Below are 136,350 nucleotides of genomic sequence, written 5' to 3' on the forward strand. Positions count from 1 at the left end.
TTTATAATAATATTAATAATATTAATAATAGTAAATTTAATATTATTTCAATTTAAGATTTAAGGTTACTTTACCTTAAACTTACTTTTACTTATAATTAGAGCATTAACTATAGTATAGTTTTATAGTTTTATAGTTTTTATAGTTTCAAATATAAAAAATTATATTAAATCTAATAAAATACTTATAGAATTGGTGTTATAAAAAGTGGGTCCTTATATAGTATTATAAGCTTAAAACTTAAAAAACTACATTTTATAGTTTTTATAGTATAGTATAGTGTAGTGTATTTTTAGAAAATTACATAATCTATTCTTTAAGCTTATAATAAGCTAGAAGGACCCACTTTTTTATGTGAGCTGATTAGTTATAATATTAGTTAATTTATGTATTTATTATTATAATTCAAGTATTTTATTAGATTTATTATTAATTATTTAAGCTTTTTTAAAAATTGAAAATGTAGTTTTCTTATTAATACTCTGCTTATAATAAATAATAATAAATTTAATAAAGTAATATTTACTATATGATAAATATATTTAATATAAAAGAAAGAGAATTATATTTAAAGAAAAAGGTTTAGTCTTTAAAATACCTATTAAAAGAGCTTTTTATAGACTTAAAAGAAGTTTAAAGTAATAATAAAAGCTTTAAAGTTATTAAGCTTATAACCTATTATAATTATATATATTATTTTATTATATAAGATATAAAGTATAAGTTATACTAGTATATATTATAGGCGGTACGAGCTCTAATATACACCCCACCTACTAATCCAGCCGAAGTGACTGTAATTGGTTGTGGAAATCGAACACCTTTTACACCCTAGTGTACACAGAACTGGCGGGTAAATTGCTGACTAAGATTTGCGCCGGAGGACGGCGACTCGCGCTATGGACTCATCACTGCCAACGACGGTCACGCTTCCTCATCATGGTCAATGCGTGTCAGTGTCCGACCAGCAACCAAAAACTACCTTTTAAAGAATCCAAATATTCACTGCCAGGAAGACATACTCGTTGTCTGATGAATTTATTCAAGTATTGTAAAAAACGGTCGCTTGCGGCCTTAACACATTCACCATGGCCTCCGTCAGGTGCGGTTGCACCGCGACTTGATTCTTCTTCGCCCATCGAAGAGGAGAAGACTCCATACTATGACGCCAGTCGGTTCTATCCTATTCACCTTGGCCAGGTGCTCAGCGGGCGATATCAAATTGCAACTAAACTTGGCTATGGATCAAGCTCAACAGTATGGCTAGCCAGAGATCTGCACAGGTGTTTCTTCCTCTTCACAACGTTTGATGCTTCAGTTTTAACCAAATCGCTTGGCCCTAGCTGGCGCTGGTCCCGAGAACGATACGTTGCACTTAAAATAAATAGCGTCAACCATCGCCGTCCTCAGCAAACTTCCGAAAATGAACTTGCAATTCTTCAACACATTTCCGACGCAAATCAGAGACATGAGGGTTGGAACTTTGTTAGAAGATTGTTGGGTTCATTCACTATCGATGATCGCTCTGGGGCCCACCTGTGCCTTGTTCTCGAACCATTACGAGAACCATTATGGTTGTATTGTCGGAGGTTTGTCGGGGGGGTTATCCCGCCGAGCGTTCTCAAAATCATTTTGCAAATGATTTTACAAGGGCTCGATTATATTCGGAATGCGAGGTCATTCACACGGGTTTGTCACAAGATCCAAACACTATACATGGTATTGGTATTGACTCACTCTTAGATTTGAAGCCGCATAATATTATGGTAAAGATTGAGAACCCTGCAATCTTGGACAGAGATGCTCGTGATGAATACTTTAATTTGTTGCCGCAAAAAGTTACAAATAAAGGCACTATTTATCTTTCGCGAAATAACTACGGGCAGTTCTCCAAACCTACTGGGATAGTGCAGATCACCGACTTCGGATTATCAGTGTCAGGCAAGATACCGCATTCCGGCTGTATCCAGGCAGAAGCCTACCGCGCCCCAGAGGTGATTCTTGATGCTGGTTACTCTTATAGTGCCGACATATGGAGTCTCGGGGTCATGGTAAGACTCCCGCTATCAATAGTCGAGGAAGTAGGTACCCCATTAATACGATAGCATTCTAGATATGGGATCTTCTCGAGGGGAGACGGTTATTTGATCCGATTGATAAGCGAACTAACGATGGATATGACGAAAGTATGCACATTGCCCAGCTCACTGGATTGCTAGGTTCACCACCTTTTGAAATGCTTTCTTCCGGTCAGAGGACATCAATGTTTTACAAGCCCGATGGTAAGTTTACAGCCATATTGGGAACATGTAGCCAGCTCACTGAAACGCGAGTGAAGGTAGTTTAAGACACCCCGAGCTAGTTCCTCAGGACATGAAATTGGAGAACGCCGTGACCAGAATTAGTGGCCGGGAGAAGGCCAAATTCCTGGAATTCGCGAAGAAAATGATCAAGTGGAATCCTACGGAACGGAGCACGGCTAAAGACTTGCTCAAGGACCCTTGGCTCTACGAAGACTATCCGTCGGAGATGTAACATGAGGCATGTCAATGTCGCGAAGTTATGCTTCGCTCTTTTGCTAGCCAGTCCTGATGGGAGCCTGGTTTGCGATTGCAGTCACCTGCGTCTTCGTCGTTATCGGCAGAGGAGGATATAAGCAGATTCAGAGGCGAAGGCCGCCTGCTCTTTATAAACGTGGAAGCCTAGCCTCCACAACCAATCTATCCCCTCAGTGGACTCTAATCGTGGAATTCAACAAAGTCTTTGGCCGGATTTAGACTTTGACTCATTACCTGTTGGCTGGATAAATCGGCCAGGCGGGCACCTCATGAAACTCAACAGCACAGGGCTTCGCCTGTGCGGACCAGCGCCAGATAATGAGAGCACAGATTCTATGCCCACAGTCAATTCTCTTAATTATTCGGACATTGGGGTCGCCGCGGCGACATGTGACAATATCAATTTCCCCCGTGGACTGCGATGTCAACTCCTCCGACATGGGACAACCTCGTGTTCGCCATCTTGGCGCCTGTTCTGCCAAATATTAGGTAACTTATTTTTCTACAGAAGGTAGTTGATGAGATTTCTTACCCGCCCGTCAACGTGTTTGCTGCAGCCTTCTGCCCCCTCATGATATCTGCCTCGGACTGGATCCAGCCCGTAGGGACCGATTGAGGACGCGCCGATCAAATTGAGAATTGCGCTTCACCCATGCGCAGTACTGCTGCCATTGTATCTGATGGTAGTGCTGAAATGGTTCTTGAAATAGTTTAGTGGCAAGTGAAGCCGTCAAGTGTCGGCGGTAATACTAGCTGTCACACTTTAGAGGGTACCAATTATAACGATAATGTATATATACAAGTTTATGTTTAGCTATAAAAGAGAGAATTATATACGCTCTTTTTATAAGTACGCTTATTATTAGGGTTATTTACTTATAATTAAGGGTTTACTCTTATTTAATTATACGTATATAATTAATACTTATAATAAGTAACTTATTTTAATATACCCTTTAATTAAGTCTATTATTAAGGCTATTATAAGCTCTTTTTTTCTCTTTTAAATACTTAATTAAGTATTAAGGCTATAATTATAAGCTTAATTACATATGCCTTATCTTTTCTTAGTATTTTAATTAACGTAACCTTTTTTTAATTAAGAGTTAGCTTATTAATCTTTTATTTATTAAGGTAAGTTAAATATAAGTTATACGTTCTTATTAGCTATACTAATTTTACTTTTATACGTGTAACTTATTAGTATTATTAGCTTCTTTTTTCTTTATTATATATTACTTCTTTAATTATAACTATATTTTAACTAATATTATATTAGTTTAAAGACGCGTATTACCTTAAGGTTATTAGAGTATATAAAACGTGTTAAATACCCCCTAGTAATAATTATTAGGCTCTTATTACTTACTTTTAAAGGCTTTTAGTATAAAGCCTTCTTCTCTTAATAAAATAATTAAAGTTACTCTTAAATTACTTAATTACTTTAATAATTAATAGTAAAAGATTAATAAAGCTTAGTATATTAAACGTTAATTAATTACTAAAAAAGCTAAGAAATTACTAGTATTATATTTTATAAGCTATTAATATATTAATTAAATTTATTAACGCGCTTTTAAGCTATTACCCTTAAGCTTAATATACTTTATAATATCCCTTATAAGGGTTATATTTAAGTAGTTATTACTAATAAAGAGAAAGATTAATACTATAAGATAATTAAAGGCTAGTTAAAGCGCTATTATTTATATAAGGCTAGTAATTACACTTATATACCTTAATAAGCTTATTTTCCGTTATCTTCTTTATCTCTTATACTTAATACACCTTAAATAAACGCTAACCTTATATTAATAATCTCGTTTTAATCCCTATAATTAAGCGAATATTATTAGCGTTAAACGTTAATAAAAAGGTTAGTTTTTCTTACTTTAATATTATAATTTAAACGCTTATTTAAGTATATAAATATATAACTAGTATTATAAGGTACTATAATTATAACTTAATCTCTTAGTAGAGCTAGACTCTATTTATAGAGACGCTAAGTCTTATAATATTAAAGCTAACGTTACTATTAGGGGCTTTTTAATAGCGTTAAATTATAAAAAGGCTTATATAAAAGCTGTAATTAATACTATAATAAATAAGTTCTTTTCTTAATTAAGTATTATTATAATATAAGTTATACTTACTTTTACGTAATATTAAAGCCTTAAAAAATCATGTTTACCTTCTATTATATCTTACCTTAAAAGGGGAGAGTAATCTTATATTTATAAGGCAAATATATCTTATGCCCTTCTTTAATAGTTCTCTTACGCGTATAACTTATAAATATTAGGTTATATTCGTAAATTTATTAAATTTAATAGGCTTTTAAAGTATTTAAATCGCTGCTTATTAAGTGCTTTTATAAAACTATTTACTAGTATATTTATTATAAAAAGATATAATACTTTAAAGCTTCTCTTCTTATATTTTTACTTTAATTATATTAAATAAATATTTATATAGTATAAGCGAGTATTAATTTATTCGCTTATATTAAGTATTAAGCGTATAATCTATTAATTATTATAGTAAATATTATAGTCTTATTATAGGTTAAATTTAATATTACGAAAAAGGCGCTTTAAAGCTATTATTTCCTTTATTATTTATTATAAAGTAAGTAGCTTTACTTTAATTATAAATGTAATTACTATTTATTAACGCGTTATCTTTTATATAATAGGTTCTTTAAATAATATTATAAGATAGCCTTATAATAATTTACAAGTAATTAAATCATTTACGTAAAAAGTATTACTCGGAATTTTTAATACCTTAATATCCCTAATTTTACTATAATAAAGAGTAACTTTACTTATAATAGCTAAATATTAAATAGCTTAATTTATAGCCTTTTAATACTTAAAGCTTAGGTTTATAAGAAATTGAAAGAGCTTTAATATAATAAACGTTATATTTAATCTTATTATAATCGCTATATATAGTATTAATTTAACCTTTTTTTAATACCCTTTAATCTTCTACTTAATTACCTTTTTAACGCGTGTAGTTAGCTTTATAGCTAGAATTAATATAGCTAAAAACGTGCCTTTTTATACTTAGCTAAATTTTTCGCTAATCTTATTAATATAAGCCTTATAACTTAGGTAGATTTTCTTATTTTTATCGTCTTTAATAATTTATATTTTAAGGAAAAAGCGCGCTTTACTTTTATTCTTTAAATTATATACTTCTTTTAAGCTATTAATTACGTGATTATTACTTTCTCGTTATTCTTATAATAAGTAAAAATAATATTATTTATAAAGAAAATTAAGAATACGTTTTAAGCTTTTAAGTAAAAGATATAAGACTCTTTTATATTAAAAGTAAGCTTATACTTCTTTAATATTATACTTAATCCTTTAAAATAAAGGCTTAATAAGTTATATAATTTATATAAAGCTTATAGTAATTCTACGTAAAATCCCTCTTTTTTAAATTCTAAGAGAAGCTTATAGGTTACTAGTATTACGTGCTTATTATATTTTACGTAAAAAAAGGCGTTCTTTATATTAAATTACCTTAACTTTAAGTTAAATCTAACTATTAGTATAATTATAATATAAAAGGCGTGTATTATAAGCGTTATTATATAGGTTTATTTAATAGTAATACGCTTTTATATATCTTCTTATATAATTATATAAGCTTTATATTTAATAAGGTAACCTTTCTTATTAAATTTATAGAAGTATACTTACTTTAAAGGTAATAGCTTAAATCTTACTTTTAAACGCTTAATTTCCCTTTAAGTATCTCTTTTTCTTAATACTTTAATCTTTACTCTTATAGCTTTAAATTATTATTCTCTTAAAGGGTAATTTAATATTTCTTTTCACGTTATTAATACCTTTAATAAGTCTAATATATAAATTTCCTTTATTTTAAGTTATTTATTAATTTAAGCTTTATTTCTCTTATTATAATTCGCGTTAATTACTATAAATACTATAATAAAGCTCTTTATAGTTTAGTCTCTTATTATTTAATAATTAGGTAAATATATTTAAGTAAAGGCTTTTTATATTACTTTAATTAAAAGAGTATTAGATTTTCTCTTTTTACTTAATCTCTTTAATATATATTAATTTAATTTTCTCTTTTATAAAATATTTTAATTTACGCGTTTATTACCCTTAAAATATACGCTTTTACGTGGTAAAAATAACCTTTTTTTACTTTTTAATTCTTTATTAATTATTAATATTAATTTAGCTTTTAATTATATTAATTAAAGTATAATTTCCTTTAATATTAAGGCTTAACCCTTTATAAGTAAGTAATTAATTAAGCTATTATTTACTTAAAGAGCTTACTTAATTAAAGCTCTTTACTTATTTAATTCTAGCTATTATTTATTCTTAAAATAAATCATTTTTATTATTTAAGAAGATTATATACTTTAAAGCGCTAATAATATTATATTATTAAGCTTAATAATATCTAATAATTTATTACTTATAAGCTTCTTTAAAGTTAACTATAACGTGTAAAAGCTTAAATTTAATTATAGCTTTAGCTTCTTATTTTAAGTGCTAGGTTAAGCTTTTACCCTTAAGCTTATAAGTATATTAAAGCTTATCTTAATAGGTTCTTTATTAAAAGTTAATATTAAGTTAACCTTTTTATTTAACTTATTATTAATTTAAATAAACTTAACTTAAGTAATTAGCTCTTTTATTAAAAGCTCTTTTAAGCTTTTAACGCGTAAATTATAGAATATAAACTTATTAAACGTAATATTTTAAGTTATTATTACTTAATTAAATTAAGGTACTTAAATTTAATAGATATTAATAGTAAAGTAATTAATAAGATAATTAATATATCTCTTAAAACTTATTTTATATATACGCTTATTTTAATTAGCTTTATAATCTCTTTAAAGCGAATATATATAATAGCTATAAGTATATATTATACTTTAATTAGGCCTTAAATTAATTATATACTCTCTTATAAGTAAGTAAGTGTTAGTTTTAAACTATAATTTAAGGTATTTAAAAGGGCTTTTTTAATTATAAGCTTAATTTAAGCTTATATTATATAAAAAGGTAATAGCTTAAACGCTTTTTAGTTATAAGTTTATAGGGAGCTTTATACTATTAAGTATTAAATTTAAGCTAATTGTAATTTATTAGCTAGCTCTTTTAACGCTTTTATTTAACTTATAGGTATACGGTAATAAGTACTTAAGTTTAATACCTTACGTTTTCGCCTAGTATTTAAAGATTAAATTACCTATTATTATAATTATAAATCTCTTATTATTCTATATAAATTTACATATTAATAGCTTAAATTACCTTATAACTTATCTCTTAAAATATATAATAGTATTAAATATAATAAGTTATTTCTTATTTAATAGTAAAAGATATTATATTATCTTAAAATATTTGTCCTTAAATACTAAAAGCTATTTTATACTATTATAACTTAACTTATAGTTTTAAAGGTTCTAATATACTTATTAAAATAATTTTAGTAACTTATACTCTTTAAGTTACCTTAATATAACTTAATATACGTAAACTTACATATATATCTTATAGTTAATACGCTTAATTTCTTTAATACGCACGTTTTTAATATATATTAATAGCTTAAATAAAGCTATTAATTTTAAATAGCTTAAATAAAGGTATTATAACTCTTTAAAGTCTTCTCTTAACCTTAAAGGGTTATAACTTAACCTTTAATACCTTAAGTTTTATATTCTTATTTTATTTACTTTAATAATTATAAATATATTAAGAGAAAAGCTTATTATTATAATAAATACTTTAGGTTTAAAAGAGTAATTAAAAAGTAGCTTATATTTAAGAAATATTAAGTTATACTTTTAAATTAATAATACTAGAATTATACTTTATTTTATAGGTTTAAAGCGTAATATATTATTAAAACTATATACTTAAGTACTCTTTTTTTATAAGTAACTAATTAAAATAATATTAACGTAAAAGTTTTTAATTACGCTAATATCTTTAAGTATTAGGTCTTTAATTTAAGGTTTATTTATATTATTTAAAAGCTTTTTAAGTATATAAGTTCTCTTTTCTTAAATTAGAAAGGTATTTACACTTATCTCTATAAATTCGCTCTTAGTTTTCTTATATAAGCTAAGCTTAAAAAGGTTAATATTATTAATAAGATATATAATATTATAATTATTAAGGAGTATACTTAAAGAGAGTAAGTACTTACCTATACTTATAATATTATAAATTTTAACGTGTTATTTATATACTTAAAGAGTAAAGAGATTAATAATAATAGCGTTAATACTTTCTCTTATTAGGTATTTTATCCCTTTAATAGTTAAGCTTTTACCTTATTCTTTCTTTATTATTTAAGCGTATAGCTTATTTTATTACTTACTCTTATAATATTCTTTTATCTTTTTATAGTTCTTTTTCTTTAATAATTAATTAAGCTTTAAATTTTTATATTTAATAATTATATATTATAAGATTTTATAATTCTTTACTTATTATTTATATCTTCTTAATTAATTATCTATTAAGTAAAGGTATTTTAGCTTTAATTAGCCTTTATTATTATTTTTATTATTCTTTATTTACTCTTTAATTTCTTATTCTTACACTTATTAAAGCTATTTCTTTTAATTTAAGCGTTTCTTAAGTATTATATATATATCTCTAGTATTATTATACTTATACTTATACGTAATAATAAGTACGTAAAATATTAATTTAAAATTATAAAGAGTATACTTATTCTTAATTTCTTAAGCTTTATTAATAATAATTATATTAAGTATAACTTTAACTTATTTAAGCTTAAAGTAAGCTTTAATTATACTAAGAAAATTACAAATAGTATTAATTTCTTTAATCTTATTAATTCTATTATTTTAAGCGCGTATATAAATCTTATTTTATTTTATATATTATTAATCTTATTTAATATTTATATAATAAGCTTTATTAAGGTATATTACGTATAACTTATAAGTCTTCTCTTATATACTAGAGTTACGTAAAGTAAGTTAACTTTTAATCTCTTTAATTACCTTAAAGTATAACCTTTTAAATATTAATTAATAAGATAAAGTATAATAGATTTATAAATACTTAGTTTAATAGTATACGTAATTTACTTATAAATATTATATACTTTAATCTTTTTACTCACGTAAGCTTTAAGCTTATTATTATATTATAATTATATAACTTAAAGAGTATATAATATAATAAAGTTATTCTTTATCTTAAGTAAAAGTTATTAATTTAATAATAAACTTATATAAGCCTTTATTAAAGTAAGTTAAAGGGAAGTAAAAAACGTATTAATTAAGTAATTTAATTAATTAAAGTTTATAATATTTTAAAGCTTATTAACTTAAGCTTAACCCTTTAATACTTTATATTAATTATACTATTAACTTAAAAGCTTTAACTTAAGCTTAATAAATAATTAAGTATTTATAAGAGTAATATTAATATTTATTAAATATATAAATATAATAAAATAAGTATTAAAATAATACCTTAAATACTTAATTTTTTTAAGTAAAAGTTATAAGAGATTTAAAGTTCTTTTAAGCTTATAATTATTATACTTTAAAGAGTATTAATTATAATAATAATATATATATATAAGTTTATATTTAATTATAAAAGAGAGAATTATATACGCTTTTTTTATAAGTACGCTTATTATTAGAGTTATTTACTCGTGGTTAAGGGTTTACCCTTATTTAATTATGCGTACGTAATTAGTACCCGTAACAAGTGACCCATTTTGACACTGGCAGATGCTACGGGGCGTTTACACTCTGAGCGGTTTAATGTCTGGCTGGGAATTAATGGGTCTGGTGGGAGTTCCAAGGTGCTCGGGCGTCCAAATACACCCCAGCCAGTGCCACATTGACATCTGGCGGTTCCTGGTCTGGTGCCTGAGCCCATGTGCCTGAAGCGGCACCTGGGTCAACTGGCTGGGTCAATTGAACGGCCGTCCGTCTGGTGCCCGGGCCAATCACATTCATCCCCTGTCACGCGCGCCCAACACCGCAATGGCCGGCGACTTCATCGCGGGTCCTTCTATCCCCAGCCTCATTCCCATCCCATTCCCATTCTCATCCTTGCCCGTGCGAGAGCACATGTCGCTCATTTACTCATTCAGTCATTGACCTATTCATCCACCCCTCTTCCACTGGGCAGCGCCAGCCGCGCAGGCTCTCTGCCAAAGCACCCTCTCTCGTTTCCGCTTGGCCTCGTATCCTCACCGCATGTCGTTCGCCGCGCGCCAGTCCCCGACCCCCAGATTGATCGCATGCGCATTCCTTTCCTAGCTGCGACGGGCTTGTCGCTGTCGCTGCCTCGCCTTGGCGCCCCCTCCATCTCCGATTCCGACTGCGACTCCGCCTGCGTCACCCCGAAACGAGAAGACATTTCCACCATCTGGGCCACGCCTCACGATAGCTACTCGTCGTCAATTGGCGTGCCCGGTTGCAAGATCAACACAAATCGCGTGGCATACTGGCCGCAGTCAGTCGACTGCGACAATATATGTGTCTCGCTCGAGTACGAGGATCGTCAAGTCTACCTCCTCCGAATCGACCAATCCACCGGCGCCCACGATGTCAGCTACGATGCGTGGAATTACCTCTACACGGGCAAGTCTGCCACGGAGAAGCCAACCTCGGGCGGCCCCGTTGCCATGCAGTACCGTAATGTCGATGCGTCAAAGTGCAAATCCCTCATTCACACAAAGGACAACAAATTGCCCCTGAGCGCAGCCAACAGCATGAACTTTCTCGCGGGCTGTCTGGCGCAATCCGACAGCTGGGTAGCAAACAACTACATGGCACTCAACATTGTTGACTCTATATGTACTCTTGGCGTGGACGAGCTGTGCAAATTAAACTGGCCAGATGCCAATCAGCCGTCTTGTCCACATGTCTTGGGTGGACAGGTTTCCCTCAAAGACGCCCCCGTTTATAATATTCAATACCCATCGGGCAAGAAGGTTCTGGCTTCATCCGGACTCCCCAGCGCTGGCGGCGGTGGAGGTAGCAGCAGCGATGAGGATAATGCTGCTGGACGTTCCCGACGCTCTTGGGCCTTGCTCGTCTGGTGCTTCGTCTTTTTTTTTTCTTTTTCTTCTTCACATTTTTGACGCCATGACCTTTGCTTGAACCTTGTCTTGTATACCCGATTCACTGTATGTCTACTTACAGTTGACGCCGCGCGATGCCACGCTGATTATACATACACCCATTTATTTTTAGTTGCGGAATTGAGGCTACTTTCACAGTTTATTGACCGTGTGACTTTGGGTGGATGGCCAGCTTTCTAGGTTACCACCGAGCTTAGATTGAAGCTTAAAAGCTTGTAACATGACCCAAGCCACGCCTTGTTTGCGGGACTGGACAATGTGCGGCCAGAATGGCTTCGGCCGGCGGCTGTAGTTCCCAATGCAAGTCGAAACTACGGGCAGTGCCGTCGAGACGGCGGCCGCGGTCTCCCAGCCGCGGCCACATCCGAATTCGATTACGTACCCGAATCATGACTATTAAAGGACTGGGCGTCCCGGAGTGTGCATCTTTTCCCGCAGAGTCTCCGCGCCCAAGCGTGTTGCCAGGGGCTGCATCAGTCTCGTCATCTGACCAACTCCCCAAGCCGTCGTATTGCCAGTGGTTATATTCAACTCAACAGCTTGGCATTATAACCTGCCCCGTAGTTACCGAGTCTTGAGCCCTTGCGGCCCTCTGCCAGACCAATCCCGCACTTTTCGGCTCTTGGCCGCAGTCGAGGGATCCCCGTCTTGTCAATCTCCCGAACCCAGCCGGCGGGGCCCCGGAGCACTCACCTGAACAAAATAACCGCAGATTTATGCACCTTGCTCGGCAAACCTTCTCCAGGGAGAAATCGTGGGCAAGGCCATCGTGCTAATACGGAGTCATGCTTAGAACTATTGCGAATCGGTGGATCACAAACGGCCTGCAGCCCGTAAATGGGACAAGCTTGCGAGCCCGAGCCTTTCCAACGAAATCGACACATATATTTCCATTCAATTCCCCTGGATGAGGCTATTATAAGCTCATCAGTCAATCAATACCTTTTGGATATTGTTGTGTACACTCATACTGCTTCACATCAGCCATGATGCAAGGCGTCTTCACAGTCTTGACTGCTATTGCAGCAACGATAGCAGCAAGTCCCATCTCCCACTCCAACACAACCAGCAGATCCGTCACAACAATGACGGACAAAATCATGTTCGAAATTCCACTACCCGAATTCACTATCCGTCGAGACAATGAGCTACCCAACAAACTGGACTGGACCAGTGACGGATGCACCAGTTCGCCGAATAATCCATTCAACTTCCCCTTCTTACCCGCCTGTCATCGACATGACTTTGGGTATGCCAACTTCAGGCTGCAAAAGAGGTTCACAAGGACCAACAAGCTAAAAATAGACATGCAATTTCGCACAGAGTGAGTGCCGTGCTCCGCTGAACCGTGTCAAGACAGAATTCACTTGCTAATGCCCTTTTTTTTCGGTACAATAGTCTCTATTATCAGTGCCAACAGTCTGCCGCAGAAGGGGTTTGCCGATCCCTAGCAAATGTTTATTACGCTGCGGTTCGGGTATTTGGTGGCCGTGATCAGACACCAGGGAAGCGGATGAACAATGCGTTGCTCTGGGAATACGACGCGTTGGTTGCGATTTACGAGGAGGAGGTCCGGAAAGCCCAAGCGTCGGGAGACCTTCCGTTGCTACAGTAGGTGAGTTGGTCTTGGATATGTCTACAAGACCTGGCTCGTTGGCATAGCAGCTATTCGCACGAAATGGAATTCTAGATTCCCTCTTGGACGGGGCCTGCTTGGTGTGCCGGTGCAATTTCATCCATTTGATACTCATGAGCTGCCTCTGAAAACACTCCCAGTAGGTCAATTTCATACAATCTATGCTCCCAACCTGACTTTTCCGATACCCTTCGCCGTCAATCTCCTAAACGCTCTCATCATACTCGTACTTCAGGCGGAACTCAGCAGGTCCGTACTTGTCCAGCCTCCTTCCCAGCGGCGTCATGTCCAACAGCTGCAGTGTCGGCATGATTTTGTCACCGCCCCTCTCCCAAGTAGAATATGTGTGGAAAATCTCACCGTCCCGCTTGTAAAAGACACTAAAGCCAGGCACATCACCGGTCCACCAACGCTTTCCCTTGGCCTCCATCTCCTCCTTGGTCCGGAAGTTCATTTCCACCGGGCAGACGGATTCGTCAATAGTCGCGTGGAAGTCGTAGTTGAAGTCGGTGCCCTGGCTCGAGTACCACGGCCACGTCCAGCCATTCGCCTTTTTGAAAGCTTGTAGCTTTTCGGCAGGTGCGCGTGAAACGCAGACCAGGTTCGTGTCTTTGAAGCGCAGGTGTCGCACGTCGGGGAGTGCGTCGCCTATGTGAGAGCATCCATGGCAGCCAATCTCTTCCTCGGGGCCAAACATGAAGTGGTAGACGATGAGCTGAGGCTTGCCCTGGAAGAGATCGCTGAGAGTGACTTGCTCCCCATTTGCGTCGTGAAAAATGTACTGCTTGTCCACCCTGACCATGGGGAGAGCGCGGCGTTGTTCCGTCAGCTTGTCGTTGGCCCGTGTGAGTTCCTTTTCCTTTTCAAGGAGATCTTTGCGGGCGGCGAGCCATTCGTCGCGACTCACGATCTGTTCTTTGTTAGGTGGTTCTCATTAATCTCGGTGAGCATCTTGACCTTGTTATTTACTGGCTCAGCTGTAGTAGACATTGTGAATGGTTTGGTTGAATGTATCGTTGACGTTTGCCACTGATGCTTGCGTAGCTTGCTTCGTGAATGTTGTGTGAGTAAATGTGGGACTAGACGTTGACTTTTTATACCCAATCTAGTCTGCTGTACTCCGTTTACTGTACAGAATAATGCAGAGGTAGAAAAAACAACTTGTGCCGTGAAATCGAAGCCACTTGTCTCGTTTGCAGGTGCCGTGGCGACGTGAATGGCGCTTGGGACGTGAGCGTACCGTGTGAATATTTCTGCCGCGGGGTAGTCAGAATGTTAACGGCTTGGAGGACCTTGTGTGAAGGTGGCTAATGCCAAACTTGATTTAGCACGTTGCACGCGAAGCAGTCGTTCTCACGGGGAGCGTTTGAAGCTGATGATTTGCTTACTTGCGCCACATTGACTACTAGCTTCGCATTCGGACAAGGCAGACGCCAGACTCAACCGATGAGGCCAATTCGTTCAATAATAGCATGAATTGCCAGTGCCTTACTTCTTTCTTATCGACCAGACTAGTCGGACCGCAACGGGCAAATGGACCTTTCTCCTTAAGTTGTTACTCCTAGATGTCCAGTTCTACAGATCAGTCAGCACGACATCCAAGAAACCTTCAAGTCTGCCTCATTCGCCGCTATAATACCAGCGTACATCTCCGGGCGTCGCGCCTTGCGATACCTAAACCCACCTGCCAATTGCAACTTGTCCCTCGTACATACTGCAATGGCCATGTCACCACGAGCATCCTGCACTCTTCCATGACTTGACGTCGCCAAACGGGTCCAATATCATGGAGCAGCCGTTCTTGAGCTGGTCGTCATCCATTCCAATCGGATTACTGAATACCACATACATGGCGTTGTCGTAGGCCCTCGAGGGCAGCCACTTCATGAGCCACGAGCGACCCTTGGGCCCGTTGAACTCTGCTCTTGTCGACGTAGGATCAATGTCCCGGTTGACCCATAAAGAAGGGTCTGCAAAACCAGCGCCGGGTCGCGTCGATGGAGTGCACATGGTAACATGTGGTGCGAATAAAATCTCGGCGCTTATTAACGCTGTTCCGCTAACGTTTTCTACCACGACGTTATCGCAATAGATGAGGATACCGGCCTTCCAGCCCATCAAGTCGAATACAAACAATTCATTCCCTGGAGACAGATATTTGCTTATGAATGGGTGAATCTTGAGAAACTTGGCCAGCATGCCATCTCCAGTGACGCAGACGTATGTAGTGTATAATTTGTCTTGCTCTTTGTCGTACTCAAACAAGCATACCCAAACAAGCCAGCAAAAACGACGAGTGCATTCTCTCTTGCAATATCAATGAGTTCCGTATACTTGGGCCGGATGCTACTGGCTCTGCCACAGCTACGAGTTCATCTGGGTTAGTTTTGACGCAAATGTATATCCTGTGATGGAACGCTCATGGAACGCGACGACATTGCATCCTTTTGAAGCCGCTTGTGCAGACAATTGCGAATAATCACTGAATTCGCAGTTTTGCTGCCGGATTCGTTTTGGAATTGAACCGCTGCGATTGGGAGAGCAGACATCGTGTAGGGAATGTATGCTGGTGTTTCCGAGCTAAGTGATGTTGAGGTTCCCTATAAATTTGGCGTAAGTTTTGCTCGGTTTCGGAATAGCATATTTATATCTGTATTTCAAGCAAGAATGGCGCTCATTTGGAAGGGTTATGCCCGGCTGCAACGTTGCAGGTCAAAGTCACCGACTCGGGATGCATATCAATTAAACGCACCATTTAGTGGCGAGCCGTGGAAATTTCCATGAATGATGACCTATCAAAAAACCGAGACTTGAGGATAACTGATTTAGGCAGATAAAACTTCTCAGTTGTCGCAAGCCGTTGAGATTCCTGTGCGGAGATTCCTAATGCGAATACGACGCCCTTGCTCAGCTTCGTCCTTGGTCGTCACACGTAACAGAGCGTAAAAGTCTCAATAAAGCCTCCTTTGCCTGGAGCGTATCTGTAAGTCTAGATATTGTTAGTACCGCTTGGTAAGATTTTACTATTTAAGTAATCAACTGGAAAATAGCTTCAAGTATAATTATATATGAATTTTTATAAACCTAATATTAGTGCCTAGCACGGAAGAGAGCTATGGGAAAGACAGCAGACTGATGGAGTCATTCTGGCCAGCTTGTTTCATGGGGAGAGCGTACCCAGTGCCTATAGCTTTGGGAACTGGGCCCAGGTAGTGCAAGCGTCGAAGGATAGATTAGAAGCTTCAGTGTCGTATTGCCTAAAGTATAATGAATTCGTTATCGTTGGATTGGTATTTGTATTGTAAAGGAATATTGTGCAACTGCCGGTTTGGGAACGAGCGTATCCGTGGATGAAGGACCAGAGGTTTTCGAAGTTGCGTTAGCCGCAGGCTGGAGAAAATGCCACGGCTTAGTCGATCAAGTTCCAACGTATTAATATAGGGGACACAGTTCCCGGATTATGCAAGGGTCAAGTCTTTCAACACGTGTACTCTAGGCAGCAGCACTTTGATAGGCAAAATGCCCCTTACTGGAATTGTGAAGTACTCATCGTTAACACGAAAACAAAACATTTGCAGTGATTGGTTGTCACCTTTGATATGCGTGTCATCTTTCACGGCATTTGATCTTCATCTTCGACGTGTGGAGCCTCGTATACAGTCCCCCTCTCTTCTCGGACAACATTTTCGACGGGGAGCTCGCCGCTTCCTAGCGTAGAGCTGTCGATTAAGGAGTTTTCATCATCTCCACTATATCCCCAGGACAGGGGGCTCCGAGAGACAACGTCCGTAGTAGCGCTGGGTGTGCCAGGCAAGTCGTCTCTATGGTGGTGCTCACAAGACCCAACGCCACTACAAGCAAGACGCAAGTCTTCGTCGCTACTATCCAATGAATCAACGTGGTCCGACGCCATTCCTCTCCCGCCCTGACCGAAAGTCGCGTCAGAATGGCCGTGGAAGTCACTCCTCGCCGCTTCGTCGACACTTTCTCGCTGTGCTGCGCGTTCGTTGTCCTCGTCTGTCCGAGGCTGCTTTATATCGCCGCTCGGCTTGGGCTCCTTCTTCTCCCGTCTGTACAGTTCCACTTCCAGGACCCGTGTGCCTACAGGTACCTTGGTAATGAGCCCGTCGTCATCGCGGTCGAAATATAAAGCCCAGATCCCCGGGGACTCCTCCACGGCAGCGAAGCCCTCCCATCCCTCTAGTGTCAGTCGCCGGTCTTGACGAGTGCAGTCGAAGGGACCTGTGATGTGTCCTTGCGCCGCAGATCGCTCGCCGTATTTAACTTCGTGTGTATTCTTGTCCACGTATATCCAATTGAGCATCGGTGGATCGTTGCTAATAGTACTGACTAGCCCTTCGTATGCCGAGTCTGGGTATGGCAAGTAGTAGCCCGCGAACAAATGTCCCACTGCGTTATTACTGGAGGGATTATGTGTGGCAAGATAGAGCTGACCAACAAGAAGCTTAGCTACATCGAACGTTTGAGATGGGGAAGATGAGTCGATCATTACCTTGGCGTCTTTAAGCACGATCAATGTGCCATCTATTTCACGCTTTCGAACTGATGGTTTGATACAGGACACCATCAGATTACAGCGACGCGACCGATGCTCCTCACGCCTATTCTGGGACTGGCTCTGCCGTATCCCTTCTTGGGCTCCGAGCATCGCCGGACAGATAGACAGCGCCAACAGCAGCGGGATTGCCATGGCGATGTCTTGGCTGTCTTTGAACTCAATTGTTATCTTGCCCATGGCAAATATATTCAAGGCTTGCTCAACACGATTTGGGTGCCATATAGCCTGATCGATGGGCGCTTGTTCGTACAACACGAGAAACAGCGACTAGTGTATTCATCAATGGCGAAAAGAACGTTGAGCGTGGCGTCGCCGAGTGACGGTTCCCGTGAACAGGACGGTCGACGGCACTGTTTCATGAGTGTAGCCACATCGAACCACAGTGGAACTAGTGACGGTATAACATTGACATTCTGAGACCACTTTCGACAAGATAGCTATGCACGACCGTTGCGGCGGTGACAGAAAATTGCAGATCTTTGCGAAAATCAAGGCCTTTTTATGTTGCATGTCTCCTTGTTTGGTTGCGGTAAAACTGGTCGGGTTTGAAGGCATGTCGCGATTAGGTTTGATTTGCGATACAATTATGCGTCTCGGACGGTTCTGGAACCCAATACCGCCCACGGCTTATCTGACTCGGAGAGTATATAGAGTCCCTCCAGAATACGCAAATATAGTAAATCCATAGAGTTAAACACCATCCGATATACATCGACTGTCTGCTACACTTTAAAGAATCTCATATAAAATGTCCTCCTCATCCTCTGTAAGGTATGGCACCCTCTATCCTCCCCGCACCTTCCCTTGCTGTGAAGCAACATGCGAAAGTGGTTACCAATCTTCATAGTGCAACAAAGTTGCCAAAGGCCGATGGAACCATTGGACCTTTTGGTGGCGAGTCCGAAGTGGACGGTCAAGCTCAGGGCGGTCGTAGGAGACAGAGCCAGATTAGCCAGGCTGTACCTACCTTGACTGGGCTATCCAAGCCAGCTGGTCAGTTCCGACGTTCCACATCCTGCAGTTCAAGTAATGTTAATAATGATCCCAGGCCAACTACTGCGAGGAGCAACGGATGACAAGGGAGAACAGAAGGCCGCGGCGCTGCTCGTTGGCATTAAACTTGACCTAGAAGCCGAAGTTCATTTAACTGCCAGGGTCAAGGGTGATATTTGCGTGGGGTTATATTAAGCCTGTCATCATTGCCAAACGACCCAAGTAGCACCTAAACAGTCGCATCGGTTGCTTTTTCTTATTCTAGTAGCTCTCGGGGTGCAGGCGTCTGGAAATGAGGCACCAACGAGAAGGGGATTGACTTCCTTGGCTTTGTATAGGGCTATTACTTCGTACTGATAAAATAATAGCCTTAATTGTCCTTGAGGCACCAACCGTTTTCCATTTCAATAGATACCTTTTAATGAATAATGAATAGAAACGAGACCTAACCTGCCGAGCGCCTCAAAGCCAAAATACCAGGAAAGTTTGCGGCCCGCAAGCGCACCTGGTCGTCCACGGAGACATCGTAAGCCTTTTGTTCCGCCGCAGTCAGATCTTCTTCCAATCAGAACACGCCGTAGAAACAAATTGGGATGCCATATATGCGAAGCACCGTATGGTCCTCAATCCTGAAAATGCCCTTTTTACCCCATTAGCTGCCCCAAGAGTTGAGAAATGTGAGAGACTGAGGATCACATCCAGTCAGCACAACAGCGTGCCCTCCATTTGACTCTTCCAAACGATACACCAACATATCATTATCCTTCAAAATAGGTCCAGCCGTCTCATCTAGCTCAATCCGTTGTCCAAAATCTTCTCAACCTAGCTTGGACGGGGCGAAAGTGGCCAAAACGGGTCTTCGATGGAGAACCGCTTGTCGAGCTCCGTTCTCATCTACTTTACGGTATTTTCGGATTGGAGGATACTAGTTTTCGCTTGTCAACTTGTTTAAAACCTCTTCGGCAGAATATATTCGAATGTTGCCTCGGACCAACACCCCGCATTGAATCGCGGTTTCCATTCCTCTTCACTTTATTGACGGCTGATTGGGTCTCTGAATCAAAGCAAGTGGCCCGCCGTGGACCTTTGTCTATGGAATCCCAACTATCTATGCAATTACAGGGATAACAGAGTCCTAAATTGCGCTATTAGCTCTAGCGGTCCACAGTTTCACGATCAGAACACTGCATCCGCTTAAAAGGTCAACCCAGCGATTTAGTACGGGTCAACCCGATATAAATTATGACCAGTTCGCCATTTAGTCCCAGGTACTACATAAAATTCTAGCATATGTTTGAAAAGTAAAGAACCCAACGGGGATCAAACTTATCGTCAAGGCATGGCTGTTAACACAAGGTAGATGTTGAACAGGGTTGGTTATTATGCGATGTATTATTTCATCTTTCCATTATAGGGCAGTTGCTTCATCATCTCACGATTCTTTTGTCTGGTGGCTCTTTGTTTTCGAAGGCGCCATTGGCAGCTTTGGCCAAAGCCAAAGTAAACGACTGTAAACTGCTTGCTTGCTTGCTGTGCTGATGTGATGCGACAAGGACTCAATGAGGGCTTGGAGTCAATAGCGCAATTCATTTGATAATAGTCTGTGGTTTTAAAGGTCCTCAGTTTTCTCAAGGCTTCAAGGGACTAAAGAGCTCTATAAATACAAGAAGTCGGCGAGGGCCTTCTGCGCTAGGTGCCGTGATCGTAGCCCTCGTGTAGCCGTGTGACGCTATATACAAAATTTGTTGTAACTTGTCCCTGGCAATAGGCCCCTAGTGGTATGCAGGCATTTTATACAATTTCTGACGTAGAAAAATTGTAAAACTAGGGATTTCTCTGGCAAGTGATCCTCAGTACGAGCTTATTTTGCACAAGACAACACTCCTTAAAACCGAGTTGTTGCAGTTGACAGCTTGACAGTTTTGAATACTAACAAAGAGTTTAACGACAAGCGAGCCCGTGCGACAATTCTAACAATAGCCAAGACGGTATTTTTCATCACTGCATATCTAATAAAGAACTGAAATCGATACTCTTTGACACGAGTAAGCTGCCACAGTGCACTCCGACGGAAGGCCAAGAGAAGTCCGCCGGAACTGCCCGCCACATGATCCACCAACCGTACCAAACTCCGTCAAAATATCCTGACAACTTGCTGGGACTGTGCTCCGGCGGAGGAGGACCTGTGTGGCGGTAAGCATAATTTATGACATAACTCGACCAATCAAAAATAACCCTTGGGATGACATCGATGAAACCTTATTGTGTTAACCTAGCCACTCGCAGCATCATCGGAGACTTCAAGATCTACATTTGGCTTGGCAATCTTGCCAATGGGTAGCTTTTTTCAGCCCTCTATGGAGAGCTAGGGAATAACTACCACACCCAAGTTCTAGCCTGTCATCGATACGTATAAATAGGTCAACGGCCCACAGCCCCCAAGAGCTAACATTAATGTTACTTCCCCTCACCAGTAACTACTATTACAGCTGCAGCAGAGCAGTGCCTCGATATCATCATGTCAAACACATCCGACCGTGCCCCTGTGGCTGATCAGGCCGAGCTCAATGCCTGGTTCCCGTCCAAGTACTCTCTCACACAGTACACTTCCCCCAAAACCGACTTCGACGGCGCCGACTATCCTAATGCCTACACTGGTGGGAAATGGAAGGTTCTCCTCATTGCCACCCAGGAGCGCTACCTCAGGATGGCTGGCGGCGAGTCCTTCTCCACCGGCAATCATCCGGTAGAAACGCTGCTGCCAATGGTCCATCTTGATGCCGCCGGCTTCGACATTGACATTGCTACCCTATCCGGCGACCCCGTCAAATTTGAAGTATGGGCGTTCCCCAAGGAAGACGAAGCAGTAAAGAAAATCTACGCCAAGTACGAGGACAAGCTCCGTAGCCCGCTCAATCTACAGGACATTTGGGGCAAGGACGGTTTCACCAGCGAGACGCCGTACCTGGGCATCTTCATCCCGGGCGGCCACGGCGCACTCAATGATGTACCCTTTTCCAAACTCGTCGGAGACATCATCCGCTGGGCACACGATAACCAGAGGTACTATCTTACCTTGTGCCACGGTCCCGCGAGCATGCTGGCCGCCAACGTGGGCAAACCCGAAGGAAGCAAATACATATACGACGGGTACGAGATTGTGGTGTTCCCGGACTCGCTGGACACTGGCGCGAACATTGACATGGGTTATATTCCCGGCAAGATGCCGTGGCTTATGGGCGAAGAACTAAAGAAACTTGGTGTCAAGCCACTCAACGAGGACATGACTGGGCAAGTTCACCGGGACAGGTTTCTTCTTACGGGTGATTCGCCCCTGGCCTCAAATGCATTGGGCAAGCTTGCTGCCACTACACTGCTTGAGGATGTGGCCAAACGTGGTTGAAGTTTCGACATGGGAAAGTGGTCTACCCTCGGTTATGAGGGCCAAAAGTAAATCAAGTTTTTTAGTATTTTCTAAAAGATATTTGTAATGCCTGCATATTGGGAAGGTACAAATAAATGAAGTACTGGCTATTTATCCTGGTTTCGCAAACATGATCCAGTAACTTCTCCAGTAAATTGGCAAACATGAAATTTGTTACGTGTAGAAAAGTGAACTGTAAAATGCTGATATTATATAAACGTTTTTCATGTCGTCGTGTTTGAATTGAGCTTGAGGTTGAACTAGGCCAACTATAAAGCAGGGATGGACAAACTCCGAGTCCGTTGAACGAGGTGACTTCTACGCGTGCAGTTAGAAGAAAGTGCACTTTGACTATAATATTTTACAGATAAATCTCGAGTCGAAATTTCTCAATAAGTGGCCTTTCGTACGAAACTAGCATTGTTGATTGTGGAGCGTAAATAGGGCTTTTGGTTCGTTTTTCGGCGATAAGAATTCCTCCATTCCCACCGTTCTTCCTGAAGACGCATTGTTGCCGCTTTTTTTTCCAATGTGAAGTCGCATCCCTTTGGCATTTTTGCTGTTCCTTGAAGACTTTTGAGCGTCCAGTTTCCTCAGTTTGGAGCTAGAAAGATATCTCATACAATCAATCCGCCGTAACAAAATATCAAGTCCATCAATAGCTACTCGTTTCATGGGGCTTGGGGGCATACATAGCAATAAAGAATTTCAAGCCAAAAATACTCTGTCAAAGTAACCAAAACAGGCCGGCCACGTGGGAAAACTTTGACAGTAAACCCCAAGTTCTAGATTCCGAGATATTGACGACTCGTTTCGCGCCCTAGTTCTGTCGACAACACATGGTCGCATTTCTTGCATTGATACCCCGGTGAAATGGGAAAGCGTTTGCAAATACCTGTTATTATCTCAATTATTACGTACGTTTCCTTTGGGGCTGTTAAGTACATGACTCGGGTGATTCGGTTTATGGGCTTCTATGCCAGATACTGCTTGGTATTGTTTAGACCAGCTTGTGGCATTTTGAATAATGCCTCCGTTTTGTGCTAGAATTCGGGCGGCGATTGAAATGGTAGGAGGGCTGCTTCTCCGTGTGTTCTGGACTCCCTTTCTTTGAATGCAAGCTCAAGCTCTCATGTCTAACAGATAGAGCGCCTGGCAAACTTTCAGCACCACAACCCCAATGCCATAGTATTGCTTCTCGACCTGTTGCTCACGCAAGCGCTGGCATAGTTCAAGTTTTTATTACGATATCAGAATCTTCTAGTGCATTTTGGCGGCCCTATTATTTACACGTCCCTCCGCCGTTTTGCGGGTTTCTTTTCTCTCCCGATCCCCTGTCCACAATGACGGCCGGTCGCACGGGTTTCGAGATCTTTGCTCACATGCGATAATAAGGCTACTGAAGCCGGTAGCGGAAGGCATTACAGAGAGCGCGGGCGAGGCAAGCAAGTCTTAGGCTGTCTCGCAAGCATATCGTAAGTACACCGCAGTACGTGAAGCAAATTTTTTCAGCTTTACCAAGATATCGCACCTGCTACAACGTCGATAAGCTGGACATAAATAGCCAAGCTATGAGAGGAGTCACTACGGTCGGGTAGACTGGATCGTGGATGTAACGTGGACCTTACGTGATGCTACAGTCGCCGTCACAGGGCCGAGTTGCATCATGCTGGGCTGTATCGGTTTTGGATCCCACAATACTGTTATTGAGCACAAGGACTATAGTAAACGCACAATGCAGCTCTGACGGTTCACCGCAAAAAGATTTGATTCAGTCCCTGCTCAGCGAGTGATTCTACTGGCCCGGATTTGGCGAAGACATGCGGCGATGTATGCGGGACTCCGATGTATACAGACGGAGGAATATCTAAATGGAGAAGTATTGAGGGCTTTTGAAGCCGCCACTAGTACCCGAACACACATGGCCAGAAATACCTAGGTATCCAACGACTTTATTGCATGTGACGGAGAGAACCGGCAGCGCCGGGTCCACAACGGAACGATAGTACTCCATATAAAAAATAGCAAGACGTCCTATTGAGGCAATATATGGGCATTAATTGAGATTTATATTGATGCTAATGCATCATTGTCCCATTGAGGCCCCAATATTGCATCCTTCCACAAACCAAGAGGCAGTTTTTGCTAATAGAGGTGTTTATTACCGTTGAAAACTCTCTCGGAAAGAAGCGCTTGAGTATTAAGAATTCGATTACAGGGATGTGCCAGGGTGCTTACAGGGTCTGGTAAAGAGGGAGATATCGATAGACCCTTGCCTGCTTCAAGAGGGCATAGTGACTTAAGAGGAGGTATCACAGGCCACGTCCGGTCTCTCAAGAGCTCTGTCATTAGCTTGTCTCGACCTCAGTACGATTCTACGCTCTTGATCTTTGATTTCTACTTAGTGTCAGATAGGCAATATAGAGTTAGCCATTTGGTAAATATACTCGAGCTGAACTGGAAAGAGCTAATAAAACAACGCGTGACAAGAGGAGCTGAGATCCGGGGGCAGAGCCCACATCTCGGAGTAATCCGAAACACTAACCGGACCTCAGAATCATTATGCAGATACGGATATGGTGGCAATTTTATTGCGTAGTGGTAATCTCGTTGCTTTTGCGCTACGCGGCAAATTCTCTATCAGATTACATGTGACAAGGGCTCGGTTACGAGGGCTTGGAGCAAAAGGGCTCAATTTAGAGATAATCTGGTATAGTATTAAAGGTCCTTAGTTTTAAGAGGAAAAGAAAGAGCGCGGTAACTTTTATATATACATAAAAGGAATAGAGATACTATAGGCGGTAAGTGCGCCGTGTATTCAGTTTAGGTAAGCCTGCAAGTCCTACATCGGCGTTGGGCTTTGTTGAGTCCCAACCGTGTAACATTGCAGTCTAGCCCTGTTGTGGTTGGGGCACTAGCAAGGAAGCGGGAAAACCGACCAGAGTGTACAGGTTTATTGGCTACATCCAGTCGCCTTAATCCCGTGTCGAACTTGAAAATGGAGCAATTAAAATCCAGTGATAATACATAATACTTTATATATAGTGATATTGTAGTCCTCGATCCGACTACCTAGCACTACTTTCTTTCCATTACACATTACAGTAGAATCCTTCCTATACACCCAGAAAGGTCGCTGTCTGATCAGAAATATGATAATACCTTCACTTTTACGGACCGCTTGTGCCATTCTCGGCCTTCATTGCCGATTACTGGGCGATAAGGGGGGCTCGGGTATCACAAATGATGCCACTGGCGTAATGCTTAAGCTGAAGGTCGAATACGTGCAGACTGTTTTGTCAGGTCTGCGTAGAACCGGCTGCACAAGCAAAAACATTGCAGTTCGACACGAATGGTGTGCAAACTGCGTCACCACACCTGCAAGTCAACTTTGCTAATCCGTTCCAGGGACTCGCTGTCAGAACCCCAACGCCTGGATTACATACGAGCAGTGCGATGTCTGCAGTCAAAGGAACCGAGGCAGCCTGGTGGCCTAGCGCGCAATAGACTGGAAGAGTTTATTATACCGCATGTCAACCAAACTCTGGAGATTCATGCTTCTGTAAGTGTATGCTAAGGAATCCAGGAACTCGCTTCCCAAGCTTACAAAATCAGGGTCTGCTCCTTCCGTGGCACCGTTACTACCTTTGGCTTTACGAGAAAGCTCTACGAGAAGAATGTGGTTACGAAGGCTACCAGCCCTATTGGGACTGGTCCAAGTACGTTGAGAATCCGCAAAAATCGACTATATTTGATGGGTCAAGCGCCTCACTTTCGGGAAATGGCGAGCACATTCCCCATGAAGAGTACCGCATGCCTGTTCCTGGTGGACCGCCCCCCGTGCAATTTTTCACGCGACCTGCAGGCGAAGGCGGTGGTTGCGTTTCGGGGCCATTCGAGAACCTCACACTGCACCTTGACGCCGGCAATGAGGGCGCAACGACGCCTACCAAGCTTAGAGAGAATCCGCGTTGCCTAAAACGCGACTTCTATATGCCTATACTCGCCCAGCAGAACTCGTACCAGAATGTCACCAATCTCATCCTGAACAGTCCCGACATGGAGACTTTTAACCATGTTGTTGAGAATGATGACGGAGTACATGTCGGAGGCCATTTCTACTATGGCGGAGAGCAGCTCAACCTTTTTACATCGCCGGGCGATCCCGCCTTTTTCCTTCACCATGCCATGTTAGATCGGGTCTGGGCCATCTGGCAGAGCAGAGATCTTGCAAAGCGGCGAGATGCACTAAGTGGAACTGTTACCTTTGAGAACTGTATGTTTGGATTCCTAGCTACTCCCTCCGTTGGCTAATCCCTGCATAGATCCGCCTAGTGAGAATGTTACCCTCGATCACACCCTGCATATAGACGTCTCGGGCGACTTTGTAAAAATTAAGCAGATAATGTCCACCACTGAGGATATTTTGTGCTACATTTACGGCTGAAAATGGGCAAAATGGCATTTCGACTATGGGGACAGCATGTCTGGGTATTATTCCACGAACAGGACACAAGGAGCCGATCATCACTTGGCACATTAATACGCTCCACAAGCATCTCAACAACCAAGACCTGGAAATGTATGTTCGTTGCAAGGAACGTTAGTATAATGTAGGCTTTTCTCTAGAATGGTAGATTATAGGGTATACGCGGTAGAATAGTGCCAACCCTGTGCCTAAAAAAGCGTCCATTTTTACTTGGACCTATAAAATGAATGCCTGTATTAACACATCAGATGGCCTAAACATGTCCTGGCCCCTAGTTACTAGTATGAAGAGAGGCATCGTTTGGATCTGAATGGCCTTGCGAGGCGCCAATGGCGGCATTTAGTACTGCCTCGCAGTTATTTGCAGTCCAGGCCTTGTCAAACAAGACCTTTGCCTCCTTGCAAGCCGGCGACTCGTTTTCTGGAGCCACACCATTACTCTCGCTAGCATCATCTGTCCCACCGCCTTCATTTTTCACCCAGGCGGCTTCAAATTCGGCACTGGTCGTTTCGCATGCAGCCTCAGCTTCTTCGCAGCCACTAGGGGCTGCTTGCTCGTTGGCGGTGTCGTCATCTGTGGCTGGCGCGGATATCACCTTGTCCAAAATGCAGTCTGTAAAAGCCTATTCGTCCTCGCTAAAGTCGGCAAGGCACTGCATAACAGCCCTTGTGCAAGGTGACGATTCATCCTGAATACACGCATCATTGTATCACTATGTTTTACGCTCTTTTCGGGGTTGCGGGGTAAATCGTGTCCAAAAAAAAAGTCGCTGGGGTCCAAAAATATCGATCCCGCCAGGACTCGAACCTGGAACCTCGGCCACCGGAAAGCCGCGATCTAAGCCATTGATCTACGAGACCACCTTATGATGTGTCATGGTCTAATTATTACCTATATTTACTACAGGGTCCTCTTGACTGCGGTAATAGGAGTCCCAATGAATCCCAAGACCAACAAATTACCACTAAAAAATCGATCGACCTTACCATAATTGCAGAGGTATGCAGGTATAGAAGATGGCTCGAATGACATATTTAAAGATGGAGGAAGACGCTGCCCATGAGAAGGGGGCTAAAGGGTGAGTGGCCATGTTAGTGCGACCATGTCAGGGATGGCGATTGAAGCTATGGAATTCGGTGTCTTGGTTTGACGCAACACGGCATTAAATATTCAATTAGTAACATTTGAAGATTCACCGCGGCGTGATGCGGCGCGTATTTCAACGTCATCTGGATGGAACGATGCGTATACACGACCGGCTGCCAACTCTGCAAAACGTCACACCTCTTACATGCCGCCACCAAACAAGACGTCACGGCGAACATGGCACAAGGAGCAGCTTCTGCGATGTATCCCATTTCCTATCCTACACTCTAATAACTTCAAAAGCCCACAAGGTCCCTTCATCCGTCTCTCTAATATCCCCGTACTGATCCCGACGCGCGTAGTCGAGATTTACAAAAGTCCGGGAAGAAGAGCGCCACCCAAGATACCACCAGGTTTGGGTGGATTGGTAGGAGTAGCACTGGGGTCTGCGGTCCCGGTTGGAGTCGCTCCCTCGGCGTCGCTGCCGGAGTCCTTGCCGGAGTCCTTGCCGGAGTCCTTGCCGCCGCCCACCAATCCGCCCAACGCGCCGAGTTGGGGACTTCGCTTGCGCATGCTAGTCATGAACTTGTTAAACTTCTCTGTCTCCTCCTTGGTGAGGCCAAGGGCCCCCTTGTTGTTGTGAAGAATATGGACGGCCTTCATTTGGCGGTCGTCGAGCATGGCCGCCGAGGCATCAGCGGGAACCGCAAGGGCAGCGCCGGCGAAGAGGGCGAGAGCAATGGCAACGAGGCTTGACTTCATTTTGGCCACTTTGTATTTTGTTCTTAGAATTGATAAAATATGTCTTTGTGCGTAGAATGGTGCAATGAATGTGTGTTGTATGTTCTTGGGTATGAAACGTTGTTGGGGGTTGGTGATGCAGTTTTCCAATGCCAAGATGCAGGTGCCAAGGCTGCCTTTTTATATTTGCTGCGTGTTTGAGACGGCTCTTCGCGTCCCCTACTTTGACCCTTTAGTCTCATTACCAAGTAAAATGGAATGCAGTACACGCCCAGCCCGAGTTCACGGTGACGCAGCGGTTTCACCAGGGCCGTAGAACGGGATGAACTGGAAAGGGGCCATGGCCCAAAGACAAAGCCGAATCTTGTGCTTGGTGTAGATACTGGCATTTCGAGTTCGCGGCCAAAACGTGACAGGAATGCAAAGGGACTACGTGATGCTCGTAGTTCGTGAATGCATTGTACGCTGCATGGTGGTCCGTCTCGTGGGGTGGGAAGATCATCCGAGTCATTTCTAAAGTCGGTTGCCCGATCGGCAATTTGCCAATTGATCCGCGTGCCGTGTTCCCGTGGCCCCTTTACGCGACATGGTTCTGTTGATCAATCAATGAAAGGGGTTGTGCAAGGCCTGAGTTTTGGGCACATGTGAATAGTAGAACGTGGCAATCCATTCCTGAAAGGCAACTCAGGGAGCATATGGAGTCGGTGCTATTTCTTGTAGTGAACGACTAGTTTTGCTAGTTTATGGGGCGGTTTCCCAGTTGCACCATTATGCCCCTTGGTTGATTACGTGGTTACAATGCACCATATTATTCAACTAGTTCATTTATGCCTGGTGTATTCCAAGGGAGGACTAAGCCGCCACTATCGTGGGGAAGGGATCTTGAACGAAAAGCTGCTCCATTATCTAAACTAGCTGTGTACCTCTTTATCCCTTACTGCTTTATATTTGCCAGTGTAGCTGCGTACGTGCGGCATAACTCGTTTTAGACGGCCATTTGCTAGCACTTGGCTGCTCCCGCTTGGGATCTGGCATTTTGAATCGGTTATTGTGACGTGCTGCTTGTTGCCAAAATAGGAATGTTCATATGTTAGCTCTGTCGCGTAGCATCACAACAACTTCGGTGCGTTTGTTCACTTTTGCAATGCACTGAAAATATCTCGCGTCCACGGCAGTCATGCTGTAGCGAGCCGTGGGAATCTCGTTCTAGCCTATGGAATACAAGCAATTAGGCAACACTCCCAATTTACAGAGTAACCATCCACTCAACTGCGTGATGCCGTTATTCACGAATGATTTATAGCTGGCGATATGTTGCAATTTGTGGTCTAGTCCAACTCGGCCACATACCCTTACTGGCAACCGCGATCGCCTCCTGGCGGCCCTAGCCCAACTGGCTACCGGGGTCCTATATGACCTGGTTATATTTCTTAGTTAAATGATACCTAAAATGGCTGGAATAACTATGTCATATTAACCAATCGTTTCAAGATCCGTCTCTATGCCGCTCGTCAACGTGAAACTGGGCTTCCAAGCAGGCGGCAGACCCTCCGTGCATTCGCCTAACCGAGTGCGGGTTATGACTTTGACCAGCAAACTGTACATCATAGACAAAACTCTTCATGGGGCTCGTAATAGGCCGTAACTATAGGCTCCCTCGGTCAGGAGGTAGGGAATACTGATGCGGCGACTCTACGGTATTAAACCGCGTTGCTGACCTCTCTGGTAAGGTCAAGGCATAACAAAGACAAAGCGGAGCACTTACAACCTGGATATTGTGAACATTCGGCCGTGAGCCGCTCATGCTGCATCTTGTTGCTCTATGACTTACCGCTCAAACTCAATGAGAGCCGTGGTAAATAGCCAGTTTCAATATAAAGAAATTTTTTGTTTTTTTCTCTTCCTTTTTCTTTCTTTCTTTTGTTTTGGTCCCTTGAGTGACTCGGCCTTAAGCCTGGGACAGTCTGTATAGCTTTTTTGAGGCTCTTTCCAAAACCAAGTATATTAAATAATCTACGAAATATTAGTTCCACTCTTCCATCTTCTCGGGATTTTTCTCCATCATAGGCTTCAACTTGACATGAATCATCGTAATGGCCGTGTTTGTATTCTGATGTATCAGCTCCACTAATGCCTCGATGGAAATCTGACAGTGTGCGCTGCACAGGGCGAAGAATCGATAACGACATGTAACTTATCAGCGTAGGTTATTTTTCCAGTAGCCCTTTTGGTTTTATAATCGATTCATCTTTTCATTTTGTAAATAACCATGCCTTGGTAGGCCCGTTTCCCCCATTTTGCTCGATGTGGCGGAAATGCCGCTGTCACTAATGTCCAAGACTATGCTGGCTTAAAGCCTCGAACAAAAAAAGTTTCTTGGTTGTTTAAATTCTATTCAGCTTCAATTACACTTCTAATAAAGTTAAGGGTAAGTGGTTATCTGCGATCAACTTGATAGGTTTTCCAGCGAAATTTTGGTCGCGAAATCAAAGAATTACTTTAGGGTAAGTAGGAGTGGCATTTGACAAAATTATTTCTCTGCAGTATCTAAATCTGTAGCCTGCTGTATTTCGAAACGGTAGGTTCCATCAAGTTTTATCTCAGTTTGCTACGGTGGTGCACATGAACTTGGTAAACGTCTGGTGGAATAGACACCTGGGGCACGCACCAACCATGTGACCAAATATCCTCAGGAGGAGCAAGCGACCTTCGAATTTCTGGTGACGATAATTCATTGACGAGTCAAGTGTTGGTCAAGCCTGCTGGCGCCTGCGTTGGTCTGACATGCACACTGCTATAATGGAACAGGGAGTGAAGAATATCGGCCCATCAAGGGAGATCTATGCGAAAGGAGAATTCTCGAGTGTCATCTGAAGAATGAATGGCTTATCCCTTCTAGAGCCGGCTCATGGACAGCCTAATCATGTTTGGTCTCCCGGCGGCGAACAGTCGGCGCAACCACAGCTCAAGGAGTGCCCTTGATCATCCCCGTGATCGACGCCGGGGACTGTACTCGACATTGACAAGCTAGACAATGGCCCAGGAATGGTTCAAATGTGGGGGAAATGAGCGCAAGGTTGGCGCGTCCGCCCAACGCTCTACATGCACTAGCAATACTGCTACAGGGCGAATAGGATGTTGGTGAACAACCATCTGTAAAGTCGTGGCCTTGTACTGGATGTCGTGAAAGGGAGAAATATGTCTCCAATTTCGTGCCACGATGAGTGTCGGTATTACAAACGTGCATGCAATTTGTATCGCGCTATGGCTTGCTAATAAATACGCCTCAACTTTTGGACGAATTTGAATTCCGCGACATCACCTTGACGGACGCATTCTATATTTCTGTGCCATTGATCGACTAGGCGCACCAACACAAATAATACCATTGGCCGTTTTTATCATCCGGAGACTGCGCTGCTCATCCCGTGATACACCGTGTTGACAACGTGTCATTCAATCCGTGGACGGTCGCACCCGCCCTCCTATGTGTCGTGTTATGTGAGTTTTAAATAGCTTGATACTGAGTGTCAAGCTGAAATACCCACTGGTGTGCGGCTTAATGCATTGTCTAACAACCCAGTCACGGGTACGTGTCTGGAGCATGAGAACTTGGAGTACGTTTTCTCTTTCTTGTTGCTAGTAGAGCTCTCTCAACAACCAACACTCAAACGCCTAAGCCCCTCCTTGTTATGAACGCTTACTAACCTGCTCATCTTCAAAGCAATCTGCATTCTGCGGTAGGCAGCGTATTATCAGATAAACAACCGGCTGCTTGACGACTTTCCTAATTGTATCGTGATCAATCCGCAGGGTTCACCCTTGATGGCAATGCTGGCTTGGATCGTACGTAATGCATGAAGGTGCAGGGGGTATCTTTCTTACAAAAGTCACAGCGCCACATGGAATGGACCATTTGTAATAACTGGACATTGCTTTTGGCAGTTGATAGCTCGTCGAAAACAGCTTGAGCTGGTCACTTGCAGTCAAGAGTGTCCGGACAGACAGGCCCTGCCATATTGTAAGAGGAAAATATAATGGCATATTAAGTAATAGCATTGCCAAGTTACTCTTGTTAGATTGACTGTACTTGAAAGAGGGGGTGCGGGGTCTTTCGGTATAGATTAGCAAGCCGACAGACGCAAAGCCGGATGGACAATAAGACAATGCCACGAGCAATGGTAGCAATGGGGTTACAGGTCACGTAACATTTACGGCACGGACCGTCTCGCGGACCTGACGATAGTACGCAAAGGGCTCGAGACCTAGCTGAGGCTTCAAGCTCCCCGGGTTGTAGGCTCCCCGCTGCTTTGTATAAATAAAGGTCATCAATTTCAAGGGCCTTGAGGAAAACCAAGGACCTTTTGATAACAAAGCAAGTTATTCGTTCCAAGCTATCACAACAAGCCCTTGTCACATCTAGAGATCCCATTTGTTAAGTCATGGAAAAACAACACTTGAAATCTCAAATTGCGGCATTACGCGTGCCGACTTTCAATATTGCTTGGCCTGAACGGCGCTCGCCTAAAGCGGACGTCGTTGAAGAGAGGATGATGAAGTGGGCTGACCACCATAAGCTGCTGGTGAATGGCGAATATCGCGATCGTGTGATACGCACCCGTTACGGCTTGCTTGCGGCGCGATGCTACCCAAACGCTGGAGAAGAATTACTCCAAGCAATTGCGGACTACTTTGTCTGGTTCTTTCTCGCCGACGACTTGTTTGTTGATCGTGTTGAGGTAGTTACGGACGAAACTATACGTAATTTGACGGCCATGATCGATGTTCTTGATCGCAACGTTGCTAGAGAAGAACCGGTATTTGGTGAACTTGCGTGGCTCGACGTTTGTCAGAGGCTGCGAGATCTACTGCAACCCGAAGCCTTCCAGCGCTTCGCCCAAGGAATGCGGCTATGGGCAACGACTGCTGCCCTCCAGATCCTCAACCATCAGCGACCCAAGTCTGTCGGCATACGCGAGTACGAAGCCATCCGTCGTCATACAAGTGGACTGAACCCCTGTACTTCTCTAGCAGATGCCGCCAACAAGGGCTCGGTTCAAGCTCACGAGTTCTATCAGCCAGATGTGCAGAAACTTGTGCTTCAAACCAACAACATTGTCTGCTGGGCCAATGACATTCAAAGCCTAGGTATGGAATTTCAGCAGCCGGGTCAATTTAGAAATATGGTCACAATCTACATTCAGCAGGGTCAATCTTTATCGGAGGCTGTGTCGACTACAACTGCTCGCGTGAACAACGAGCTTTCTGACTTTTGCAAGTTGGCGGATATTGTTACAGCTCCGTCTATAAGTGATGAACTACGAGGTTATGTTGACGGACTTAAGTACTGGATACGGGGCTACATGGATTGGGTCGTGCACGATACGGAGCGATATGCGGACAAATTTATCGCGAGCGACGCTGATGATCGCTGCGTTTTAACATTAAACCCCTCGCTACTGAACAAAAGTTCCTCGTCCGCGACTGAGTGAACAAGAAGCTTGGTCCAGGTTGAAAATAATACTGGGACAGTCTCACTCGGACCCTTGTATTTATGTCTACGGCATATAAGGGGTTATAATTGCTATTCGATCAGAGCGCGTTCTTTTTCGCGATTATTTAGGATGGATCGTTTTGAACACGGCAACCATGTTTGGGAAAATTGGTTGATGTTCCATGAAAAATAAGGCAGTTCAAAGGGAAGCCTTACTATATACGCACAGTTAGTAAAATCGAAGTGCGAAAAAAGACATACCAGACCCTTCGCCGCCTTTCGTGCGCGCCTGGATGAGCGAACGGGCCAAGCCCGGTTGGTGGCTCGGCTTGAGCTCTTGCCCCCGGCCCGGCTTGCCGGGCGGGCTGCTATTAGTAAGCAAGATTCCCCGCAAGGCGACTGATACATGGGCACCCGGGTGCCCAAATAGACTAGCGCACCCAGGTGCCCAAATTATTCAGCCGAAGGCTGACTCTACATTAATCCATAAGTTTTCCGAATAATGAGGGTTTGGTGCAGGCTTGACAAATAAGTTTCTATTGGTCCAAATTTTGTATGGGAAATCGCGAAAGAAGGCTGGATTGGTTGGTGGCTCTAGAAAAGTGGGTAAAGGACAGCCACCGTCTGTCGGTGCTTCTTTGTTTACTTCTCTGTTTACAATCGTTTACAATCGTTTACAATCGTTTACAATCGCTAAATTTGCCCAGCGATCTGTTCGTTTGCTTGGCCAGCAGCCTTTCTTCCATTATTGAAACAGATGTACCGCATGGTTGGGTATGGATTATGATTCTAGGGGTAATATTAGTCCTAGATCTGAATTGGCAGTCCATTGCCCGTCTTGCGACCGAACAAAATCACCAAGTAATTTCGTTAGCAGGAGGAAATCTGCCAATCCAACTACAACCTGTCTGGAATGCCGGGACCACCGCAATTCCGAGGTAACTGACACCATTGATATACTATATATGCCTCCCTAACCTGATCAAGCGTGCCAGGTCCAAAGGTGCCGTCCTTGCATTGAGAAAGCTGGCTGTCCGTCCTACCTCAGCTGAGAGATCTGCCCCGAAAAGAACCGACAGAGACGCTGGCCTATCGCCTCCTAACCAGAGATCTGGAACCCAACCTACATCGCCAGAGAAGCTACGGCAACAACATACAGCTAGGAGTTTGTTCGGAGAGCCAGGCAGCCAGCCGCAGATAGTGCTGGGGACGCCGATCCCACCAACCCAAGCGAGCTCGCGGCTCTTCCGGGCTCTAGCTCCCTCACCGCCTGTGCCGCCCTCGACCGATCCTGTCGCCTCACATTCTGATCCATCTACTGTCCGAAGCAGCACGACTGGTGTGGACTACTCTTACCTGGCTGTTAGGTTCCACAAGGGCGGGAAGGACTCGCAAGATGATGCCTCCAAGGCCGGCGCCAGGGCCAAGCAGGCCACTATTCGGCGCGACCATCGTTCACGACGCCGTGCAGGGGAGGCTGTGTCACTAACTCCCACAATCTCTCAACTCGGCGTCTTTGAAGGTTCTGATGGTCCTGGAGAAGGTATCCTTGTGCTGTGGTCCCGGCAGTTTGTTCAAGCTAACCACGGAACGTAGCTGGGAGTCAAGATCGACTACAGGCAAATGAGCTCCCAGATGGGGATGGAATGACCAAGGAAGCGGATGACAGGGGACAGTTCTCTGAATCTGATGTTGACGTCGAGGACTATTTCAACTTGCTGCTTTCACCTGCTCGACCACGGAAGTACCTCGAACACCTAGGGGTAGAGTCTGATTCCGATCTAGGGGACGAAGACGGGAACGATAATAGCAATGCCTTGGACGAAAGCCCTCTTCGCTATTGCTCGCGGCAGCCTTCCAGAAAGTCAGGGCCTCGTCGCCGTGCTCGCCGTGGTCCTGCCCCTGGTACAGGAGGGCGGCCAAAAAAATCTCAAAGGCAAACTCGATCGTCGGGGCCGCCACGACGGTACCGGAGTCCAGTGATGATTCCACCTGAAGAATCGGCCGTATTTCACGCACAAGATCCGGTGTGGAATGGGGACCTGGACGCTTGCGCCTTGACCTGTCGTGATAAAGCAATCCTCCGTGAGTTCTGGACAAAGCTGGACAATGACCAAATGCAATTTTGTGGTCGATGTCAAGAGCGTTGGTTCCAGATGAAGATCGATTCTGATGGCATTTGTGCGCGTTGCTGTCGAAAGGATGATAAACGCGGCCCTGAAGAGCCGTACTTCTTCTCTGTGGACAACCAGTTGGATTTTGGCTCCGTACCGACTCAATTGCCTCAGCTTACACCTACTGAAGAGTCTTTAATAGGCCGTGTTCACGTCCACGTGAATATTATGCTTGTGCGGGGCCAGCAGTACAAATATCGGGGACATGTTGTTCACTTTCTCCGCGAGGTTGGCTTGGTGTACAACCAACTCCCGCTTTTGCCGCGGGAGTTGAACACTGTATTACTCCGTCCTTCCAATACGTCGTCCCATGCAAACCTTAGCCGGCAATTCACCCGCCAGTTCCGTGTACGCCGCCAGCCAGTTGCCATATGGCTTAACTACCTCCGGCGCCATCATCCTGGCTATCGATGCATCGTCATCGACGAAGAGCGGCTGAGTCAATTGCCTCAAGATGGCAATGTCCTGGACGACATCCCCCAGAGCCAGGTGGAGGCTGCCGAAGTTGGACCCGAGGAAGATGAGGAGGCAGAACCGGACCTGGAGGACGAGGCTGCGGTGCCGGACCTTTTGGCCAAGGACACGGAGCTCGATGCTCTGCGGTCTATTCTTGCCGGAGAACCAGAAGCTGAACCAAGGCTTTCCACAAGCTTCCAGGAGCAGGTGCAGCACGAGCTGCAGCTTCCGAATATACGGCGCACACCCATTAATGAGTTCAATCGCTCTCATGCCCTACTCTCCTTAGCTTTTCCCTGCCTCTTTCCTGACGGGAGAGCCGACTTTGTTGAGCCTCGGCTACGGTCAATCGACTACAAGGACTACATCGAGCACGCGATGCGCTGGCATGACGGGCGTTTTGCACGCCACCCGACCTTCCGCTTCGTCGCCTTCAATACTCTGATGCGGTCACAGGCCCGTGCACGGTCCAAATTCTTCGTGAAGCAACACGATGGTAGTCATGAACCGCTCACACGGGAGCAGCTTGTTCAGGCACTGGAGCACAGCGAGGACCCTGAGGCGCAGGTGCTAATCAACTCAATCACAAGACATGCGGTACCTATTCGCGGCACGCGCCCCTTCTGGAACAGGAAGAGGCAGGACCTCGAGGCCTATGCCTACAACCTTGGATGTCCTGGTGCATTCATCACATTCAGCCCGGCAGATTTACACTGGCGGAGTCTCTACCAGCACATGCCCCGATATGATGAATGGCTGGCTGCGTCCGAGTCCGAGAGGATGGGTCTCTCGCGCCAACTTTTGCGTCAGAATCCTCACATTGCTGCTTTCCATTTCTACCGCCGATACTGTTTCTTTCGAGATATCGTGTTAAGCAAGAAGTTCAACATTACGGATTACTGGGATCGGTATGAATGGCAAGGGCGTGGCAGTCCGCACAACCATGGCCTGTACTGGATGGAGAATTGCCCAAGAGTCGACATGGTGGATGAAGCCGCTCGTGATGTTTTTGCACGCACGTGGGGATTCCACATCACTGCCATTAATCCTGAGCCGACTAGGACTATGCCCCAGGGTGAGGGTAACCCCCTGAGCGTAGATCCACTGAGTACAGAACTGACATTCCTGCGTCTCTCACAAATCGTCAACCGCTGCCAGCGCCACAGATGCAATACCACATACTGCTTACGCGTAAGGAAGAGAACCGTTGATCTGGCGAGGGATATGGAAGGCGCTGCTGCAGATATCGAGGCGGCCAATGCGGCCAATCCAGAGCGGGAGTGTCGTTTTGACTTTCCTCGTGCCTTGCGGGAGCTGGCCGCAGTGATCAGGAAGGAAGGCAAGTCGTACTATGTCTTCGAGGCGGCGCGGAATGACAACCTCATGAATCACTTCAATCCCGCCATTATACTAGGCTGGCTAGCCAATATCGACATATCTCCTTGCACCAGCCTACAGGCGGTTATTACGTACGCTGCCAAGTATTGCAGCAAATCTGAGAAGAAGACTGAGCCTTACTGTAAGCTTGCAGACCAGGTTTTGCCGCACACGGCACACCTTCAGCCGCTATTATCCTTCTCCTCTCGCCTGATGAATAAGCTGATTGCCGAGAGAGATTACTCGGCGCAGGAGATTTCCCATCTTCTCCTTAACATTCCTCTGCAGGAAGGCACGCGGATGGTGGTCTCTGTCGACTGCCGTCCTTTGGAGCAACATGCACGTTCGTATCGCGTGGATGAAGATGTCAACGAGACCGTCGGCAGCTACAGGAGGTATCTCGAGAGAAATGACCAGCACGAGGATGCAACTTACCTCGAGTACCTGCAATCGTATAATCTCAAGACGTGGAGGAGACTCGCTGCCAACGCGAAGAAGAGAGTCCTGTCTTACTTTCCTCGATACAGGTCCGTGGAGGCATCTCCCCAGTTTGGTGACTTCTGCCGTGTTAAATTGATGATGGCTCATCCGCATCGCTCTCCAGAGGAGTTGCTCACCGTGGGCGGGCAGCGGTTCGATTCCTTCGCGGCTGCGTACAGGTTTTGCAGAGAGCAGCACCGTGACACCCATGCGGACGATCATTATGGGGAGCCAGATACAAATGAATTGAGGGCTGAGGACGACGAATTTGAGCTTGAGGTCCATGAAGAGCCCATTGTGGATGAAGACTGGCATGAACTCGCCCGCATGCTTCCCGACCGCCCGCTGGAGGAAGAGGATATCGACATGCTCGGCCGCCGAGACATCGACATCAATTATGATTGGACCCCTCACGTTGGACGGTATACTGATGACGGTATTCTCAAGGGCGACTACTGGAAGCAACGCAAGGCGGCAAACCGCCTTGACCTTGATGTGGATCATCAGCCCTTGGAAGCTCGAGATTCCCTAAACCGGGATCAGCGCTTAGTATACGATACCGTGATGGACCACTTCCTGAATCAGGAACCCTCTCAGTTGCTGCTCCATGTGGATGGTGGAGGTGGTACCGGGAAGTCATACCTCATTAATTTGCTCTCCGCGCACCTCCAAGCCGCTGCTGCCGGGAGAGGGACACCTGTTTGGCGTGCCGCGCCCACTGGCGTCGCGGGAAATCAGATATCGGGCACTACTTTGCACTCCCTGTTACACCTTCCAATCAACAAGGACTTCAAGCCCCTCTCGCCCACTGACATGGCCCAGCTCCAGAAGAAGCTGAAGGACATCAACTACCTGATCATCGATGAGAAGAGCATGCTGGGACTGCGACAGCTTTCTTGGATCGATGACCGCCTGCGCGAGGCGTTCCCGAGTAGGAATGAGGAGTTCTTTGGTAGTCTTAACATCCTTCTGGTTGGCGACTTCTTCCAGCTTCCACCCGTGCTACAGAAGCCGCTCTATTACGATAAAGAGGTGCAGGGAGTGGAGATCAAAGGCAGGAACGCATATAGACGCTTCGATAAATCAGTCTTCTTGAAGGTTGTCCAACGGCAACGGGGCGACGATCAGAAGGCGTTTCGCACAGCTCTCGAGGAATTGCGGCTCCTCCAACTGTCAGTCGAGTCCTGGAAACTCCTTTCCGGTCGAGTACAGGCGAAGCTAGATGATCTGGAGGTCGCCAGGTTCGCCAACGCCTTGCGAGTATACGCCACGAAAGATAGGGTGAACGAATATAACCACTACCACCTCGACCGCCTCGGCCGGCCAGTCATTCAGGTCAAGGCTAAGAATGTCGGCCTTGGCGCGGCTGCGGCGCCTGATGACAAGGCGGGCAACCTTGCGAAGCAGATCCCTATATGCATTGGCGCCCGTCTGATGCTGACATCTAACCTTTGGCAGCCAGTTGGTCTCTGCAACGGCGCTCGCGGTACCGTTTACGATATCGGCTGGGCACCGGGGGCTGACCCAGTCCAAGACCCTCCCTGTGTTATCATGATGGAGTTTGACAAGTACAGTGGACCTGTGTTCCTGACCACCGCTGATGGCAGAAAGATTGTCCCGATTCTCCCAGTAGACAGGGACTTCCTCATCGGAAGCACTCTCTGCACTCGCACGCAGTTTCCCCTGATCGTATGCTACGCCATTACGGTTCACAAGTCGCAGAGCATCACTGAAGATGTCATCGTGACAGATCTCTCCTGTCGGGACTTTCAGACTGGTTTAAGCTACGTAGCTGTCTCTCGCGTAAAAACGCTCCAGGGCTTGATGCTGGATGCGCCCTTTGATCGTGGTCACCTGTTTTACGAGTCTCCACCAGAGGGTATGAAGATGAAGATGAGGGATGAGCGGCATAGAAGACGACAGGTCCTTACACGGAATCCATATAGGTCAGACCACGGCTCTGCATAACTAGATAGCTAGCTAAATGTAATGGCTTAATAGTTGCTTGGCCCAAGGACTCCCAGCCTTCGGATGATCGTACCCCTTGCACCCACAGCTCTAACGTGCAAGGGGTGGCGTAGTATTTTATCAGCACTCCTCTAGCGCTGGGACAGAACCTGTGCCCCAGCATGTTCCTGCAGCCACTGCACATTGCAGCGCCAATCAGATTGATGAAACATGGATCAGGCAGCATTCCCTGACGACGTTCTTCCACCCGAAGGCACATATGAATCACGCGAGTCCTTACTTGATGCTATCAATTCTTGGGCGAAACCTCGAGGGTACGCATTTACAACAGGGAAATCCCTCAAGACACCAAATGGCAGAGTCAGAGTAATATTCGCTTGTGATAGGAATAAACCTCCTCCAAGCCCTTCTACTGATCGAGTGCGACGCACTTCGAGCCGAAGAACTGGCTGCAAGTTTTCAGTTCTAGCCAAGCAATCGCTAGATGGTAGTACATGGGTCTTGAGCCATCGACCAGACATCGAATGTGCTAAACATAATCACGCGCCCAGCGATGATCCTTCTGCACACCCTGCCCACCGCAAGCTTGTGGGAAAAGATGCGGCGATCGTCTCCAAACTCGTGAAGTCTGGAACTGCCCCTCGAGAAATAAGGACCTACCTCCATAACCACTCAGAAACACTTGCAACTCAGCGGGATATATACAACCGGATTGCGGCAACCAGGAGAGATCTTCGCGAAGGCCAGAGCAGCATTCAAGCCCTAGTCGACCAATTAGATAACGAGGGCTTTTGGTGTCGCGTCCGCTTGGATGTAGACAATCGACTGACGGCTATCTTCTTTGCCCATCCTGACTCTGTGGCGTATTTACAATGCAACCCGGACGTATTATTGCTGGATTGTACCTACAAGACGAATAAACACGGTATGCCGCTACTCGACATGGTCGGAGTAGATTCTAGCCAGCGGTCGTTCTGTATCGCATTTGCATTTCTATCCGGTGAATCGGAAGAGGATTACTCTTGGGCGTTACAACATCTCAGGTCACTTTACCAGCGTGAACTTCCGTCAGTTGTCTTGACTGATCGATGCCTAGCTGCAATGAACGCTGCTGCACATTGGTTTCCAACGACCAAAGCGCTCCTCTGCCTCTGGCATGTCAACAAAGCGGTCCTCCAGCGCTGCCGGCCCTTTTTTGTGCAGAAAGAAAACGAAACCTCAGAGCGGGCAGAAAATGACACATGGGAAGAATTCTACACCTCCTGGCACTCGATTGTTGCTTCACCAAGTGAAAAGATATTTGACGAGCGCCTGGCCAAGTTTGAACTGAAGTATGGCGAAAAATATCCAGAGTGTGTAGGGTATATCAAGATGTATTGGCTCGAGCCGTACAAAGAGATGATCATTAAAGCATGGGTGGATATGCACTTGCATTTCGGCAATGTGGCCACCTCGAGGCAGGTGGCTTATACTATATGCAATTGACAAGACGCTAATGGAACGTTCCCAGGGCCGAGGGTATCCATTCACTGATGAAAGCACACATTAAGAAATCGAATTTGGACCTTTTCGACGTTTGGCAAGCCATGAAGCATGCCATCGCAAACCAACTCAAGGAACTTAAACATATTCGAGCTTCGCAACAGTTACGCACACCTCTAGATGTATCCGGGCTCATGTTCGAAGCAGTACGAGGTAGGGTTTCGCATGATGCTTTGCGCAAAGTCCAGGGGCAACGGCAGTTATGTCTACAAGAGCCACGTCAGATTCTATGTAGTCAGACTTTCACTTCGTCACATGGGTTGCCGTGCTCCCACACCCTCGAGAAGCTGGAAGAAGAAGCTCAGGGTCTTCTGTTAGAGCATTTTCACCCACATTGGCACTTAAAGCGAGGGGTGGCACTGCCAAAACCTGTTCTGGAACCTCGCCGGGCTGCAAACCAACTAAATAGGACTCAACCCTTAACGAGCACAAGACGCGAACCATCCGGTTTCGAGAGAATCCAGGGTAACAGAAAGGCTCCCACTTGCAGCGCATGCCACGTGGTAGGCCACATTATGACCTCGAGGTCCTGTCCGCTGAAGTTCAAGGGGTCGCCGGTAGTACCTCTGCCGGAAGCTCGAAGTTCAGTCACATTTTCAGGTGCCACGGCGGAAATGGCTCCTGCGGGTGTCTCTAAGGCCCCCCCGGAAATCGTGCCAACGACCCAGCAGTCGCAATGTTCAAATGCAGTGGCGGATGCCTTGGCAGAGATTGATCAACCCTCTTCCTTTGCAGCACGCATGCCACCCATCCGTTCATCTCCTCTCATGAGATTTAATACGTCGACTGACTTGGGGTCGCTTGCCACATCAAACAACGCGCCCGGCAGTCCGCCAATGTTGACCGTTGAAGGGCCAACGGTTGAGCAAGTCCAGTCTTTGTCTGGTGTCACCTTGGAAGAGCCGCGGTACGATTCCCCGGGTGCCATTTATGAGAGATATGTAGCTGCTAGAAATGCGTGGTACGCTGCGCAACCTGCTGGCAGCATCAAGACCAACCAGCAATATCGCAAAGCGATGGGGCTCCCACAAAGATACGACAAGCGGAGTTACGAGTGGTGCTTGGACTACAAACAAATGTCGAAGCATCGCGTCACTGCGACAGGGTCCAGAGAATGGACGAAAGAGGAAATGATGGCGTATCTAGACTGGAGCAACCAGGAAGATGAGCGGATTGAAGCCCAGGTCGCTCGGGAGATGGGTGATCATCCTTTGGCTAACAAGAGAAGAGGAATGAAAGAAATATGGAAGAGAATAGAGGTAGACAGTAATGAGCAACAAGCTTTGCACTCAGCGAATAGCGCGACGGAGGATTGCATTGTTGTCAAGTTGTAGATTAAACTGGAGAGAGTAACTAGTTGAAATGATCTTCCAGCCGGGTCTTGCGGGTCTGTCCCAGCGCTAGAGGAGTGCTGACATAATTTGGGCACCTGGGTGCGCTAGTCTATTTGGGCACCCGGGTGCCCATGTATCAGTCGCCACAATAACTCGTCCCCACACTGTTGGGACCATGGTTTTGTTCATGGCGCGATCCAGGGAAGAGAGAGGTACATCCTTGTCCGCCTCAACCGGAGAAATCCTGGGGACTGCAAACGCCAGGCACGGAAGAGGGACCCAAGAGCCTAGTTGTGCAGTGGTATCAAGGTAAGATAACCAGAGATATCCGGAAGCAATTGCAAGACTTCCGCTCAAACCGCCATTCTGTTGCGACTTAGTCAAGAGTCAGGTGCGTTGGCCCAGCACTGCCTAGGCCAGAGTGAGTCATATTTCTCTGGACACAAAGGAGGGGGCGCTTTGTTTCTTCTTCTATTCCGCAGCTCAGCTGCCTCAACAAATATCCTTTTCATTGTGAAAGAACATGGCGAATCTTACAACCTTTTCTGGCGACGTGTTCAACCGGCCACAGTTTGAATCGCTACTGAAAAGGCGGTTTTTCTTTACCGAAGCCTTCGAAGTGTACCGAACTGCACCCAACTACAAGGGAGACAATCGAGGCCTCTATGATTATGGACCGCCCGGTTGTGCTTTGCTAGCTAACATCGTCAACGAGTGGCGAAAGCACTTCGTTATCGAAGAGAATATGCTCGAGATCGACTGTACAGCCATTACACCAGAGGCAGTATTGAAAACAAGTGGTCACGTTGATAAATTTGCTGATTGGATGTGCAAAGACCCTGTCAAGGGCGAATATTTACGTGCCGATCACCTCGTTGCAACTGTGCTGGAAACAAGGTTGGCAAATAGCCAATCAGCTGCCCTTGACAGCAAGAGCAAGTTGGAAAGGTTAGGCAATGCCGAGGTAGAACAGTACCAAGAAATTCTTGCCAAAGTAAGACGTTGCTCTGCCAGTAAATGCCACAAGCTTTCCGAATCTAACCGGCAAATAGATCGACAACTACGATGGCCCCGAGCTTGGTAAACTCATTAGGCAGCTTGACATTAGGAACCCCAATGGTAATGGAAAGGTTGAAGAACCAACTGCCTTTAATCTCATGTTTCGGTCTACTATTGGCCCGAGTACAGCTTCTCCTGTGTACTTTAGGCCCGAGACGGCCCAGGGTCAATTTCTCAACTTCCGAAAGCTATTGGACTACTGCCAAGGGTCCATGCCGTTCGCATCCGCTTGCATTGGGAAGTCGTATCGTAATGAAATTTCTCCACGGTCGGGCTTACTCCGAGTTCGAGAATTCTTAATGGCAGAAATTGAACATTTTGTTGATCCGGAGAGCAACAAGCGCCACGAACGTTTTGGCGAAATAGCTGAAATTAGACTGCCGTTCTTGGATAAGCAGACGCAACTCTCTGGAAAAACATCCATCTCATCGATGTCCATCGGCAAGGCAGTCGAGACGAAACTTGTGGATAACGAAACCCTCGGCTACTTCCTGGCAAGAGTCTACCTATTCTTACTCAAGATTGGCGCAGATGCGCAAAAATTACGGTTCCGGCAACATCTCGATAATGAGATGGCACATTATGCATGCGACTGTTGGGACGCGGAGCTTCTGACGAGCTACGGCTGGATTGAGTGTGTTGGCTGTGCTGACCGGAGTGCATACGACTTGACTGTTCATTCTCGAGAGACTGGAACCGCATTGACCGTCAAAGAAGCCCGCGCCACTCCTCTTGAGGTTACGGAATGGAAAGCAACACTGGAAAAGAGGCTTGCGGGGCCTCGATTCAAGAAGGATGCCAAAAAGATCGAACTGGCAATGGGGCAATTAGATCAAGATCGTCTCAGACAATTAGCCACAGAGCTAGCTGAAAAGGACGTCATCACAATTTCCACAGACGAGCTTGCAAATGGTGCCAAATCTGTAGAGCTCACATCAGATATTTGCTCCATCAAACAAACCACTCGTGTAGAGACTACTCGGGAGTACACGCCCAATGTCATTGAGCCTTCGTTTGGCATCGGCCGGATACTTTACAGCATTCTGGAACACGTCTACTGGAACAGACCGCAGGACGTCGCTCGAGAGGTACGCAACATGGAACCTGCCCTTCTTTTTCTCTTCTATGCTGACTATAATTTCCGCAGGTGCTCTCGTTGCCTATCCTCGTCGCACCCGTCAAGGTTTTGCTTGTACCGCTCTCGAATAACCCCGACTTCAAGCCCGTAATCAAAAGCCTTGCCAGTCAGCTGAGAGCTATGGGTATTGCCAATAATGTAGACTCGTCTAGCGTTTCTATCGGCAGGCGATACGCAAGAAATGACGAACTCGGTACCCCGCTTGGAATCACGGTGGATTTCGACACTTTGAAGGACGAGTCCGTGACGTTGCGAGAACGGGACTCCAGGGTCCAGGTACGCGCATCTCAAGATGAGATTGTTGAGGCGATTAGAAATCTCACTGCCGGAGCTGAAACATGGGACGAAGTGTCCGAGAGGCTACCAGTGTTCACTGGGCAAGGTCAACAAGACTAGCGGCCCGGTATTGATAAAGACTTTAATGTTATATAACCACAAAACGAAGGGCCTGCTGTGAGAATTGCTACTTTCTACCTAACAGATGAATGAAAAAAAAGGAACTTGTGGTATTTTCGCCTCAGACTCCGGGAGTAGTGCATTGTCCTACTCTGTAAACAAGTTCGATTTGCCCGACCTTGTACAAACCGTGCATGGCGGAGGCCGCACAGTTGCCGTCGCATCAAATCGGTCAGCTTCTGTTCCCCTACTGACATGCAGTGTCACCAATATGCCGACTCGAGATTAGGTTATTGCTTCAATTGCACAGGAATGCCGGTTGGCAGTATTGCACGCCACCATGGACCAGCATCAGTAAGAGCGGCAGCTCTCGGACACTCGTCGGCAGACGATGGTTACGGTATTTGTTTGCTACTTTTTACATCACGTAATACTGCGTCGCTTCCCCGCACCCAAGATATTATATCGGAGTACTCTCTACCAATCATATTGTCTCGCATGGTTGCGTTGAATGACGGAGCTGGCTCAAAATGCTCCCCCATCAAGATCTATCTTGTCCTCCGAAGCGGCACGGCTCCGCCGTTGTACAGAGATCTACAGTAAAAGAGTATTGTATACTCCCAATTGTCTATAGATTTTTCATTCTATCGGTATCAAACACTTTTAAACTCTAACTCTATTTGCAAATACAATTCTTAGTAATACCCGTATATTAGAGTTTTAGGACATCCTTACTACGACGAGCGTAAAAATAAATTTATCAAAAAAAGACTAAAAACTCTATCTTATCTTAAACGACTACAGAACTGTTATATGTGACGTATAAAATGCAGTCAAGGCCGTTCATATCAATAACCTTGTCGCGACGAGCACACGCATGCAGCTTTTGTGGCTAAACTGAAATACAGCGCGTACTAGAAAATCAGAGTGGGAACAACAAACGTTCACCTCATGGACTACGTTCTAGAAGTGCGGAGAAAAGACAGTTTCAGGACGTCATCTCGCAATGCTGACAAGATTCATCGACGCCAAGAGGTACGGCATCACCTGCACCCTCACAACTGTTTTTAAAAGTATAAATAGACTCCAAGCATCCCACATGAAAAGTTTACTGAAGAGAATAATCATCAAGATTCCGAGTAAGAAGCAAAAAACACAGTCTCAAAACTTCACACACAATTTTCAACCTTTTACACCCGACACTTTTTTATCTCCAACACCAAAATGCGCTTCAGCTCTGTTACCATGCTCCTTGCCGGTCTGGCCAGCGGCATTAATGCTGGCTACGTCGATACTTGGGAGGAAGAAATGCCTCTTGGAGGATTCATCGGTACCTTTGATATATTTTCGAACGAACATTGCAGCCAGGGAGGCAAGGGCATCACCGTCACTACGGACGACCATCAAGGACCGCTTCAGCACGGCGTAAAGTCGGTCAAGTCCTACGTTCAGCATCAGTACTGTAAGTTGTTCTTTGAACTTTGAGGACCAGCATGTTGACGTGGGAAAATTATAGTGTACATCTATGATACTGGCGCCCCCAGAGTTCTGAGAATTGCCCCTGGGGATTCGCGCTGCCATCAGATCCATGGCCGTGCCCAATACTGGAGAGTTCTCCCGTTTTAAATGGTAAATGCATAGCCTGATGGTCGTATGAGTCCGTATATAGGTTTTGCCCAGGTCGCTAGGGTAGTTCTTATATCACAATGCCAAGTAGGGGCTCTATGCGAGCTTGTCAGGAAAGTACTGAGGTATTCTACAGAAATAAACATACACCCATCCTAAGGCTCGCTTTTTCTAACATAAGGCCAAATAATTGAGTGACAGTAGTGCCGGCTCCAAAGCAACGCGGCCCAGCCTGTGTATCTAACCTCCCTGGAAACCGTAGTAGATGGTCCAATCGACTCGCAGCAGAGTGATACGGCAGCATGTTATATGGTAAATATTCCATTGCCACTACCTCTACACCACTCCCTGCTCCATCGCACCCCTCTCTTCTTCTTTCTCTTTGCCATTGGTCATCTTCCAAAACAGAGCAGGTTACCTGGAGACCGGAGACACACGGATCGCCGGGACCTTGTGCCAAACTGGGACAAACAGCGTCTTATGCCACCCGAGAAGTACTTCAAAATATATATATACATATAATCTGTAAGTATCGGGCAACGTCATCCCAATTTTTTCGAGAACATTCAAAACCGTTCTTATCAAATGGGTTGCACGTTGAGCGATTTCCTTCACCTTGGAGATCATACTTACCTTCTCAGACCGCACATCCAACTCATGCGTCCACGTACTCCGCGGCTGGGTACGCAATTTCTAATAAATCCTAGCCAGATCAACAGGCTGCATGAAATGAGCCTCGACATCGCCCAGCTTCTCGTCACCCGCGCGTTCCCACAGTCGACGCACGCCGCCAATCAACTTGCCATCAACGCCCCCATCAACAATTACATGAGCTGCGTGGATGCCATGGCTCTGATACTCCCGCGTCACAATCTGTGCCAGCGCCCGAAGCACAGACTTGCCGGGCGACAAGCTGCTCAAGCCAGGTATGCCGCGCCGCGAGCCCGTCGCCCCCGTATAGATGATTGTCCCCCCCGACCAGCCTCAAGCATATCTGGGAGAACGCACTTCGTCGACCAAAACGCGCCCAAGAGATTAATCTTGGTGAAGCTCTCGAATTCCTCTGCTGTCGTGTCCAGGATTGAGCGCCCGTTGACGCGACGTGCGCCGGCGTTGTAGACAAGCACCTGTACGCTTCCGAGCTCGTGGCGAATTTTCCGGAAGCTGGAGTTGACGTCTTCTTCCTCGCGTAGGTCGGTGCTGTAGTATCTTGCCGTATCCTGGCCAAGGTCCGCTTGGATGCCCCTTTGGATGGTCTGCAGCTTTTCTGTGGTGCGCGCAATCAAGGCTTACGACAAACCCGTGCGAGACAAGCTCGCGGGCGACGGCGACAACGGGCTTTCTTTGCGGGTTGTACGACATGTTGCCTCGTTTTGAATGATGCTCTGTGATTTTTTCCAGGGGGCGAGTGGGCGGCTCCTGGGATGAGTAGCTTATACATGGCTGTCCGGCATTCAAAGTCTGCCGAGGGCCGAGTTGTGATGAGTGATCTCACCGAGCTTTATGATACACATGGCACACGTATACAAGCCACGCATTACTTCAATTACAACGTCGTCATCAGCTCTAAACAGCTTTGCACTACAGTAGCTAACGAGTTACGTGGCAATTTCACCAAACACTACTGGCCCACGGTTTTCCGCCCGTCTCCTTTGCCAAATCCAGCATTTGCATCCACGCAACAGGGCCACTGCCCAGCACCACGCCGTTCTGATTCCCCAGCCCGTGGTCAGAATGGTCGATTTTGCCTTCCCCCATCAGGTTGAGTGGGATTTCTTAACAATCACATCGTGAAAACCTCGCCTGGTTGCCGTGCGTCATCCTTCACAACCGCCTTGCCGCTACGCCGTTTGTTCGTTCATTTTTGACAACTTTAAATAGAGTTGTGACACAAAATTCGACAACGGGGGTTTTTTCTTTTTAAAGCAATTGCTCGCGCTGCATTTGTTGCAACGATTTGTGATCAAGGCCTACCCTAGACTTTTGTGTCGAGTGTGGTTTGGCTCGCGAAACCGCTTGTTAGACCTGTTGATGGAGAAAGGTTTTATTACAACAATGAATGGAATGAATATTTGGACTAAAGGTGTTGTATTGCGCATTAAGCTACATCGTCTTTCACGTTGGATATGTAGGCTGCTGTTAGGTAGTTGCGCCGGCCATCACGAGTCACAATATGAATCGTGTACAGAGTACTAGAAACCATCAAATACCAGACTCTCACCGTTTCGGTTAGACATCGGACGACATAATTCATTCTTGACTGTCTACGACGACACAATCAAGGGAAGAACTGGCAGTATGGCCATGCGACAAACTGGAGTCGGGGGGTACTGTTCCTGCTTCTAGCCGACAGATCGGAGAGCAGGAGAGTTGCCTTGCCTGCGTCGGATAATAGAGTCTGGTGGGCCTCGAAGCCGGATGACCAGACTGGTCCTCCGAGAGACTGAATGATGGTTGTCGCGAAGGCTGTGGGAAATTGCAACTGTCCACCGTTTTCCCAGTTTCTGGTCCCGCATCACCTTGCAACACCACCACGGCTACTCCGCATGCATGTGTGGAGATACTGCAGCCAATGCTCTGGGGCAATAGTCTCAGCTGGATATCGGCAGGAAGTGAAGAAGAAGGTCCTGTCTTTCTAGAATGTGCAGATTAAAGATGACCAGCACTAGGAAGGGTTCTCCACTTTTGGTAGTGCAGCTGGCAGGCGCCACGGCAGTTGGAAGAATTACCCGTTGGACCAGCTGCGGATCACCAACAGGCCTTCTCCGGCGCCGGGGTGAGTTCTGAGTCGCCCGGGAGCTGCCGAGAGGAAATATGCAACTTGGTGTGAATGCTGATTGACGCGGAAGGAGCTGCGAGATCTCCCATGTGCCATCAAACATTCGCTCCTTCCTGGAAGGTCTCCCACCCACCGCCAATGGACCTCTGTTTCCTTGTACTAGTGACAGCTACGACCTGCTATTGCGGAAACCCTCCACAGCATTGAAAGCCCCTCATTGCCGTACGGCTGGCGTAGGACTAGATACCAGTTGACACGACATGGAATGCTTCGGCTTCCGGTACGGAGTACGCCATCTGCGCTTCTTCTCAACGCGACGCGGCGAAGCCCACTGGCGCGATTGGTTGTTGGCAACCTCAACAAGTCAGCGCCCCGCCTCCCCCCCCATGGGCGCATCTTCATTGTGAAGCGCCCTCGACAAACCAAGCCAACAATAGCTCTCATCTGGAATCAGAACTATGCCGGAACGCCACGCAGCGAGAAACCCTGTTTCTGACCGCCGACTTCCAGACCACTTTGTCAATGTCATTCACCCTTTCGTGTGCTCGTACCTGACTCCACCAATCCGTCAGTGGCTTTTCTTGGTTTCGGGTCCAAGCCATCCACCATTCAGCACGGTACGTTTGTCGAGAAAATACTGACAAGGCCACCTACCTAATGTCCAGTACGGGTGTTGTGCCTACCCACCTGCCCGCTTCGAGCCATTTTCCAGGCCCGTAAATGCCCGGGTTGACGATTTCAATGGGACAAATACGCGCAGTTCCGCACCAAATACCCACGAGGACCCGTCTTTAGCTTAAGGCTCCTGTAAGTCTATGCTGCGTGCGAACTCTTCGAGTATACGGCGATCTGCGAATCGGTGGAATGATGGAGAAGACGCCGATTATAGTAGCATCCCGGGTATCTCATTGTTGAGATGAAATGCAAAAATTCTCCAGCCGTCGGTAATGGACTTTGCGCTTGCGATCCCAGCCAAAAAGCAATGTACTGCCGTCTGATGCGAACGTTGGACTGCTCTGTAGTCTGCAGCAGAAAGCAATAACTATTCGCCCATCTTGAGGTCCACCAACGCCACCGTCCCTGGACCCCATGGTACATGAAGTTTCGCTAGCACTTATTGCCTCAGACTGCACATGAGAGGCGTTGTCTCGGCCAACAATCTCTGAGTCAGTTAACACATCATGTTGAAACGGTGCGCTTGACTCTGTACCACTGGTTCCTGGGAGTCTACTTTGGAAACCCATTGAGCCCCAACGGTGTGGCTGTCAAACTGTACTACGGAATCATATGTCATTTGCATATCGGACAGGGACATCTGGACATCAGTTCTCTCACGCACGGGTCTTGCGGGAGGTGAGCCAGGTCTTCACTCTTGGCTTCGGGTAGTGGCGCCTATCATCCCCTCAAACAGGATTCTGGTCTATTAAGGCGGCTCGACTTCCGGGCCACTGCGTCTTCTAGATTCTGGAATAGCCGTCTATATAAACACCCCATCTCGTTGGATATACTTTTCGGCATTAAATGTTGATGGCTCCCGTTTTCAATTTTAGAGATTGAGACCGTATTTTTCTGGGCCAACAACGTCGGACAATATGAAGCTGTGGACTTCCCTTTGAGGAACGATGCCCCAATATTAACGCAGAGGCATGTTCGAATGCCGCGATAGGTATTCTTCTGGATGGATCGATGCTGGCTATTCCCTGATGGCAATTGAAGATGCTCAACTTGGACTGGAAAAAGAGGGTTAGAGTCGGCCTGATGTTCGGTGTTGGTGCATTATCTGCTGAGCCGTTACCATTTATATAACCCCAGAGCACTGCTAACAATGGCTGTCTGCAGTGTTACTATAGTGAGTATCTTGCGCCTCAAATCACTGATCAAGTTTGGATCCGATTCTACCAATCCCACGGGGGACTTCTTTAATGACGATATTTGGTCAGTTGTTGAGATCAACGTGGCCCTAATCTGTGCCTGTCTACTCTCGTTCCGTTTACTCCGAGTTCGACTATTCCCTCGGATACTTGGCACGTCCCAGCAGTACTACGCCAAGTATGGAACAAAAAATGCACACAGATCGTCAACAAGACGGGCCAGCCGACCGATGGGAACGACGTCGGTCTCGCATGTTGAAAGGTCACAACACAGCCGAGAGCCTCCGTGGCAACATATCACCTCCCAGAAGTTAAGCTGCCGTGTCAGATCTGTGAGTCGCCAACTTTGTCCAGGCAAAGTACAAAGATGTTAGGCTGCACCTGAGTACCTAGTACCTACCTAGGTGGGTAGTAACATCAGTGATGGGCCACTAAGAGAGCAATCTAGTACGGCGCCGGCATGTATAATATTGATGATTCGCATCAATGGTCCAAAGTTTGTGTTTCCCCGCGTCCCTTGTGCGGCTCGAAGCGCTTTATTCCGAATATATCCGTCTCCAAGGTCAGCTGGAGCGGAATCGCGAGTATCATTAACTCGTGTCCCTGCATCAGCCGAAAGAATCCTCCGCTAGAGGCTGTGAGGGGTCCTTTACACCCGTTATTCTAAATTACTTATCAATTCCTTGGTCAACAGGGCGGGTCCCAGTCCTGTTGATGTTCAGCGCAGCTCACTGAAACGTGGAACGACCCCGTTACCGGAGAGAATATGGGGCTGGTTTGCAGGACGGCCAGGCACTACCGCGGCGTTTCCATACTTTGCCTCTGCCAGGAAAATAGATTTGAACAGAAAAATGCAGATGCTTATCTACAGCGTGAGGGATATCACAAAAACATGCCAGACATATGAATGCTCTCTGTCTACCAACTACCACTATGGAGGAGGTACTCGGAAGGAGGGCTCGTATACAAGAAGAAGTATTCGGAAAAAGACAAGCAGCGAGCCGTGGAACAAAGGTCCGCGTAATAGAGGCTTGTGGAACAAGGGCTCGTGGAACAAATTCTCGTCATGTCATGATCCCATCGGAATGTTGAATATGTGTCGCGTGTTTCATATCCGGAGTTTACACGGGAGGCGGCGTTGGTCGAATTTGCTTTCAAAACATTCACGGCTGGTGGGCAGTAAAAGAAATGGTATACCACTTTATAATACCAGACGTACCAATTTGGCTTATTCTAATGCATTTGGCTGCAGGTGATAAGTTATTTCTATCCGATAAGTCTACATATGTATCCATACGACTATGCTCATTGGAGATGTTTGGCTCGGGCCTTTGCGGGGCAACATCCGGGATCGGTTGGTTATGAGGGATACTGCGCCGAGTCGCCGACATGCCCATCGTGCCAGCACTTGTCATCTATTTCTTCCGCTTTCACCCCTTCAAGCGTCATTCTTCATTCTCACTCTCAAATAGGACACATGATAGCAACGTGTTTTGCACATGTATGTCGTAGAACCAGCGGCCATCGCATGAAGCTATCGACACAGCAGCATGTCTCAAACCATCGCCTCCACGCAGGAGATCCATTCTCCTCCCTATGATACCATTGAATTAACGCGCTTTTCGTCTCGTGTATCCTGCGGTCGTGGCATAGACGTCCAGCTAAAAGACACCAACACTTCCCGGGCAACCGCCGAAGCAAAAGTAGGAACCACCGGCGGCGACGGTGAACCGCCCGCCGATGCCCAGGGCCACGTGGAGAGATGGAACTATCCGCGGTCGAATTTGTTCAAGTTGGGCTTTGCATTTCTGTCCTTTATCATTGCAGGCATGAATGACGGCGCGATCGGCGTATGTATCCCTCATTGCGTGGCAACCCTTGATACTGACAAACCTCCTAGGCGCTGATCCCCTATGTACGTCTCTTCTCCCATCGAGATATCGAGACACGGCACTGATGGCGGGTAGCTCGAAGCCTACTACAACTTGAACTACACCGTTATATCTCTCATCTTCCTCACCCCCTTTGTAGGCTACTCTCTCGCGGCATTTACCAATGCGCGCATCCACGTGGCCCTGGGCCGGCGCGGCGTCAGCATCATGGCGCCGCTGTGTCACCTCGTCACGTACGCCGTTCTCGCCTCGCATCCACCGTACCCGGCGCTCGTTGTGGCGAATGCGATGAGCGGCTTCGGCAACGGTCTCACGGACGCATGCTTTTGCGCGTGGCTCGGCGCCATGGACAAGGCGAATGCCATTCAGGGTGTCTTGCACTCGTGTTACTCGCTCGGCGCGTTGTTTGCGCCGCTCATTGCAACAAGCATGGTTGTCAAGGCCGGCCTGCCGTGGTACAGCTACTATTATGTCATGGTGAGGCCATGGGATCCCGCTAGCGACGGGCGGTTGAAGCTGATGGCAACAGATTGGGACATCCGCGTTGGAACTTGGAGGTTTGGCGGCTGCGTTTTGGGACCAACCCGGCTCGGTGTATAGGGCCGAACATGCAAGTGAAAATGAGGGATCTGGTGCTGGGACAAGAGAGGCGGCCAAGTCCAAAGTTACGTGGTTATGTGCCGCCTTCTTCTTCTTGTACATGGGGGTAGAGGGTGAGTTGCCGACCTGGTGAACATGATTCTACTCGAGACTGATCGGCGCAACTAGTCGGGCTGGGAGGCTGGGTCGTGACATTCATGCTCAAGGTGCGCCACGCGACGCCCTACGCATCGGGGATATCAGGCTCCGGCTTCTGGGCTGGCATGACTCTCGGGCGTGCCGCACTCGGGTTCGCAACGGAGCGGTATGGGGAACGCATCTGTCTGACGGTCTATCTCGCCATCTGCATTGCGCTGGAGCTCTTGTTCTGGCTGGTGCCGCAGTTTGTGGTGTCTGCCGTAGCAATTGCCTTTCTGGGCTTCTTTTTGGGACCCATGTTCCCGGGGGCGGTCATGGTCACGGCGAAACTCCTTCCCAAGAGGATTCATGTAAGTGCGATTGGGTTTGCAATGGCGCTGGGAGGCACGGGTGGTACTGTGTTTCCGTTCATGATCGGTGCGGTGGCGAGCACGGCTGGTGTCCAGGTTTTGCAGCCGATTGTGCTGGCATTGATTGCGGTCGTGACGGTGGTTTGGCTGAGTTTTCCCAAGATTAGGAAGAGGGACTGATGTGCTGGCTACACGGCGTGGACGGCGACGGCATTTATGTGAGTGTTCCAGCATAACTTACCACGCATATGGTTGCGGCAGGGTGCATTTCGTGGCGCTTGCATTGCCGAAAGCTGCATGTTGACCTGCTGCGTGACCTGCGGGCGTTGCTCGTCGGAGTCTAGCACCGGGTATTACCTCCTGATATTGGCCAACGGGTCATGTGTGTAAGCAGCCACGCTGTCCGTAGGCTGGATTTGGCTCCTTTATCTACACAGAGCTTCCTGAGTGCACTGGCTAGTATGAATGCCAAGTGTCTTGCATCACATCACATTCTTGATTGCAACAACGGTGATGAAGCGGCACGTAAGCTTAGCAAAGGCGACCATTCGACTCAGCTCTTGTGCTTCGAATCTAAAAGGGGACAAGAATAGGGAAACGTTTTGTCCATAGTTCAAATTTAAGCAAGACTATGTTTTGTTGATTGGTAGAACCATTCCATATGCTTTTTGTTGTCTTCTTGTAAGCTTAGTTCCTGGGCTCATTTTTCCCACTTTAAAAAACTTGACTCTGTTGCCTTGAAGTCTGATGTTGGTAGAAGGTATTTTCTCAGTACAGACTTTGGATAAAGCAGGGCGACATGGAGTGAAAATCACATGGGGGCGGAATGACCTGTCATATTGGTCTCGCATACAGTCTGGCGGGATGCATTTGCCCACCGAGAAGTCAATACACACTAATACTATAGATAGCGAGATCCGGATACCTGATCCTAATCTGGTTAATACCTTGTGCCCCAAACTGTACGGCTGAGATATCGAGTCCAAGCCGAACAAACAATCGACTTATAACCCCCTCAACTCCAACGCAACTACTTCACAGCGGCCCTCACTAGTAATTCCGCTTACTACTTTGTGACGGCGCTCTGTGTCAGGGTTTCTCGGGCCAGAATCCCCAGAGCCCAAGCCCCCCTATCGACCTGCCAAGACCCCAAGCAATATCCCTATTCCATAGAGCCAAAATGAACGCCAAGAGTCTCTGCAAATTTACCATCGCCACTCTCATGACATCGTGTGCCTCTGCTCATTGCGTCATCGTCGACACGATCGGCTCTGCAAGCAAAGCCCACGGCTACGGGATGGGCGCAAACCTCACTGCCCGCAGAGACGGGAGCGGCACGGCGTTCCAGAAAGACACCACAGTCTTTGCACAATTCAGCACTGCTGCAGCCAAGGGCTGCGGCAAAACACACATGCAAGCCGACCGAAGGGTTTGCGGTGCCCCGGGATACGACCCAGTGCTGGCCGATCTCAACAACGATATCCCCTCGAGCATTGAGAGAATGGTCAGCCAGGGAGCGGTCCCGGCAGCGTACCCTGGCACTCTTATGAATATCACATTTCATCAAGTTAATCAAGATGGCGCCGGGCCATTTAGATGTATCATTGATGAAGCTGCGACGGGTCTAAAGTGGAACAATCTCATCATCACGACGCAGGTCCCCGGTAATAGGGGACTGAACAATGCTGCAATGGTGAGGAATCTGATGACTATAGAGCTACCAGAGCGGTTGGATTGTCGAGGAACATTTGGAGCTGCGAAGAGGGTATGTATTGTGCGGTGCCACAATCCAGCTCCGAATGGACCGTTTGGGGGCTGCTTTCCGGTTCAGCAAGTTGATCTTCATTCTGCTGAGACCAGAAATTAGGTCGAGGGGAAATACAGGAAGTAGATGGCTGAAATTGCGGCGTGGAGTTATGAACGGACGCTTGTGTCGCGAGGGGTGACGACGATGAGAGGACATGTAGTATCGAGCTTCGGCAACGTGAGGGTAATCTTGCCTGGTTGCGGCAGAATATTGTTGATCTGGCCGAAAAACTGCCAAAGAGAGAATAAGCATCATTGGAAGATGGTTTGTAGTTAAGTAAACATTACTATCTCTATTTCTTGCAGCGGCTATTCACCGTTGATTGCACCAGGCGTAAAAAAGGAGGCATGACGAAAGACATAGCTGCCAGGTAGGGATTTATAGAGAAACTAATAGACGTAATGTACATGCAACCATATTTTCTACGCTCTCTGCCGAATGTGCAGCATCAGCCCTCAGCGTAGTATTGGAAAACGATGATGACAGTTCTCCAAGGTGCGTAGGAAAGTACACAATTTAACCGCTGGCTGTCAAAATACTCACAGAGACGTCGACACTATGGAATAAGCCTCAACAGTCATGTAGAAGAACAGGGCGCCCACCCAGTAGGTGCAGTGGCACGAATCACTCGAGGGTTACTCTGTGCTTCCGAGTAGAGTGTAAAAACGGGTACCCGTGGGCACCCGTGGGTATCCAAGTTTTTCTTGGGTTATTCGTGGGCTACCCATTTTATTATGTAAGTGGTTTAGGTATACTACGGGTAATCTAATATAAAGATAAGTACCCTATAAATACCTATAAACGTATAATAATATAAATATTTAATTATATTTATAATAAGTCTTAAATTTAAAGTATAAAGTAAGTTATATAAATCTTATTTAAGTACCTAAAAACACCTAATATTTTTAATAGATAATTATAAGTACTTTATTTTCCCCTATAAATCTATTTAGGTCTTTTTTTCCTACCTATTACCTACCTAAAGCCCACGGGTAAGCAACCCACACGGGTACCCGTGGACCTTTTACACCCTACTTCTGAGGTACTTGCGTATGGTTGGTTCTTGGATGTTTTGTCCATGTAACGCAACCTGCATACTATAGATGCAAGATGTGGAATTCGGTACGTATTGGACCAACTCCCACAATGGCAGTACTCAGTATTTACAGAAGAGTGCACTTTAGGTCGTCATGTGCCATACCAGCAGGTAGACCGGCTAGGACACCTCCAGGAATGGATACTACCTCACAGCGCCGTCTTCAAAACACGAATGATGTATCATTTTAGCGATGTTGACAGCTCATGTTGAAGCATGTTTGCATGTACAAGACCGAATTTGGTAGGCGCCGGTCTCTTCAGCAGGTCAGCAACTAGATTTCATCAGTTAGTGCTCTGGTCCGGGCATTTGGAATTGTCCTCTTGGAGAAAACTGTGAACGATGAGGCACATGACCACAACGTGCTTCATAAACAGAGGCATGAATTTCTCAGGACTGACCCTCGGAACCGATTCCAATACAACGATGGCTTTATTCGTGTTACACTGCCCTAAACCGGCAGCAAAGATACAACGCGGCGGGCTCTGTGTCTCTTTGATCCGGTTATGGCTGGACACTACCCGATTAGCTGCAGAGCGCATATGACCAATCGTCTCGGTGACCACGACAGCCTGGAGTCGAGCCATGCTTGCATTTACAAGTGCCAAATTCTGGGAGGTGCCGTAATTCTCAGCCAAACAGAAGCAGGATTCCATTAAATGGGCTTCATGCATTGGGTTGCTGCGGACGTACGTGTTCTTCGATCAGGAGAATGGATAGTTCCTTATATTTTATATCCTTTTGATTATTATCAGAAAATATGACGCAAACTCTTCCGTTTAGATAATCTCTGCTAAATTGCAAGTCGTCGCCTGGAACCCACCTCATTGAATTACAGATAAACATCCTCTGGAGTCCGCATCATGATTCTACATCTCATGATTTATCCGCAAAGAACAACCAGACTCCAAAACTAAGAAAAGATCATGAGAACCAAAGTCCCATCACTCATTCTCTGCCTAACCGTTGCAGGCGTGTCCGCAGAAACCACTCCCTACCTAGGATGTGTTGTCCTGCCATCCGACGACATTCCCCGCACTCCACGCCCCTTGGTATACAATATTTTGAACTTCCAAAAGGTCAAGGCGTCTCCCGAATACTGCGCAAGAGCATGTCGGAGCGGGAATCATCATTTTGACGATGGTTTTGGAAACGACTATCCCCTGGTCGCTCTGGATAACTATTCGTGCTGTGAGTGCCACAGCAAAAAAGTCGTTGCACCGTTTCTTTCGCAGCTCTAGTACCTAATCTTGATCTAATACAGTTTGCGGTTTTCAACTTTTACATGGGGTCAAGCTTGTTCACGACACTTTTTGCACCGAGAAGTGCACAGGGGACGACTCGGCATCTTGTGGTGGCCACAATGCCTTTAGTCTCTACGGCGATGAGCAATTTCTCTCTGCGCCCGGCTACCTGGCTGGACTGACGTTCGATTGGTGCTACGAGTTTGATGAAGCCAAATACACTGGCCCAAAATACACTGATGCCAACAGAATGACGGTCAACTCATGCGCCGACTTCTGCGTCCGCAAGCGCGGCAAAAATGGAATGGCTCTGGACAAGGATGATAACTGCTGTAAGTTTTGTGCCAGGAACCGCAAAGTAAATAATAGGAAGCAACAAAAGGAAAGGAAAGACACACATCAGGCAAGGATTGGAATCCTGGAGTACGCGGCTAATCTGTCCACGTTAGACTGCACCCATGCCGATCGCGATATCGACATACGTACCGGGGCCGATTTTGAGTATTACTGCAATCACCCTTGCCCTGGAGACAAACGGCAATCATGTGGTGGAGGGGGTAGTAGAAAAGGCTATGTATCGCATTGGATTTTCAATCCCTAGCAAAATGGCCTGCAGGAGTGGCTTGTAAAAAGAGTCTGACGATGGCGACGGAACGGCCCGAGGTCCGATCTGGAACTAGAAGCCAGACTTTGTAGCTATTTGTGGTCACTTCCGAGGCTCAAAGTGTCTCTTTCTGAATTACCGGCTTTGATCCGTGAGTTTTAAGCATTACTTATATGGGACGATGGAATACAATGCTCGGTCGCAAACTGAACCCTTAGCTGCTCGTAAGTTGAATCGCTTCTGCAAGGATACGAAAAAGAAAACTACGCCTGTTGGGTTTTGAAAAGTAGAAAAAAATCTCTCGGGAATATTACGTTAAACACGCAAGAGATGAGTTGTCTCACGTAAGCTTATTGTGGTGATGCTGTAGGGAATGACATTTTTAATGCGTCATCATACGATTATTAGTACAGTCTGCTTCGTATGCGAATTACTAGACAGTTCACGATGCATGAAAAGCCTTCGTATTAGTTGCAGACATCTTACGAGGATCGCTCAGCTCTTGTGAGCTCCTTGGCGCAGGTTTATCGCAAATGCTGCTAGCATCCTGATCCCAGTACTCAATACTAGATTAGAATGATCAGAGTATGCCTGTAGCCCCTTTAATAGCAGTGCCTTCGAAGTACAATCGCCTTTGGTAAACCTGGTATAGATTGCTAGACGGGGGGCAGAGTGTGACCAAGTCATACTACCATGTAGTACTTTTAGTTGATAGTGTTATATTCCCCTGAATAGCTACTCCTGTATATTCTTTCCCCAACACTTTCAGTAGTGCTTCGAGAATTCTGGAACTAGCAACTTGATATAGTTAACTTGATGCAAAGATACTAACCCTAACCCTATATCACGTATACCCTACTATTTATCTAGACCTCGGACTTGACAACTCGATGTTACTGAAAGTAATAACGTAAAAAGTTGCTCAGATCCGTTGGCTATAATGGTTCGAGTCAGGTTGACATCTGATGCTCAGACTGCTCGCAGAAATTGGCAGGCATGTCAGATAAAGTAGTAACCCAACCCGTTCTTAATGTTGTGAAAATATCGATAAACGGTAGCTCGTAGGCGGTATAAGAAACAATTCGTGTGCATACAGCGCAGCAGTTGTAGAAAATTATCCACATTCCATACTCCATCACACATCACATGCAATACTACGTGGCTACGCATCCTTGGCGTCAGAGTGCGGCATACTTGAACATACATAAATGGCGCCCCTGAGCCGATTATTGAAGCTAGAGGACATCGAAAATGATACAGATGGAGTAATGGCCGAGACAATCATTCGATGAGCGCCCAGAACTGACGATGCCGCCCCGCTCGAATGTTCTGTGATGGCACGATCCGCCGCCCCCGGCTATTCGGCATTGGGCTTCACAAGCGGTTTTACGGGGTAAGATCGGTAGATACCTATGGCCTGACCTTCTTATCAAATATTTAGATGCTTACATGACTTACTTAATAGCTGGTCAAAGAGCTGCCCGAGGAGAAGATCTGCGTCGAGAAAAGGGGCGGCAAGTAGAGAATCGCATCGCGACGTCCGATTTAACTCGGGAAATGCTCGATTCACGGCGCATGGTCGGCTCTGCGTAGCTAGGAATGATGAAATAAATACATAAAGAATTTCAGTAGGCTGGAAGATACGCATAAAGGCCGCCTGAATGGAATTCTGTCAGCAATAATAGCCCACTCTGCTCTCTGACTTGCCCTTGCTTAGAACGTTCCGGCCTCTGGCAAGGTCCGCCCAATCATCTAGAATAAGTAAAAATTGCCCCCGGCAAAGATGAGGATCTAGCCGATCTTTGTCAAATAGGCTTATAATAAGCTACTTCCCCGCAGCCTCAAGGTCGCCGTTTCGGCCGGTTGAAGCCCAGTCGATCTTTCATTATTCGCAGCCCTACCAAGGTCCAATCCTTGGAAAAACGCGCCGTGATCTTGTATTGTTTGACAATCGGGGCGCTGGAGTTAAGAGGTGCCATTCATGCTTCAAAAGCCCAAGTTGCCTTGCGGGCTATCGGTATTTCATGCTCAATCTTTTCCAACTCCTGTCTAGCGTTGGATGTGCTGACCATATCAACAGTTATCCATCATGGTTCAATCCTTGCCAGATAACTCGCATGCAGGCTGGAAGGCTGGGCACCCCGCTGGACAGATGTCGGCTCCTTACTCTCTAAGCTTCGGGATCCATCATGCGTCTTATTGAAAATATCTCGTGCTGTTCGTCAGGCTGAGAGCTCTCTGAATTTGAGAGATATAAAAAGCACTTGCTCTCGAGGATTGGTTTAAACATTAGGAAATAGTGTTTGAAGTATCTCTATTCCCACGATCCTATCCAAACTACTCTTGCCAACTTGCGCCGACTGTTCCAAGATGAGAATCCCCGGACTATGCCTTACCGCCGGTGCTTTGTGCACCTCCGTATGAGTCCCCGCCAAGCCTTCCCAGAAATCGAGAAGTGTATACTAACCGTCCTAGGTCCTAAGCGCTGCTCTTAACGACTTCGAAGGCTGCCCCGTCTTCATCCCCGAGTAGCCGGTGAAAGTAACCCCTGGTGGCGAGAAAGTCCGCCTCAACGGCACCATTCAGCAAGTCCGCCAGGAGCTCCTGTCTCTTAAGACCCAGCCGGGACAAAGACTTTGGCCTCGGCGACAAGCTGAAAGCTCGTTGGGATGAGACACATGGCGAGCTCGCCAAGCGCACCGCCTTTTCAAACTCGAAATACTTCTGCGGCGGCCGCCGGTAGTATTGCAATGGAGGTGCCATTGCCGAGGGACGCGCTTATCTCTACCGGGCTCCAGGCCGACCAACGGCGCAGGACCCGGCGCGTGCGGTCGAGTAAGCTGCTCATCCAATGAGGCTATCTGGTGGTGCAATGATGTATGATTTTCCGCTTGGCCCACTGCTTCATCTCTTGCTAATGCTGCTCCGTACAGGATAAGAAGCCAAAGACGTTGAATTTATTCGGTAGCATTGCGGATGGTGTATATAAACTTGAGAAGCACTGCCGCAAATACTTTAGCTGGAATCCCAGCGGAGTTTCCATTGCTGGTCAGATTTTCCCCAAGACGAACTAGAGTTTTATTGTCCGCAAAGATAAATCTTAAACTCGTAGAAATTTCATTCTTACCAAGTATGTGTTGTTCCTTTACCAGGCTGATTGAAAGTCAAAAGATCAGTTGTATTGTCATGCTACCGCTCTGGTTCTGTGTGTGCCGCTCTGGAATTCGCTTTGTCACTTACCAATTGGATTTCCAAACATGCTAATCGCATTAATTTCTCTTATTATTAAATTATTAACTGGTTTAAAATAATGAGAACAGGGCCAAATCAAGGGTATTTAATTATATTATTGACTTATTTAAAAAAAAAAATCAAAAAAGGGCTCGATGGAGGGCATCTAGTAGCACTTTATTTTAGCCGTACCTAGGCCAGGGAACCGTAACTAACCACGCAATTAGTATCTCTCATATAGTCGTGTTTCTCATCGAATGCCTTTGGAAAGGCCTCTATTACCTATGTTACCGAAACACGGAGAGGTGCCTATATTTAACATGCTAAATAGGGCCTTCAGTTGGAATATCAAAGTCCTAAAGTCTTATTCAAACGAGCTGACCTAGGCACCGTGCTTCAACCTCCTTTAGATCTGCATCTCCTTAATATCTTGAGTATTCGTTCCTCTATCCATTGTTTGCTTTGATATATACTAGGCAAAAGTCTACCGCACTCCTGGCACGATCAAAAGGGTAATGTTTGTCTCTTTTTTATTCTCCATGACAGGAAAGGAACTCGGTCGTCAATATGGTTTCTCGGTCAAATACCTGCATTTGTACAGTTCGCGCAAGAGCATATAGGCAACCCATGAGCACAACAACTCCTATCAAATACCCTCCACTCGTCCCCTCAACATCTCGGAGATCCTCCCGTAGCGCTTCACAAGTCTCCCTATCCACCTCCAATTCCTCGAAGAGTAAAAGTACAACTCCTCTCATGAGCATGCTAACGCTCAACAGGAATATCAAGGCTCCCTGCAAAATCGGCATCCTACTAGATCATATCTACATCTTCGACTTTGACCTCAAGCTCGCGGTCCACATCCTCAGACTCGCGGTCCTCGTCAACAACAGATTTCTCACCAATAAGCAGAACCTGAGCATTAGCATAGTCTAGATGATCAGGGGTCGATGGGATCCAGCGTAGGGATCGAAAATGGCTCAATATCCTGCCAGTACGGCCTTAGTTGGTGTCTCAAAAGGGCAAACACAACTGCACCTACTCTTCTGAAAACTCCGGCCCTGCAGGGAGCTGTACATTGGCCGGGCCTTCATAGGTAGGATTTCTGGTACTAATCAAAAAGCTCCCTCGGTCTTGGACCTTGAGATGCTCCCTCAGAAACTTGCTTAGGGTCTCTGGCTGCGTTATCGCGTAAACCAGATGAGTTTTGCGACCACCCGCCGCCGATGACAGGGTATACGTGCCCTCGCAGACCTTTATCGCGGCTGGCGTGTGACGAATGCCCGAGGTTTTTGTCTCGTAATCGGCTGGTGTGGCGAGTTCGTCCTCGACGCCATCGTCTGATGCATTTGCTTTGGCAACAAACGCCATGAAGCGCTCTCCTTTAGACGGGAGCGCTTTCTTTGGCAGTATCAAGACCCTTGCTGAATTTTTGTTGGCGAGTGTTTTCTTGACGGGCCGTTCGGCACGAGCAATAGGGTGTAGTAGTATATAAGATCGTGCGATGCTATTCATGTCGTTTACTCCATTAGACGGGCCAGTTCCCACCCGGCCCCGGATGAGAAGGGAGAAGACGCCGGCCTCGAGTATAGCGCAGCTGTCGGCGGATTGTTTCGCAGCCATTGTGCCTTGGAAAAGTTGAATCTCCTGAGGATGTCAACTGTAAATGTCGGGGAGCATATCTTTGTTTGATTCACGGAGAATAGTAGGGGGGAGCATAATGAATTTAAGCGGCGGCAGATGCAATCCGACCCGCAGTGGCGCTGCTGTCATACGATCAACGTGTGGAGGTGGTGTTTAAACCTTGGTTACCAAGTCGCTGTTGGGAACGACCGTGATTCCCAGTATTCAAGTCATGGCATGCCCGGTATTGGGCGCCACCAAAGCTCAACGCCACAGCAGTTCAAAGTGATCAACCCGAGAAGCTTTTATAACATCTAAGAGAGCTGTAATTAAGGGCGTATTAGAAGAAATACCATGCCTATAATAGGGTGGTTAAAATATCACTAATTTCCTTTGCTTGGTATGTCCTTAGTTTAATACTTTGCTATAGCACGTTATATCTTACTTTTCCAGGGGGGGGTTTTTTGTGACCTGATTTTGTCATCCCTTTCATCCACAAACCTTCATCCTATGCCTCGTCTTGGGAGACAAGAGTAGCAGAGCGGGTTTCGGGAGCAGTTGGCACGATCAGGAAGAGACATCTTGTTACGCGGTTGAACAAATACAATAAGATGTTTAGGCTTGAAGTGACAGCATTCTGGTGTTGTTATCCCTGGCTCGTAGATTATCATAAAGCAAAGATATTGCTCTGGGAGATAACAGCCTTATATAGACGGTCAAGTCATTTCTTGTATCTAGCACAGGGCGCTGTTCTCTTAGGGAGGAGATAATGGCGATGGCGTTGCACTTCCAGTCGATCAGCCAGACCCAAATGGCCGAACCACCACGAATATGCAGTCTCAAATCCGTCCCTGCACCTCGTAATTTTGTTGATTTTTAAGCTGTTACATTCATGGGTTGTATCGGGAGCACACTGGGTCATTCTCTAGGACCCCTGCCCGCTAGAACTGCGATGGGTAGTTTGTTGGCACAGCAGTGTCCATGGCTTGCGTTGCTTTGAATTCTATGCGGGCTAGGGAAACCAGAAAGTGTGGGCTGAAATAAGTAGCTGATAGGATGCTCGACAGATCCTAGGATGTTGTTCATTCAGCGATGTGCAATCCAAGCTTCGTAGTTGCAGTTGGCTGTCTTTAGCCCATGAAAGTGGCTTAAATGCAAACTTCATAAAATGCTTCACCCTTATAGCCCGTTGGTTTAAAAGTGGTTTGTTGCTTGGATATCGCTGCAGCAGTTTAGCTGTTAAAGAGAGGATGCTTTGAAATTTGAGGTTGTCTCAAGCTCGGATGTAATCCTGAGCGCCTCGTGGATGGCGAGGTTCGTATTGTAGCACCAGATATCCTCTTTAGACTCATCTCCAATACGCACAACTTCCTGGAGCAAACGCATGGACATTGTCGGTGAGAGAAGCTGAGACTAAGCTCGGAAGACGGAGGTGGAAGAGTTCCAACAGGGGTGTGAGCTCAACTTGTATCACCAGAAGCAGGGCGACTCAACCTGCTTGCAAATTGGTCTCACGGATGCTTTAGTCCAGCGAACTTGAATAATGCCGTTCTACCGGGACTGATCCAGGCCGGAATCAACAGCACCTAACTCGACGTGTCATGCAGCCACTTGCACTTTGAGATGAAGAGTGGCGGCGCGATGTTCCTTGCTTTACGCATGTACTAGAACTGCATTTGCCTATTAGCTACTGGCAACACTTGCACTTTCCCGCCCGATGTGATTCTGATCAAGCCTCTTCTTACCACAATATACTACCTCGTTGCTGGGCTTGCGCCGAAATTTGCGTAAAAGTATCGACTGACCTTGTTGAAGTATGCTCCAGCAAACTAACCAGGCAGCAGTCCGAGAGCGAACAACACTGTACCTCAGAACGCCGCCTCTTCCCTCACCCGGGTGAATATGAGAAGTGAAAAAGACGCGACGGCCTGGTACTAATGTTCACGGACTAGGTTTCACGCAGGACGCGGGCCGACAAATCTGCGGCCACTGCATCAGGTGAGGCTGTGGTATGAACACATATTGGCTCAACTCGAGCACTCTTTTGCATGGATCCGAAACTGCGCAGCACGTTGTAAAAGTTCAAGGCAGGGTGGAACACAAGCGACTTGAGGGTCGCAACCCAAAAGGTCACAGCCTTTAGCCATGCTATCAAGTCGCTTCGCTGCAGCATGGACGCGGCTGGTGAAAAATCACATGTCGGTTTGGAAAGGAATTTGCGCTAGAACGTTTGATTGATCTAGGCCGTCAAGATGTACGCATAAATGGTGATATATTTTGAATAACTTGGCTGAGAAGAGTTGGGATAAGGGGGCCGGCTAGAGTTAGCCAAGACAGCGGAAAAATACTAGGACCGATGCAGTCGGCACGATGTTGCGTCATCTCATCTCATGGGTCAAGTGTCATCAACCATTGTCAGCGGGCATGTTTTGCGCGTGTGTTAGGTCCAAGGTCATCCCTTTGTAAAAATCTCTGCGCCATGTGAAATACTAGTCGATAGTCTGAATGCGCGTGCTTTAGTGTTTGTGAAGCGTCCGTTCATGGAATTACCCGGTGTTGTATGTTTTTTTTGGCAAATCTCGATGGACATGCGGAAAATCGCTCGACACATGGATACCTGGTCTAGTCAAATACTCCGGTGGAGCTAAAAGGGGCATCGTGAAATCTGACAGGGACCACCCCTCAGATTTCGTGAGCACATGTGCAGATTCCATGCACGGACTAGCGTCCCAATTTTGGTGTAATGCGAGCGCAAACGTCGGCGTTGAGCAATAAATTGCCACCTTCCTTACTTAAAATAAATTGACGGAAAGAGGCTAATCATGCGCACTGTTTTTTTCATTGACTATTGCTTTTTTCATCGCTCAAGGTAGCATAGGTATGGGCACCAAAATACCAGGTTGTTAGTACGTCCAATTTCACCAAGTAAAAACAGACTTCAAATGCACCCTCCACACTCCCTGTTACTCTTTCTAATTTGTAAGGGGTAGCATAGTATTTTGTATTTAATAAAAACTCGACTATATACTACACTTTCCAACACACATCACTCAAATATGTTACTCGGTGAATGGAAACCTCGCGAGGCGCAGCTGGCGTTTCGGCTCAAGGGCGGCACTGAGAGTACCACTCGCCCATCTTTTGGCAGACGAGGCCCTGAGCACAAGCAGTCGGACCGTTCCAACCCATACCGCCGCACTGCTCCCAGATGTTGGCCACGCCATTGTCGGTGGGAGGAGGGGGAGGGGGAGGGTTGGGGTTCTCCGGGTTCGGGGGGTTCGGGTTGGGATTCTCGGGCCTGGGCGGGTTGGGGTTGGGGTTGGGGTTTGAAGGGCCTCCAATCTGTCGGCGAACCTGCGCCCAGTACTGCATGCGTTGTTCCTGGCCGGGACTGAACTCCCTGGAGCAGCTCCTAGACAGCAGGTTAGAACCCTCGTGCGCAACTCCCCCGTCACAGCGTACAGAGCTACTCACGAATAATCCATAATGTTGAACATGTTGCTTGGATACCAGTTGTTGCAGGCTCGAACAGCGGCCCGGCCATCCTGAAACTTGTGCTGAACTCGCTCGCATCGCTGCGTGGGCTCCTGCTGCGGGAACGTGTCGTCGATGGTGTCTCCCTCTGCGCAGGCGTTTCCCTCGAACGTGTGCAGCAAGCCCAGCCAGTGGCCTACCTCGTGCGTGGTGGTCATGTCATTCGGGTACCGCGGGTGTGCAGTCTCGGCAAGCATCATGCAACCATCTCTGATCAGCTCTTCCTGGGACACACGGCCGTCGCGGCGAGGGACGGGGAGCCAGCAGATGCCGGCGCTGGCCGACCCGTCGGCGGCAGGGCCCGGGATGAAGGCCACGTAGTAGAGGTTCAAGTCGGCATAGTTGCCCCGGCGCAGCTTGGCCTTCATTCCCATTTGATCTTGGCCCCTGGCCCAAGCCGGATGTTGCGTATAGTCGTTGGAAACATGGGTGAAGGTGATTCCAGACCTGCTGTAATATCGGTTCATCACATCCATGCCCGTCTTAATAATGTCTTCCTGCGGGGGAGGCTTAGTACAAAACACACCATGACGTGACGGGGCAGCTTTGCAACTTACGGTCAGATAGCCGCCCTTGACCGTCTGGTCAAAGTACACAACGTGGGTGTAAACTTGAAAGTTCAAGTTCCCCGGCTGCTGGCGGGTTATCAGAGTCGAAGAAGTATTCAGTTCCTTGGAAAAGTTTAGGAATTCCTCGCTGGGAGGGGGCTCTGCGCACTGCCGCAGTGGCTCATCTCGGCCGTACAAGACGCCGGCGTGGATGACATTGGCCATGGAAATGGCAAGCGCGTAGGGAAGAAACTTCATTGTTGTAGAAGACCAGCCAGTCGCTTGGGACTGGGTAAAAGTTTCGAAAAAGAGAGAAGAAAAAGAATGAATGTAAGAATGAATGTGAAAGATGTAAACGAATGTAAAGCTCAAGGTAAAGGTGAAGAGACAACAAGACGATCGTTTTTACAGACAGAAGCCCTCATATTTATATTCTTACAAAGGAAGTCTCCCGCCAAGCAGAATCTTCAAGCGTGCCGTACCATCATCTCAGATCAGCAAATCATGCATAATTCTGCATAGGCGACAACCATGGATACCTGCCATTACTGACCGACTACAAGCTCAGGGCCTGAAGAACAATCACAAATCAGGAAGCTGGTCGTCCTGCCGGATGTATTCCCGAATTTGACGCCTCCAGGACCTGTCAGACAGAGCTTCCTGTTACAGTAACCGACCGAGTAATGGTTGCCAAGTCCACTTCAGCCAAGAAGCCCAACAAAGCAACGCGCGATGGGTGCCAAATATGTGAGCCAAAGTCAAGTGCTTCCAGGTTCGGCTTGTTTCACAAATCGGCTAACCTCCTGGGTCCTGACTAATATCCCGTCATACATTGCAAAAGGCCCTAGTAAAGACTTGGCGGACACGTCTCAACTCGGAAAACGTTTTCATTGTCACGATGCATCAATAAACAAAATTTTTACTGTTTGACCTGTAGTTGGCAACAATTCTTTTGCGTAGCAAGGAGAGCCAAGCGCGAAATAAGCCTTGTTGGCTCACACACGGCACATCCGGTAATAACAAGGCTCGGGCTTTTGGGTTCGCATAATACGGAGCCAAATAAAGGGGGGTCTTTTGCAGGCCAGGCATCACAGAAGTACGAGAGAGGGTCTTGGTTTGTGAGAACTTTGGACCAGTCCCACATCTCTGCTTGGAATAAGAACCGCAAACATGCAAGGTTATCTGGCGGAATCCGCGCTTAATTTTAGGCCGCGGGTGGCTGAAACACCAGACCCAATGGGGCAATTTCACCCGCACGAATCTGGTGTGTCTTGCGTCTATTCGATTCACAGCCTCCCTCCCCCTGAATTATTCGACATGAGTGACCTGATTAGGGGGGTTATAACTCATAAAGGAAGGTTTTTAAGAGAAAATTAAAGCCTCAAGATACTCAGGATTCTTTATCATATTTTTAATAAAGTAAAGTTCTTATAAGAGTTAAAAAAACCTTATAAATTAGCTTAACACCTTACAGCTTGGAATATATGGATCACAGATAGTGCAGTGCCCCCTGCTTGCAACTACCCTGTCAGGTCACTCACGGAGAATAATTCAGGGGGAGTCTTTGAGGAATGTGTGTCATTTGAAGCTATCAATGCTGTTGTGCAGGCGGCTCAGGTTAAATAAAGTGCAGTTGACCAGCAGTCTCGTCAACTGGGTCACCCGAGATTGACTGACTTGTTGTTGGTGTGAAAAGAGGCGAGGTCCCGGAATAATCTCCTTTTATTGGCTGCAAGAGAGGGGCCTTGATAGTTTCCACGTTTTATAAATGAGAGGGTGGATGGATCCAGCTACAAAAGTGCTGGAAAAGCCGCGTGAAGCGCTGAAATCGTGAGTGTAGATATAAGAATGTGGAACTTGAAAGATGTATACTCTATAGAGTCTCTTCCCTTCGGGTTAGGTTTAGCCTTTTGTAGGGCGTTATTGTCACATGGTCTGCTTGTCTTGGCTCGGTCCTTATAATAATGCTTGTGAGGCTCGAATTGTCTGGTAGTAAGCGTGGCTCATTTCAAGCAAGGGTTAACGTGGATCCAGCCACTATAGTGCTGGAAACGACATGTGACGCGTTAGATTGGTAAGGGTGTAATTAGAAGTCCTTTATTCAAAGATGTATATTGATGAAGCCTGCCTCTTTTTCCTTCCGGTACATTTGACCTGTTATGAGACGTCATCATCATGTCTGCCCGTATTGACTGGGTCGTAACACGCGATGCGGCTTTTGCAACCAGCTGGCTTGCCGTTGCCTACTTGTGCCACCTCAATTACACGGCGAAGTCTGCCTATAGCTGATAGGAATAGAACAGGGCCATTGTAAGGGCGCCTTGCATGTATTTTCGTGGCGAAATCTGTATGTAGAGGTACCCAGCCCGACTAGGACTAGCAACTGCTGCGTGTCTTGTTGCGTGAGCGTCAATTTGCCTTGGTAATCACTGGTGAGTTCTCATCGACTGGGGCCACCCCCGTTGGACGTTTGGCACGCGGTTACGTTCAATTTTTCAATAAAATAAGTAATGAATTACATATCTAAAAAGACGTTTGAATAAAATGATAATGTAGGCCAAGTTCGTGTCAAGAAGAAGCCCCACAGCGACCGTGGCGAGTGTCGGCGCAAACCTGACCTAATATACCGTAGAGGCAAAAGCAATGCAATCACTTGACGCTGTACTCCGTACAACCAATGTCAACAGGCACAGTTGGGCCAAGCCCGAAACATGATAGTATACTAATAACTAGCTAGGCGATCATTGTCAGTACTTGAATGCCAAAGTAAAAAGAGAAATAGAATAAGAAAAGGACTGTTCAAGTGTTGGGTCAACTTTTGCTCAGGGAACGGTCGGCCGACCAGACATTTTCCGCCGTCAGCCCCCGCAAGCACATTTGCGTATTTGGCTTTAGGGTAGCTAGAGTGAAGACGAAAAGTTTGGTCAAAACTGACGGATTGTTTAATAAGGCTGTAGCTGGGAAATTAATGGCCCGGGCCGTGCTGTAAAAGAAATAATAAGGAATAGTAGGTGTTGCAGTAGTGGAAAGACTAAAGCTTGTCCTCTTTCATTCTAAGGAAAAACTTTGTATTGATACTAGGGAATTGCTCTCAACATGTGCAGCCGCACACATGTGTCTGTCATTCGCCCAGCACAGCAGCTGTACGCGTCTGCACCGTATGGTCAAGTGTGCACTTCAACGAAAACACCGGAAACCGCGTCTCTACGCAATTCAGAGGCCGCCCGGCGCGGCGTCAATCAAAATCTAATGTCCATCTTCTACTGGACACGGATGGATTTAATTGAGAGCTATCACGAACACTGGTACTGAGTGGTCAAGTATGACAGCTGGCCGCTAGCCCAAAATTGGGCGTGGTCGGTTAAACCCGCGCCCCGAGGAATTTCACTTGACCAGATTGACTTTTTGCCTTGCAATGCGTACACAACGCCCTTCCACCTTGCGCCCTTCGCCTGCCCTTCGTCTGTCCAACACCAGTCTTTCAACATTTCCAATTGTACCAGGTACTCGTGCAATATCTATTCCCGTCTCCTCCGAGCCGCCACTCAATGGAGCCCCAGGAACCAACCACGGGCATTTTGTCTCGAGAGTTTCCCCAAAGACCCCCACTCCGTCAATCACACCATTTCTGACGACCTTTTCGAATCGTCCAAACCCCTCAGAAACAGGACGACATTTCCCCAACGCCCCGTTCCCAGTATGGATTCGCGCCGGCGCCCCAATTGCAAAAGTTCCATCAAACAGTTGGCCATCAAGAAATGGGCTGTTTTTTGTTTTTTCCGCGACCGGGCCAGCTCTGGTGTGATACAAGCCTCGGAGGAACAACAGTGACGGGCAAAAGCCAGACATGTCGGTCAAGCCACAGTGCCGTTGGGACCATTCGATAGAATGACAGATTTCCCCGCCAGTTACGGAGTACATTGAGATAGTACCGGGTCACAAGGCCTCGAGCGGGCTGGTTGGCATGGGAAAGCCCTTCCCGAAGCGCCGCCGACGCCCGTAAGCCTCCAATCTATAGATCATCAGTGGCGTCCATTTTCGATCTGACCACGTCTTTTCTTGGGTGTGGAACAGAGGGGATCGAGCCGGCTTGGCTGACCAATGTGGCTGCTGCAATCTCCAAATTCAGCAGGCCCTCCCTCACAACCACCGAGGATGTTGTTCGTGAGACGGCGCAACTTGGAGTTGGGGAACTGCAAACCCTTGCATCATTGCAATTGCGTGCTGAGCCTTACTCTCCACTTAGGAGAGCTTATTGGTGCTCCTGCGGGGTTGACACGAGCTGCCTAAGCCGAAACGTCGAGGTCGTGCTCGACATGATATACTATTGACCATCCATCGGTGAGCTCTAGCGCAGGCGCCAACTCGATAAGTGTTTGCCATCGGCAATGGGGCCGTGCCGGAGCCACAGCTCCTCCTACACGCGAGTCCAAGAAAAAGAATGCAACCAAGACAGAATCGTGGTCAATAAATAGGCAGGTCCTCGCCCAGCAGGATCAGCCAGCCAAAAAGTTCAACTCCTTCCCAACCCCCCCTTTTCCCCGTGACTGCCTCCTCCAAGGTTCTGTCCGAAAAAGCCATCATCAATGGCACCAGGCCAGCTAGACGAGCGGCTGTCCGACGCCGTGACGGCACAGCCCACCGTCGTTACAGACGACGACGCCGCCGTCGCGGGCATCGACGAGAAGGCAGGGCCCCAGATCGCCGCCGACCAGCACAGCGACTCGCTCAGTAAGGATGCGGAGAACAACGGCACCCGCGTGCTGTACAGCCTGGTCAACGCCAACGGCGACGAAGAGGCCGTCTCGGAGGACGACCCGCGGGTCCGCGACATCCCGCCGTATGTGCGCCGCATCGTCGGCTTCAAGGACGACACGACGGAGCCGACGCTCACGTTCCGCTACTTCCTGCTGACCATCCTCTTCGTCGCCCCCGGCGCCTTCCTCTCGCAGATGGCGCACTTCCGCACCACGTACGCGCCCTACTCCGTCTTCTTCGTCCAGATCGCCTCCAACTACGTGGGCGTGTGGCTGGCAAAGGTGCTGCCGGCGCGGCGCGTCCGGATCCCCTTCACGCGGCACGGCTTCAGCCTGAACCCGGGCCCCTTCAGCACCAAGGAGCATGTGCTGGTGACCATATCCGCCGCCTCGGGCGCCACGTACAACCTTGGCTACACGCCCATCTCCATGTCGGAGCTGTACTTTGGCGAGCGGGTCAACGGCGCCGTGGCCGTCTTCTTCATGCTGGCGATTACGTGGACGGGGTACTCGTACGCGGCGCTGGCGAGGCAGTTTCTCATCTACGATCCGCAGTACCCTTGGTTTCAAGCGTAAGAGTCTCCCCTCACGTCCCGAATTCCAGCTATTGGAAGAATGGAAATCACGCTGACACCAGAGATGCCAACCACAGCCTCTGCCAGACGGCACTCTTCGAGACGCAAAAGAAGCAGCGCGAGAATCCGTCGCCGCTCTCGCGCAAGCAGATGCGCGTCTTCTTCGGGGTGCTCGTGGCCGTCATCCTGTGGCAGTTCCTCCCCGAGTTCGTCTTCCCCATGCTCGGGTCGCTGGCGTTCCTGTGCTGGGTGGCGCCGCGCAGCCCCGTGGCCAACTTTGTCGGCGCGGGCTTCGGCGGCATGGGCTTCCTCAACCTGTCGCTGGACTGGTCCAGCATCGCCTCGGGCGCGAGCCTGTTCCTGACGCCGTGGTGGACGCAGGTCATCATGTTTGCCGCCTTTGCCGTCAACTGCTGGGTGTTGCTGCCGGCGGCCAAGTGGGGGAACCTGGCGAGCTGGAACCACGGCCTGATGTCGAACCGCGTCTTTTTGGGTGAGTTTCGCCGTGCCTTGCCAAAGGGGGTCATGTCTTCATCGCGGCTGGCTAAACGTCTGTAGAAAACGGCACCAAGTACCCCCTTGCGGATCTGCTCACGCCCGACATGCGCCTCAACACGACTGCGTACGCGCAGCACGGGGACCTCTACGTCGGCGCGCAGTACCTGTGGAACATGTTCTTCGACTACGCGGCCTACGCGTCGGCGCTGGTGTGGATGGCGCTCTTCGGCTTCGGGCAGATCAGGGCCAGCGTGGAAAAGTTCCTGGAGCGGCGGACGGCCAGGGACGGCCGCAAGGTGACGGAGCAGTACGACGACCAGATCAACGTGCTGCAGCGGCCGTACGACGAGATACCCTTCTGGTGGTTCGCGGCGCTGTTCGCCGTCTCGCTCGTCATCATGGTGGTCATTTGCGCGCGGGGGCTCATCTTCATCCCCGTGTGGACGTACTTTGTGGGCATCGCGACGGGCGCCGTGGTGGTGGTGCCGCTGGGCTGGCTGTACGCGCTGTCCAACTTCCAGCTCGCCATCGGGTCGACCAACGAGCTGCTGTACGGGCTCATGATCAACGCCGTGTCCGGCTGGAAGAACCCGTGCGGCGCGTCGGCCTACGGCTCCGTCGCCGGCGACGCCTGGTACCGCGCCCAGCTCAACCTGCAGGACATGAAGATTGGCCATTACATGCACATCCCGCCCAAGGCCGTCTTCTTCTCCCAGATCTTTGGCTCCCTCATCGGCATCCCCATCGACTACGCCGTCATCCGCTGGGTCCTCGACACCAAGTTCGACTACCTCGCCGGCGTCAAGGAGGACCCCACGCACCAGTGGACGGGGCAGTCGCTCGCGTCCAGCCTCACCCTGGGCGTGCAGTACGTGCTCGTCGGGCCCCGGCGCCTGTTTCAGCAGCCCCTGTTCAAGGTCGTCCCCTACGGGTTCCTCGTCGGCGCCGCCGCGCCCGTCGTCATGTTCCTGCTGCACAAGAGGTTCCCCAGGGCCAAGTTCAACCTCTTCAACACAACCATCTTCTTCTCCAGCATGTCCACCTTTTACGGCAACATCAGCACCGGCTACTTCTCCAGCTTCCTGGGCGGCTTCGTCGTCATGTTCTGGTGCTACAGGTACAAGTACGAGCTGTGGGCGCGGTGGAACTACATCCTGGCGGCGGCATTTGACGCCGGCTTCAACTTTAACATGCTGCTCATCTTCCTGTGCTTTGGGGCCGGCAAGGTTGTCAAGATGCCGCACTGGTGGGGGAACAATGCAGACAGCAGCGAGCGGTGCTTTGCACTAGATAGTTAGAGCCCGTCGTGAAGCTCACCATGGCCGTTGAAATGATGTCTCTCTTGATACACTACCAATGCCGCCGTGAAAATTAAAAAAATAAATAGAATACGATATACGATGAGAAAATTGCCCAAAACAGTCCATCGCTACATTTTGCACAAGGTACACGGAGGGAAATATAAGACAAGGAAAGGACTTGATTCTACACCGTCTCCTGGTGATGCGGCGGCTCGTCACCAGTCTCCTTGTTTCTCCGCGTGGCGCCCAAAGCACCGGCGTTGCTCGGGTCGGCGGCAGCGGCAGCCGCGTCCAGGTCAAGGCCGGCCTCCCTCCTGATGCGGGCCATGTCCTCGGCCGGGGGCGGCACCCAGCTGGAGCTCTTCCAGGGGGTGACGCCCTCGAGGTACATGGTGTCAATCTCCTCTAGGGTGCGGCCCTGGCCCTCGACGACGAAGAAGAAGACGACGAGGCCGCCGACGACGTTGCAGGCGGCGAAGACGTACCCGTACTGGAAGTCGATGGCGTTGAAGATGAAGGTGGAGAAGAAGCCGATGCAAAAGTTCCAGGTCCAGTTGGAGGCGGTGCCGAGGGCCATGCCCTTGGCGCGGTAGCGCGAGGGGAACAGCTCGGCCTGGATGGTCCAGATCATGGGGCCCCAGGTGGTGGCGAAGCCGAGGATGAAGAGGCAGGCAAAGACGATGAGGACGACGCCCTCGGTGGGCGTGCGCTGCGGGTCCTGGCGGTCGAAGCGGTAGTGGCCGACGGTGGCAAAGACCATGAAGCACGCAAACATCCAGGCGGAGCCGGCCATGAGCGAGCGGCGGCGGCCAAAGTGCTCGACAATGTAGAGGCCGATGAAGGTGACGAGGAAGTTGATGGTGTTGAGGATGATTTGCGTGACGAAGCTGCTGATCTGGACGGAGCGGAAGATGGTGGTGCCGTAGTAGAAGAAGTAGTTTGCGCCCGTGAGCTGCTGGAACATCTGGAGGGCGACGCCGAGGGCGATGCGGCGCGCCATCTTGGGCGCCGAGAACATGGCGACAAACTCGCGCGCGGGGCCGAGCTTGACCGTGTCCTCGGCGCGCAGCTTGGCCTCGATCTCGTCGACCTGCGTGCGGACGGCCCAGTGGTTGGGCCCGGCGCCGCAGACCTTGCGGATGGTCTCGGCGGCCCGCTCGGCGCGGCCGTGGCGGAAGTCGAAGCGCGGCGTCTCGGGCAAGGCCAGGATGCCGACGCCCAGCACGGCGGTCCAGACCCAGCCCAGGCCGATGACGATGCGCCAGCTGCCCGAGTCGCCGCCGTGGTGCGTCACGGTGCCGTAGTTGAACGTGGCCGCCAGGAAGATGCCCAGGGTGATGAAGAGCTGGTACGCGCACACCATGGCGCCGCGGATCCACGGCGGCGCCGTCTCGGCCTGGTACATGGGCACCAGCAGGCTCAGCGCGCCCACGCCCAGCCCGGCGATGAACCGCCCGATCATGACCTGGTACCACGCCGACACGGCCGCAATCTGCACCACGAACCCGACCGCCGTCACCAGGCACCATATCGAGACCGAGGGCCTGCGCCCGATGCGGTCCGCCACGGGCGCCGCCGTCAGCGCCCCGATGAGCGTGCCGATGGAGAGCAGCGACACGATTAGCCCCGACCGCACCGCCGAGAAGTACTTTTGCCCGTTGTCGGGGTTCGTCATGCCGAACCGCTCCAGGAAGTCGGGCATTTCGAGGAATCCGGAGATCTGGCCCGTGTCGTAGCCGAAACTGGTGACCATGTATAAGCCTGTGTGGGGGGGTTTTTGAGGGCCGCCGTGAAAAGAAAAAACACTTACATCAGTCCGCCCATACTAACCAGACAGCCCATGGCTAGAGACCGCATCGTCAGCCTCGGCAGCGGGGAGTAGTCCAGCCCGGCCAGCGAGCCGCGGACCTCATTCTGGTTGAACTTTTCAGACGCGGGATTGACATGGTCGAATCGGACTGTCATGAAGCCCTTCATGGCGGGCGACAGGAAGGCTTGTTAAGCAGTGCGTGTATATATAAAAAACAATGTCCCTGTGTAGAACAATGGGAAACGCAGTACAACAGGGCGGCAAGGATCAGGCACCAACCCTCTTTATACGCACGTCGCATCGCGGGTGGCCACGGGGCCCCAAGTTGAGGCACCACGTTCTTCTCCACGATCATGGGGGGACATGGACACTGTCATCTCACGGAGAACCCGGCCACGGGGAAGCCAAGGGGAAACAACGGGGTACCGGGGCTCGCTCCAGAAAGTGAGAGGGATCCGCCGACTGAATCGGTCCGTCTCTGTTGAGCAAGCGTGTCGTAAGCATCAATGTTTCTTCCACGACCGGCAGACGGCATCATCATGTCCACAACCCCCCTCCCCAATCGACTTGTCCTGAGACAAGACGCATTCATCCTCGGCTAGGGGCATTGTGCATTTCGGATAGCCATGCCACGGTGCAAGCCCAGCATCCCCAACATCCCCAGCATCCCCAAAAGGAGCATGTATCGGCCTTCCCCATCATGACGTCTTATGCCGCCGCCGAAGCACCGAGTCTCCACCAACGCCGGAGAGGTGTTTTTTTGCAAAGAATTGTGATTCTCGAGACCCCGCCGCCCAGGTACATGTCCACTCTCCCGAGTTATAAAAAAAAGTACAACTGTTCCCGTGACCAAGTTCGTGGAAATAGATGCGATTCTCGCCCCTTTTCAGGCTTCTGACTCGCACAATCGGTCCGGCAGTGGCGGAGTTGAGCGGGCCAAGCCACGCCGGTCGGCCACTTCGGGCGGAAAAAAGCATGACGTCGTTGGTCGGTTGAATGCCAGTGGACGCTTTTGCCGGGAATAAGAGCCGGGCTAACCGCTTCCGCTGGCCGCTTTGTCAGTCTTGTGGATGACGTTTGTCAACCAACGGCGTCACATGTACGGAGTAGCTAGCGTAAGCAAACGGCTCTGCGTGCCCCCCCTGGACCACGCACAACGCGAGTCTTTCCATGTCGCTGCGACGGCGCTGGAGCAAATGTCATGTTTAAACCAATTCCAGGATAGCCTATAGATAAAGATGCCATCATCATGTTGTATATCTCTTCTATTCTTGCGCTTGATTCTTCTTCTGCGCCCTGTGCATCTACCAAATGCCTATGTCTAATTCTTCTTGTAGTTGCAATGCGTCCATGGTGATCCTTGTGTAGCCCTTCCCCCCTTTTCTCCGGGGCCAAAAAAAAAGCATCATGCCGTCTAAAACCCCGCTGCCACGCAAAGAAAGCCCCGTCCTTGCTTCATGTCTGCCTCGTCAGTTCAGAATGCCCGCTTTCTCCGAGGGGGGAATCTGTCCCTCTACAGTGCTCAGCGCAGCCAGGTTAACCTCGCCCATTTGCTTCAGGGCCGAGGCATCACCAACCCCTGCAAGCAACGCCACACATTCAATCACGTCTTCAGGCTCAAGCAAATGCCACTTGGCCAGTGTCACCTTTGTGCTAGCCCCCACAGTCACAGTAAACACGTGGTCTGGATGCAACACCTCGCCAGTAGCTCCGTTTAAGCTGCGGAACATGTCCTCGTCCGTAAAGTCATCGCCCATGCAGAGCGCAAACTCAACACGCCCCGGGTTGGGGTCGAGTTGCGACGGTGCACGCTCTGGGTTATGATACGTTGCGATGAGCCGCTTGGCGATCTCGCCCTTGTTGATGAAGGTCGGTCGAACTTCCACGTTTGCCTTGCCTGGCATAACTTCAACATCCCATTTGGCGCCCACCGTGCTTTCAAGTTCCTTGTGGCACTCTCGCGCCATGTGCACACCTTGCTCCGGATCTGCAAGTCTGTAGTGCCATGTAAGTGCGCATCGCTTCCGTTCGATGAACGACCCTGTTGCCATGGTTAGCCTATATCGAACCTCGGGAAAAAATTCTCCCATTGTAGTCCAGCCGCCTTACCAGGGACTCTGTCGGTGTATTTCTGGAACACCTCCATAACCTCGGCCTGCCATCCCATGTCAAACTTCTCTGCCAGATTAATCCACTCCTCTGATCCAGGATCCCTCATAAAACTGCCGTGTTCGGCCGAAAACCCAAGTTGAGAAATGTGGCCTAGGTGCTGCCCGAGGAACTCCTGGTCCCGGCCAGAAATAATCCATACCGCATTTTTGGGGTCACTGGCAAGGCGCTTGAGTGATTGGATGATGCGTTCAGACGGAATCGCGGCGCTGGGCTCTCGGACGATTGGTGTCAGCGTACCGTCGTAATCGAACATGAATAGTCGTTTGCCCGCCGATTTGTACTTGGACAATAAGACAGCACGGTCAAGAAGAGGCGTCGCATTGGCCGTGTCGGTTTCGCCCAGCACATTGTATACCTTGCGAATAAACTTGTTAATCCACGCTTGAACATTGTATGTCGTCACGTGCTTGTACAAGCGAGATTGCATTCCGCTTCGCTCGCCATCCGACATTGTAAGCGCACTATTGATCTTTTCCGCAACACCAGTCAAGTCCCAGGGGTTGATGTGAATTGCGTCACTCAGACTTCCCGCGGTCCCGCTGAACTCTGAGAGGATAAGTGGCCCGTTGCCCTGCCTTTGGCAGACAATGTACTCTAAACTCGTCGTGTTCATACCATCTCGGACTGAAGTGATCAAACCAATGTCTCCAGCTCTGAGTAGAGCAAAGTACTCGTCTTGGTCCAGGTATTGTGGGTAATGCTGCACGGGAGAGAATCCCAAGCTGCCGAACTCCCCGTTGATCTTCATGACCAGTTCGTTCACTCTTGTAGCAATCTTGCTCTCATCATCGTCCTTTTCGGCCTCGACCGTGGTTGGAGAAGTGACCTGGATCAAAACCACCTTTTCTCTCCACTCCGGGTACATTTCAAGGAACCGCTCAAATGCTTGAAGCTTCTGTGCCACACCACGGACACTATCGAGCCTATCACGTCCAACAATGATCTTTTTACCGGCATACATCTTCTTCAAAGCATCATATTTCTCATTCACCGAATCAGCCCACGCGTGCGTCTCCACCTTGGCAGCGTCAATTCCTATAGGAAAGACGCCTACCTGAACCCTAGTCCCGTAGGCATCGATGCCAAGAGTATCGGAGGGAAACCCAAGAATGCGGGTGCAGCAGCTCAAAAAATGCCGCGAGTAGCTGTACGACTGAAACCCTACCAAATTGGCTCCGAGAACTCCTTCCAACACCTCTTTTCGCCGCGGGAGGCACCGCAGGAACTCACTGCTAGGGAACGGAGAGTGTAGGAAGAATGATATGTACATGTTCGGGTTCCGTTGGCGCAACATGCTGGGGAGGAGCATCAGGTAAAAGTCATGGACTATGACAATGTCTCCGGGCTTGTAGATTTCGATGATTTTATTCGCAAATTTCTGGTTCATGCGATAATAGTCCGCCCACTGAATGCGCTCTTTGCGACCGTCCGTAGGTTCGTGTTGTTTGTAATGAAACAAGGCATATAGATGGTGGTGTGCGTACCGCCGCCACCTTGACTGGTCCTTCAACATGACGCCATCCTCAGAACCGTCCGCCTCGTCCGAGAGCCATACTGGCACTGTCCGAATAGTTTTGCTGTGAGAAAGGGCATACTCCAGCTTAGCTTGGTCGGCTTTCGGTAGCCAAAGGCCGTCGAGGGGCGGTGGCGTGGGAAGCCGCGTAGTACCATCAACGGGAACGGGAGCTGAGAGAGCATTCAGGGAGGAGATACCAACGGTCGTCTGCCCCGATAGACTACTGCTCGTTGTCTGCCCAGAGGATGCGGCGGAAGAAAGAGGCGTCTCCTGAGGAGAGTCTATCTCGCCGGTCCAGGCCACGAGGGTGTGATTCCACGGCGTGGCACTGGAGGAAAGGTAGGCAAAGGAGTCGAAAAGCGCGGATTGGCCTCGGCGGGGTCTCAGGTCCTGTTGGAGGTGACGATGTCAGTTACGAGAGTACAATAACAACAAAAAACAAGAGTCTCAAGCATGGACAGTTGAAATTTTGCGACGGGGCTGGTTCTCACCCAATCGCCTCCCTTGCGGTAGGTAAAGGAATAGGGGATGTTGAATGCGGCGGAGATGATGTTGCCGCTGAGGCCTAAATCCGGGTTGGCGGCGCGAATCTCTGAGAGAGATTCACGGCGCGCCATCGCGGGAGCAAGCAGGCTCGGGAGTGTGTATCGTCGTAGTTGTCGCTGGCAGAGGCAGGGGCTGATGGGCGAAACTCGAGTCTCGACGGGTTCGGAGAGGAGACGCAGAAGACTCGACTGTGTTGGGTCGAGCTGCGAATTTGAAGGAACCTCGAATATTGGGACTTGGATGGGACTGGGCCTCGATTGGGGGAGTGAGGGGTATGACGCTGACCAGGTCCCACTCGAGGGAAAATGGGACGAGGCAAGGAACTCTGGTCCAGGATATGGGCACCAGCGAGATGGGTATCGTGGCTGCGTCTATTGGCGTCCCCCGGCTTTATTGGTTGCTGGTTAGGACAAATGTTGCGTTACTGTTGCTTGTCTGTTGATGCTGGGGTTTGTGTGCAACCGTTATGGTTGGTGGTGAAGAGGGATCGTTCAAACGTTGAAACGGTGGTTGTGGAGGAACCTTGAGCCAACACAACAAAATCTTTGAGATTCCGGAAGGGCGGCCAAAGTCAGCTCGAGCACCTCGCCAGGGTCCGGGCTCTCGATACAACTCAAGAGCGTCTTATTGGTGTTCAACCACTCGGGTATCAAGTACGGAGAGTAGTCGGTGTCGCAATCTGGACCGTCAGCTCGCTCCCCCAACGCAAGTATCAATGTCAAGTACGGAGAGAGTTGTAGGCCATGGGAAATCGCGTCGCAGTCGCAAGCACCGGTGTCGCCGCTTCTAATTGCCTCGGGTTGCGTTGACAACTCTGGGGGACTGACTCCAGACAGTGTTTGTTCAAGGAACTCTAGAGTTCAATCTTGTGGATCTTGCGTGCGCCTAACTGGGGAGCATGTGAAGGCGCCAAGGCCGATTCGCCAGTCTTTTTATGCTTGTGGCTGGGGGAATGCAAGTCGATCTCCCGGTTTGAAAGATGCCGAGAGAACGATGCTCCCCGACCGTTCAAATAGTTGCAGACCACATGAGTCTGCCGGACGAGACGAGATCCTTTTCACAATACGGAGTAACTCCTTCCCACTCCTGATGCAGCACTTAGCGATCAAGAAGCCCCTCGTAACCCTGGCCGTTGCGCCGCCGGATCTGTCAGCACTGTCGCGGCAGATGGATATTGTGGCCTGTTCGTGATTTCGCTTTGCTAATAGATTTGCCTGGAATGCATGACCGTGGACGGGGTTTGGGCAACGCTGCCAGCTTCCGTTGGTTGGTTTGAAAGCTGCAAGGAGCTGCATGGCTGTCTTGTCATCATCATGGATCGTTTCAACATGCCACGCTGCTCTTGTGACGGAAATCGATGCGAGGAATAAAGAGCCTGCATGACCTCCTTTGTCCAGTGCGTGACATGCCAGCGAGACCACCGCGTCGCGGAGGGGCACCAGCAATGAGGGGCAGGCACGACTGGCTTGCCTTCCACCGCAACATTCAACGTATCCTTGACCAGACATCATTGTCTCAATCTTGTCTTCGCAAAGTGTTGGTCAGGGTTTGGTGCTTTGGTGCTTGGGCACCTCGCAGCGACGATTCTCTGCATACATTTGTACAGTATTTACGCCAATGGATCTTACCAAAGCTACCACGGCATCCAACATGCAGCAAATATCACCCTCTCCTGTGCCCAGTGAGGCTGCAGGGTCCAAGACACCTAAACCAGCCCATCTGTGGGACGAAGTCGCAAGTTACGGTGAGGCCGCAATGCCAGCAAGGTGAACTGTGCCTCGGTTAAAGAGGCCCGGCGGCTCTTGGGCAGCAACCGCCCGCCGTTTGCAATCACCTGCATCACTAGTCTACGAAACAATCACATTTCCCAACGTTCCGGCTCCTCGATTCGCTAGTTCCAATGGGGACCAGTGCTGGGCCGGCAGCCAGATGAAAACCTCGGGACATGAACCAATATCATGCTTGTCAACGCGACCATCCATTCACATCTACTCCGTAACTGTCGAGAAAATTTGTATCCACGCTCCGCCAAAAACACCCATATTGCATTTTTACGTGCTATCTGTCCCTCCCCCTCCCCCCCCACCAAAAAAAAAAAAAACTAACTGATCTCGAATGCATTACTAGTTCCAGTGAACGCTTCAATGCCCAAACCGGGCTTCTTAGCATCGCCGTAGTACTTGAATCGATATCTTCCTGGTACAGCGTTCCCCGACGTATCCCACGTAAAGTCGACCTCGCTATATCCTAGGAGAGTGCTTGTGCGCCGCCACGTATACACGAGATACCAGTCCGCATCGTCGACGACTTGGCTCCATGTCCCGTCCCCGCCCTGCTTCTCAACCGCCGCGAAAGTTCCCTCGAGGCGCAGATTATTCCGTGGATTCGCCCCTTGAAAACTTGCCTTGACTGTATCGCCACGCTTGTACCCGGCTTGGGGCTGCTTCAAGACCTGGCCAAACGGTCTGAGGGGAGGCGCTGTGTCGTATATCACAGGCGACACAAAATCAAATGACTTCTTTCTATTATCGGGTGGCAAAATTCCCTGATCCGGCTTTTCTGTCGCGTTGGGCTTCAAGTAATGCATATTGCTGACTGTGAGATTGATATAAGCGTCGAGTTCATTACGGCCAAAGAGTGTCGAAGCGCCTTCATAACGCTGAACATCGTACTCCTCGGGCGTCGCGACGTAGTGCGCATAGGTATTGGCCGGGCTGCCAAGAACGACAATTGGGTCATCAACAAATGAAGTTGCCTGTTTCCCAACGGCTTCCCTCCACCGCCGGCCACTCATCGTGGTAACCTCACTGGGGCTTAGGATCATGACCAGCTGACCGACTCGAAACATCATGACATCCACGATGCTTGGTTCCCATTCATACGGGTCTTTAAGCTCTCCTGCACTGAGAAATATGTGCTTGGGCTTTTGGCAGTCTGTTTGACGCTGGGATGGATTCTTGATGAGGTGCGTAAGAAAGTCCCACTCACGGTTGTGTGGTTTACCGTTGTCCCCTTGAACAAAGTCAAATTCGCCTCGGCCATCCGTCGTCCCGGCGGCAAAGGCGTACCCAAGTGCGGCAGGGCAAGTCATGGCAGCCTTCCCATTCGGTAATGTGAATTCCCAATATTCCATATTGTGGAAGAAGTGAAACGACTTAACCGTGGGCCCCTGAACAGGAGTGGAGGATTTGGACATGGAAGTCTGGCGGACCAGGTCAGCATGTTCTGCAAACAAGAAAGCCGATGCGTCTGCACATTGATGCTCACCAGAATCTCTTTCACACCCCTCAGTTGGCGGAGTGCAATCTCATGGCAGCTGCTTGCGCCTTGGTCTTGAACTTGCCAGTGAGGACCACGGCCTTGACATTTTGCAACAGTTCCATCTGCACATGTTGCGTTCTCAAAATCACACTGTTTGCCAGATCCGTCTTCACACCAAGCCCCCTCTACATTGGGGGTGGCATCTCCGAGGTTTGCTTGACTAAACGCCGCTATAAAATTGCTAGCAAATGCAGACTCTCTCCTCATCTCTTGTTCCGTCATCCATGCTGCTAGTCCTTTATTGTCGCCCGCAACATGGGTATTATTTCGGTAGAGCGATGTACCATGCACCGGAAACCAGTTCAGCAAACCAGTTATTTTATTATCCGAGGCTCTGGTGAAGCGCAACAAAGTCATAGTTGTGTCGGTGGACGCACCATACCTGGCTCGTTCGGCGGCAGGATTTTGCAAATAGGACCATTGTGATCTATTTATGGAGGCATCCGTAATCTCAGTGGTGCCGACATCAAGGTATCCCTTGCGTACAAAATGTTAGCTGCCATCCTAATACTTGTTTGGCATTGCGCAAGCCAGACATGACACGGTCAAAAAGACCATGGGCTCTGGATCCTCACCTCTTCAAGACTTTCATGTGCTCGTTTGATGGACAGCACCGCACCGTCAACAATGGCCTGATAACTTTCTTCGGTGAACCCCAAGCACGGAATTTGAGGAACCAAGTAGTTGTTCCAACCACCCGGCGCGGAATGGCTATGTGCTGCCGCAAGTGCAACGTTGGTCTGGCCATAGACGGAATAGGGGGCTCCCATGCCTTTGAGCGCATCCAAAACCCCAAAGCGGATAGCCGTATCTCCGACCAGATTATCAAGAACGACATAGACAATCCTGTCTTCGGGGTTGTTCACATCACCAATAATAAAAGCTCGGCTGAACAACCTCTGCCGAATACCGCCGCCGACCTGCTCGAGGTTTGCATAGCCGGTAAGGATGATATCGGCCGCCGGTCCTGTGATGTCCGCTTTCCCGGTACCAATGAGGTACTTATCCTGTGTCGAGTTTTTTTGAGAGCGAGACGCAAATCGCGAATGGATTTTTGACCAGTCTGGGCGATGTGTCTCAGAGAATGAACCCGGCACAGCAAGTATTCCAGGTACAGATGAGAGCAAGACAACAAATAGACCAAGAAACCATGAAAAAAACGATTGCAGCTCCATGGCTCGTGGGCTTATCGCGGTCTTGTCCTCTGTGTTCTCAATTTTGCCTCAATCAACGAGGAGAGGGCTGGCAATTGAGCATTTAAACTAAACTATGACCATGACTGACGCCCTACGGCGAAAACAAACAACAGTGGCATGCCATCAATACGACGCGGTTCTTATTGTTAGCGGGACATTACTAACTTTATGGAGCGACTTATCCAAAGTCTCAGAATTAGTCTACTCATGTACTTCATCGTGATTGGCCTTCCGCTCTCATTTGTCGTCAACACATTCAAGGAGATCCGAGGCCTAGAGAAAGCTAGCTACCTTGGCGATGAGGGCAATTAGAATTTTCGTCGACGGACTCTCCACGCACAGCACTCCCGCGACATGGGTTTGGCCACGATTCAAGGGCACGGACGAACCATCCCGTCTGTTCCTGGTCCAGTGGATAAGTATTAGTATCTTTGTCGCCCGTGCCCTGGACCATATCGCACAGATCGTGCTTGCGTGCAGGGCCGAAGAACAATATCCGCACTGACGGTCAAGTGGGCCTGCTGGCGGTTGAGGCGATCATGGGCCCAAAATGGAAGCCGGTTACGAGATCGATTGGCACTCGATTGGACAGCTCGTACTGGATTTCTAGATAACGGAGGTCCCATCTTATGTGCATCTGAACCATCGGACCTGAATCAGATCTAAGCCTAAAAGATGGGATGGCGAAGAACGACATGGCTCGGTTACAGAAGCGAGGTGCGCCCGATGAGTGTCGGCTCCACACTCAAAGGTCAACAACACATACGACACAAATACAATACAGTAGCTTAATCACTCAGGTTCATGCTCAGAAAGCGGTCAATGTGAGATGTAAAGTATGATATTACCAGCTCAACAGCTCTTGACACCGCACGTATCGCTAAATGATTAATGAGGTTTCGCCTCAGTCCAGGACAGCCCCTCCCACCACCAGCCGCGACCTAGTTGGTAGCCAACCATATACTGGTTATCACCTGCACCTGCTGCGACTGCAGTGGAACGAACTCTAGGCTCGGCAGGGATGTCTATGCATGATGCCGGCCATAGACCAAGACTCCCCTCCTCGATGGCCATGATCCTCCGTGCAACCCCTAGTACAAGATTGTTGTTCCACACGCCTTCTTGCAGAGAACAAGAGGCCATGAGCCCGATGGCGCGTCTGCGAATCGTCGGGTCTCGAAATTTCGCAATTATCCCGTATAGCACCGGCACCGTACCGGAGTGCATATGAAACTGGGGTGAACAACTTGCGTCACCTTTCATGTCTGGATGTTGCAAATCCATTGCTTTCTCAGCAAAATCCAGCATTTCGGTAAAGGCGCCAATGTATCGATCCCAGAGGAGCTGGTTCGCTTGATGGCCAGCACAGTTGATGGCAATATCAACCGCACAATACCTCGACTGTAGTTCCAGCAAAGCCACTGCTCTCCTGTTGGCTCGAGATGTGAGAGCTGCAGAGTTTAATGATTTGCATTCTTCAAATGCCGTGGACCAGGCCGAGACCTTTTCCACGAGCCCCCTCATATCACACCTCTCGAACTGTAGGCGAATATCACTCAGTCCCTGTTGGGCGTCGGCCAGAGAAGTAAAGTCAAAGGAGCGCGACAGCTCGCCGGGCTGCAGAATGTTTGTTACAATGGTTTTTATGTCCGGATCCAAGTCTCTTATCAACTGCAACGTCGTATCGGCTGCAAAGCTTTGTGCCTTGCACCTTGTTTCCTTACCATGTATATTTGAGCGATGATGCGGCGCAGGAAGCTGTCAGCGAAGCCAAAAAAAAGCACTGGCATCAGACAATGGCCCCTTTCTTTTTTTTTTTTGCGCCATTGTTATTCGCCAGTTGGTTTTTTTTTGTTCTTGGAGATTCTGTAGCCTGCCTTGACAAGTTGCACTGCCGTCGATATGTGTCCTTGCAATGCCTATGGGAGACTATTTCAGCATACGGGCCTTGAGATGGGCAATAACCGCCCGTACCTCGATGCAGATAAGCAAGATACACGACATTAAATGAAAGTGCGCATTTTCTGCAGTCCTCGGCGATCCAAGGATCCCGCTAATCGACATGTTGTAGTGGCGCAACGCGAATTGATTCCGCCTGGCCTGCTTTGGACTGGAGAAGGACTCGTGGTAGGACGACAGTGCAACGAGAGAATGCCGAATACATTCATCCGAGTGGGCAACCTGCATCACTTGCCGCGTCCAAAACTCATGACGAAAAAACGTCATTTGAGAGACGGTTTCTTCACAGAGGTACTGAAGGGCACGGGATTCCTCTCGGCGGACAGGCGATGGCACCACGACGATGAAACTCAGCTCAGTGTTGGTAGACGATTAGCACTGCTCAGTCCACACCGAGCTTGGGACAGAAATTGGCATCCTGCACAAAGACCGCGGATACCCTCCCATCCGCTGCGGGAGACTGACTTGCATGTTCGACAGCCCGTACGGACCTTGGGCGTCTTCCCACGCCGACGCTGATCAGGCTTGACTCTCGGCATTTGGGAGCCAGCAAAGCCACAAAATTTGGGGAAAATCATGTAGAGGAAAAAGGCGAGTCAACCCGCTTCTGTCGTACGTACGAGCCTAAAAGGGGTACGCGACCAAGAAGAAGAACCGTCAATGTGCACAGCCGAGCGGGCTGCGTCATTAGCCAAGGTCGAATCTGTCTACACACGGTAGCGAAAGCATCCAAGGAGAGTATGGACATACGATCCGGCCAATCACCTGGTTTACCGCGCTCCAGTTTCTCAGCCATACTTGGCAATAACGCCGCATCGGTCATTGGGACCGCGTCCAGAGTGGGAGGATTCGCGCGGGAAGATGAATTCCACAAGCGGCCGTTGTCTTGGTTTTCCCCGGATTTGAACACGTTTATCGGCACTGAGGGGCCGAGGTACGGGGTTCCGGACATCAGGGACTTCCAGATGTTTCCAGATTGAGTGGAGAATATGTTGCTAAAAAGGGTACAGTTCTTGAAGATGGCGTTCTCATAGTACATTCCATTCATTTAATCTCTTTGACCCAGCGATGTTATTGCTTTTTTTGTGATATAACTTGTACAAAATAAGCCCGTGCCGTCGATATCCTTGCCATCCCCGCGAATTCTGTACCAGCCTCTCGGGGAGCCGCCACGGCCTTGAAGCCTTTGTTTTGGAATTGTCATCACGCCGGAGCGCCCACTTGCATGTACTCCGTACTGGAGATATACTCCGTAGGTTTCCTAGTATTCAGGGGACTTTGCAGAAGAAACGATTCATCCGGTCCAAGGGGGGGTTCCTCGACCTTATTATTTTGCCCTGTTATCCGAGACGCAGCTTCCCCGGCGGCAATCGCGATGACGGGCAGAGCAATAAAGCCGTAATTCTGGGGGGATTCCGAACTGTATATTGCCTAGCCTGGCGATTCTGGATATTTCGGACCGGAGGATGTGTGCCGTTGGATTGCGCAGCATTTATCGGCGTGTTGAGGAGGTGACAGAGTGGCTGTGCATTTCTGTCCAGACCACTCTTCATGCAGTCAATAGCATCACGAGACTATCCGAACAGGCACGGAGTAACTACCTACCTAGGTAGGAGGTAGTCATATCCGCCTAGACATCGCGAAATCAGGGTAAGAGACCAAGTGCCGAGACCAGGCCCGGTACACGGGCCAGCACGTGATCATCCACATGGCCAACACCAAAATTTTGGAGCCTTGGGCCGGCGTCACCTCGCTTCAACTCATCAAGATCCGGAAATCCGCCGACAATCAGCCTTCGCAACCTTCACCGTCGCGCGCGTCCAATTCTAACCGTGCCTTTGCCGGCCGGCCCTGTTGCTCTGCCTGAAAATGTCGGATTCTCCACCCCCATCACCATCGCAGCACGCGACTGCGCATGCCTACGCCAGCAATGGCCTGGAGATCCTCCAAGCCGCCAGCGACGCTGCGCAGGCCATCCAGAATCCCCAAGCCCTTCAACATGCCGCAGCAGCAGTCGCAGCCGAAGCCGTGTCCCAGGTGTCCCAGGTGTCCCAGCAGCCCCAGGGCGTGGGCATGCCTGGGCTTGCTCAGGGTCCAGACATGACACAGCAGCACCTGGTCGCCGGTCCGGGAGGCGTCATGCGCGACCCGACCGTCAACCCAAAGCTTACGCGCCTAAGGAGGGCGTGTGACATGTGCAGCATGCGAAAGGTGAAGTGTGACGACAGCAACATTCCCTGCCGGCCGTGTCGCGAGCTGGGCGTCGAATGCACATATGAACGAGAAACCAAGAGACGCGGCCCGCCGAACAAGCACGCCGAAGCGGCAAAGGCGGCGAAGCGGCAGCGACTGGAGATGGCTGCTGCCGGCTTCCCCTCTGCATCCCCGTCACCCCAGAATGCGGCCAAGGCCTTGATGAACATTTCGTCGGATGGCATTCTCGACGCCGAGTCCATTGCGCCCATGCCCGTGCTGGAGCTTCTCGTCGACGACTTCTTCACCTATATACATCCCTTGGCGCCGTTTCCCCACGAGCCCACCTTTCGACAGTCGTTTGCGAACCGTGAAGACCGAACGAGGCCCGAGTTTCTGGGACTGTTGGCCAGCATGGTTGGTGCCTTGGTCGCGTCTTTTCCGAGGAGCGCAAGGGAGCACCTCAAGGCGCAGCACAGCACGCATCTGTTCCCCAAGGCCATAGTCCTGGTGGAGAAATGTCGCGACATTGCGCTTCTTACACGCGGTAGTAAATGGGTCTTGAAACAGCCCAAGACGCTGGACGATGCCTGTACGAGCTACTTCCTCGGCTTGGCTGGGGCTTATACGCTGCAGGGGAATCCCGCGCGCCACTTTGTAGCAGAGACGTTGATTTTGATACGGGAACTGGGCTTCATGCGGCCAAAACACGCCGGGGATCTGCCAACCTTTGGCACAGATCCATACTCGACCGAGCCTCTGCCGTTTAATCACGTCAAGGACCAGATCGGGAAGCGCCTGTTCTGGTGTCTCCTGTTGGGCATTAGGTAAGTGGACGCGTTCGAATCCTGCTTCTGGCCATGGCCAAATCATTGACGTTTGTAGGTCCATGGCTCAATTAGGCATGACTGGGTCGGATTTGGTCATTGCACCATCTACGCCGAGCTTGCCTTATCCCTCGTATCCTGAGAATGTCGACGACATCTGCGTCCTGGCGAATGAGATTATTCACCAGGCCGAGGGGACCGTCACACTGCTGACAGGGTTCCGGTTTGGCATTGACATATACACGACGATGAATGGCGTTGTCAGCCTGGAGCTTGCGTACGGCATGAACACGCTGCCCTGGGCGGACCAGCGAATCCTTCTACGGGATGGCTTGATGGCTGCAAAGGGCATCATCGATAACCTTCCGCCAGAGCTGCAGCTTTCAGCACAGGGTGAAGACGCGAATTCACTGGCGACACTGGACGAGTCAGGCCTCCAATACGTACCGCCTGTCTGGCCAAACGCACAACCATCCCACGATGTCCGCAATGTCATCAAGACGCAGCCAGCCCAGCGGCGTCGCTTACAGTACGAGATTCAAAAGGCCAACATCTTCATGTCTCAACTGGCGACGCGGTCGTACTTTGTAGAATTGTACTTTAACCTCCGAGACGTACACCTGGCTGATGAGCAGAATAATCCGGTGGAGGACCGCAGCGAGGAAGAACGAGCATTGCAAGACGCCGACGACAAGGAGATTTTTGCTCTCATGGCCGCGGAACGGGAATTAATTGTGCAGAACCTCCTTGAGGTGCTGGGATGCATCTCGCAGCGAAACATGGAACCCAACGGACTGTCGCTCATCAACAAGATCCGCCAGGTTGCATCGACGCTATTGAACGACTCGGCAGACCGCAAGGGCCCGGTGGCTATCAAGTCGGAAGAGGCCTTGTCACAACTGATTGACATCCTGATCAAGCTGGAGAAGACGGGTCCTGCCGCGGCGAGTCGCGCAAGTGATCCGAACCACATGACGGCGGAGGATGAGGAGGAGGAGCTGCGGCATTGGGCTGACTTGAGAGAGTATCAGCTGAGATTTGCGGCGAGTGGAGCCTTTGCCGGGGTGGGAATCTGATGCATGTCGACGAGAAGAAGAGGTGTTTTTTCTTCTTCTTCTTTTTTTTTTTTCTCGTTTCAACTTGCATCTTGGAGGGGTTCCCAATGTGATGGCAGCGATGGCATCGAAAACTCTGCCATGACCAATTCATTCACCACGAGGCCACGCATGATCCAGAAGGGGAGAGTGGGCGTCCAAGCAGATGAAATGTAACAACAGAAAAATCATGGCCAATAAGGCTACTCATGTAATGATATGTACTATACCTACAGAATACCACTGATCAGACCTCGTCGGCTTCCAGTTTGATGCATACCCGTTCCTAGCGCCACGAAATTGCTCCGTAGACGAAGGCAGCACAAGACAAGACTCTGCACAGTATCAGCTCACCTGGTCCCCTTTTTCTCTCTCTCTCTCTCGCGTCTAGTCAAGACGCATGGCATTCTCCATACAAGTCAGGAGGGACGGCAACGTACCCCAAAGAAGACACCAAGATGATGAACAAGACAGCCGCGGGCCACGAAAAGTTGACCGAGTGTTTGAGGACAAGGAACAGCCCGGCGAAGGAGATGAAGCACGTAAAGGCCAATACGACGTGGCACATGACGCTGATGGCCAGCGGCATGGTCGACACGCCCGGGATGCCGAGGCGGTTGACTATAATGGTCGCCACGTCGAAGAGGAAGGCTGCGAGGCCCTAGCGCGCAGTGTCAGTATTCCTCTCCCTCGTCTTCGCCCTAGCCGGCCCTCGAGCAAGCGCGTAGGACTGGGGAGAGGTGTCGTACCACGGGGAACGTCAGCACAATCACCTTGTTACAGATGGACACTGTGTCGCCGGGCCTGCACAGCCTGTCCGACTTGATCCACCAGGCGTCGACGGCGATGATGACGCCCGGCAGGAGCGCCGAGACGCGCCGTATGGTGTTGTACACGCCGAGCGAGCGGTTGAGGCTCTTGCGCTCGGGGGTGCGCTCGTAGTCGCTGGACGAGGACGAGGACGAGGACGAGGACGAGGTGGACGAGACGGACGACGAGGGCGACGTCAGTGTGCTGGAGGCGGTGGCGTCGCTCGTGTCCCCGGAGAACATGATTGTATGGCTTTTTTTTTAATAAAGAAAAGAATTTTGCCCAATGGAAAATTTTAAAAATTGCGCATAAATGAGCGTGTGGTTGGCGCAAGATGCCCGGTGTTGATGGGGGAAAACACGGCGAGGCGTGCGAGGTTTTCGACTGGGGGCGGTTGCCGCCTGCTCGGTTGCCCTCTTACTTGCCGGTTTCAAGACACGATACACGCACGGTTACTTTGCGCGCTGTTGAGGCAGAGGCGCGACAGGAACCCCCCCTTCGAACATGTCGGCGCTGTCATTCTGCCGAGTATTCCCTGTGCGGTTGTAACGCGCCGTGGTGGTGCTCATTTCTTCGCCACAGCAGCAACATGGTTGCGCTGAGAATCATGCTGTTCTCGGCGAGATGCGGGCGCAGGGCGGCGAACTGGATGCCCTGGAGGACAAGTAGCCTGTTCCGAAGGGCAAATATCGAGATGGCGTGCCGAGGGCGCTGGTGAGGAGCGGGAGGAGAGCGGCGGGAGTTGGACATTTCCAGAGGACGAGGTCGACGAGCCAGAGGACGACCGTCGTCGTAGACGGAGAGGAAGAAGAGGGTAGGACTCGCCGTCTCGGCGTGGGAGCGGTTTGCCATGGTAGTGGTGCTTGCGGCGTGTTGGGCGGGAACACGGTGCAGAGATGGGAAACGTATACAGGATAGAGGGAGGTCTGGCGGACTGGGGAGGACGTGTACATTTCCCGAGGCCGTGTGTTGTTGCGCTTCGGTAGAACGGTCGGTTGTATGTTCCTCATCGCCAAGGCTGGTCCCATACGGGGAAAAAACGTACGCAGAATCGTAGGACTCATTACGGTGCCACACATGCCTTCTTCGGGCTCAACCCACTAACTACGTTAAAGTAGAGCCCAAGACTTGAAGGGCGGTACCAGATTCTATTGGTCTCCCGCTCCATGCCTTTCGCGGACTCAGCCCAGTCATGAGTGACAAACATACCCCTCCCCCCAAACACAATATAACCTCGCGGACGAAACCCCAGTCCCAGCAAGATACCCTCCCACCACCCTCCCCTGTCTCCCCGGCAATCCCCCAACTCCTGTACCACTTTTCTGTGTCACTCTCGAGAACCATTCCAGGTACGTGTCCTGCTTCCGGTTCGACGCCAAGGCCCTCACCATGCCGGTGCCGGTCTCTATCGGGCCGGGACTCGGCACAGCGTTACAGGTAGCTTTTCTGCGTTTCACAGAAACTATTGATAGGGACGCAGTCGGATGCGGGCCGTTTGTGCCTCGTATGGCCGGAGCCTTGACGTGGACTACCGCGGAAGTTAGATGATGCGGCGACGCAAGAGGCGCCGGTAAGACGTGGTCGTCGCCGTACATAGGTTGGGGAGCACCACGGCAGTCAATGCTTGCCTGGTCATAAGTGTAACCCATATCAAAACATCTACAGCATTGCCCTGCCACCCACGAGTGACGCGAATCTCACAAAACCACAAGACGCAAATGCCTATTGCCCCTTTTGGAAATTCCAAGTCCGCATCGCAGGCGCCAAGTCCGACCCCCCACAAAGCTGATTGGCCACAACGCACCGTTTGGTGGACCCGGGCCGCGATGCCAATGCCGTCGTCATCTCCGCAACCTTGGCCGTCGAGTCCTCGTCCCTTTGAATGTGTCAAGGTCCCATGCACTGGACTGGATTCTAGCCAACAAGAAGCACCATCTTGAAAGACACTTGCTACTACCAAGAGATAATATAATAGTATACCTAGTAAGCTCCAGTATTTCCAACGCTACCTTGAGCTATATATCCCTTAAGAGAAATAGGCTGATTCTGATAGTATGGAAGTACCGGTATGTATTGCAAAGAAGGTGGGGCCCCTACATGTACTTAGACCGCAACACACTCAGGGATATATTATCCGAGGCAGAGACAGTTTCGACGACCCCCCTCCCAACTTGACTGCTGCATCACCTGCGCAAATCACCTCATTTACCCATCTGGCATCAAATCCACCAACAAAGCCTTACGTGAAGAAAGGGACAAAAAAAGAGCCGCCACCATGGCCGACATGAAGGCATGGCAGCTCGCCACGCCCGGCGAGGTCCAAACCACACTGCAGCTCACGACGGTCGCGCGGCCGCCGCCGGCGCTCAAGCCGCACGAGATCCAGGTGCGCGTCATCAGCGCGGCCATCAACCCGGCCGACTACAAGGTGCCGGCGATGGGGTTCGGGGCGCGGGCGATCCTGCCGTTCCCCAAGACGGTGGGCATGGACCTCAGCGGCGAGGTGGTCTCGGTGGGCAGCGGCGTGGGCGACGTGCGCGCGGGCGACCGCGTCATGGCCCGCGTGTCGCCGCTGCGGCGCCCCGGCGCCCTGTCCGAGTACGTGACGGTTCCGCGTGACGGGTACGCGCGGCTCTCGCGCGGCGTGGACCCGGACGTGGCCGCCGCCGTGGGCACCGCCGGGCTCACGGCCTACCAGAGCATCCGGCCGCACGTCAAGCCCGGCGACCGCGTCTTCATCAACGGCGGGTCCGGCGGCGTCGGCACCTTTGGCATCCAGGTCGCCAAGCTGCTGGGGTGCCACGTCACCGTGTCCTGCTCGGCCGCCAAGGCCGCGCTGTGCCGCTCCCTCGGCGCCGACGACGTCATCGACTACGGGGCCGCCGACGTCGTCGACGAGCTCGCCGCCCGGGGCCGCGTCTTCAGCCTCATCGCCGACAACGTCGGCTACGACCCGCCCAACCTGTACGCCCGCGCCGGCCGCGTCCTCCTCCCCGACGGCGTATTCGTCATTGTCGCCGCCGGGAAGCACATTGGCCACGCCGCCTCGGCCGTCGCCAACCTGATTCGGCCGTCGTTTCTGGGCGGCGGCAAGAACAAGGTCGTCTTGTACTTGACGTCGAGCAACCGCGACGACTGGGATGCGCTGGCGCAGTGGGTGAACGAGGGCAAGCTGACCGCCGTCATTGACAAGACGTTCGAGTTTGGCGACGCGTTGCAGGCCTTTGAGCATCTGCAGACGGGCTCGACGGCCGGCAAGGTTGTGATACATGTGTCGAGCAAGGACTGACGCATCATCTGCGTCCCACCGTCGCCGCGTTTGATGAATGCTTGGAGGGTGACACAAGAGGTGATCCAGTTGGTTAGTTTAGCGCTATGAAATCCAGTCATGACCGTCTCATCAAGAGTCATGGCCAAGTACTATGCAGTCCTTTCAAGCTACTGCTTGCTCCCTTTCTACCTCAAGTCTTCCGTAATACACGGCTACCACAAGCCAATTAGCTCCGCGGCCATGCCATGCTCCCTCCCCCACTGGTACCCGGCTACAGGAATTTGCATCAACTTGGCCACACTTGGGACTTGTTGCCTATGTTCGTCGGAAATGATAATCATTTACATCATTCACCACAGTTCAATATAATCAGTCATCAATCACATTGACACTATCCTGTCCCGTCATCCAATCATCCATCCGTGAAAGAAAGTCGTTAGTTAAACGCCAGCATCCTAAACAAAATGCAAAAAAAAAAAAAAAAGTGACCAACACCACACAAACCCCTCCGAATTGGTATCAAACATCAGGGTATCACAAACAAACGCTAATCCATCCAGAAAGAAAGGTGCAGCCGGTCATTAGCTATCACGGCGAGACAAACGCCATAGCATCCAACAGTCCGTTGATCCACCTCATAACGTGAGTCGTCGATATCTTCGTCTAAGCGCTGTCCCAATCTCTTCGCCAATCGTGTATTACGGCCGCCTCTCAGTTGACCATCTCATAACGGCCGGTGGGTATCTCATCACGTCATGATCCGATTTCAAGTCGCAAACCAAAAGGGAAAAAACACGTCTTTGTGAGGAAACTCGGGTACAACAAAGGTAAACATGTATGTTCCAAAGGAAGCAAGGCGTGTCAGCAAGAAAGGAGGCCATAGCTTCCGACATGCCCGGTACGAAATAGTAGACAAGTCTGGAGTCCAAAGTAGAGAGGAGAAATCCACCAGTACTGATTCTGGGAAGAAGAGTGACAAGCTACTTCTCTAGTAGGCTGTCGCTGTCGTTCCCTCGCTTGTCGCGACGGCCACAAGCGCCTCCAAGCGCCTGAGCGAGTCGGGATTTGCTTTTCCGTCCTGTTGTTGCGTCTGAGCCGGCTGTTCTCTGCCCGGAAAGCCGCTAAAACCGGTGAAGTTTGGGTGAACCATGCGATCAACATGGGCGCCGCGGGCATCCTGCATAACATGCTCACCGGGTGCCTGCGACGGCGCAGGTCCGTGGTACCAACCGTGTCTTTTATTCTCTCGTGGCGTTGCAATTGACGGCGCCGACATGGTGTGCTGGTGAAGAGATCGACCACTATGCACAGAAGCTGGAAACTGTCGGGAAGGAGGTACCTGATCCTGAAATCGAACGCTTGGTTGATTGGTTTGCATCTGAACGCGCTCAGCTTGGGCCTGAACAGCCCTGTTGGCCTCGGAGGCCCAACTTCCGGCGCTATCACGAGGGGGCGTCTTGTGGCTAATATCTAGACGGTTTAATCCACGTTGCAGGCTGGCATCATACATGTTCAAATTACGGCGTTCGTCAAGCTGAACCGCTTCACCCACGCCAGGCTGGAAAGATCGTCGATATGCCGTCTCAGAGTCAATGGCCATGGCTGAAGGACCATGTTGCTGCGGCGGCTGCTGCTGCTGCTGCTGGGGTGGTGGCGGCGTCGGATGTCGGCGTGGAAGCGGGTCGAACGACTCAATGCCGGGAAGGCGCAGAGATGACTGAGAGTTTGACGGGTTTGCGATAGGTGGAGGAGGATTTGGTCCCACGTTCTGATTTACTCCGGCTAGTTGGTTCGACTGAGTTCGGCTGTCTGGGTGCCATGTGCGTCTCCTCCACGCGTCGTCGCCATTGCTTGAGACAGAGTCTCGCCGAGTGGACCACCCAGACGTAGACGACGTTGGAGACGTAACCAAGCTGGAACCCGCGGGCGAGAAGGCGGATGGGTGTGAGCTGTTCAGGTGGCCAGCACTGAATAAGGCACGTCCGGGAGCTGATTGGAAGGGATTTGCGCTGGATGGCACACTGAGTCGTCGGCCTGGCGTTCGGTTTCCTGAACTGTACATGCTTTGGGACCGTGAGTGGGATGACGTAGGCGAGGCCATTCCTGACATCCACCGCGGGCTGCTCTGTGCCGTTGAGAAGGTAGCAGACGTCGGGGTGCTGAAATCGCCAGGGGAAGGAGGCCGATATGAAAACGTGCTGTCTGCGTTGCTTCGGTACGATTCGAGCGACATCCGAGACCGAGGATCCGCGGCCATGACCAGGGGTGGTGGTCGCCTCCTCACATCCATCTGAGGGCCGTAGCCCGAGCCAACAGAGCTAATGCTGGCAATGCTGGACGTTGACAGACTCTTGGAATGACCGCGAACAGGCCCGCCCGCGCTGCCACCCGTTGATGCCCTGGCTCTGTTGCCTGCTTGCCGTACTCTGTCTGTAGTTCGCATTTGCCGCTGAAACCGCGACCCCGTCGCAGCGAGTGAATCCGTTGGAATATCCTCGTTTACATGAACAGTCTGAGCATGCTGTCTAAGGTTGTCAAGCCGTGAGAAGCGGCGGGAGCAATGGCATTGAAATGGCCGTTCCCCAGTATGTTTTCTAAGATGGGTAGTTAGCGCCTGTGCCAGCCTGATACTGAAATCCTGCCCAAGAATATAGTTATGACGACAAAACGAACCTGATGTGTCGGGCCAAGTGTTCGCTCCTGGTGAAACTGAGGTTGCATGGTGGATAGTCGGTACAATAAAATCGTTGAGACTTTTTCTTTTTATTTGATTTCGAGCCATCGGCACCTACACTGTCCCCATCGGAAATTGTACCGTCATCGCCACCGGCGCCAGTCTCCCCGTCAGAATCATCCATATCTACATCCATAGAATCTCTTCTGGATGACTTGGTAGAATGTTGCGAATTTTCACGGCGTGGCATACCATCTGCTGGTTCGGAGGCCTGTCCGGTGGGAGGGAACGGGGCGTTGGGCAGTGGTTTTTGATCGGAAACAGCAGAGCTGAATGTCGATCGAGTGGGCGTCTTCGAATCATCGGGCAGAGTACGAGACTGTTGTGGTTGCGATGGATGTTGCGATGCTGCACTCGGCCGGGGCGTGACGGATGAGGAAGAGGATGTCGTCATGGGCTCCTCCTTGATGGACTCGCCCAACAGCGACGAGTTCACCGGTCGGAACGCGCCTGCCATGATGGCGAGGTGCTCAGTAATGGCTGTCGAGGCTACTGAGAGTTGGACTGATATCGTCGGGGAGGATGCAAGTTGACAGGCCGGCCAGACGGTCGTAACGTTCAGTGAGGGACGGGAGCGTTGCCCGTGGAAGGTAAAAAGGTCAAGGTGAAAGTTGAGTGGAGGGTCGTCTAGGGGATGGAGGGTATTGTTAAGCGGCACTGGGGCGACTGACGGCTGAAGGAGCCTGGCGGAGCAGGGGAGGGGGTGACGAGGCGACGAGGGGGGCGGCGCCGCGGACACTCTTGCACCGTCGCAGATGGAGGTTGCAGTCCGGAGTCCTCAGTATCCTGCGGGGTCTGCGCCGGTGCCCTCGAAGCTTAGTATAGAATGTCTCGTCTCGCTTGTCCCCTGTGTTAGTTTCAGACGAAAGCGTGCGAATTGCAACGGGTGCCGGATGATGCGGACCTGACGAGCATCGAGTCTAAAATCGAAAGGCCGATGCTACGCCGGCCAAAAGCTTGCGAGCTTTTTGGCTGAGGAAAGCTTATCAAGGTTACAAAGTGTAAAAAAAAGCCGATCTAGGCCCGCCGTTGAGGTGAACCAGGACAGGACCAGTATTACTCCGTATTCCGTACAGGCGGTAGCAATATTGTTCAAGACAAATACGTGCGACTGCTTGCGACGGGACTTTCTCGAGTCAAGCCACCGGGAGGTTGGAGGTTGCGGGGCAGAACTGAGTTGAGTTGATCAGGGTTTCTTTGGCACTTAGCTGCTCAAGCGTGAGGGTTGAAGACTGAACACGGATGGGCCTTTATCATCCCCATGCAAAGCAGAGGTCAATGAGCTTGCTAATGACGCCGACTGGGCAAAAGTCATGGTGTGGATTGTGAGATTGTGTGCGGGGGGGAGTGTGTGCGCGTGTGTCTGTTGTTGCCGTGATGCGCCGCAACGGGCTACTGGCCGGTGCCTGCAGGTACCACATCGGCACAACAGGGCAGGTCGAGAATAAATTATGCAGTACGATCCAGGAACGCTACCCATCCGACAAAGAGAAGACCGACTGCGAAGGAGTCACAACACGCAGAGAGAGGCTAGTTGGCTCGGAATATGTTCTTGGGTTTTTCGCCCGGTCATGAATGACGCCGAGGGCCGGGTGTCAGAAGCATGAACGGTCGGCGCCTCTAAAAGGACCAGCACCCCGTGCTGTTTGCGGAACGTTGCCTCGTGCGAAGACTGCCAAACAGCCCAGGGCTGTCGGAACGACCACGGAGGGGGCCTCGCCGGGATGGTGCTGCCTGGGGACTCGGGACCCAACATTAAACCCAGGGGAAAAGAAGTCATGAGGCACGGTGACAGGGGCATGGGTGGAACAGGCGGAGGGACACACCAACAAGAAGGACCATTCAACTTCGAACAACACCGCCCAGGGCGACATATGGCCACCTTGGACCACCTGTGGCGACAGACAACCAGAGGGGACCACACATGAGCAGGCGCAAAAAGGCGGCATCAGATCAGGGAGGCGTCTTGTGGATTCAAGCTTTGACAGCTAGCAAAATCAGCCTAATGATTGGAGGCTGTCGTGTGGCAATGGAAAGAAATGGGGCCGACGATTCCTTGTGGTGTGGTGGAAGACAGAACGATTCTTGTTGACGCTGTTGCTTTTCCCGCCTCTGACGGATGTGGTAGAATAACTGCGCAACTCCATCATGTACCGAGTCCTGATAAGGGCCATGTCTCGCCTTTGAGTGGAGTCCAGATCCAGCCTTGGGGGAACCCTGCTCCAGTCCAGCTAGCCAACCACCTTGTTTACATGGCAAAGAAACGAAGCTAGTGAAAGGTAAAAACGAGGAGAGTCCTGCTTGTGGGCATGCTGTTGTGTCTCTCGTACGGAGTACATCCAGAATCTATTAACAAAGAAACAAAGCGCATTGAGCCTGCGCGACCTTGCAGCACCCCAAAGAGGCCTTTCCCCCTCTTCCCTGCGGTGACGCTTTGGCCAATACACGCATCTAAACGAGAACGCAAGACATCTGCTGAACCGAGACATGACTCCAAGGATAATGTGAAAGGCTTGTAACCCGCACCGGCTACTGGGACAAGCCCTTGTTTGCGTGGTGACTTGGCGGCTCTGGTAACTCGAGCTTGATGACTGCGCATCGTGCCTCTCCTGACTTGGCTGCGGTACCATCGACATGGTCTCGGTGGTTGGTGCCACCGAAATGGTGCAATCTCCTCCGCAATGCGTACATCGTCAGCACTGAGGATTACGCCTGCAACACGACGTCGCCCAATATGGCTCATCCCGCTGGCAAAGTAAATCTCGGAACACCAAGGTTGTTTACGGGCGGCCATTGTTGCAGATATCAGCAAGCTTTCATGAGCCTAGCACGGGGAAAAGTTATGAGAGCCTAAACCTCCAAGGCCGAGGGTCTCTTCCAGCAGGCTGGGCTAGCGATATCTTGATATTCTGCAATGGTGCCGCAACACTCGGGTGATATCCACGAGAGTCTCTCAACTCGAGGCCACCCGGCCGGCAGGCATCAGACCTGTGCAAGGTACAGACGTAAGGTACAGGTCATCCGCCCATCTTGGCGCGGGCGGGGTCCAGGTACACAGCATCCAGTCAAGGCACTCTGTTTCCTGAACGCCCTTGGGTGTTGCTGAATTTCCCAATCAAGTGACCAGTTGTCACCGTTGGGCCTAGTAACGGTTACAGACAGTTCCTGTACCCACGGGAGTGTCGGAAGTTCCTGTCGCCATGCCAGTTGCAAGCGGTATGGGCAAAGCCGGCTGACTGCTTCCGGGCGCTGTGGTATATTGAATAAGGATCGATCGATTATTGATTAGGCTCGCAATAAGACCGGTTTCTTGCCTCTTGACAGTTTTTCCTTGGCTCTGATTTATTCTTATGCGTACTCCGTACCGTTGCGCTAATGCCAAGGCCGACTTTCTCACTATAGTATTCAGAACTTAGATGGTCGCGAACCTGAGTGATAGTGCTAATGTCGACGGCACCGCCACGGTGCGCAGCAAGTTGGCGCCATTCAGCTTCTATCGGGGTGGTAACCTCTTGACCGGCCCACACTCTGTTGGCATACCGGCCCTTATTTGTCAGTTGAGTGCTCTCTGGACGCCTCCCTGCCATTCATGCGAGGGGTGACGGCCCAACAAAGCGCTGTGCCTCGCATCGTAGGTGGAGCCCAAGATGCCCCCCCAGGCCCTGGTTTGATCTGATTGATGGGTTCGCAAATCGTGCTATTCGAGGCTGTAGAGCGGCACAGTACCCAGGTTGACAGACCTTCGCCAAATCGCCTTTCTTAAACTATTCAATGGCAGGAGTAACGCTTATTGGCGCTGTTTGTAACGCTTATTGGCGCTGTTTGTTATGAGGCCATTGAGATACAAGTTCCAGTAAGTTTCATGTGAGCAGCTGTAAATGTGGTGTCTGGCAAAGTCGAGACCAGTACGCCAGCTTCGGGAGGTAATCAGACCATCGTGGAGCTATCCATATCGCTCATGTCCTAGCTCGAATCAGCGGAATGCGAGACGTTTTCGGAATGAAGGATGCGCCTTCCAGAGTGTTGAAAAAGTATCGATAACTACCCCGCGTACACTTGGAAGACGATTGAATGATGGCAAGAAGTGGCAAAATAGAGTGCACCCACATGCCTGTGAAGCTAACAAAAACTCGACCTTGCCCGGGTAGGATGCCACACCGGCGTTGAAGCAATGGAGGGATTGACCATAGAGATGAATAGCTCAGCCTTCTGATGGACGCAGAGCCGCATGGTTTCCAACAGTGGTATTAGGGTTAAATAACGGGTGGACGTGGATTTGTTGGACGGCGTCAAGATAACCCACCATTGTCAAGTGGGAGACGGGCGCACTCTGCTACTACCTACATCTGAGATACCAACAATGGCGTACGTATTACTCCGTAGTTACGAATTCAACGATGACGGATAGCGGGGTCTGACATAGGCCACGAGTGAGCATGCAGTACTCCGTAGTCAAAGCGGATGGCTGGCTGATGTACATGCTGACATGTAGTACCTATGTTCTAGGATTGTGGAGATGCTGTCGATCGCAGAACTGGTCTGGTGGCAACTCGGTCTGTGCTCCGTAGCTGTTGGAGAATCGAGGGAGGCGAATCCATGGCGTGCCTGGGCCTGGCGGCGGGGCCCAGGGGAGACTGACTGCGGTGGTTTCGATCCAATTTGGGAGTTGTATCACGATGCGCTAGAATATATGGCAAAGGAGCTGTCGGTTGTTTTCCTTGATATATTGTATATACGTCGAGTTGGAGAATACGCCGTATCAACCTTGTAGCCACGCGCGGCTGTGGTCATCCATGCTCCTGGATTCCGAGACAAAAAGAGTCGAGGAGACGGAACAACGTGCAGGTGGTCACATCTGTTCGGACGTGTTAACAACTGTCTTAAACAGAGGACCTGCTGATTTGAGGATGAACCATGCCGTCTGACATGTTACTTGACTACTTGCCGATTTGTACAAGGTTGAGTGAGTGGAGAGCTCTCGGAAACCCGATGCTGGAATTTAAATTGGCCTTGTAGGGTCAAAGGCCCGGACGTCGAACTCCAACACATCGCGATGACCAGCCGAAATCGGTCACGGTGATGGCTGAAGTCTGAGGAGCAGCGCCGCATGGATACTAGCACTGATAGGTCGATACTTCTCAACTAGAAGACGTGCAGCGGATGAATTCTGTTGGATCCTCGATGGAACAGACAGACTCGCAGTAAACGGCAAGCCAAAAATCAAGGTGGCGGATATCTCGCTCAGAAGGAAGGAGCAATGAAGGTCCCACCGTGACGTCTTGCGACCGTTGCTCGTGATGCTTGACGTGTAGCCACTAGATCTCATCACCAAACACCGTCACATTTTCATCTCCAGACGCAATTGCCATGCTTGCTTCATAACACACCATCTCGGAGCTTCCAACGTCAGAATTGCATATGGCTTCTTTAGCTCCAGCCTTGCATCCATCCCGCTAACCAGACCCTGCTACGCCTCCACCTCGGCCTGCAAGATCAGGCCCTTGTCACCGAGACGTGGGATGCCGTTCTTTTTTTTATCGGTAAGCATATTGGATCAGAGCAGGCATTATTATTGGGATGGTGGGTAATGTGCATGCTGCATGTAAATGTGGTGATACGTTGTGCAATGTCATCCTGGTCGAAGCAATTGACAGGTTGGGCCTCTGCTTGGGAAACGATGATGTTGCAGTCTCCGAGATTGTGGATAAGCTTGGGACAAAACAACGGTATTGTTCTTCATGCCAGATTGCATTAGTGCGAGGATAATAGAAAGCGTATGATGGCATTCACTTGCGTATATCTCGGCTTATTGAACTACATCCAAGAAGGAAAGGATATCTATTTGCGAACATACTACCCACGCTGCGTAATCAAAAAACCTTACAAAGAATACGTAAGTCGTCACAAGTGATTTATACATGTCCCATTCGTAACTATGCCACCCACCATGCAGTAACAACACCGACCATTCAGCATCGACTCATGATAACTCCAACAATGTTCAAACAGCCACGCCATGTCGCCATTGGACGCTGTTAAATATCCAACATGCTCCTCACCTGCTGTGGTTCCGCATTAATGCTCAATGTTGTAGACGTACTATTTGTCCTCTGTGCTGACAAGGGTCTCTGCGTCTCCGATTCCCTCCTTTGTCTGTCGTTGTATGGTGGTGGCGGCCCGTCCTCCATGAGCTCAGTTGCTCTCCTGGCTCGCTCCATAGCAAGTTCTTGGCTGGGAAACAAGACAGTTGCGGCGCTTTGCATGAGTCTCTCTGCGTGACGGCGATCGTTCTTACCCAGGTACGGGTTAGCTAACGGGTCGCCGACAACCGAAGTTGTTTTCCCGACGCTGTGAACACCAGCTCTATCGACACGCGGGTTGTGAGGGTCATCATGAAGACTGCTGAGCTCAATGCCGTCGTCGTTGATGGCAGAACGCTCGGCTTCGAGACGCGCATCTCTTTCAGCGTCATTTTCGACTCGTCGGCCAACCCCCCGCTGGCCGCCGATTTCATGGACATTTTGGTCGATCTTATCCCTCAACGTGCGGAGGTGATCACCTCGCACACGTCTCCACCACGCCGGTTTATGGACTACGCCGAGTTCACGATCCACAATCTCTCCACGTTCCCTTCGCTGTCTGATGAGTTCCTTGTCCTCGTTGGGCGAGGCGTATCCGTACGCAATCTGTATGTAGATGATGAGCAGGGACGGGCCATAACCCCAAGCCATGATGATTGGCACGCTTCCGTCCGCCTTGATGAGTGAAAAGTCCCAGATGAACGATATCACCGCTTGATAAGCAATCAATGCAAGCGCCAAGGGGATGGTGAGCATAAATCGAAGAGGGACGGCTTGAACGAACCCGAGAGCTCTGTTGAATATGCCACGGTGACGAGGTTTGTAGTGCCGAATGGAATGTTGCAAGGAAAATAGAATGGTGAGCCATGAGATGACGAGACAGAACGCCCCAACCTTGAAGCGTACACCTGTAGCATTGGGAATGGCCACAGCGTTTGTCTGTTCGACCGAATGCTGGGACTTGACAAAGTTCCAGCTTCTGGGAACAACCATGAAGAAATTCTAGAGTAGGGTCAGTAAATGTGTCTTTGGATAGTTTCCCAAAACATGCCACACTTACCATCCAAAACCAAAAATAGAACCACAAGGGCAGCCAAAATTCAAGCTGGGCCCGTCTATCATCCTCACGATACACAAAGGGGTTTGGATCAATAAACTGTCTCTCCAGCCAGCTCCCCCAGTGCCGCACAGACTCCCATACCAGTGCGACAGTTCCCATGCACATGAGGAACCAGAAGAAGACGCAGAGGATAATTGGAAGATCCTGGAGATAGTATCGTTCAATTTCCACATTGGAAAAGAGACTGATAATGGCACAGGCAGCGACAAGGCATGCCCAGTACCATTGCCATCTTCGACCGATAGGGTAGAAACGTTTTGTGGTGCGGAGATACAATGCGCCATGCTTGGCTAGTGCAACGAGAGTGAGGACAATGGAAAAACCGTACAAAACACCAAGAGCGATGCCGGCGTAGCCGCGTTTACCGATAGGGTTGATGGAGCTGTAACATGTTGTCGCGTTGAGGAAGCTGCCGTTGGCCCGTACCAAGACTGGCGAGTAGGGCGCAAATACGAGGTAACAATCGGAAACGTTGGACAATGTATTGTTGCCCGGGTAAAAGGTATAATTGTTGTTATCGAGGGCCGTGGCGTTGAAGTGAATATTGCCAATGACGGTATCACTACTGTTATCGCCGGGCGGGAAGCTTGCGTCTCGTTGGAACAAGAGATCGCGAGCGTCAAAGACGTCGAAGTGGATCATGTTGAAGATTGTTTGCTAGAGATGCAGCTACACGACAGTTGTCGGACCGCACTCATGCACCCCTTGAAGGCCGGGCCGTGTCTGATGGACGTTGTCGACGAGAATTGGGGTTATAACCTGGGCATTGAAGCATTCGCGCGCTCGAGAAGAATTTCTGGAAGCGGTCCGCGACAACGACAAGGAGACTGGCTGTCACTCAGCAACAACAGCAACACGCCGACTTAGAAACAAAGTAAACCCGCCGGAAGAGAGGAAAGTCGGGGGAGAGGAGCTAAGAGGGATGAAAAAAGCATTAGGAAGATGCGGAAGTTTTCTGACTACGGAACGCACGGCGATGGCTGGTGGCCGAGAGAGCCGCGACGCACACAGTGCGATGAGTGCGTTGTGGAGTGCCACCTGGGCACACAGAGTGCCAGAAGCACAGTGCGAATTGAATGATTCACACAGGCCGATGACGCTCCCCCATGTTGCGGGCCGCCATCCAAGTCCATCCGAGCTAAATTTCAGTGGGTTGCGGCAATTAGCAACGGGCAAGGCGGCGACGGCAAGGCCATGATGGACTTGACAGGGATGGGTCATGATTGCTCCACCACGGCGTCGGCACTGACGGCTCCGAGCATCCTGAAGTCTTCCTGAAGTGCTTGTACTGCGTATGTCTAGCCATGAATCGTCATGGTGTTGTGCATATCCACACACACACAGTCCACATACAACCACCGAAACACAATCCCGCTACACAATAACGGCGGCTCACATTGACAAGGCATTGAACTGAACTCTAGGTTCGTGGTGACGCTGTTGTAGTGTCTGAGTCTGGTAAACCTCAACAAAATTCGTCCAAGGCAAATCACATTGCCAGCTGGCCAAATTGGCCCCGCCAAACTCAACGACCACCTCCACCACGATGCAATAAACCCTCGAGTTCTCCTCTCTTAATCACCACCATGGCTGCCGAACCGAGCACCATCCAGCCGGACGAGCCCTCATATATCGACTACGAAGCCTTCCTCTCTCCCGACTTCTCTCCCGCCCAGTTCGCCAACACGCTTGTCGTGTCGACCAACAACCCCAACGACATACCTCTCGATCTCTCCACGCCGCTGTCACGAGTTCTTTTCGACGCGCAAGAGGTTGATTCGCACATCGACCTGCTGACCACTCGTTCCGCGGTCCCGTTACTAGAATATACACGAGCGCAAAACGAGGCCAGCCAGCGCATTGTTTCAGAGCTAGACACGCAAATCAAGAGCCTCGACGACAGCTACAAGCAATTGGAGAGGGAGGTTATCGACAAACATGCAGAGGCAGATGAAGTTCGACAAGTTTCCCTGCGACTATGGGAGACTCTACGTCTCGGTCGATCCGTTGGTCGCTGTCTCCAGCTCGGACGACAGTTGGAAGTCCAACAGTCCGAGCTGGGTGGCCCTGGAAGCAAGGAAGACCACGGAGCACTAGTTCGATGTTCATACACCATCCTGTCTCTTCGCGAGGTCCTTGACGCTACTGGACCTGGAGAGGAAGGCCACGGCCTGGGCAAAGTCGATGCCATTCGCTCTCTCCAAGACACCGTCATTTCGCCCATTGAGCGATCCGTCCGCGAAACAGCCGAGCGGTTCGTACGCGAGTTCTCCATCCCCAACAACATGACCTTTGCTCAGGGGGAAGAAGCAAAAGCCAAGCTGGAATCCGCCATGGCAGCCTTGTATCTCCTCTCACCTACATGCGGCGTCAAGCCCGACCGCTGGTCACCGCGCCTCCTCCTCACCGCCCTGGACAACTATATTCGATCGTCCCTCCAAACGAGCATCACCTCGCTATCTCGTTCCCTAGGACAACTCCCTTCTCTAGATCGGGCCTTGTCCGAAGTCACGTCCAAGTGTCAAAACATGATTGCCCTCGAAATCATTCTCCACGCCAGCAAACCCCCTGCTCACCCGCTACTGCCGACGTCATCAACCCACAAACAACCAAGCCTCATCCAGCCACTCCTTGCTCATCTCGAAACAGGATCACTAGCATCGTACTTTTGGCGCACCATTGCGGGCAGTCTAGCCTCTCGGGTTCAGGACATTGTTAACAGAGGAGGCGTTGTTGCTCGATCACTGAAGTCGAATAAGGCCAACGTTGGGGATGCTATTCGCCAGGCTGTGATTAAGGGCTCGCAGCCACCGGGGGCGTTTGCCACGGGGCGGAATAAGGAGAAGGCCACGGAAGCGAATTGGGATAGAGAGGTTGCTGTTATGGTGGGGAGCGTGACGAATAATTTGCAATGATGGCATGGGCATGGACTCAAATGGTCGCATATAAGCATAAAGTCATCATGTTTTTTTTTGGGACCCTGACGTATGAGAAATGATGACAAGCAAGACATCTATTCTGCCAATCCTAACTTGGTAACCAAGTACTCAGCATCTTTTGTGCTCGTTCCCGTGGATGACAATCCCGAGGAGGAATCCTAGCCGCTTCCAGTTCAGAGTAAAGACGTCACTAAAGCGAGGTAAATGCAGCGTTTACATCTTTTTTTGCGGACGTCAAAGCAACGGTCCACAGTATTCAGACGCAATAGCCGCACGTAGCCGGGCCTGGTCAAGGAAACCGCACTGTATCTCAACATGGGTAATGTGCAAGTTTCCAGACGTCAGTTGATCAGCCGCAACGCCTCATCTTTAAACTTCCTCGCCATACTCTACCCGTCAGCATTCAGAGATGGGCAGTCATAAGATGGTCCAAATACCCTCTGCGCTGAGAAGACGCCCCGATGGCTATGCTCACTCTTCATTGGCTAGACAGCTCAGTCCGCTGATGAAACACGAGGCGACCAACACGTGGTTACTCGTAGAATCTTGGGTATCCTGCCTGAGCGTAGCTGAAAGAGCTGGCTGATCCTCGCTCTTACATTCAGCCGCACCTATGTGTGAGTCCTGATGGATATGCCAACAAATGGGGAGCTGGAGATTCCGATGCAGTAAATTGTGTAGAAATTGACTGGTGTTTTGGGCTTGTGCCCACCAATAAACATGCGTTTCCATCGAGACAAACCGAAGCATTGCCAGCGGTAATTTCCAGTTAAATATTGATGTATTTTCATGTCACGCCAAATACTAAAACACTTGCCTGAGGTTGGAAATGGCACAGCATCGTGTTTTGCTGTTGTTACTGGAATTTACACAACCAAGATCCTACCAACCATGACTTTATGAGTCTCTTTTTCCTTGAAAAACTCATACTTAGCTTCTGAACGTGTATGACTATATCATTCCGCCTGAACATCATCTCACCTGACTATGCTCTTGCTTTATTAAACACCACTGGAGATGGTAGAAGCCAAGGCTGCAGAAAAGCATCGGTCGGGCCTCTCGCGGCGTCTGAGCTCCCATTGTGCCACCGATAAAGGTGTACAAGGTGTCGCCTGTGCTACATGCCTGGCCGCTTGTGACAAGGGCTCAGTGAGGGCTTGGAGTCCTAGTTCAATTCATCTAGTAACAGTCTTTGGTATTGAAGGTCCCTGGTCTTCTCAAGACCTGGATGGACCAAAGAGCTCTCTTTATACAAGAAGTCGGTGAGAACCTTTGCCCTAGGGCCCGTGATCGTAGCCCCCGTGTAAACGTGTGACACCATTCATGTGGTATCTGAAGATGAGGCGTATGTAGACATTGGAAGCGCAGTTTTAAAAAGATGTACATCCAGGTCTTGGAAGGCTTGACAAAACTGCGATATTTGCTGATTTACGGCGCAGATTTGAAAATGTCGCGGCCGCGAATATGATGACAATGCTATGGAAGACGCACCCTCGTGTTGGAAGGTGTTCCTCGTACCGTCGATAAAGTGTGCGGTGACCACTTGGCCTTTGCTTTTGTAGGAGTGGTAACACAGTGGCGTGTAAAGTCCTGAATGCACTCTGGCCTGAGACATGAGCAGCATCTTTTTCATAATTCAGCGTGACAAAGCAAGCTGGCTGCCGTAACCGAGATGAGCTGCAGTGAGAGGCGAAAATGATCAAACCAGATTGGATACTCTGATATACTGCATACAGTACATCATCTCAAGAGGCAAATGTATTCTGCCATGGACTTTAATTACTATGAGCCTGCAGAGTAGATGGCTCGCATGAGCGAGAATGAATCCCCGTCCAGCTGAATCCTAGTTCAAGAGCTGTTCAAGGGTCTTGTGGTTATTAGGTCAGACACCTTATCATGCCGTTCAGCCGCCCCCAGATCCGTGGCGTTGCAACCCGACGATGCGGGAAGATGCGGCTTATGCCAAATCTTTCCCGGCAGGTCAGGTCGATTTCAGCCCTTGTTATCGCAGGAAGTACTCTACGGAGACTTCCAGATACCCTCTTCGCGCTGAATGACGCCTGTGGCAATTTGCATGCTCCTGCTTCAACTACAACTTGCCCTCGTCTTCATACCCTGCCCCTATTGGTATGGGCGAGGCGTGGGTCCTAGGAGTATCGTGGAACTCAGTCAAGACTGTTCTGGCCTCTTCGATTGGACCAATCTTTCCCCCCACGCCATCACGGGCTAGGTTTCCGCTCGCTACTGCATCTCAGTCCCGAAATGCAGTAGCTGACTATATTCCGCAGATTAATATTGCTTTTTCAGTTCCCGAGGGGGTGTGTACTTGTCTTGATGTTTCAAAAGCGGGTAGGCGTCACAAGAGAGGCTTTCACGACATAAATACCGCTCGCGCTCCGTACATCATGCCGTTCCCACCAAGCTGGTCAGTTGGAAAACTCGAGTTCAGTACCCTCCACTCAGCAACCGTATCCTGGAAGCGACACTGTCAACATGGATGATGTCAATCTCCCCTCAAAGATCAAAGAGGTAATCAGGTTCGTGTATAGGTCTCAACTTGTCCGCACTCACCAACCAAACTAATGTCAACTATTATAGGGAGGTTCACGGAAAGGTCAACCGTCTCAACACCGCCCGAATTCCGCTTTGTCTCCCGCCCCGAGCAAAGTCGCCGGCCATCTATGCACTGGGACTTGCGCGGTATGCCGAGATTTTTCTGGGCCTGGAGAAGGTCTGGCATGCCCAGATTGGGGACGCCTCAGAATGGATGGGGAACATCAGCGACGAGCCAAGCTCCTACAAGAGCGACAAGGAGAGAGTGCAAGCGGCCCTACGAATGATATACCTTCCCGAGCTTTTGCGAACAAGGCACCTGCAAGCTGACTTTGCGGCCCTGAAACTGCTGGATCCAGAGATGGCCGGTCTCGACTCGGAGCAAGGACACGCGGGCAGCGAGATTCGAAAGCACATTGAGGAATGTGTCTCCGGAAAGCCGCATCTCCTCGTGGCTTACGTATGGATCATGTACCAAGCCCTGTTCAACGGCGGACGCTTTATTCGCGCGCAGCTCCTCAAGGCCGGTCCCGAATTCTGGGGTTTACCTGCCGACGAGGCGGATCTCACTGCCTTTCCACCACCGCTGTCGTTCTGGCGCGTCGAAGAGGACGAGTTTGTCAAGGCCCGGTTCAGAGACTGCGTCGTGACGGCGGACAGACTGCTGACCGAGCCTGAGAGGCAGGAAATTTTTGATGAAGCAGTGGGAATTTTCAATCGCTGTGAACTCATTACACTCCAATTGGATGATGATGCTACAAGGGGCAGAGCTCACGAACCATGTTGATCATCGCCCTTTTGCGAATTATCTTGGGGGAGGAGACTCGAACTCAGTTCGTGCCTGTGCTGCCCCAAGAGGCAGGTGTAACAGAGTTTGGGGCAAAACTTGTAGATTTGTGTCTAGGAAAAGGAAAAAAAAATTACAGGCCTCCAACGTAGTTGGTGATAGGTGCGGTCCGTCCGAAAGCTCCAAGAAGCAAACAGGAAGTGGAACTTCACAATCGTGCTGGGACGTGGGCGCAACCGTTGCTTGAGTCAAGCTCGCTCCGGGAACATCCGTGAGTGATCATCAAACGACGTTGGTTATCCCTTTGAGTGCGGAGGTGCAGCTCTTGTATCTGCTGCAGAGCACCCTTGTTAAGTATTTTCTACCTGTATCTTGGCCAAAGGCGCTGCTAATTCATGTACTAAAAACTATTAATAATACTATTACTATAATAATAAGTCAATGGGCGCGCATATACCTGCTTATTTCTTAGTTCTCATTAGGTAACATCTCCGTAAGAGACTTTACTTTGTCCTACGGAGTACGGAGTAAAGAAGACAGGTTTACTCCGCAGACACCCAAGGACTGCCGTCAACAGCGTGGTGGTGTGTGGACGGGGTCATTGTCACTCCATCATGACCATTCAGCCACAATGGGCGGGCCAGGGAGAAATAGCAAGAAGAAAAAATGAGAAGGAACATTGAATTGTTAAAGGCATGTTACCGTGGCGAGGCAGGGCCCGGGCCGCCGATTCACCAAGGGGCCCCCAAAAGTAATGACACAAGCAGTCGTGTAAGCAAGAAGACATATTTGGTCACGTGTCGTTGGCCAGCCAACCTGGAAGACGCTTGTACACTTTTTGACGTAGGTCGAAGCATGGGCTAATCCAGTTCGCTTATAACGGGTTATATCTGAAGCATTATTCCCGCCCCAGGAAAGTTATATATACCGTTTGTAGCGTGATATTCTTCTGCCTGGTAATAAGCACATGCTGGCTCACCGACGCAAAGTATCCCCTAGACTGCGATAAGGCTCTAATCGAGTATCTGCAGGGATATATATCTAATAAGAAGCTAAATTTAAAAAGGTACATTTACTTACTATAAAATTAAGTGATAATAAGTGTAACTTATAAGATAGTATTTTATAAACCACTACATTTAACTTCATATAGTTCTAGCGCGATTAACGGGTCGCCCTAAGATTACCCGCTATTAGCATTAGACCTCTAAATGTATTGTATTTTTTATATTTTTTATTATATTTTTTATTATATTATATTATATATTATATTATATTATATTATATTATATTATATTATATTATATTATATATATTATATTATATTATCTTATATTATATTATATTCTAGATTATATTATATTATATTATATGATATTATATTATATTTATATTATATTATATTATATTATACTGCTATTATATTATATTATATATATTATATTATATTATATTATATTATATTATATTATATTATACTATATTATATTATATTATGTTATATTATATTATATTATATTATATTATAAGAATACCTATAAATATATTATAAGCCTATAAAATATCTAATATTATAAATAAATGCTTATATAAGTATATTATATATTTAAATAAAGCTAAAAATTATAGGATTTTAAATCTTTAAAATTTAACCTTAAAATGTGAATAATAAGCGAGATATAAAGCTTTAAAGTTATATCTTAAAATAAAAAGTAAGTAAAGTAAAGCGAATTTTTAATTGCTTATAACTTTTTAATATAATAACTTTTAGAAATAAAAAGTAGGGTATTTTAAAGAGCTAATTTAGCTCTTTTTAATTATATAAGATTATCCCTTACAGACAGACCTCTAAATGTATTGTATTTTTTGTAGTTTTTACTATACTATATTGTATTGTATTGTATTGTAATATATTACAATACATTACAGGATACGAATACCTATAAATGTATTATAAGGCTATAAAATATCTAATATTATAAATAAATGCTTATATAAGCATATTATATATTAAAATAAAGCTAAAAATCACGTGATTTTAGATCTTTAAAAATTAACCTTAAAATGTGGATATTAAGCGAGATATTAAGCTTTAAAGTTATGTCTTAAAATAAAAAGTAAGTAAAGCGGGGCGAATTTTCAATTGCTTATAACTTTTTAAGATAATGACTTATAGTAATAAAAGGTAGGGCATTTTAAAGAGCTAATTTAGCTCTTTTTAATGATATAAAATTTTCCCTTATAACCCTTATAATTAGCCTTATAATCTTTAGTTTAAGAAAACAGGGGTTTTTTTTACTTATAATACATTTATAGGTATTTTAGTTATGTAATGTAATGTATTTAAATATAATACACGAAAATACAATACAATACAAAATACAATACACAATACACTTGTATTTACTATATTTGTAAGAGCTCTGCTTACAGAGCATTAACTGTAGTGTAGTTTTGTAGTTTTGTAGTTTTTGTAGTTTCGAATATAAAAAGTTATATTAAATCTAATAAAATACTTATAAGATTATAAGTTTTACGGATAAATAGTATAAATCTTATACTAAAAGCTAACATAAAAAAGTGGGTCCTTGTAAGCTCTTATAAGCCTAGAACTGTAAAAACTATAAAATGTAGATTTTATAGTATAGTATAGTATAGTATGTTTTTAGAAAATTACATAATCTAGTTTTTAAGCTTATAATAAGCTAGAAGAACCTACTTTTTTATGTGAGCTAATTGGTTATAATAATAGCTAGTTTATGTATTTATTATTATAATTCAAGTATTTTATTAGATTTATTATTAATTATTTAAGCTTTTTTAAAAATTGAAAATGTAGTTTTCTTGTTAATGCTTTGAGATTCCCTTATAACCCTTTTTATTAGACTTATAATTCTAAGTTAAAAAAATAGGGGTCTTTTTCACTTAAAATATATTTATAGGTATTTTTTATATGTAATATATTATATTTAAATATAATACACGAAAATATAATATAATATACAATATAATATATAATACACTTGTATTTACTATATTTGTAAGAGCTTTACCTATAAAGTAATTAATTAATATATAAGTATAATAAGATTATAAGTTAAAGCTAGGCTAAACTTAAATTACCTTTAGGTAAAAATAATTATAAATCTAATAATTAAAATATTTTATACAGGGAAAAACCACACACAAGATAAAGGATTATAAAAGACAGTTAAAATATTAATTAAAATACTAGTTAAAATACTAGTTAAACATAATAGCTATAAGGGCTAAGAAGGTTAAGGTTCTATTTTTCTAGGAAGGCTCTAAAAAGCTAGTTATATAATTGTGTAGCACGTGACATATCACGTGTTACAGCACGCGACTAGAGGCCACGTTACTAGCTAAATTGAGCTGCGATGTGCGGCCGAATTCCTCCACATAACGCCCCCCCCCCCCCGAATTTAGCGGGCTCACCCGAGCTAACCGGTAAATTCGGAACTAATAGCCTAAAAAAAGAGGCCTAGAGTAGTTAAAAAAATCTAGGTATAGAAGGGAAAAGCTTGCTAGCATCTAAAGGCAGCTAGCATTAGAAGGTTACTAGCATCCAAAGGCAGCTAGCATCTTTGATCAAATGGTTCAGGTAGGCGGCTTTAATCGATATCAAGCTTCAAGCTGTGTAGCCGGGTCAGACGGTCAGGTCAGATATTAAGGTCGGATATTAGGGTTACAGCCGGGCTTAAAGAAGCTTAATAGATTAGGTTAATATTACCCCCCTAATTTAAGTTAGCTTATAAGGGCTATAATCAAATGGTTCAGCTAGATAGAGCTGTTAGCAGCAGCAGCTATCATCCGTAACAGCTATCAACAGCGGCGGTCTGCATCTATCGGCAACAGCCCGCAGCTATTATTCGTAACAGCTATTAATAGCGGCAGCTATCAACAGTAGCAGCTATCAATGGCGGCTGCTAGCTTTCAACGATAGCTACAGTGGGAACAGGTAATTCCGAGCAAAGGGTAACAAGCCACATGTTACCCGCGTTAATATATGCATATTTAAACTACGATTTCTCGGCTAATTTAAATACAATTATATTTTTTTTAAATAATAAAAAATCTAATTAATTTTACATTAATTAATATAATTAGTATTTAATATACTAGCTATTTACGCTAATAATAGCTTTAAGTTAGTAAGGTATTAAGTTAATAAGCCTTTTAAGTAGCTTCTTTAAAAAATTCTTTTAGGCTTTTATAGTAGCTATTTTAAGAGAATTAAATATACTAACTATATTTCTTATCTCTAATAGGTAAGAGTAACGTTTAATTATTTTTTATTTTAGTAATTTTTAAAGGTTTTTAATTAAATTAAGGTTAAGTAAATATAATAGCTAATTAATTAATTTAATCTTATTTTATAAAGTCTAATTACGCAATTAATTTTACACTAATTAACTTATATATATAAAAGTATTATCTTAAATAAAGCTATTTTTAAGCTATAAAATTATAGGAAGCCTTAATTATAAGGTATTAAGAATTACTCGTTTAATTATACTATCTTAAGCTAATTTCTTATTACTAAATAAAGCGATTAATTTAAAGTAATTATATACGTTAAAAGCACCTTAAAATATTAAAAAACGTCTTATTTTACGTAGCTTCTCTTAAACTTTATTTAAATTAAGTTTCTTACTCTTTTAACTATTAGTTATTAAGTTATTATAGTTTCTTTAAAGAGCTACTATAACTTACACGTCTAAGAAAATACTATTACCTCTTTTAACTATTAAAAGTTATAATAGAGACTTTATTAAAGAAAAAAACTTTTTACTATTAATAAATTAACTTTTAATAATATTATAATATAAATCTTAGGCGTTTAATAGTATTCTTTAGTATTAATTTTAAACGTTAAAGTATAATTATATATTAAATACCTTATTTTTTAAGGTAAAATATTAAAGTTAAAATACTATATTAAATATTAGCTTATTTAAGAAGAATTCTATTTTAAATAAAAGGGTTAATAGTAATAATTCATAAAATACGTTTTTTATTATAATCTAATAACTTTAAAAGCTATTTTAAGCGTAATAAATCTTAGCCTTTATTTTAAACCTCGTATTACTTTATAATACTAAATACACTATTAATAGGAATACTCTCTTATAACGCGATATTTTTAAAGAGAACTTTTAAGATATATATTATATAAATTTTACCTCTTTTATAAGAACTTTAATTTTTTTTTAAGTTACCTAAGGTATTATAGTAAGCGTAATTACGTCTTAAAGATAAAATGTAAGTTATTATTATAAGCGTATTATGGGGTGTAACGCGAAAAAGTTAGGTTTTGCTCGGAATTACCTACGACCCACTGTAGTATCCAACGGTAACTAGCTTTCGAGGGCGGCGGTCTGCATCTATCGGCAGCAGCCCGCAGCTATCAGCGGCAGCAGCTATCGATGATAGCTATCAACAGCAGCAGCTATCAATGACAGCAGCTATCAACAACGGCTGCTATTGTGTGGAGGAATTCGGCCGCACATCGCAGCGAGGAATTTGACCGTACATCGCAGCTCGATTTAGCTAGCAACGTGGGCTCTAGTCACGTGCCGTATCACGTGACATGTCACGTGCCACACAATTATATAACTAGCTTTTCAGAGCCTTCCTAGAAAAATAGAACCTCAACCTTCTTGGCCCTCGTGGCTGTTGTGTTCACTGATATTTTGACTGATATTTTGACTGATATTTTGACTGATATTTTGATTGATATTTTAACCGATATTTTAACCGATATTTTGACCGATATCTTGTGTGTGGTTTTTCCCTGCACAAACTATCAACAGCGGCTGCTATTGACGGCGGCAGTCTGCATCTATCGGCAGCAGCCTGCAGCTATTAGCGGCAGCAGCTATTAACGATAGCTATCAATGACAGCAGCTATTGAAGGTAGCCGCTTTGATCAAATGGTTCAGGTGGGCAGCTTTAATCGATACCAAGCTTCGGGCTGTGTGACTGGGTCAGATATTAAGGTCAGATATTAGGGCCGGATATTAGGGTCACAGCCGGGCTTGAAGAAGCTTGATAGATTGAGCCGATGCTGCCCCCCCAGTTTAAGTCGGGCCTGTGAGGGCCTTGTCAAATGGTCGGGCATGTTGGAAGCCCTGTATCGGTCGGTCGGGTCGGTCGGGTAGGTCAGGTAGGTCAGGCTGGACCTCAATTGACGATAGCTTTGGAAGCTAGCAGCTAGGTTCAGAGGCTGTAATAGCTATAGCTGAATTCAACGATGAAAATGAAGGTTTATCCGGAAAGGCGCTACGCAGCCGGGCTCTACAACGGGTAGCTAAGAAAGGTTACTACGCAGCTGGAAATAGCATTATACTGTAACGGGTAGCTAAAGGGGTCGCTACGTAGCTGAAAATAGCATCAGTCTGCAACGGGTAGCTAAAGGGGTCGCTACGTAGCTGGAAATAGCATTAGTCTGTAACGGGTAGCTAAAGGTCATCCGGAAAGGCGCTACGCAGCCGGGCTCTGTAACAGGTAGCTGAAAAGGTTAGGTTAGTCTCGATATTTAGGGTTATAGATAGAAGGGTTAGTGCCTCTGAGAGGCCTCCCACGATAACACATATCGCGAGATAAACGCTCGGGTGAAACTACTATTTTTATGCAGAGAAAAACTACATATAAGATAAAGAATTATAAAAGATAATTAAAATATTAATTAAAATACTAGTTAAAATACTAGTTAAATATAATAGCTATAAGAGCTAGAGTATTAAAAGTAGTGTAGTTTTATAGTTTTTAGTGAAATTTAGTATAGTATAATATAGTATAGTTTTATTACATTATATTATATTTTAAAAATTAATATAATATATAATATTAATAAAGTTATAAGCTATTCTTAGCTAATATAATTAATAAGCTAAAATAAAGCTTAATTTACTTACTAATATTAATATTAATAAGTAGAGATTAACTAGCTTAAATAAGCTAAAAATAGGGATTAAAGACGTAATAAAAATATAAAAATAAGAGAAAGTATAAGAGAAATTTAAGGGATTTATATTAGGTATATAAGTATTATTCTATATTATAATTATAATTAAAATTTACTTAATTTAATAAAGGAAAAAACTTCTATTATTTATATATAAATATTTTATAAAAAAAGAGATTTAACTTATTACCTTATAACTTAAATATAAAAATATTAAATATAAAGCTTATAAGAAATATATTAAGATAATAAATAATATTCTTAATTAAACATATTAGCTTTAGCCTTATAAGTAATATAATTATTATTATAAATATAAGAGATTATATTCTTTTAATTATATTATATATATAAATTTATATAAAATATAAATTCAAATAACTCTTTATATAATTAACTTTAAATATTACTTTTTAAACTTTTATAAAGCTAAAATTTCACTCTTTTATATAAAATAAAAAATAATAATAAAAAAACCCTTTTAATATTAAATTAACTATTAGAATTATAAATATTTTTCTTCTCTTCTTCTTCTTTTATATTCTTACTAATATTTATATAATTAAACTTAAAAATATTCTTATTTTTATTAAAATTAATTAAAACTTTATTTTAATCTTCTTCTTTCTCTTCTTCTTTTTTTTCTTTTAAATTTCTATTAGAATATAAAAATAAATTATAATATCTCTTATTTTCTAACCTTTTATTCTTATTTTTAACCTAGTTTTTTAATAATAAAATAATTTAAATATATTTATATAATAAAGTAATTCTTTACTTAATAATAATATTAATTCTTTAATTAAAATTCCCTCTTATAGCTCTTAAAGTAGTTAAAAGAACTAAATATTTTTAAGCTATTATAAAAAGAATTAAAAAAGATTTAATAGAATTAGCCTATTAAATAAATCTATCTTACTATTAAAAGTTAGCTTATAGTTATAAATGTATAAATAATATTATAAAGATAAAAAATATTATATCTTCTTTAAAATTAAGCTTTAAATAACCAGAAATCTTATTTTTTTTAGTTTTTTTAATAGCTTTAGTTTTTTACTTTAAAAATAAGTTATTAAATAAGCTAGGCTTTTTTAAAGCCTAATATTATTATAAGAAGCTAAATTAACTAGTTATTATAAATTAACTTTAATTTAAGTATTATTTATATTTTTAATTGATTTTTTAGAATTAAAAGAAATTTCTTTTAATTTTATATAAGAAATTACTTTATTTTTAGGGTCTTTTATATATTCTTAATAAGTTCTATTATATAATTAATTAATAGTTATTAAGGGATTTAAAATATATATATAATAAATTATAACTTACTCTTTATATTTAGCTTTTAAGTCTTTTAATAGTTAATTAATAGTATTAGAATTAATACTTAATTGATTTTTAATTAATTATAAATTAAGCCTAAAGTCTAATATATAAAGCATTAATAAGAAAACTATACTATATATAGTTTTTTAGTGTAGTTTATAGTATAGTATAGTTTAACTACACTATAACTATATTTATAGTGTAATATATAGTTATAAAGGGAAATCTTAATTATAAATATAACGTTAATTATAAGACTTATAAGGTTATAATTAGTATTTATAAATAAAGCTAATTTAACTCTTTATAATACACCAATTTTTATATATATACCTTATAAATTAAGTGAGTTATAATAGGTTAAATCTTAGCTAAAAATTAAGATTTACTTTTTTAAAATAAGAGATTTAAAGCTTAATAACTTACTTTTTAATAACGCTATAAAGCTAATTTTATAAGATTTAAAATCACGAGATTTTTAGCTTTATTTTAATATATAATATGCTTATATAAGCTTTTTTTTAATAAAACTTTTTTTTATAATAAAATTTAAAAATAAAAAAGTTAAGTAAGAAATATAAAATCTATTATAATATAAGAAATAATATATATAAAAAGAAAGTATAAAATATTATTTTATATAAAAGATTTTAAGGTATTTAAATATATTATTTAAAACTTTAATATTATATAGCGGTATTTATGCTTATAAGTTAAAGAAAGTTAAATAGTGTATTTAATTATAGCCACGTTATTAATATAAGAGAATAAGTATACGTATAAGCAGAGCATTAACAAGAAAACTACATTTTCATTTTTTAAAAAAGCTTAAATAATTAATAATAAATCTAATAAAATACTTGAATTATAATAATAAATACATAAAATAGCTAATATTATAGCCAATTAGCTTATTTAAAAAAGTGGGTCCCTTTAGCTTTTTGTAAGCTTAAAAACTAGATTATATAGTTTTCTAAAAACTTACTACACTACACTACACTACAAAAACTACAAAATGTAGTTTTTGAAGTTTTAGGCTTATAATAGTATTTAAGGACCCACTTTTTTTATTATAAGCTTATAATTTTAGATTTATGCTAGTTATTCGTAAAACTTATAATTCTATAAGTACTTTATTAGATTTAATATAATTTTTTATATTCGAAACTACAAAAACTACAAAACTACAAAACTACACTACTTCCAATGCTCTGCGTATAAGTCTTTAATTTAATAAGTTTCGCCTTTATAATTAGTTTTATAAGGTTTTTTATTAATGTTTTATTAAGTCTTTTAATTAGCCTTATATAAGCTTATATTATATAGTTAAATTATTTAAGTTATTTAATTACTTATTTACACTTATAATAAGCTATAGCTTATAATACGTATAATTAAAATTACTAGTATTTTAAAAGCATTTAATTACTCTATTTAAATTAATTTATTACTTATTTAAAGATCTTATTAACCTTAAGAAGTAAGTTATAGAAATTAAAAAGTAACTAGATTATAATACTATATATAAAGTTATAAGTGTATATATATATTACGTTTAAGCTAATAAAAACAATAGTTTTACTTGAGTGAAATTTCTATTAAAAAAGAACTATTTAATCTCTTATAAAAGGTACTTTTTAGCTATTATAAGAATAAATTTAAATAGGTATAAAGGCCTAATAATATTTACGTTTAAGAGAATATAAAAGAATTATAATTATAATAAAACGAATTAAAACTAAGAAAAAAATTATAAGTAAATTATAAAAATAATTTAAATTATTTAATTAAGTAAAGAGAAATTATAATAAAATAAAAATTATTATAATTAAGCTAAAAAGAAAAAGTTATTTCAAAGGTCTTTAATTAAAATAAGAATATACTTACCCTTTAAATATTAATAGACTTATAATTAAAAAGAAAACTCTTATTAAATTAGCTTAAATTAATTAAAAAAGAATTAAAAAGAGAAAGAATTAATTAATTAATTAAAAGAATATAATATTTCTTATAATATTCTTAATAACTATAATCTTATAATTAATTATAAGAAATAAAACTATAACGTTTATTATTTTAGTTTATAAGATTATCTTTATAATAGAATTATCTTTAAAAGAGATATAAAAGTTATTCTTAAGTTAAGTAAATTAATATAAATATCTCTTAAATATAATTAATTAAATAATTAAGAAGAATTTAAAAGAAAAGATTTTATTAATTTATTTATTATTAATTAATAAGAAGTTATTAAAAAGAACTTATATTCTTATTAATAATACTCTTTTTAAGAATTTAACTTAAAGAAAAAAAAAGCTTATAATTAAAAAGTTAAATATTTTAAGATTAATTAATTTTATTATAATATATAATAAAAACTTATTTAAAGTTATAAGCTAATAAAACCTTATTTTATTTATTAATATAAGCTTTAACTTTAAGAGATTTATTAAAATTCTTAAAGAAGCTTTAAGTAAATAAGAAATTTTAATTATATTTTAAAAAGCCTTTAAAGTTAAACTATTTAATAAAGAAAATATCTTTAACTTCTTAAAGCAATTTAAGAAGAAAATAATTACTTTAATTATTTTAAAGAAAAAGTAAATAAAGATATTAAAATATAATATTACTTCTTTTAAAAGAATACGTGTTAAAACTCTTATAATTATTAATAATTAAAATAAAGCTAAGAAGAAACTTCTTTTATAGTATAATATAATTAATTAAATTAAATAAAGATTATAATAAATAAGCTAAAAAGTCTTAATACCTAGTATTTAAAAGAGATTTTTAAGACTTTTTATTAGCTATACCTTTATTAAAGCTTATAAAGTAAAGCTAAATCTTTTACGTAGAGAAAATTTATCTCTTAATTAAATACTTTATATAAAGCTTTACTTAATTATTTAATTATAAGCTTTATAAATAAAAAAGGGTATTTATAAAGTAAAATTATCTTAAAGAAATATATTATACTTTAAAGTAAGTTAAATAAGCACGTATAAGTTAAGCTTAAGCTTATAAATTATAACTTAATTATATTAAAATTAAAGTATTTACTTTAAAATTAAAAGTATATCTTAAAGATTATTTATAAACTAATAAAAGGTATTTTAAGGGTAACTTAAATAATTATAAGAAGTAAAGTTTATATTAAAATAAATCTATAATTAAAGAAGTAAATAAAAATTAAAAAGAGAGTAAAGAACTTAACTTTATTATTAGTTCTTCTTTTAATTAAATAAATAAAATTATAAAATAACTTAAAGAGATAAAAATCGCGTTAATTAAGTAAGTTAAAAGGTAAATTAACTTAAAAGAATAATTTAAGTAACGTTAAAAGAACTTATCTTAAGAAAGTAATAAGCTTAATTAAAGTAATTAAAAATTAATTTAATTTAATTATATTTAATTTAAGAATAAAGAATTAAATAATAATAGTATTAATAATTACTTTAAAATTAATTATATTTATATAAAAGAATATTAAAGGATTAAATACTATTATTATAATAATATAAAATATTTTTCTAAGAAATACCCTTACTTAAAGTATAATTAAATACTTAGCTTTACTTAATATAACGTAAACGCGCGTATTCTTATAATTAATATTAAAGTATAAAAATATATTATATTATTATAACTTTTATTTTAATTTCTTATTATTAAAAGTTATATAAAAAGACTTATTATACTTTAAGTTAAACTATTTTAAAATACGTACGTTTATATATACTTAAATTAAGTAAAATACTTTAAAAATACTCTATTAAAGAAATAAAATATACTATAAAAAGAGATTAAAATACTATAAAAGAAGTTAAAGTAAATTAATATATTTAAGTAAGTATTAAAAAAGAGTAATTCTTATAATTTACCTTTAATTAAACCCTTAGTTATTATAATAGTTATAATATTTAAAATATATATAATAAAAAGCGCTTAAGTTTATAATTTTAAATTTAAAGTTAACCTTTTAATAAACGTAAACGTATATAAGTAAATAAAGCTTAAAAATAATTAAAATAATATTAAAAATAAAAATAAGAAGAGTAAAGTTATAGCTTAAAATAATAAAGTTAAGTTAAAAATAATTAAACTTATTAAAGATAAGGCTAATAAATAAGTATAAATAATATAATTAAAGAGAAATTATTTAATTAAGAGAATTATAATATAATTATATAAAGAAACGCTCTTTAAAAAGATTAACGTTTTATTAAGAGACTTATATTAATTACTTTTAAGCCTTATAACTTTAATAAGAAATAAAATTAATAATTATATTAATAGTATTAATAATATTAAATAATATAATAGAAAATTAATAACTCTTTTAAAGAAATCTATTAAATTTATAAATAAAAATACTTTAAGATTAAATTAAGTAATCTTAATATTTAATATAATATTAATTATAAAGAATTATATTAAAAATAATTAAAATGTAATAAGAATCTTAAATAAAGAAAATAATATACCTTTAATAAGCGTAAACGCGAAACTTTAAGTATTACTTATAAAAAGGCTTTAAAATATACTTAAATTAATTAATTATTAAATTAACTTTTAAGTAAACTTAATTTTATAACTTAAAGAGATTTTTAAGTATACGTAAAAGTTATTATACCTATAAGTATAACTTAATTATAAGAGAGTATCTCTTATATATATCTTAATAAATAATAGTTTATAAGAAAATATTATTAGTATAAAGTTTACTCTTTAAGTAAGTCTAAAGATATATACACTTATAAAGAATATATTTATAATCTTATGCTTTAATAAAACTATATATATATATAAGAAGATAAGAATTTATCTTTACCTTAAAAATATATAAACTTTAATTTATTTATATATTATATTAAATATTATTTATATTCTATTAATTCTAGGTATATAATTTATAAGACTTACTTAAATATTATTTAATTATAGTAAAGAAAGTAAAGAGTTACTTATTTAATATAAATTTAATATTATACGTATTATATTTTAAGTAATAAGATTAATTATATAAGAAGTGTTAAGTATAATTAATAAAATATAATTAAAAACTTACTTACTTATAATAAAAATATTAAAATTTTTTAAACTATTTAATTCTAGTAATTAAAAGACATTAAAAAGGTAAGAGAATACGTAAGTAAAAAACTATTATTTACCTAATATTAAGGTATTAAATAAGGTTAAACGTAATTAAACGTTATATATATTATATTAAATATAAGAAATATATAATAAGATATTAGCTTTATTTAATTTAAGTAAGTTAAATAGCTATAATATAAGCTAAGATAAATCTAATAATAGCTAAATACACTAAAGATAAGCTAACTTATTAGGCTTTTAATAGTTAAAATATATTTAAGATATATAAAAAAGGGTTTATATTAATTAATTTATAAGTAATTAATACTATTACGTAAATTATAAATAATAAGATAAACTTATTCTTAAATTTAAGACTTTATAAAAGTAAAGTTAAACTATTAAACGTATCTTATAATTTTATACACGTAAATATATAAGTTAATTATTATAATTATAAACTTAATATTATTAAAATCTTAATAAATAATTTAATTAAAAAGATTAAGAAGGTAAAAATTTATAATAAAAGAAATAATATAATAATACTAAAAAAGGTATTAAAGAAAAGAGAAAAGAGAGCTATTTACGTGTCTTTAACCTTTAATAAAAAATTTAATACTTATAATAAATTTTATAAGCTATTAAAAGAGAAACTTATAAAAGAGTTTATTTCTTTATTTATTAAGAAAAAGAAGAAAATATTAGCTTTAATAGTTAAGAAAGTATATTAAAAATAAAGTAAGTAAATAAAAGTAATAATAAAGAAGCTTTAAAAGACGTAAATAATTAATCTTTAAGTAAATATTATATATAAAAGAAAAGCTAATAAAGTATAATTAAAAGATAATATTTTATTAAATAAGTTAATCTTAAAAGGTAATTATAATTAAAAAACTAAGAAATAAAAATAAGTTAAAGATTAAATTAAAAAGATAATAAGTACTTAAAATATATTATAAAGAGATTCTTTAAATAATTAAGAGGATTTAAAGTAAATTAAAAGATATTTAATTAAGTGCTTAAAGGGGTTAAAAACTTCTTATAATTAAAGAAAGCTTATATTTTTAAGATTATTCTTAAAAACTATAAATTAACTCTTATATAAAACTTATTTTATTATAATAAAGTAAATTCTATTATTACGCTTTTTTAAGTTATTAAGGTAATTAAATATAAAGTATAAAGGGTAAAATTAATTTTTATATTATTAGAACTTTAAGTTAAATTAATTAAACTATTATAGAAAAAGATAAAGTATAGGTATTTAAAAGAAAGCTATAAGTTATATTAAAACCCTTACTTTTTAATAAGAAAGAAGAATAAAAAAGTATACCTTATTCTCTTAATAATTAACTATAATAAGGTTATAATATAAGATATTTATATCTTATTAAAAGTAAATAAATTTAATAAAAGATTTAATATATATAAGATTCTCTCTATTATAAACTTACTTTTAAGCTATAATTAAGTAACTCTTATAAAAGTAAGTAAGAATATAATTATAATCTTTACGTTAATAGGTTTATTATTATTATATATATTACTATAAGAAGCTATAAACTTAATAGCTTAATTCTTAAGAATTATAAGAAGAATCTTATATAATCTTATACTAGATATATACGCCTCTTTTATAAATAATATAATAATAAGAGAATTTATAATTACTTATAATAATAAAGAGATACTATTAAGAGTAAGAAAATTTATATTAAAATATTTAATTAATATTAATAAAGTACTTATAAACTTTAAGCTAATAGATTATATTATATTAACATTAAAATTAAAGTTTTATTATTAAATAGCTATTATAATAAAATTTATTTATAAAATATATAAATAAAAGCTTATTAAAGTAAGAATACTTAAGATTTTAAAATAAAAGATATATAAAAATTAAAAGAATATAAGATTCTTTTAAAGGTTAATAAATTATTATAAGATATAAATTAAAGAATATACTTAAATAATAAGCTTAATTATTAAACTATTAAGAAAGAATATAAAATAAAAATAAAGTAAAGCTTAATAAATAATAATAAAAACCTTAAAAGATATAATAATAAAAGCTTTTATTCTTATAATACTTAATCTCTTAAAGAATTATAAAGAGATTATATTAATAATTAATATTAATAATATAAAATAAAAATACGCTTTATTATAAATTATTAAAGGGAAATATTATTTAATAAGATATAAAAGTAAAATGTAAATAAAACCTAAAAAAAAGTATAATACTATAAAATAAAAGTATAAAGCTATTATTTATACTTTAAGAAAACTTAAAATTTATTTATATAATATTTACTTTATTTTAAAGATTAACTTATAAGTTTTAGTTTATTAAATTAATAAAGTAATTAATAACGTATTAAGTTTATTAATTATTAAATAAATTAATTATATCTTATTATTTAACTTTATAATTAAATATATTCTTAAAGTAATTAATAGAATAATAAATAAACTCTTAAGAAAAGAGCCTAGCTTATTAAATTAAATAAATTAAAAAATTAAAGAAAATATAAAGAATTTTATTAACTTTTATTTAAATATATTAGCGTTTAAGTTAAAGAAGTATAAAGATTACTTATTAAAGTACCTTTAAATTATAAAATTTTTTTTAATCTTAAAAAGACTAATTAATCTTAAGAATAATAAATATAAAAAGCTAAAAATAAGAGTTAAGTAATTCTTTATAAAAAATAGCTAGCTTTAAAAGAGATTAATTAGAATAATAAAGAGATTAATATTAATAATTAATAAAGTAAATTATTAATAATTAATAATTAAAAAGATTTATAAAACTATAAGCTATAAGAGCGTTAAAATAGTCTATTAAGTAATTAAGTAATAATATTAATAGCGAATAATATAAAATATAATTAAAGAAATAATAATATATTATAAGACTTACTAGTAATTTATACTATGATAATTATAAGAGATATTAGTACTAATAGCCTTTAAAAACCTTATAAGTAAAATATATATTAACACTTAATATTTATTATTTAATTATAGTTTTAGCTATTTACTTAAAGTTAAGTATAATTTTATTAATTAAGTTAAAGTAAAATTAATTTATAAAGTAAACGTATTAATAGTAAGAAAGTTTTTAAATAAAATACTTATTAAATTTAAAGTTTATAGGTATATTATTTACGATAATAGCTTAAAAATATAAGATAATTTAAGGGAAGCTTTAAGAATATTAAAGCTTATAAAATTTAAATATTTAAATATAACTTAAAAGCTAATATAATTATAAAAGCTAGGTATTAATCTTTAGCTTTAATTATATTTAAAATAAAAGAATTAGCTAAGAAATAATACTAGTATTTAATAAGAGTATTATTAATAGATAAAATAGCTATTTAATTCTTTTATAAGAAATCCACGTTTTATCTTATTTATAAATAAAAGCTTATATTACCTTTAAGAGTTAAGTTTTTTACTTAAAGGTAATTAAATAAAATAAAATAAAATTAAAATAAGATCTCTTTAAAGTAAAGATATACTTATTATAATAGAAAGTAAAAGACGTTATAAAAGCTAAAGAAAAAGTATATAAGTTTAAAAGAAAACTAGTTAAATAAATTAATTACTTATAAGCTAGATTAATTAAAAGAAATAAAGATTAATTAAATTTAAATAATCTTATACTTATTTATAACGTTTAAAGAAGTATTAATATATTTATAATTAAAAAGCTTATTATAAGATAAAATAGCTTATTTAAAATTATTAATTATATTATTATTTTAAGAGCTTATTAAATTAAAATATTAAATAAGGTTATATTAAGTAAAATAATCTTAAGTAATTATTTAAAGAAGTTTACGCTTAATAAAAACGATTAATAGTTCTTTATAGTAAATAATTAACTATTAAAAGAATAAAAAGAGATAAACTTAAATATTATAAAGAGTAATAAGAAGATTAAAAGACTTTACTTAAGTTAATTTACTTATAATATAAGTAATTAAATAATTAAGATTAAAGATAAGATTAACTTAATTAAAAATTAAGTAAAAAAGCTTAAAGATAAAAAGATAAAGGTTATACTTTCACTTAAATAATACTTATAATAATACCTTAAAATTAAATTACTCTTTATTATAGTTAAAAAAAGAGATAAGTTTATCTTAATAAATATATTAATTAATTAAAGCTAAGAATACTTATTTTAAAGATAAAACTATTATTTTTAATTATTTTATCTTAAAGAGAAAGCTATAATTAAAGTAAAAGATAAAAGCTAAAAAAAGAAAGATTAATAAATATATTAATAATACTTAAGTACTCTTAAAAAGTAAGAAAACGTTAATAAAAGAAGAAATAAACGCTTAAAATAAAAGATAAGAGATAATACTTATATTAAATATAAGTAAGTTAATAAAAGAATTATTAAAATAACTTAAAAACCTAAGAACTTACCTTTATTTTAACTTATATAAATTAATATTAAAAATTATAAAAGTTTAATAAGAAAAGTGTAATTTTACTTTAAAAATTCTATAATTATTATATAAAACTTATATAAGTATAACCTAAATATAAGTAATTTTAATTCTTTATAATTAAATAAGATTTAAGAGTATTAGCTTTTAGCTTAAAAATAAAAGCTATTTTATTATTATTTATAATTAATAATATTAATTATTAATAAATTTAATTATTTAATAATTAACCTTAATTATAAGTACTTAAAGCTAAGATAATTAAGGGTATAAAGAGATTAAATAATCTAGTATATTATAAGAATAATTATAAGTTAAAAAGGTAATTATTAAATTAATTTATTATATTAATTATAAAGAGAGAAGCGAATAAGCTTTATTACTTTAAGATAAAACTTTTTATTAAGAAGCTTAATATTATTTAAATCTTCTATAAATTATAACTAATAAGAGATATTAAATAGTAAATTAAGTAAGTTAAAAGAAGTGAAAGGTATTAATATTAAAAAAAGATAATATAAGTACTTAAAAGAGAGACAAAAGTTAATAAAATAAGATATAAATTAATTAATTATACGAAGTAAAGCTAAAGTACTAGTAAAATATAGCTTTATTTCGCTTATACCTTAAATTTAACGTTCTCCTTTATCTTCTCGTTAAGTTTCTTAATTACTTTACGAGTAATAGTTAAAGTATTAATAAGAAAACTACATTTTTAATTTTCAAAAAAGCTTAAATAATTAATAATAAATCTAATAAAATACTTAAATTATAATAATAAATACATAAATTAGCTAATACTATAGCCAATTAGCTCACATAGAAAAGTGGGTCCTTCTAGCTTATTATAAGCTTAAGAACTAGATTATGTAATTTTCTAAAAACACACTACACTACACTATACTATAAAAACTATAAAATGTAGTTTTTATAGTTCTAGGATTATAAGAGCTTATAAGGACCCACTTTTTTATGTTAGCTTATAGTATAAGATTTATACTATTTATCCGTAAAACTTATAATCTTATAAGTATTTTATTAGATTTAATATAATTTTTCATATTCGAAACTATAAAAACTATAAAACTATAAAACTATACTACTTTTAATGCTCTAATAATAGTCTTAATAAGTCTCTTATTATTATAAGAATAAGAGTAATTAACTATAATACGTAAAGCGTTCTTTAAAGTAATATAAGAAGAGAAATTTAAATTACTACGTATTTTAATAGTTAAAGATAAGTAATTTTTTCTAAGAAAAGGCTTAAATAAGAAATTATAATTAAAATTATAAGGCTTATAAGCTAGGTATAAACGCTATTTATAGAAAGTAATATAAGAGTTGTTTTAAAAGTAATTATTATAAGACTTATTTAAATATATTTTAAAGAATATATAATTATAAAAAGAAGTTATAATATATTCTTTAAATATAATAATAGTTTTCTTAAAAAGGTTAAAGAAATTAAAGTATAAAATATAATTTAATCTTTTATATAGTAAAATAAGTAAAGTATAAACGCGCTTAAGATAATAAATTATAATTAAGAGAAATTAACCGTTAAAATAAGCTATTTTAATAGAAATAAAAACTATATTATAAGGCTAATAGTAGAGTATTTTCTAGTATAAGAGATTATTATCTTTAAGCTTACTAAGAATAAACTAGCGAAAATAATTAAAGAGTCTTATTTTACCTTAATAATTAGCTTTATTTAAGGGAGCGCTCTTTAAAGGCTTTATATAAATAATTATCTTAATATATATAAAAGTATTCCCTTATTTAAGGTTATACTTATTATAAACCTAAAAGTAAAAGGTGTATTTAAGTTAAAGAAAGTTAATATATACCTAAAAGAAACCTTAACCAAATAAAGAAAAGTAAAGTACCTAATAAATAATAAGAGAATTAACTTAAAGCTTATTATTATAATCTTATTAAATTTTAATAATAATAAAAATATAAATTTTATGTTTAAGAATTATCTTTTAAATAATTAAAATAACGTTTAAAAGATTCTTATAAATATAATAAACTTAATTACTTATAATTAAATAATTAAGGGATAAAAAAGAGAGATATTAAAAGAAAAGAGTTATAAAAGAGAAAAACTAATAATAAAGTAATATTAAGTAAAAAACTATATAATAACTTACTTTAAAGTTTAAATAAAGTACTTAAGATTATAGTATTATATATTATAAATATAAAAAAGTACTCTTTATATTTCTTAAGCATTTAATTTTCTTATCTTTTATATATATTAATATCTTTTCTTCTCTTTAATATAATATAATCTTTATATCTCTTCTTCCTAAAGTTTTATAACCCTTAATATTATTATTATTAAAAGTATTATAAAGCTTTCTTACTTATGATTTTATATAATACTAGGTTTAAGCTATTAAAGATTAAATCTTTTAGCTTACTTACCCTTTAAGTTTTACTTATAAGATATAAGAAACCTTATAAGAAGATATTTAAGTATTAATTAAATTAAGTATTTAAGCTTTTTAATTGTTTTTAATTAAAAAAGATATCTTTAAAGAAACTAAACTTATAAAGTATTTAATTATAATTACTTAAATATAAGTATAAGTTAATATTATTAAATTAAAAAAGAATTAAATATACTTATTTTTAAAGATTAAAAATATAATTATTATTATATATAAAAGAATATACTTTATATATATCAATTAGTTTTATATAAAAAGAGAAAAACCGCTTATTAAGTAAAACCTTATTAACCTTTACCTCTTTTAATTATTATTATATTAACCTTAAAAGTAATAGAATTATAAGCGTAAAGTTTATAAGAACTTAAAAATCTTTAATAAGTATTATAAAAAACTATTACTTATATTTATAATAATATTTAAAGAATTATAAAATAATTACTTAATAAAAATTTATAAACTTATAATTAAAAGCTATATTAAAAAAGAGCTAAATTATTAATCAAATTAATTTAAATTAATAATAATAGGTTATATTATAAGAAGAGAAATTAAGAAGATTTTTAACGTTATATTACATTTATTTATTATATAAGTTAAGTAACTTATTAAGTAAAAACTATATAAATTAATTAATAATAAGGTTAAGAGACTTAATAGCACTTTAATAAATATTATATATAATATTTAATATAATTTATAAGATATTTATATATATTAAAAGAAAATATAATTCTTTATAAAGTTTATATACTTTTTAGAGTATTAAGTATACTTTACAGTTAATTATAAGCGTAGAATATTATATATATTTAACTCTTTTATAAGAGGTAAAAATTAACGTTTTAAGTAGTTTATTAAAAGATAATAATAAGTGCTTTAATTATTAAATTACCCTTATAAGTTTAATTATATTCTAGTATTATATATATTATTAATTAAAAACTAAAAATATAATTACGCGTATTTAATATTCTTAATTAATTACTTTAAAGAACTTATAAGCTATTACTTAAATAAAATAATAAAAAAATAAGTTAAATTAAAGAATATTTATACTTAAGAAATAATAATACTTAAAGAGAAAACTTTAATTAAAAGTAATCATAAATTATATTTAAGAGATTAATTATATTTATTAAAGAAAAGTTACGCTATAAATAATAAAAGAGTAAATAAAGTCTTATAAATTTTATAAGATATAGCTATAAATAAGCTTAAAGTATACCTTAAAGTAATAAGAGAGAAAGATAATAACCTTAAATTCTTAGGTTAAAGTCTTTATAAAAGTAAAGGTAAATTATATATACTTATAGTAAAGAAGAATACTATTACGCTAATTAAAAGCTTTATTTTAAAAAACACTTATATTAGCTAATAAAGATATAATTATTTAAGATTAATTAAATAAACTATAATTAATAAGAATATAATTATATTTAAAATATAATATTATATAAAAAGAATATAACTTAAAATTCTAAGAGAATACTTAATTACTTATAATAACTTATAATAATTAATTATTAAGCGTAAAATTAATATAATTATTAAATACTTTAAGGTTATAAGAGATTAAATAAATAAGAAAGTTATTAATCTTATAAAAGTCTTAAAAAAAATTAAGAAGAATATTATTATATTAAACTTAAAAAAGATACTTTAATAATAAAGTTTTAATAACTTTAATTAAAAGGGTAATAATAAAGAGAATAATATTTAAAGTCTTATAACTTTAAAGTTTATAAGATTAATATTAAGAAAACTAATAAATTAACTCTTATTATTTAATATTAATTTATCTCTCTCTTTATTATTATTTTATAAGAGTTTAATTAAAGAAGAGAAAATAATAATATTAAATTAGCTTTTAATTATTAAATAACTCTTTAATTACTTAAAAGACCTTAAAGAAACTAAAAAGGCTAAGAAAGAAGTAAAAACTAATATTATATTATTAGCTATAAAAAATAAATACTTTAATTATAAAGAAAATATTTAAGAGGTAATTTTAAATATAATAACCTTTAATTAAAGTAAGGCTCTTATAAATTAAATAAGATATTATTACCTTCCTTTAACTTAAAAGATTACGTGTAATATAACGAATCTTTTATAAGAGTATATATAAGAATAATTAATATATAATAGGTTATTTATAAGTATATACTTTATAAACTTAATTTTAAAAGAATTAATATAAAAAGAGTTCTAATATAATATTATTAAACGCTATTGATTATTTTAAAAGGTAACTATTAAATTTATAAAACGTTATTTTATAAGAGCCTTTAAGAGACTAAAACGTTTTAATATTATAAAGAAAAAAGAAGAGAAAATTAAGCTAATAATATTAAAGACTTTAAAGTTAAGTAAAAAGATAAGAGAGTTAAAATTATAATTAAATAATTAGTTTATAAATTAAGGGATTATATAATAAATTTACTTAATTATTATTACTTATTATTAACTTATAAAAGTAGTAAGCTTAACTTATTTAAGAAGAATTTATATAATAATATTTATACTTATAAGTTAAAGAAAGTTAAATAGTATATTTAATTATAGCTATATTATTAATATAAGAGAATAGGTATATATATAAGTCTTTAATTTAATAAGTTTTACCTTTATAATTAGTTTTATAAGGTCTTTTACTAATATTTTATTAAGTCTTTTAATTAGCCTTATATAAGCTTATATTACGTAATTAAATCGTTTAAGTTATTTAATTACTTATTTACACTTATAATAAGCTATAGCTTATAATATATGTAATTAAAATTACTAATATTTTAAAAGCATTTAATTACTTTATATAAATTAATTTACTACTTATTTAAGAACCTTATTAACCTTAAAAAGTAAGTTATAGGAATTAAAAAGTAACTAGATCGCGATACCACGT

The 136,350-nt window shown here is 44.2% G+C and overlaps 33 protein-coding genes across 36 annotated transcripts; 18 read left to right on the forward strand and 15 right to left on the reverse strand.

Annotated features, from left to right (window-relative positions):
* The first annotated feature begins 958 nt into the window (after positions 1-958).
* J3458_015287 (uncharacterized protein) lies at positions 959-3,386 on the forward strand. Of its 3 annotated transcripts, none has more exons than XM_066120735.1 (5): positions 959-1,257; positions 1,344-1,689; positions 1,744-2,051; positions 2,114-2,282; positions 2,339-3,386. In XM_066120735.1, the coding sequence occupies exons 2-5, from the start codon at positions 1,572-1,574 to the stop codon at positions 2,533-2,535; spliced, it is 792 nt and encodes a 263-aa protein (XP_065974247.1). In that variant the 5' UTR covers positions 959-1,257; positions 1,344-1,571; the 3' UTR covers positions 2,536-3,386. The 3 variants fall into 3 exon arrangements, with proteins under 3 accessions (XP_065974247.1, XP_065974246.1, XP_065974248.1); XM_066120734.1 differs by having other exon boundaries at positions 1,038-1,283; positions 2,343-2,348; XM_066120736.1 differs by having other exon boundaries at positions 1,038-1,257; positions 1,744-2,282; positions 2,343-2,348.
* Positions 3,387-10,495: 7,109 nt separating this feature from the next.
* J3458_015288 (uncharacterized protein) lies at positions 10,496-11,928 on the forward strand. Its single transcript, XM_007813871.2, has one exon. It carries the CDS (start codon positions 10,509-10,511, stop codon positions 11,721-11,723), a length of 1,215 nt encoding a protein of 404 aa, XP_007812062.2. The 5' UTR covers positions 10,496-10,508; the 3' UTR covers positions 11,724-11,928.
* A 781-nt stretch (positions 11,929-12,709) lies between these two features.
* On the forward strand, positions 12,710-13,338 carry J3458_015289 (uncharacterized protein; the record flags this gene model as incomplete). Its single annotated transcript, XM_007813870.1, has 2 exons — positions 12,710-13,047; positions 13,122-13,338. 2 exons carry the CDS (start codon positions 12,710-12,712, stop codon positions 13,336-13,338), a joined length of 555 nt encoding a protein of 184 aa, XP_007812061.1.
* Positions 13,339-13,447: 109 nt separating this feature from the next.
* J3458_015290 (uncharacterized protein) lies at positions 13,448-14,563 on the reverse strand. The gene is made up of 2 exons (XM_066120737.1): positions 14,317-14,563; positions 13,448-14,269 (listed from the first exon to the last, which is right to left on the reverse strand). The coding sequence occupies exons 1-2, from the start codon at positions 14,347-14,349 to the stop codon at positions 13,565-13,567; spliced, it is 738 nt and encodes a 245-aa protein (XP_065974249.1). The 5' UTR covers positions 14,350-14,563; the 3' UTR covers positions 13,448-13,564.
* Positions 14,564-15,087: 524 nt separating this feature from the next.
* Positions 15,088-15,558, reverse strand: J3458_015291 (uncharacterized protein; the record flags this gene model as incomplete). The annotated part of the gene is made up of 1 exon (XM_066120738.1): positions 15,088-15,558. The coding sequence occupies one exon, from the start codon at positions 15,556-15,558 to the stop codon at positions 15,088-15,090; it is 471 nt and encodes a 156-aa protein (XP_065974250.1).
* A 1,414-nt stretch (positions 15,559-16,972) lies between these two features.
* J3458_015292 (uncharacterized protein) lies at positions 16,973-18,115 on the reverse strand (the record flags this gene model as incomplete). The annotated part of the gene is made up of 1 exon (XM_007813868.2): positions 16,973-18,115. The coding sequence occupies one exon, from the start codon at positions 18,113-18,115 to the stop codon at positions 16,973-16,975; it is 1,143 nt and encodes a 380-aa protein (XP_007812059.2).
* A 571-nt stretch (positions 18,116-18,686) lies between these two features.
* J3458_015293 (uncharacterized protein) lies at positions 18,687-19,014 on the forward strand (the record flags this gene model as incomplete). Its single annotated transcript, XM_066120739.1, has 2 exons — positions 18,687-18,709; positions 18,786-19,014. 2 exons carry the CDS (start codon positions 18,687-18,689, stop codon positions 19,012-19,014), a joined length of 252 nt encoding a protein of 83 aa, XP_065974251.1.
* Positions 19,015-21,449: 2,435 nt separating this feature from the next.
* Positions 21,450-22,334, forward strand: J3458_015294 (uncharacterized protein; the record flags this gene model as incomplete). Its single annotated transcript, XM_007813866.2, has 1 exon — positions 21,450-22,334. One exon carries the CDS (start codon positions 21,450-21,452, stop codon positions 22,332-22,334), a length of 885 nt encoding a protein of 294 aa, XP_007812057.2.
* A 3,281-nt stretch (positions 22,335-25,615) lies between these two features.
* J3458_015295 (uncharacterized protein) lies at positions 25,616-27,232 on the forward strand (the record flags this gene model as incomplete). Its single annotated transcript, XM_007813865.2, has 4 exons — positions 25,616-25,710; positions 25,764-25,917; positions 25,971-26,631; positions 26,681-27,232. 4 exons carry the CDS (start codon positions 25,616-25,618, stop codon positions 26,800-26,802), a joined length of 1,032 nt encoding a protein of 343 aa, XP_007812056.2. The 3' UTR covers positions 26,803-27,232.
* Positions 27,116-28,692, reverse strand: J3458_015296 (uncharacterized protein; the record flags this gene model as incomplete). The annotated part of the gene is made up of 2 exons (XM_007813864.2): positions 27,116-27,456; positions 28,338-28,692. The coding sequence occupies 2 exons, from the start codon at positions 28,690-28,692 to the stop codon at positions 27,116-27,118; spliced, it is 696 nt and encodes a 231-aa protein (XP_007812055.2).
* A 4,421-nt stretch (positions 28,693-33,113) lies between these two features.
* J3458_015297 (uncharacterized protein) lies at positions 33,114-34,163 on the forward strand (the record flags this gene model as incomplete). The annotated part of the gene is made up of 1 exon (XM_007813863.2): positions 33,114-34,163. The coding sequence occupies one exon, from the start codon at positions 33,114-33,116 to the stop codon at positions 34,161-34,163; it is 1,050 nt and encodes a 349-aa protein (XP_007812054.2).
* A 9,106-nt stretch (positions 34,164-43,269) lies between these two features.
* On the forward strand, positions 43,270-46,208 carry J3458_015298 (uncharacterized protein). The gene is made up of 3 exons (XM_007815115.2): positions 43,270-44,490; positions 44,549-45,643; positions 45,703-46,208. The coding sequence occupies exons 1-3, from the start codon at positions 44,020-44,022 to the stop codon at positions 46,087-46,089; spliced, it is 1,953 nt and encodes a 650-aa protein (XP_007813306.2). The 5' UTR covers positions 43,270-44,019; the 3' UTR covers positions 46,090-46,208.
* A 136-nt stretch (positions 46,209-46,344) lies between these two features.
* J3458_015299 (uncharacterized protein) lies at positions 46,345-46,833 on the forward strand (the record flags this gene model as incomplete). Its single annotated transcript, XM_066120740.1, has 1 exon — positions 46,345-46,833. One exon carries the CDS (start codon positions 46,345-46,347, stop codon positions 46,690-46,692), a length of 348 nt encoding a protein of 115 aa, XP_065974252.1. The 3' UTR covers positions 46,693-46,833.
* Positions 46,834-47,313: 480 nt separating this feature from the next.
* J3458_015300 (uncharacterized protein) lies at positions 47,314-47,574 on the forward strand (the record flags this gene model as incomplete). Its single annotated transcript, XM_007815114.2, has 1 exon — positions 47,314-47,574. The coding sequence occupies one exon, from the start codon at positions 47,314-47,316 to the stop codon at positions 47,572-47,574; it is 261 nt and encodes an 86-aa protein (XP_007813305.2).
* A 1,058-nt stretch (positions 47,575-48,632) lies between these two features.
* Positions 48,633-49,077, reverse strand: J3458_015301 (uncharacterized protein; the record flags this gene model as incomplete). The annotated part of the gene is made up of 2 exons (XM_066120741.1): positions 48,633-48,971; positions 49,009-49,077. 2 exons carry the CDS (start codon positions 49,075-49,077, stop codon positions 48,633-48,635), a joined length of 408 nt encoding a protein of 135 aa, XP_065974253.1.
* Positions 49,078-53,775: 4,698 nt separating this feature from the next.
* J3458_015302 (uncharacterized protein) lies at positions 53,776-56,030 on the forward strand. The gene is made up of 5 exons (XM_007815112.2): positions 53,776-54,215; positions 54,266-54,280; positions 54,333-54,734; positions 54,787-54,970; positions 55,026-56,030. Exons 1-5 carry the CDS (start codon positions 53,916-53,918, stop codon positions 55,523-55,525), a joined length of 1,401 nt encoding a protein of 466 aa, XP_007813303.2. The 5' UTR covers positions 53,776-53,915; the 3' UTR covers positions 55,526-56,030.
* A 495-nt stretch (positions 56,031-56,525) lies between these two features.
* On the forward strand, positions 56,526-57,212 carry J3458_015303 (uncharacterized protein; the record flags this gene model as incomplete). The annotated part of the gene is made up of 1 exon (XM_007815111.2): positions 56,526-57,212. The coding sequence occupies one exon, from the start codon at positions 56,526-56,528 to the stop codon at positions 57,210-57,212; it is 687 nt and encodes a 228-aa protein (XP_007813302.2).
* Positions 57,213-63,721: 6,509 nt separating this feature from the next.
* Positions 63,722-65,003, reverse strand: J3458_015304 (uncharacterized protein). 2 transcript variants are annotated; one of them, XM_007815110.2, is made up of 2 exons: positions 64,373-65,003; positions 63,722-64,318 (listed from the first exon to the last, which is right to left on the reverse strand). In XM_007815110.2, the coding sequence occupies exons 1-2, from the start codon at positions 64,951-64,953 to the stop codon at positions 64,144-64,146; spliced, it is 756 nt and encodes a 251-aa protein (XP_007813301.1). In that variant the 5' UTR covers positions 64,954-65,003; the 3' UTR covers positions 63,722-64,143. The 2 variants fall into 2 exon arrangements, with proteins under 2 accessions (XP_007813301.1, XP_065974254.1); XM_066120742.1 differs by having other exon boundaries at positions 63,722-65,003.
* Positions 65,004-68,030: 3,027 nt separating this feature from the next.
* Positions 68,031-69,293, reverse strand: J3458_015305 (uncharacterized protein; the record flags this gene model as incomplete). The annotated part of the gene is made up of 3 exons (XM_007815109.2): positions 68,031-68,365; positions 68,428-68,984; positions 69,045-69,293. The coding sequence occupies 3 exons, from the start codon at positions 69,291-69,293 to the stop codon at positions 68,059-68,061; spliced, it is 1,113 nt and encodes a 370-aa protein (XP_007813300.1). The 3' UTR covers positions 68,031-68,058.
* Positions 69,294-72,121: 2,828 nt separating this feature from the next.
* On the forward strand, positions 72,122-77,229 carry OPT7_1 (OPT superfamily). Its single transcript, XM_066120743.1, has 3 exons — positions 72,122-74,364; positions 74,445-74,860; positions 74,926-77,229. The coding sequence occupies exons 1-3, from the start codon at positions 73,622-73,624 to the stop codon at positions 76,161-76,163; spliced, it is 2,397 nt and encodes a 798-aa protein (XP_065974255.1). The 5' UTR covers positions 72,122-73,621; the 3' UTR covers positions 76,164-77,229.
* On the reverse strand, positions 76,281-78,814 carry HXT5_3 (hexose transporter hxt5). Its single transcript, XM_066120744.1, has 2 exons — positions 77,977-78,814; positions 76,281-77,908 (listed from the first exon to the last, which is right to left on the reverse strand). The coding sequence occupies exons 1-2, from the start codon at positions 78,141-78,143 to the stop codon at positions 76,351-76,353; spliced, it is 1,725 nt and encodes a 574-aa protein (XP_065974256.1). The 5' UTR covers positions 78,144-78,814; the 3' UTR covers positions 76,281-76,350.
* A 127-nt stretch (positions 78,815-78,941) lies between these two features.
* Positions 78,942-83,589, reverse strand: J3458_015308 (uncharacterized protein). Its single transcript, XM_007817371.2, has 3 exons — positions 82,156-83,589; positions 80,086-82,054; positions 78,942-80,017 (listed from the first exon to the last, which is right to left on the reverse strand). Exons 1-3 carry the CDS (start codon positions 82,279-82,281, stop codon positions 79,446-79,448), a joined length of 2,667 nt encoding a protein of 888 aa, XP_007815562.2. The 5' UTR covers positions 82,282-83,589; the 3' UTR covers positions 78,942-79,445.
* A 1,864-nt stretch (positions 83,590-85,453) lies between these two features.
* J3458_015309 (uncharacterized protein) lies at positions 85,454-85,765 on the forward strand (the record flags this gene model as incomplete). Its single annotated transcript, XM_066120745.1, has 1 exon — positions 85,454-85,765. The coding sequence occupies one exon, from the start codon at positions 85,454-85,456 to the stop codon at positions 85,763-85,765; it is 312 nt and encodes a 103-aa protein (XP_065974257.1).
* Positions 85,766-86,076: 311 nt separating this feature from the next.
* On the reverse strand, positions 86,077-86,706 carry J3458_015310 (uncharacterized protein; the record flags this gene model as incomplete). The annotated part of the gene is made up of 1 exon (XM_007817370.2): positions 86,077-86,706. The coding sequence occupies one exon, from the start codon at positions 86,704-86,706 to the stop codon at positions 86,077-86,079; it is 630 nt and encodes a 209-aa protein (XP_007815561.2).
* Positions 86,707-89,746: 3,040 nt separating this feature from the next.
* J3458_015311 (uncharacterized protein) lies at positions 89,747-94,378 on the forward strand. Its single transcript, XM_007817368.2, has 2 exons — positions 89,747-91,706; positions 91,765-94,378. The coding sequence occupies exons 1-2, from the start codon at positions 90,556-90,558 to the stop codon at positions 92,780-92,782; spliced, it is 2,169 nt and encodes a 722-aa protein (XP_007815559.2). The 5' UTR covers positions 89,747-90,555; the 3' UTR covers positions 92,783-94,378.
* J3458_015312 (uncharacterized protein) lies at positions 93,087-93,852 on the reverse strand (the record flags this gene model as incomplete). The annotated part of the gene is made up of 3 exons (XM_007817367.2): positions 93,087-93,135; positions 93,241-93,461; positions 93,550-93,852. The coding sequence occupies 3 exons, from the start codon at positions 93,850-93,852 to the stop codon at positions 93,087-93,089; spliced, it is 573 nt and encodes a 190-aa protein (XP_007815558.2).
* On the reverse strand, positions 94,127-94,462 carry J3458_015313 (uncharacterized protein; the record flags this gene model as incomplete). Its single annotated transcript, XM_007817366.1, has 1 exon — positions 94,127-94,462. One exon carries the CDS (start codon positions 94,460-94,462, stop codon positions 94,127-94,129), a length of 336 nt encoding a protein of 111 aa, XP_007815557.1.
* A 1,423-nt stretch (positions 94,463-95,885) lies between these two features.
* J3458_015314 (uncharacterized protein) lies at positions 95,886-97,241 on the forward strand (the record flags this gene model as incomplete). The annotated part of the gene is made up of 1 exon (XM_007817365.2): positions 95,886-97,241. One exon carries the CDS (start codon positions 95,886-95,888, stop codon positions 96,897-96,899), a length of 1,014 nt encoding a protein of 337 aa, XP_007815556.2. The 3' UTR covers positions 96,900-97,241.
* On the reverse strand, positions 96,380-101,170 carry USV1_1 (Up in starvation). The gene is made up of 2 exons (XM_066120746.1): positions 99,555-101,170; positions 96,380-99,475 (listed from the first exon to the last, which is right to left on the reverse strand). Exons 1-2 carry the CDS (start codon positions 100,070-100,072, stop codon positions 97,870-97,872), a joined length of 2,124 nt encoding a protein of 707 aa, XP_065974258.1. The 5' UTR covers positions 100,073-101,170; the 3' UTR covers positions 96,380-97,869.
* A 714-nt stretch (positions 101,171-101,884) lies between these two features.
* Positions 101,885-102,409, reverse strand: J3458_015316 (uncharacterized protein; the record flags this gene model as incomplete). Its single annotated transcript, XM_066120747.1, has 1 exon — positions 101,885-102,409. One exon carries the CDS (start codon positions 102,407-102,409, stop codon positions 101,885-101,887), a length of 525 nt encoding a protein of 174 aa, XP_065974259.1.
* A 1,849-nt stretch (positions 102,410-104,258) lies between these two features.
* Positions 104,259-107,749, reverse strand: J3458_015317 (uncharacterized protein). The gene is made up of 3 exons (XM_007817363.2): positions 106,756-107,749; positions 104,557-106,697; positions 104,259-104,470 (listed from the first exon to the last, which is right to left on the reverse strand). The coding sequence occupies exons 1-2, from the start codon at positions 107,455-107,457 to the stop codon at positions 105,651-105,653; spliced, it is 1,749 nt and encodes a 582-aa protein (XP_007815554.1). The 5' UTR covers positions 107,458-107,749; the 3' UTR covers positions 104,259-104,470; positions 104,557-105,650.
* Positions 107,750-108,161: 412 nt separating this feature from the next.
* On the forward strand, positions 108,162-110,448 carry COG5_1 (Conserved oligomeric Golgi complex subunit). The gene has a single exon (XM_007817362.2). It carries the CDS (start codon positions 108,402-108,404, stop codon positions 109,728-109,730), a length of 1,329 nt encoding a protein of 442 aa, XP_007815553.2. The 5' UTR covers positions 108,162-108,401; the 3' UTR covers positions 109,731-110,448.
* A 1,096-nt stretch (positions 110,449-111,544) lies between these two features.
* J3458_015319 (uncharacterized protein) lies at positions 111,545-113,849 on the forward strand. The gene is made up of 2 exons (XM_007817361.2): positions 111,545-112,291; positions 112,353-113,849. Exons 1-2 carry the CDS (start codon positions 112,248-112,250, stop codon positions 113,092-113,094), a joined length of 786 nt encoding a protein of 261 aa, XP_007815552.2. The 5' UTR covers positions 111,545-112,247; the 3' UTR covers positions 113,095-113,849.
* Positions 113,850-136,350: the final 22,501 nt, after the last annotated feature.

This window comes from Metarhizium acridum (genome assembly GCF_019434415.1).
Source record: "Metarhizium acridum strain ARSEF 324 chromosome Unknown scaffold_350, whole genome shotgun sequence".
In the NCBI taxonomy this organism is placed as follows: domain Eukaryota; kingdom Fungi; phylum Ascomycota; class Sordariomycetes; order Hypocreales; family Clavicipitaceae; genus Metarhizium; species Metarhizium acridum.

What these genes read in the sequence shown, in the direction of transcription:
- J3458_015287 (XM_066120735.1), top strand. Translation starts at nt 1,572, where the DNA reads ATGGTTGTATTGTCGGAGGTTTGTCGGGGGGGTTATCCCGCCGAGCGT. An exon ending in ATGCGAGGTCATTCACACGG is followed by an intron (nt 1,690 to 1,743) that starts GTTTGTCACAAG and finishes ACTCACTCTTAG; the next exon opens with ATTTGAAGCCGCATAATATT. An exon ending in TATGGAGTCTCGGGGTCATG is followed by an intron (nt 2,052 to 2,113) that starts GTAAGACTCCCG and finishes ATAGCATTCTAG; the next exon opens with ATATGGGATCTTCTCGAGGG.
- J3458_015288 (XM_007813871.2), top strand. Translation starts at nt 10,509, where the DNA reads ATGTGCCTGAAGCGGCACCTGGGTCAACTGGCTGGGTCAATTGAACGG.
- J3458_015290 (XM_066120737.1), bottom strand. Translation starts at nt 14,349, where the DNA reads ATGTCTACTACAGCTGAGCCAGTAAATAACAAG. An exon ending in CTGAGCCAGTAAATAACAAG is followed by an intron (nt 14,270 to 14,316) that starts GTCAAGATGCTC and finishes AACAAAGAACAG; the next exon opens with ATCGTGAGTCGCGACGAATG.
- J3458_015298 (XM_007815115.2), top strand. Translation starts at nt 44,020, where the DNA reads ATGGCGAATCTTACAACCTTTTCTGGCGACGTGTTCAACCGGCCACAG. An exon ending in ACCAAGAAATTCTTGCCAAA is followed by an intron (nt 44,491 to 44,548) that starts GTAAGACGTTGC and finishes ACCGGCAAATAG; the next exon opens with ATCGACAACTACGATGGCCC. An exon ending in CGCAGGACGTCGCTCGAGAG is followed by an intron (nt 45,644 to 45,702) that starts GTACGCAACATG and finishes TAATTTCCGCAG; the next exon opens with GTGCTCTCGTTGCCTATCCT.
- J3458_015302 (XM_007815112.2), top strand. Translation starts at nt 53,916, where the DNA reads ATGTCTCAAACCATCGCCTCCACGCAGGAGATCCATTCTCCTCCCTAT. An exon ending in ACAGCTACTATTATGTCATG is followed by an intron (nt 54,735 to 54,786) that starts GTGAGGCCATGG and finishes TGATGGCAACAG; the next exon opens with ATTGGGACATCCGCGTTGGA. An exon ending in CTTGTACATGGGGGTAGAGG is followed by an intron (nt 54,971 to 55,025) that starts GTGAGTTGCCGA and finishes CGGCGCAACTAG; the next exon opens with TCGGGCTGGGAGGCTGGGTC.
- J3458_015304 (XM_007815110.2), bottom strand. Translation starts at nt 64,953, where the DNA reads ATGGCTGCGAAACAATCCGCCGACAGCTGCGCTATACTCGAGGCCGGC. An exon ending in GGGCCGGAGTTTTCAGAAGA is followed by an intron (nt 64,319 to 64,372) that starts GTAGGTGCAGTT and finishes CCGTACTGGCAG; the next exon opens with GATATTGAGCCATTTTCGAT.
- OPT7_1 (XM_066120743.1), top strand. Translation starts at nt 73,622, where the DNA reads ATGGCACCAGGCCAGCTAGACGAGCGGCTGTCCGACGCCGTGACGGCA. An exon ending in CAGTACCCTTGGTTTCAAGC is followed by an intron (nt 74,365 to 74,444) that starts GTAAGAGTCTCC and finishes TGCCAACCACAG; the next exon opens with CCTCTGCCAGACGGCACTCT. An exon ending in GTCGAACCGCGTCTTTTTGG is followed by an intron (nt 74,861 to 74,925) that starts GTGAGTTTCGCC and finishes AAACGTCTGTAG; the next exon opens with AAAACGGCACCAAGTACCCC.
- HXT5_3 (XM_066120744.1), bottom strand. Translation starts at nt 78,143, where the DNA reads ATGAAGGGCTTCATGACAGTCCGATTCGACCATGTCAATCCCGCGTCT. An exon ending in GTTAGTATGGGCGGACTGAT is followed by an intron (nt 77,909 to 77,976) that starts GTAAGTGTTTTT and finishes CATGGTCACCAG; the next exon opens with TTTCGGCTACGACACGGGCC.
- J3458_015308 (XM_007817371.2), bottom strand. Translation starts at nt 82,281, where the DNA reads ATGGCGCGCCGTGAATCTCTCTCAGAGATTCGCGCCGCCAACCCGGAT. An exon ending in ACCGCAAGGGAGGCGATTGG is followed by an intron (nt 82,055 to 82,155) that starts GTGAGAACCAGC and finishes CACCTCCAACAG; the next exon opens with GACCTGAGACCCCGCCGAGG. An exon ending in ATACACCGACAGAGTCCCTG is followed by an intron (nt 80,018 to 80,085) that starts GTAAGGCGGCTG and finishes CCATGGCAACAG; the next exon opens with GGTCGTTCATCGAACGGAAG.
- J3458_015311 (XM_007817368.2), top strand. Translation starts at nt 90,556, where the DNA reads ATGTCGGATTCTCCACCCCCATCACCATCGCAGCACGCGACTGCGCAT. An exon ending in TGTCTCCTGTTGGGCATTAG is followed by an intron (nt 91,707 to 91,764) that starts GTAAGTGGACGC and finishes TGACGTTTGTAG; the next exon opens with GTCCATGGCTCAATTAGGCA.
- USV1_1 (XM_066120746.1), bottom strand. Translation starts at nt 100,072, where the DNA reads ATGGCAGGCGCGTTCCGACCGGTGAACTCGTCGCTGTTGGGCGAGTCC. An exon ending in CACTTGGCCCGACACATCAG is followed by an intron (nt 99,476 to 99,554) that starts GTTCGTTTTGTC and finishes TACCCATCTTAG; the next exon opens with AAAACATACTGGGGAACGGC.
- J3458_015317 (XM_007817363.2), bottom strand. Translation starts at nt 107,457, where the DNA reads ATGATCCACTTCGACGTCTTTGACGCTCGCGATCTCTTGTTCCAACGA. An exon ending in TCTATTTTTGGTTTTGGATG is followed by an intron (nt 106,698 to 106,755) that starts GTAAGTGTGGCA and finishes ACCCTACTCTAG; the next exon opens with AATTTCTTCATGGTTGTTCC.
- COG5_1 (XM_007817362.2), top strand. Translation starts at nt 108,402, where the DNA reads ATGGCTGCCGAACCGAGCACCATCCAGCCGGACGAGCCCTCATATATC.
- J3458_015319 (XM_007817361.2), top strand. Translation starts at nt 112,248, where the DNA reads ATGGATGATGTCAATCTCCCCTCAAAGATCAAAGAGGTAATCAG. An exon ending in AAGATCAAAGAGGTAATCAG is followed by an intron (nt 112,292 to 112,352) that starts GTTCGTGTATAG and finishes CAACTATTATAG; the next exon opens with GGAGGTTCACGGAAAGGTCA.